This window comes from Mauremys mutica, chromosome 19, assembly GCF_020497125.1.
Source record: "Mauremys mutica isolate MM-2020 ecotype Southern chromosome 19, ASM2049712v1, whole genome shotgun sequence".
In the NCBI taxonomy this organism is placed as follows: domain Eukaryota; kingdom Metazoa; phylum Chordata; order Testudines; family Geoemydidae; genus Mauremys; species Mauremys mutica.
In genome coordinates this window covers 707,640-846,170 of record NC_059090.1, presented here as the reverse complement: position 1 = coordinate 846,170, position 138,531 = coordinate 707,640, and the positions used below count along the sequence as shown (strand labels likewise).

At 54.2% G+C, this 138,531-nt stretch overlaps 5 protein-coding genes and 1 long non-coding RNA gene across 8 annotated transcripts in view; 3 read left to right on the top strand and 3 right to left on the bottom strand.

Moving 5' to 3' along the window:
- Window positions 1-1,979, top strand: part of LOC123353100 (C-C motif chemokine 5-like) — a 3,405-nt gene extending 1,426 nt beyond the window's left edge. The window contains exon 3 of the mRNA XM_044993894.1: window positions 1,048-1,979. Coding sequence (XP_044849829.1) covers window positions 1,048-1,135 — 88 coding nt within the window. The 3' untranslated portion in view covers window positions 1,136-1,979. The remainder of the gene's footprint in view (window positions 1-1,047) is intronic.
- A 25,421-nt stretch (window positions 1,980-27,400) lies between these two features.
- On the bottom strand, window positions 27,401-71,420 carry LOC123352872 (C-C motif chemokine 3-like). The gene is made up of 4 exons (XM_044993356.1): window positions 71,317-71,420; window positions 31,147-31,498; window positions 30,543-30,657; window positions 27,401-27,564 (listed from the first exon to the last, which is right to left on the bottom strand). The coding sequence occupies exons 2-4, from the start codon at window positions 31,229-31,231 to the stop codon at window positions 27,483-27,485; spliced, it is 282 nt and encodes a 93-aa protein (XP_044849291.1). The 5' UTR covers window positions 31,232-31,498; window positions 71,317-71,420; the 3' UTR covers window positions 27,401-27,482.
- Window positions 71,421-85,739: 14,319 nt separating this feature from the next.
- LOC123352873 (C-C motif chemokine 3-like) lies at window positions 85,740-87,765 on the top strand. Its single transcript, XM_044993357.1, has 3 exons — window positions 85,740-85,879; window positions 86,198-86,312; window positions 87,476-87,765. Exons 1-3 carry the CDS (start codon window positions 85,807-85,809, stop codon window positions 87,561-87,563), a joined length of 276 nt encoding a protein of 91 aa, XP_044849292.1. The 5' UTR covers window positions 85,740-85,806; the 3' UTR covers window positions 87,564-87,765.
- Window positions 87,766-89,755: 1,990 nt separating this feature from the next.
- PHF7 (PHD finger protein 7) lies at window positions 89,756-113,032 on the top strand. 3 transcript variants are annotated; one of them, XR_006574306.1, is made up of 13 exons: window positions 89,756-89,832; window positions 92,425-92,567; window positions 94,339-94,382; window positions 95,247-95,338; window positions 97,781-97,882; window positions 99,346-99,470; window positions 101,229-101,394; window positions 102,204-102,310; window positions 105,640-105,753; window positions 106,169-106,290; window positions 107,909-108,098; window positions 109,543-109,610; window positions 112,762-112,832. XR_006574306.1 is itself a non-coding variant. In XM_044993359.1 (12 exons), exons 2-11 carry the CDS (start codon window positions 92,494-92,496, stop codon window positions 109,569-109,571), a joined length of 975 nt encoding a protein of 324 aa, XP_044849294.1. In that variant the 5' UTR covers window positions 89,756-89,832; window positions 92,425-92,493; the 3' UTR covers window positions 109,572-109,610; window positions 112,762-112,897. The 3 variants fall into 3 exon arrangements, 2 of the variants coding, with proteins under 2 accessions (XP_044849294.1, XP_044849293.1); XM_044993359.1 differs by lacking the exon at window positions 107,909-108,098 and having other exon boundaries at window positions 112,762-112,897; XM_044993358.1 differs by lacking the exons at window positions 106,169-106,290; window positions 107,909-108,098 and having other exon boundaries at window positions 112,762-113,032.
- Window positions 113,033-116,190: 3,158 nt separating this feature from the next.
- LOC123352916 lies at window positions 116,191-118,443 on the bottom strand. The gene is made up of 2 exons (XR_006574317.1): window positions 117,740-118,443; window positions 116,191-116,306 (listed from the first exon to the last, which is right to left on the bottom strand). It is a non-coding gene; the product is annotated as an uncharacterized LOC123352916 (long non-coding RNA).
- Window positions 118,444-133,485: 15,042 nt separating this feature from the next.
- On the bottom strand, window positions 133,486-135,447 carry LOC123353236 (protein FAM170B-like). Its single transcript, XM_044994207.1, has 2 exons — window positions 134,979-135,447; window positions 133,486-134,291 (listed from the first exon to the last, which is right to left on the bottom strand). The coding sequence occupies exons 1-2, from the start codon at window positions 135,046-135,048 to the stop codon at window positions 133,486-133,488; spliced, it is 876 nt and encodes a 291-aa protein (XP_044850142.1). The 5' UTR covers window positions 135,049-135,447.
- Window positions 135,448-138,531: the final 3,084 nt, after the last annotated feature.

The window sequence follows — 138,531 nt, the reverse complement described above, 5'->3', positions numbered from 1 at the left end:
TGTTATGTTTTAAACACCATTTCGCACCCAGTGTAGACAAAGCCAACTGTGTTTAATGCCAGTGGTTTCTGGGCCCACTTACATTGCTTTGGAGTGGATTAAGGTGATGTCTACACTGCGGCCTATGTCGGCAAAATGTACGTCGTGCAGGGGTGTGAATGTTCCACCCCTCTAGTGACATAAGTTACACCGACATAAGTGCTCGTGGGCACAGCGCTGTCGGCGGGAGAGCTTCTCCGGCCGACGTAGCTTCTTCCGCGCATGCAGGGGATTTGATTGTGCCAACAGGAGAGCTCTCTCCCGTTGGCACAGAATGTCTTCACCAGGCACTCTGTAGCTGTCTCGGTACCACTGCAGCGCTGTCTGTGTAGACATGGACTTAAGCTAAACCAGAATTAGTGTCCATGCAGTGGTTATACTGGGAAAACGACAGGGGACAATTAACTTTCTGTGTAAACAAGCCCTTCACAAGGGTTGACCCAGACCGGCTAACACTCTACACACAGCTGCGCGAGGTGCTAAATTTTGCACAGAAACATGGGACTCAGTTACTCAACACACTGCATTTCCCTAGTCTAGACAGAGCCTGTGGGGGAGAGCACGGTGTGTGACTCCCCTCTGCAGCATCCTGCAGCCAAAGGCACCAAACGGCAGCTGTTGCTGTATCTGGGTGGGAGCTCCTGTCCACTGAGAGGTGCAATAGGCAGAAAACTAGGCTGAACTGATACAAGCCACGGTTTCCAGTCTCATTCCCACACTGATTGGGTCAGTGAGCAGCTGGTCATTTGGGTGTTTCTCTGAGGTGCTCCAGGCCCTCACATGGTTTAACAGGCCACAGTGCAGTCAGGTAGCGTGAGGCCTGGATTTGTAGGCTTGGGAGTCTGGGCTGAGGCTATTCTCCCCTTTGAATGGTCCTAAACAGGAGCCTGGCAGTGAACAAAGTGGTCGTCCCATGGCCCCAGACCCACCAGGCCCGCTTTATTACGACAGCAAATTCCATCCCCCCCATGAGTGTGCTAAGCCCCCGGTCTCTCTCGTTCTACACAGATTTGTCACCAGAAAGAACCAACAGATCTGCGCCAATCCAAGCACCAAATGGGTCCAGGACTACGTGAATTTCCTAGAAATGAAATGAGACGGCTGGGAGATGATGGAGACCCTGCGCGCTTCCCTTTGCAGTGCTAATGTCAGTAGCTATTGTGCTGTCCATGGAACGCCACCCCCGAGCAAAGGCCGTTGCTGTGCTTTAAGGGCTCGCTGGCACTTTAAAGACATTTGAAGCTATTTTATTTGTATTGTAAAAGAATCACTTCTGTTCTAGATTATCCACCTTTATGGTACAAACCAGGCCCTGAACACTTGTGGGCATTAAAAATCCTATGGCCCTTAAGGGTAGCAGCCTACGAGGCAGTGTGGCCTAGTAGCTAGATCACTGGACTGGGACTCAGGAGACCTGGGCTCTATCACTTCGCTCCTTGATACCTCAGTTTTCCCACCTGTAAAATAGGGATAATGATTCCGATCTCTTTGATAAAGAGCTTTGAGATCTACTGATGGGAAGTGCTATACAGAAGTTAGCTGTCATTCTTCATCTCCTGGCTAAATTCCAGTTCAGTTAATTCAATTTCACATCCCTAACTTCCTCCTGTGGTTTCAACTGGTTATGGGTCTTCCCCATCCCTTCCCACCCTAAGTTCTGTGCAGCTATGGAACAGTTGATGTGCATTACCCAGAAGTGGCTGCATTCCAGTAACGGGTGAAGGAACTCCTGGCTTGTACCTGTGTGAAGCTATCTGCCAAGTTGGAGAAGCACTTTGGGATCCTTCGGGATGACAGACAGTGAGCAGCGAGTAAGCTAATGCTGTAATATTATTGGTCTATTATTTATCAGGGGGCTGCTGTGGACCAGCAGACCTTGCCTTTATTTTTGACGCACTGTCACTTGCTGATTTGAAGCAATAAAGATGTTTTTCTCTCTGTGAGGCGCCTGGCTGTCTCTCCCTGAGCTCAGAGGTGTTCCGGGCGCCGCCCCGAGTGGACTGCGCGGCATCGTGTCAGCTACTTGTGCCCAGTCCCATAGATGCATAGATTTGTAAAGCCAGAAAGGACCAGCCTGACCTCCTGACTGCACAGGGACGCCTCATGGAGCAGCCAGGTGGACGCAGGCAGGCAGGGAGGGGAGAGCCAGGCTGACTCGAACAGGCTGCCTTGCACGTGGGGGGAGGAGGGGGGTCTGTGCACGTATGGGGGGAAGCCCCACAGAATGCCCTGCTCAAGGGGCTCAGCTGCCCCAGTCCCTCTCCCTCCCATACAGGGGAAGCAGCTGCTGATTAGCGCTCAGGCTGGCATAGAGGCCCCCTAGTGGCTGCATGCCAGCCCTGCAAGGTGACGGCATGTGACTCCCAGCCCCTAGACCCCCCCCCCCCCCCCAGGAACTCTAATTGCGTAAGAGGGAGGGAGCGTATTTCACCCACTGTCAGGACAGGGCTATTAGCTGAACCCCCTGCTTCAGGATTTAAGCTAATCTCGAACTACCAGGGCAGGATGAGACCTGCTGCAGGGGCAGATTATCCAGCATCCGCTGCAGCTGGGTTCTTAAACGCTCCCACGAAGCATCTGGCTCCAGCCACTGTCAGAGACAAGAGATGGGCTAGACGGACTTTGGCTGTGGTCCAGTCTGCGCATTCCCAGCTTCCTACGTGTTTCCCCGGTACTCAGTGTCACTGTCCCTTTCTTCCTCCCAGCCATTTAAATCCCTTCCCTCCTCGCCCTGTCTCCACCAACCCCCTAACTCTCTCCTCCTTCACTGCAGAAAGCCCAGACTGTCCTTGCCCCGCATCGCCCATGTCTCCTCACTCCTCCCACGTGCCCCATCCCTCCGTCCTCTGCCCTTGAGGTCTCTCAGGAATTTCATACCCACAATCCCCCTCCCCTCTAGGCTCAGACTCTGACCCTACCTGCAGTGACCCTCTCATGGCTCCCCATCCCCCTTCTTCTCTGTCTCCCTTTGGTGTTGTGTGGGGCACACGAGCTTATCACAGTGTGTTCCACTCAGCTGCCCTGCCCAGCAAAGGTGCTTGGCGCTTTGCCGAAGGACAGGCTCTAAGAAGCCAGCACACTAGAGCCATCGACTCTCTGCACACGGGAGGGGAGGGAACCAGGGGAGCACATGGCAAAAGGGACAGAGACTCTATTAAAGGAGCAGTGTGTCTCTGTGAGGGGCCATCCAGCGCTACCTGCATAAGCCAGGTGGGAGTCTGCGGGAGCAGGTGTAAGCGACTGGGGGCTCGCGAGGTCGGGGCACTGGGTTCGTGAACTGGAGCGGCTGGACTGCAGAGTTCCAGGTCCCTCCCAAGGAAGGGCTTGGACAACAACTGTGTTCCTGGGAGTGCGCCCTGGACACCCAGAGCTAGACACAGTGACTAGACTCAGCCCAGGCCCAGGGGGTTTGGGCGCACATGGGATCTAGCAGTTGGGTCCACTTACAACAGACGGGACCATGCAGAGGTGGCCTGGGCCAGACTGTACCCAGCTTGAGACAGCTGGGGTCCGATCTGCGGAAGTGCTGAGCACTCACAGCAGGAAACAGGTCAGTGGGAGCTCTGGGCTGAGCATAGCCAGTGCTATAGGATGCCAAGTTCTGTGCTGGTGGTGGCCTGTGATGTCCAGGTCAGATGTCCAGATCCCTTCTGACCATCAGCTCTGACTCTAAGTCAGGTCCCAGGTCTCTCAAGCCTTAAGCTTGCCGTGCTATTGTTTCCACTGTGTAGGTGCAGATACCAGCACAGGAGGACTTGGAAGAGACGGTCAGTAGGGGTCACGCTCAGGTGATGAGCACCTTAGACAAGTCCCCGAGGAGATTAACAACTGTCTTCAGAGCAGAGTGTGAATCGCCTGCGGTAAATACGGCCTCGGCCCACAAACTGACCAACGAGGGTAAAACAGAATATTGAATTGCTCTCAGGAAGTGAGCACCATCTCCCCTGGCAGGGCCTAAATTCTCAGAGATTATTTCCTGGAACAACCCCTCACCCCCACCCTCCACATACACACACAACATGCTTTAAAAACTCCAGAGGGGTTGAAAATATTGACTGACAGCCATGGGTGGCAGGTGGAGCCCCCCTTCGGGGCGGGGGGGCGCTAGACCCTGGCTCCACCTGCACGCCCCTGCCCAGCGACCAGAGCCACAAGCCCCCCCCTTACCCCCTGCCCGGAGTCCTGAGAGCCCCCGCCCTCGGCCAGAGGAGCCAGGCCTGCCGAACGCCCGAGCCCCCCACCTGCCAGGAGGTGCCCAGAGGCCCCTCACCCCCTGGCCCGGAGTTGCCCCGGGCCCTCCCCAGACCCCAAACCCCCGAGTGACAGTGTCTCTTTCCAAAGAGGAACCTGAGCTTTTGCTATGCCCCAGGCAGGTTCTGGGGCAGCTGAGGAAGTGGGTTTTGCTACTCTGCTTCCTGGGTTCCTCGGTAATCTCTCTGCAGTCCAGGGACTTTCCTGATGAGCCCAGGAAGCTGAATTGCACATACCGCCTCCTCAGCTGCCCCAGAACCTGCCTGGGGCATAATAAAGCAAAAACTCCCCTCTGCCCCCCAAATCCCACAACTGGGGGTCCAGCCTGAGCCTCCCCTGGCCTATTATACCCACCACCCATACCAACAGCGCCAGCTGAATTTCAGTCCTGTACCCTGAGCACTGAAGGAGGTGGGGTGTGTGTATATGTGTGTGTGTGTGAGATACAGACAAGGGGGCCGAATGAAGGTTGCACATGCAGCTTCCCTACAGGCATTTCCTAACTTCTGCAAACGTAACGTTCTTCTGCTAAGCTTTTTTGTATGTAATTATAGATGAGACCCTCCTGCTCTCGTGCCATCCCACCTCCCAATGGCTCCTCTTTCCCTCACAGAAAGCTCAGGCCAGGGGCAGGCAACCTATGGCCCGGGTGCCGAAGGCGGCACGCGAGCTGATTTTCAGTGGCACTCACACTGCCCGGGTCCTGGCCACCGGTCCGGGTGGGGGGGGGGGTGTCTGCATTTTAATATAATTTTAAATGATGCTTCTTAAACATTTTAAAACCTTATTTACTTTACATACAACACTAGTTTAGTTATATATTATAGACTTACAGAAAGAGACCTTCTAAAAACATTAAAATGTATTACTGGTATGCGAGACCTTAAATGAGAGTGACTAAATGAAGACTCGGCACAGCACTGCTGAAAGGTTGCCGACCCCTGGTGTAGACTATTGTAAATACAGAACTGCACCAGCGTCAGTAACTTGCACGAGGTGTCTGACCAGCAGGAGGTCTCCAAGGCGTCTGTGGCTAGACCAGAGAGGGATGCCGCCCTGGCACACTCCCCCACAATAATTCCTAGAGCAGATCTTCTAGAAAAACGGCCAAGCCGGATTTAAAAATTGGCAGTGATGGGGAATCCACCACGGCCCTTGGTAAATTGTTCCAGTGGTTAATTACTCTGACTGCTAAAAATGGGCACCTTATTGCCAAACTGCATTTCCATGAGCTGCTCTGTGCACCTCACAGGTGAGGTTAAGAGGAAACCGCTCATGGTCCATTAGCACCGACATGGAGAGACGACATTTGCATTTGGGAAGCTCCTGAGTCCAGCAGACAGAGGCAGAACGAGGGGCGATGCCTGGGAGCTGATGTTAGACAATTCAAACTGCAGAGACGCTGCAGGAGATGAGCCGTGGGAGCAGTGGGGGGGGGGCGCTATTCATCACCACTTGGGGGCTTTACACTGAGACAGGGGACTCTCTACACCCGGGGGGGGGTCTCAACTTTTTTCTCTTTGAGGGCCCCCTTGAAATGCTATAAAAACTCCAGGGTCCAGCACGGGGGAGAGGGGGACTCGGGGCTCCGAGCCAGCGGGGGGTGGGGCCTTGGGCAAAGGGATAGTTTGACTTTTATTTTGTGGGGGCCGGTGGGGCTCGGGCCAGCTCCACAAAACTCAGTCCAGGGAGGGAGCGTCACTGCACCCCCTGACTCGCCTCAGCAGGCCACCCGGGGGGACGAAACCAAAAATATAACTCAAAGGGGGGACTCAGTTCAAAAAGTGTGAAACCCACTCAGGAGGGGGTGGTATCTAGGGGCTGTGTGGGGGCAGGGGGTAGCTCAGGGTGCAGGGAGGGGGTAGCTGGGGGCTGTGTGTGGGCAGGGGGTAGCTCAGGGAGCAGGGGGGGGGAAGCTAGGGCCTGTGTGGGGGCAGGGGGAGCTCAGGGTGCAGGGAGGGGGTAGCTGGGGGCTGTGTGTGGACGGGGGTAGCTCAGGGTGCAGGGAGGGGGTAGCTAGGGGCTGTGTGGGGGCAGGGGGAGCTCAGGGTGCAGGGAGGGGGTAGCTGGGGGCTGTGTGTGGGCAGGGGGTAGCTCAGGGTGCAGGGAGGGGGTAGCTGGGGGCTGTGTGGGGGCAGGGGGTAGCTCAGGGTGCAGGGAGGGGGTAGCTGGGGGCTGTGTGTGGACGGGGGTAGCTCAGGGTGCAGGGAGGGGGTAGCTAGGGGCTGTGTGGGGGCAGGGGGAGCTCAGGGTGCAGGGAGGGGGTAGCTGGGGGCTGTGTGTGGGCAGGGGGTAGCTCAGGGTGCAGGGCGGGGGTAGCTGGGGGCTGTGTGTGGGCAGGGGGTAGCTCAGGGTGCAGGGAGGGGGTAGCTGGGGGCTGTGTGTGGACGGGGGTAGCTCAGGGTGCAGGGAGGGGGAGCTGGGGGCTGTGTGTGGATGGTGGTAGCTCAGGGTGCAGGGAGGGGGTAGCTAGGGGCTGTGTGGGGGCAGGGGGAGCTCAGGGTGCAGGGACGGGGTAGCTGGGGGCTGTGTGTGGACGGGGGTAGCTCAGGGTGCAGGGAGGGCGTAGCTGGGGGCTGTGTGGGGGCAGGGGGTAGCTCAGGGAGCGGGGGGGGGGTAGCTGGGGGGAGTGTGGGGGCAGGGGGAGCTCAGGGTGCAGGGAGGGGGTAGCTGGGGGCTGTGTGTGGACGGGGGTAGCTCAGGGTGCAGGGAGGGGGTAGCTGGGGGCTGTGTGGGGGCAGGGGGAGCTCAGGGTGCAGGGAGGGGGTAGCTGGGGGCTGTGTGTGGACGGGGGTAGCTCAGGGTGCAGGGAGGGGGTAGCTAGGGGCTGTGTGGGGGCAGGGGTAGCTCAGGGTGCAGGGAGGGGGTAGCTGGGGGCTGTGTTGCGACCGGGGTAGCTCAGGGTGCAGGGAGGGGGTAGCTGGGGGCTGTGTGGGGGCAGGGGGTAGCTCAGGGTTCAGGGAGGGGGTAGCTGGGGGCTGTGTGTGGACGGGGGTAGCTCAGGGTGCAGGGAGGGCGTAGCTGGGGGCTGTGTGGGGGCAGGGGGTAGCTCAGGGTGCAGGGAGGGGGTAGCTAGGGGCTGTTTGGGGGCAGGGGGTAGCTCAGGGTGCAGGGAGGGGGTAGCTGGGGGCTGTGTGGGGGCAGGGGGAGCTCAGGGTGCAGGGAGGGGGTAGCTGGGGGCTGTGTGGGGGCAGGGGGAGCTCAGGGTGCAGGGGGGGTAGCTGGGGGCTGTGTGGGGGCAGGGGGTAGCTCAGGGTGCAGGGAGGGGATCGCTAGGGGCTGTTTGGGGGCAGGGGGTAGCTCAGGGTTCAGGGAGGGGGTAGCTAGGGGCTGTGTGGGGGCAGGGGGTAGCTCAGGGTTCAGGGAGGGGGTAGCTAGGGGCTGTGTGGGGGCAGGGGTAGCTCAGGGTTCAGGGAGGGGGTAGCTAGGGGCTGTGTGGGGGCAGAGGGAGCTCAGGGTGCAGGGAGGGGGTAGCTAGGGGCTGTGTGGGGGCAGGGGGAACTCAGGGTGCAGGGAGGGGGTAGCTAGGGGCTGTGTGGGGGCAGGGGGGTAGCTCAGGGTCCAGGCAGGGGGTAGCTGGGGGCTGTGTGGGGGCAGGGGTAGCTCAGGGTGCAGGGAGGGGGTAGCTGGGGGCTGTGTGGGGGCAGGGGGAGCTCAGCGAGCAGGGAGGGGGTAGCTCTGGGCTGTGTGGGGGCAGGGGTAGCTCGGGGCAGGGGGGGTAGCTAGGGGCTGTGTGGGGGCAGGGAGGGGGTAGCTCAGGGTGCAGGGAGGGGGTAGCTAGGGGCTGTGTGGGGGCAGGGGTAGCTCAGGGTGCAGGGAGGGGGTAGCTAGGGGCTGTGTGGGGGCAGGGAGGGGGTAGCTCAGGGTGCAGGGAGGGGGTAGCTAGGGGCTGTGTGGGGGCAGGGGTAGCTCAGGGTGCAGGGAGGGGGTAGCTGGGGGCTGTGTGTGGACGGGGGTAGCTCAGGGTGCAGGGAGGGGGTAGCTAGGGGCTGTGTGTGGACGGGGGTAGCTCAGGGTGCAGGGAGGGGGAGCTGGGGGCTGTGTGTGGATGGGGGTGTCACGGAGTGTGGGGGACCCAGGGCCTTCACCCCCGGGCTCCCTACGATTCACCAGGACTCTCAGCCATCCAGTAAAGCAGAAGGTTTATTTAGACGACAGGAACACCGTCCAACACAGGTCTTGCAGGCACAGATAACCAGATCCCCCCCCCCCCGGTTCGGTCCATCTTGGGGGGCCTCACAGCCCCCCCCCGGGGATCAGAGCTCGGTCTCCCTGCTCCTCTCTCTTCTCCAGCCCACTCTCGTCTCCCAGTCCTCTCCGGCCCCTCCTCTCTCCTCCGCCTCCTTCCTTTGTCTCCCCTGGCCAGAGGTGTCACCTCCCCTCCCCCAGGCCAAGCTCAGCTCACAGTTTGAATTCCTGACACTCACCTAAACCTCTGGCTCTCCCCTCCCCCGCACAGACAGTCTGTGCTTCCTACTCCTTCACACCTCTCCCCCCTCCGAGACTGAACTGAGCGGGGTCACTCCAGCCAGTGACCCGGGGAAGTTCGGACCCACCTACAACCTTATGCCGCCCGCGCCCTCTCCCCACCCCAGTACCCCTGGGGTGCACACGGGGCTGGGGCCTTCCCCCCACGTTCCAGTCTGGGGGGCTGTGATTCAGGCTCTCTCGGTTCAGAGCCCCCCTCCTGACCCTGGCCCCCCTCCGGACAGGCTCCTCGGGGCGGGGCCCGGGCCTTACAGCCATCTCCCCCCTGTCCCGGGCCCTCCTCCCCCTCTGGCAGGGGTCACAGGAGCGGCAGTGCTGCCGGACATGGGCAAAGACCCCAGGCCAGTAATAGTTCTGCAGCAGCCGCTGCTGGGTACGCCAGGCTCCCTGGTGCCCTGAGGGGGGAATGTCATGGGCCCGGCACAGCAGCTGGTGGCGATACTCCTGGGGTACCACCAGCTGCCTCCTGATCCCCCCTGACTCCATCTTCCCTGGGGGAGCCCATTCTCGGTACAGGAGCCCCTTCTCCCACAGGAACCTTTTCCGGCCACCTCGTCCCATGGTCTGTCCCCCCCTAAGGTTGGCCAGGTCCCTTATCCTCCGCAAGGAGGGGTCTTCCCGCACCGCGGCCTGGTACTCAGCCGCTGGGGCAGGGGCGGGGATCTGCTCTCTCTCCCCGGCTGGGTCTGGGGCCACAGCCTCTCTGAGCCCTGTCCCTGGGCGTTCCCTCCCTACCGGGTCAGGGTCCGGTGTCTCGGCCAAAGTATTTTCCCCGGGGTCAGGGTGCAGAGCCCTGCGTCGACCCTGACTACGGTTCACGGACAGGGTGTTACTTGGCCAGTCCTCGAGGTCCCCCCCCATTAACACCTCCGTGGGCAAATGTGGGTGCACCCCCACGTCCTTGGGGCCCTCCTTGTCCCCCCACTTTAGGTGTACCCTCGCGACAGGCACCTTGAATGGGGTCCCGATCACACCCCTCAGGTTCAGGTAGGTGTTGGGCACCCTCCGATCTGAGCCCACCACCTGCGGCCGGGCCAGCGTCACCTCTGCGCCCGTATCCCAGTACCCAGTGACCTCCTTCCCGTCTACCTCCAGGGGAACAAGGCACTCGCTCCGGAGGGGTAGTCCCGTGCCCACCCTGTAAACCCCAAACTCAGGGCTGGGAGCATCCAGCCCCTCGGAGGGGTCGACCCGGGGCCCCCCTCCCTCCTTTGCAGGGGGTACGCGGCCCACCCCCCTTTCGTGCGACCGCTGCCCCTCATCCGGCTGGGTCTCTACCAAGTTGACCCAGTGTGGGGTTGGTCTGCTCAGTTTGTCCCGGAGCTTGGGGCACTGGCCCCGTACGTGGCCCGGTTGGCCACATTGATAGCAGCCCATGTCTCGTGGGTCCCCTCGAGGGGGACGGCTGGACCTGACGCCAGATGCTTCCCTTTGGTGGGGGCTCTCCCTCGGCTCCTTCTGGGAGGTCCCATGGTGACTCTCTCTCTGCGTTGAGGCAGACCTGCTCCTTCGAGACTCCTCCCTGCCATCCCCCGCCCGACTGTCCATGTATTGGTCGGCCAGCCGGCCTGCATGCTGCGGGTTCTCCGGCTTCCGGTCCATCAGCCACTGCTTCAGGTCAGACGGGCACTGCGCATACAGGTGCTCCAGTACGACTAGGTCAAGCAGGTCCTCTCTAGTTTGGGCCCCGGCTGTCCACTTGCGGGCATACCCCTGCGCCCGGTTGACCAGTTGCAGGTATGTGACCTCCCGGGTCTTACGTTGACCCCGGAACCTCTTCCGGTACATCTCCGGGGTCAGCCCAAACTCGCGGAGCAGGGCCTCTTTGAACAGGTTGTAGTCCCCCGCCTCCGCCCCTCTCATTCGGCTGTACACCTCCACGGCGGTGGAGTCCAGTAAGGGGGTGAGGCGCCGGATCCTGTCTGCAGGGTCAACCTGGTGCAGCTCGCAGGCATTCTCAAAGGCCGTCAGGAAGGTGTCTATGTCCTCCCCCTCCTTACGCGGGGCCAGGAAGTTCGTATCGAAGCTCTTTGTAGGCTTGGGCCCCCCCTCACTCACCGCAGCCGGGGTCTTACTGTTGTTCTGCTGGGCCAGGGCCAGTTCATGTCTGCGCTGCTCCTCCTTCTCTCTCGCTTCGAATTCACGTTGCTTCTCTTTCTCTCTCGCCTCGTATCCGCGTTGCTTCTCCTTCTCCTCCAGCTCACGCTGGCTTTGTCTTTCCTCATATGCCCTCAGCTCCTTACGCTCCTCCATCTCCATCCGTTTGATCTCTCTCTCCAACTCCAGCCGCCTGCGCTCCACGGAGGCCGAGCGTCGCCGGGACGATCCCCTGCTGGCCGGGGGGGTCACGGTACCCTCCGTAGCTGGGCTCCTCCTCCCCCTAGGCCTAGGGGTGGGGGGTCTCGAGGAGCCCTCATCCGCCGACTGGCCACTCCCAGCGGGTACAGACACTGGTGCCTGCGCTGCATCGGCCCGGCTGCTTCCCTCAGAGACAGGGACCGGTTCATTCCTGCGATCTCTCTCCTCCAGCCGGGCAATCAGCTGGGCCTTGGTGAGCTTCCCATGGCGCAGCCCCCCCTGCTTGCACAGCTCCACCAGCTCACACTTACGCTTCTGGGAATACATCTTCCTGCTGGCCGCTCGTAGGCCGGGGTGCTCGCCGCTCCCCACGGGTTCCAGGGGGACCCCTCGTGTGCCAGTCTTTGAGGTCACCCCCTCTCTGCCAGGGTCGAGCTGCAGACTCCTCCGCCCCTGGGATCGCTCGCTGTGATCCCCCGGGGGACCCTGTTACTGCAAAGTCCTGCTCTCTGGTCACACTCGCCCAGGAGTGAATCGCCCCTTCGTTTTCCTGCTCCCCAGTCACTTACTGCAGGAAGCGCCGTCCACGGGGTGCCGCCGATCCCACCGCTGCCACCAGTTGTCACGGAGTGTGGGGGACCCAGGGCCTTCACCCCCGGGCTCCCTACGATTCACCAGGACTCTCAGCCATCCAGTAAAGCAGAAGGTTTATTTAGACGACAGGAACACCGTCCAACACAGGTCTTGCAGGCACAGATAACCAGATCCCCCCCCCCCCGGTTCGGTCCATCTTGGGGGGCCTCACAGCCCCCCCCCGGGGATCAGAGCTCGGTCTCCCTGCTCCTCTCTCTTCTCCAGCCCACTCTCGTCTCCCAGTCCTCTCCGGCCCCTCCTCTCTCCTCCGCCTCCTTCCTTTGTCTCCCCTGGCCAGAGGTGTCACCTCCCCTCCCCCAGGCCAAGCTCAGCTCACAGTTTGAATTCCTGACACTCACCTAAACCTCTGGCTCTCCCCTCCCCCGCACAGACAGTCTGTGCTTCCTACTCCTTCACAGGGGGTAGCTCAGGGTGCAGGGAGGGGGTAGCTGGGGGCTGTGTGGGGGAGGGGGAGCTCAGGGTGCAGGGAGGGGGTAGCTAGGGGCTGTGTGGGGGCAGGGGGTAGCTCAGGGTGCAGGGAGGGGGTAGCTGGGGGCTCTGTGTGGACGGGGGTAGCTCAGGGTGCAGGCAGGGTGTAGCTAGGGGCTGTGTGGGGGCAGGGGGTAGCTCAGGGTGCAGGGAGGGGGTAGCTGGGGGCTGTGTGTGGACGGGGGTAGCTCAGGGTGCAGGCAGGGTGTAGCTAGGGGCTGTGTGGGGGCAGGGGGAGCTCAGGGTGCAGGCAGGGGGTCGCTGGGGGCTGTGTGGGGGCAGGGGGTAGCTCAGGGTGCAGGGAGGGGGTAGCTGGGGGCTCTGTGTGGACGGGGGTAGCTCAGGGTGCAGGGAGGGGGTAGCTAGGGGCTGTGTGGGGGCAGGGTAACCTCAGGGTGCAGGGAGGGGGTAGCTGGGGGCTGGTTGTGGACGGGGGTAGCTCAGGGTGCAGGGAGGGGGAGCTGGGGGCTGTGTGTGGATGGGGGTAGCTCAGGGTGCAGGGAGGGGGTAGCTAGGGGCTGTGTGGGGGCAGGGGGTAGCTCAGGGTGCAGGGAGGGGGTAGCTGGGGGCTCTGTGTGGACGGGGGTAGCTCAGGGTGCAGGGAGGGTGTAGCTAGGGGCTGTGTGGGGGCAGGGGGAGCTCAGGGTGCAGGCAGGGGGTAGCTGGGGGCTGTGTGGGGGCAGGGGGAGCTCAGGGTGCAGGGAGGGGGTAGCTGGGGGCTGTGTGGGGGCAGGGGGAGCTCAGGGTGCAGGGAGGGGGTAGCTGGGGGCTCTGTGTGGACGGGGGTAGCTCAGGGTGCAGGCAGGGTGTAGCTAGGGGCTGTGTGGGGGCAGGGGGAGCTAAGGGTGCAGGGAGGGGGTAGCTGGGGGCGGTGTGTGGGCAGGGGGTAGCTCAGGGTGCAGGGAGGGGGTAGCTGGGGGCTGTGTGGGGGCAGGGGGAGCTCAGGGTGCAGGGAGGGGGTAGCTAGGGGCTGTGTGGGGGCAGGGGGAGCTCAGGGTGCAGGGAGGGGGTAGCTAGGGGCTGTGTGTGGACGGGGGTAGCTCAGGGTGCAGGCAGGGGGTAGCTAGGGGCTGTGTGGGGGCAGGGGGTAGCTCAGGGTGCAGGGAGGGGGTAGCTGGGGGCTCTGTGTGGACGGGGGTAGCTCAGGGTGCAGGGAGGGGGTAGCTAGGGGCTGTGTGGGGGCAGGGGTAGCTCAGGGTTCAGGGAGGGGGTATCTAGGGGCTGTGTGGGAGCAGGGGGAGCTCAGGGTGCAGGCAGGGGGTAGCTAGGGGCTGTGTAGGGGCAGGGGGTAGCTCAGGGTGCAGGGAGGGGGTAGCTGGGGGCTCTGTGTGGACGGGGGTAGCTCAGGGTGCAGGGAGGGGGTAGCTAGGGGCTGTGTGGGGGCAGGGGGAGCTCAGGGTGCAGGCAGGGGGTAGCTAGGGGCTGTGTGGGGGCAGGGGGTAGCTCAGGGTGCAGGGAGGGGGTAGCTGGGGGCTGTGTGGGGGCAGGGGTAGCTCAGGGTGCAGGGAGGGGGTAGCTGGGGGCTGTGTGGGGGCAGGGGTAGCAAAGGGTGCAGGGAGGGCGTAGCTAGGGGCTGTGTGGGGGCAGGGGGTAGCTCAGGGTGCAGGGAGGGGTAGCTGGGGGCTGTGTGGGGGTAGGGGGAGCTCAGGGTGCAGGCAGGGGGTCGCTGGGGGCTGTGTGGGGGCAGGGGTAGCTCAGGGTGCAGGGAGGGGGTAGCTAGGGGCTGTGTGGGGGCAGGGGGAGCTCAGGGTGCAGGGAGGGGGTAGCTGGGGGCTGTGTGGGGGCAGGGGGAGCTCAGGGAGCAGGGAGGGGGTAGCTAGGGGCTGTGTGGGGGCAGGGGGAGCTCAGGGTGCAGGCAGGGGGTAGCTAGGGGCTGTGTGGGGGCAGGGGGAGCTCAGGGTGCAGGCAGGGGGTAGCTCGGGGGTGTGTGGGGGCAGGGGGTAGCTCAGGGTGCAGGGAGGGGGTAGCTAGGGGCTGTTTGGGGGCAGGGGGTCGCTCAGGGTGCTGGGTGGGGGTAGCTAGGGGCTGTGTGGGGGCAGGGGGAGCTCAGGGTGCAGGCAGGGGGTAGCTAGGGGCTGTGTGGGGGCAGAGGGAGCTCAGGGTGCAGGGAGGGGGTAGCTAGGGGCTGTGTGGGGGCAGGGGGTAGCTCAGGGTGCAGGCAGGGGGTAGCTAGGGGCTGTGTGGGGGCAGGGGGTAGCTCAGGGTGCAGGGAGGGGGTAGCTAGGGGCTGTGTGGGGGCAGGGGGAGCTCAGGGTGCAGGGAGGGGGTAGCTAGGGGCTGTGTGGGGGCAGGGGGTAGCTCAGGGTGCAGGGAGGGGGTAGCTGGGGGCTGTGTGGGGGTAGGGGTAGCTCAGGGTGCAGGGAGGGGGTAGCTGGGGGCTGTGTGGGGGCAGGGGGTAGCTCAGGGTGCAGGGAGGGGGTAGCTGGGGGCTGTGTGGGGGCAGGGGTAGCTCAGGGTGCAGGGAGGGGGTAGCTGGGGGCTGTGTGGGGGCAGGGGGTAGCTCAGGGTGCATGGAGGGGGTAGCTGGGGGCTGTGTGGGGGCAGGGGGAGCTCAGGGTGCAGGCAGGGGGTCGCTTGGGGCTGTGTGGGGGCAGGGGTAGCTCAGGGTGCAGGGAGGGGGTAGCTAGGGGCTGTGTGGGGGCAGGGGGAGCTCAGGGAGCAGGGAGGGGGTAGCTAGGGGCTGTGTGGGGGCAGGGGGAGCTCAGGGTGCAGGCAGGGGGTAGCTGGGGGCTGTGTGGGGGCAGGGGGAGCTCAGGGTGCAGGCAGGGTGTAGCTAGGGGCTGTGTGGGGGCAGGGGGTAGCTCAGGGTGCAGGGAGGGGGTAGCTGGGGGCTGTGTGGGGGCAGGGGGAGCTCAGGGTGCAGGGAGGGGGTAGCTGGGGGCTGTGTGGGGGCAGGGGGTAGCTCAGGGTGCAGGGAGGGTGTAGCTGGGGGCTGTGTGGGGGCAGGGGGTAGCTCAGGGTGCAGGGAGGGGGTAGCTAGGGGCTCTGTGTGGACGGGGGGTAGCTCAGGGTGCAGGGAGGGGGTCGCTAGCGGCTGTGTGGGGGCAGGGGGTAGCTCAGGGTGCAGGGAGGGGGTCGCTAGCGGCTGTGTGTGGGCAGGGGGAGCTCAGGGTGCAGGCAGGGTGTAGCTAGGGGCTGTGTGGGGGCAGGGGGTAGCTCAGGGTGCCGGGAGGGGGTAGCTGGGGGCTGTGTGGGGGCAGGGGGTAGCTCAGGGTGCAGGGAGGGGGTAGCTAGGGGCTGTGTGTGGACGGGGGTAGCTCAGGGTGCAGGGAGGGGGAGCTGGGGGCTGTGTGTTGTTGGGGGTAGCTCAGGTGCAGGGAGGGGGTAGCGAGGGGCTGTGTGGGGGCAGGGGGTAGCTCAGGGTGCAGGCAGGGGGTAGCTGGGGGCTGTGTGGGGGAGGGGGAGCTCAGGGTGCAGGGAGGGGGTAGCTGGGGGCTGTGTGGGGGCAGGGGGAGCTCAGGGTGCAGGGAGGGGGTAGCTGGGGGCTCTGTGTGGACGGGGGTAGCTCAGGGTGCAGGCAGGGTGTAGCTAGGGGCTGTGTGGGGGCAGGGGGTAGCTCAGGGTGCAGGGATGGGGTAGCTGGGGGCTGTGTGTGGACGGGGGTAGCTCAGGGTGCAGGCAGGGTGTAGCTAGGGGCTGTGTGGGGGCAGGGGGAGCTCAGGGTGCAGGGAGGGGGTAGCTGGGGGCTCTGTGTGGACGGGGGTAGCTCAGGGTGCAGGGAGGGGGTAGCTAGGGGCTGTGTGGGGGCAGGGGGAGCTCAGGGTGCAGGCAGGGGGTAGCTAGGGGCTGTGTGGGGGCAGGGGGTAGCTCAGGGTGCAGGGAGGGGGTAGCTGGGGGCTCTGTGTGGACGGGGGTAGCTCAGGGTGCAGGGAGGGGGTAGCTAGGGGCTGTGTGGGGGCAGGGGGAGCTCAGGGTGCAGGCAGGGGGTAGCTAGGGGCTGTGTGGGGGCAGGGGGTAGCTCAGGGTGCAGGGAGGGGGTAGCTGGGGGCTGTGTGGGGGCAGGGGTAGCTCAGGGTGCAGGGAGGGGGTAGCTGGGGGCTGTGTGGGGGCAGGGGGTAGCTCAGGGTGCAGGGAGGGCGTAGCTGGGGGCTGTGTGGGGGCAGGGGGAAGCACAGGGTCCAGGGAGGGGTAGCTGGGGGCTGTGTGGGGGTAGGGGGAGCTCAGGGTGCAGGCAGGGGGTCGCTGGGGGCTGAGAGGGGGCAGGGGAAGCTCAGGGTGCAGGGAGGGTGTAGCTAGGGGCTGTGTGGGGGCAGGGGGAGCTCAGGGTGCAGGGAGGGGGTAGCTGGGGGCTGTGTGGGGGCAGGGGGAGCTCAGGGAGCAGGGAGGGGGTAGCTAGGGGCTGTGTGGGGGCAGGGGGAGCTCAGGGTGCAGGCAGGGGGTAGCTAGGGGCTGTGTGGGGGCAGGGGGAGCTCAGGGTGCAGGCAGGGGGTAGCTAGGGGCTGTGTGGGGGCAGGGGGTAGCTCAGGGTGCAGGGAGGGGGTAGCTAGGGGCTGTTTGGGGGCAGGGGGTCGCTCAGGGTGCAGGGAGGGGGTAGCTAGGGGCTGTGTGGGGGCAGGGGGAGCTCAGGGTGCAGGCAGGGGGTAGCTAGGGGCTGTGTGGGGGCAGAGGGAGCTCAGGGTGCAGGGAGGGGGTAGCTAGGGGCTGTGTGGGGGCAGGGGGTAGCTCAGGGTGCAGGCTGGGGGTAGCTAGGGGCTGTGTGGGGGCAGGGGGTAGCTCAGGGTGCAGGGAGGGGGTAGCTAGGGGCTGTGTGGGGGCAGGGGGAGCTCAGGGTGCAGGGAGGGGGTAGCTAGGGGCTGTGTGGGGGCAGGGGGTAGCTCAGGGTGCAGGGAGGGGGTAGCTGGGGGCTGTGTGGGGGCAGGGGTAGCTCAGGGTGCAGGGAGGGGGTAGCTGGGGGCTGTGTGGGGGCAGGGGGTAGCTCAGGGTGCAGGGAGGGCGTAGCTGGGGGCTGTGTGGGGGCAGGGGGTAGCTCAGGGTGCAGGGAGGGGGTAGCTAGGGGCGGTGTGGGGGCAGGGGGAGCTCAGGGAGCAGGGAGGGGGTAGCTAGGGGCTGTGTGGGGGCAGGGGGAGCTCAGGGTGCAGGCAGGGGGTAGCTGGGGGCTGTGTGGGGGCAGGGGGAGCTCAGGGTGCAGGGAGGGGGTAGCTGGGGGCTCTGTGTGGACGGGGGGGAGCTCAGGGTGCAGGGAGGGGGTAGCTAGGGGCTGTGTGGGGGCAGGGGGTAGCTCAGGGTGCAGGGAGGGGGTCGCTAGCGGCTGTGTGGGGGCAGGGGGTAGCTCAGGGTGCAGGGAGGGGGTCGCTAGCGGCTGTGTGTGGGCAGGGGGAGCTCAGGGTGCAGGCAGGGGGTAGCTAGGGGCTGTGTGGGGGCAGGGGGTAGCGAAGTGGGCAGGGAGGGGGTAGCTGGGGGCTGGGTGGGGGCAGGGGGTAGCTCAGGGTGCAGGGAGGGGGTAGCTAGGGGCTGTGTGGGGGCAGGGGTAGCTCAGGGTGCAGGCAGGGGGTAGCTAGGGGCTGTGTGGGGGCAGGGGGAGCTCAGGGTGCAGGGAGGGGGTAGCTAGGGGCTGTGTGGGGGCAGGCGGTAGCTCAGGGTGCAGGGAGGGGGTAGCTGGGGGCTCTGTGTGGACGGGGGGGAGCTCAGGGTGCAGGGAGGGGGTAGCTAGGGGCTGTGTGGGGGCAGGGGGTAGCTCAGGGTGCAGGGAAGGGGTCGCTAGCGGCTGTGTGGGGGCAGGGGGTAGCTCAGGGTGCAGGGAGGGGGTCGCTAGCGGCTGTGTGTGGGCAGGGGTAGCTCAGGGTGCAGGCAGGGTGTAGCTAGGGGCTGTGTGGGGGCAGGGGGTAGCTCAGGGTGCAGGGAGGGGATAGCTGGGGGCTGTGTGGGGGCAGGGGGTAGCTCAGGGTGCAGGGAGGGGGTAGCTAGGGGCTGTGTGGGGGCAGGGGGAGCTCAGGGTGCAGGGGGGGTAGCTAGGGGCTGTGTGGGGGCAGGGGGTAGCTCAGGGTGCAGGGAGGGGGTAGCTGGGGGCTCTGTGTGGACGGGGGGTAGCTCAGGGTGCAGCGAGGGGATCGCTAGGGGCTGTGTGGGGGCAGGGGGAGCTCAGGGTGCAGGGAGGGGGTAGCTGGGTGCTGTGTGAGGCAGGGGCGGCTCTAGGCACCAGCAAAACAAGCTGGTGCCTAGGGCGGCAAAATGTAGGGGGCGTCCCCTGCTGCCGGGGAGGGCGGCAGGCGGGTCCGGCGGAACTGCCGCAGTCATGCCTGCGGGAGGTCCACCGGAGCCCCGGGACTACTGGACCTCCCGCAGGCATGACTGCGGCAGCTCAAGCGGAGCCGCCGGACCCGCGAACCGTCCGCAGCCGCGGGAGGTCCAGCCGAGCCACGCGGGACCAGCGGACCCTCTGCAGTCATGCCCGCGGGAGGTCCGCTGCTCCCGCGGCTCCGGGGCGCCTCCCGCGCATGACTGCTTGGGGCGGCCAAAAACGTAGAGCCGCCCCTGGTGTGAGGACAGGGGGTAGCTCAGGGTGCAGGGAGGGGGTAGCTAGGGGCTGTGTGGGGGCAGGCGGGTAGCTCAGGGTGCAGGGAGGGGGTAGCTAGGGGCTGTGTGGGGGCAGGGGTAGCTCAGGGTGCAGGGAGGGGGTAGCTAGGGGCTGTGTGGGGGCAGGGGGTAGTTCAGGGTGCAGGGAGGGGGTAGCTGGGGGCTGTGGGGGGGCAGGGGGAGCTCAGGGTGCAGGGAGGGGGTAGCTGGGGGCTGTGTGGGGGCAGGGGTAGCTCAGGGTGCAGGGAGGGGGTAGCTGGGGGCTCTGTGTGGACGGGGGGTAGCTCAGGGTGCAGGGAGGGGGTAGCTAGGGGCTGTGTGTGGGCAGGGGGTAGCTCAGGGTGCAGGGAGGGGGTAGCTGGGGGCTCTGTGTGGACGGGGGTAGCTCAGGATGCAGGGAGGGGGTAGCTAGGGGCTGTGTGTGGGCAGGGGGAGCTCAGGGTGCAGGGAGGGGGTAGCTGGGGGCTGTGTGGGGGCAGGGGGAGCTCAGGGTGCAGGGAGGGGGTAGCTGGGGGCTCTGTGTGGACGGGGGTAGCTCAGGGTGCAGGGAGTGGGTAGCTAAGGGCTGTGTGTGGGCAGGGAGGGGGTAGCTCAGGGTGCAGGGAGGGGGTAGCTAGGGGCTGTGTGGGGGCAGGGAGGGGGTAGCTCAGGGTGCAGGGAGGGGGTAGCTAGGGGCTGTGTGGGGGCAGGGGTAGCTCAGGGTGCAGGGAGGGGGTAGCTGGGGGCTGTGTGTGGACGGGGGTAGCTCAGGGTGCAGGGAGGGGGTAGCTGGGGGCTGTGTGTGGAGGGGGGTAGCTCAGGGTGCAGGGAGGGGGTAGCTGGGGGCTGTGTGTGGACGGGGGTAGCTCAGGGTGCAGGGAGGGGGTAGCTGGGGGCTCTGTGTGGACGGGGGAGCTCAGGGTGCAGGGAGGGGGTAGCTGGGGGCTTTGTGGGGGCAGGGGGTAGCTCAGGGAGCGGGGGGGGTAGCTAGGGGCTGTGTGGGGGCAGGGGGTAGCTCAGGGTGCAGGGAGGGGGTAGCTAGGGGCTGTGTGGGGGCAGGGGGAGCTCAGGGTGCAGGCAGGGGGTAGCTAGGGGCTGTGTGGGGGCAGGGGGAGCTCAGGGTGCAGGGAGGGGGTAGCTGGGGGCTGTGTGGGGGCAGGGGGAGCTCAGGGTGCAGGGGGGGGGTAGCTCGGGGCTGTGGGGGGGCAGGGGGAGCTCAGGGTGCAGGGAGGGGGTAGCTGGGGGCTGTGTGGGGGCAGGGGGAGCTCAGGGTTCCGGGAGGGGATCGCAAGGGGAACTGTGGGGGCAGGGGGAGCTCAGTGAGCGGTGAGGGTGTAGCTAGGGGGGGTGTGGGGGCCGGGGGTAGCGCAGGGTGCAGGGAGGGGGTAGCTAGGGGCTGTTTGGGGGCAGGGGTTCGCTCAGGGTGCAGGGAGGGGGTAGCTAGGGGCTGTGTGGGGGCAGGGGGAGCTCAGGGTGCAGGGAGGGGGTAGCTGGGGGCTGTGTGGGGGCAGAGGGAGCTCAGGGTGCAGGGAGGGGGTAGCTGGGGGCTCTGTGTGGGGGCAGGGGTAGCTCAGGGTGCAGGGAGGGGGTAGCTGGGGGCTGTGTGGGGGCAGGGGGAGCTCAGGGTGCAGGGAGGGGGTAGCTGGGGGCTGTGTGGGGGCAGGGGGAGCTCAGGGTGCAGGGAGGGGGTAGCTAGGGGCTGTGTGGGGGCAGGGGTAGCTCAGGGTGCAGGGAGGGGGTAGCTAGGGGCTGTGTGGGGGCAGGGGGAGCTCAGGGTGCAGGCAGGGGGTAGCTAGGGGCTGTGTGGGGGCAGGGGGAGCTCAGGGTGCAGGGAGGGGGTAGCTAGGGGCTGTGTGGGGGCAGGGGGTCGCTAAGGTTGCAGGGAGGGGGTAGCTAGGTGCTGTTTGGGGGCAGGGGGATCTCAGGGTGCAGGCAGGGTGTAGCTAGGGGCTGTGTGGGGGCAGGGGGTAGCTCAGGGTGCAGGGAGGGGGTAGGTGGGGGCTCTGTGTGGACGGGGGGGAGCTCAGGGTGCAGGGAGGGGGTAGCTGGGGGCTGTGTGGGGGCAGGGGGAGCTCAGGGTGCAGGGAGGGGGTAGCTGGGGGCTCTGTGTGGGGGCAGGGGTAGCTCAGGGTGCAGGGAGGGGGTAGCTGGGGGCTGTGTGGGGGCAGGGGGAGCTCAGGGTGCAGGGAGGGGGTAGCTGGGGGCTGTGTGGGGGCAGGGGGTAGCTCAGGGTGCAGGGAGGGGTAGCTAGGGGCTGTGTGGGGGCAGGGGGAGCTCAGGGTGCAGGGGGGGTAGCTAGGGGCTGTGTGGGGGCAGGGGGAGCTCAGGGTGCAGGCAGGGTGTAGCTAGGGGCTGTGTGGGGGCAGGGGGTAGCTCAGGGTGCAGGGAGGGGGTAGCTGGGGGCTCTGTGTGGACGGGGGGTAGCTCAGGGTGCAGGGAGGGGATCGCTAGGGGCTGTGTGGGGGCAGGGGGAGCTCAGGGTGCAGGGAGGGGGTCGCTAGCGGCTGTGTGTGGGCAGGGGGTAGCTCAGGGTGCAGGGAGGGGGTAGCTGGGGGCTGTGTGGGGGCAGGGGGAGCTCAGGGTGCAGGGAGGGGGTAGCTGGGGGCTGTGTGAGGCAGGGGCGGCTCTAGGCACCAGCAAAACAAGCTGGTGCCTAGGGCGGCAAAATGTAGGGGGCGTCCCCTGCCGCCGGGGAGGGCGGCAGGCGGGTCCGGCGGACCTGCCGCAGTCATGCCTGCGGGAGGTCCACCGGAGCCCCGGGACTACTGGACCTCCCGCAGGCATGACTGCGGCAGGTCAAGCGGAGCCGCCAGACCCACGAACCGTCCGCAGCTGTGGGAGGTCCAGCCGAGCCACGCGGGACCAGCGGACCCTCTGCAGTCATGCCCGCGGGAGGTCCGCTGCTCCCGCGGCTCCGGGGCGCCTCCCGCGCATGACTGCTTGGGGCGGCCAAAAACGTAGAGCCGCCCCTGGTGTGAGGGCAGGGGTAGCTCAGGGTGCAGGGAGGGGGTAGCTAGGGGCTGTGTGTGGACGGGGGTAGCTCAGGGTGCAGGGAGGGGGTAGCTGGGGGCTGTGTGGGGGCAGGGGGTAGCTCAGGGTGCAGGGAGGGGGTAGCTGGGGGCTGTGTGGGGGCAGGGGGAGCTCAGGGTGCAGGGAGGGGGTAGCTGGGGGCTGTGTGGGGGCAGGGGGAGCTCAGGGTGCAGGGAGGGGTAGCTGGGGGCTCTGTGTGGGGGCAGGGGTAGCTCAGGGTGCAGGGAGGGGGTAGCTAGGGGCTGTGTGGGGGCAGGGGGAGCTCAGGGTGCAGGCAGGGGGTAGCTAGGGGCTGTGTGGGGGCAGGGGGAGCTCAGGGTGCAGGGAGGGGGTCGCTAGGGGCTGTGTGGGGGCAGGGGGAGCTCAGGGTGCAGGGAGGGGGTCGCTAGGGGCTGTGTGGGGGCAGGGGGAGCTCAGGGTGCAGGGAGGGGGTCGCTAGGGGCTGTGTGGGGGCAGGGGGAGCTCAGGGTGCAGGGAGGGGGTCGCTAGGGGCTGTGTGGGGGCAGGGGGAGCTCAGGGTGCAGGGAGGGGGTAGCTGGGGGCTCTGTGTGGGGGCGGGGGTCGCTCAGGGTGCAGGGAGGGGGTAGCTAGGGGCTGTGTGGGGGCAGGGGGAGCTCAGGGTGCAGGCAGGGGGTAGCTAGGGGCTGTGTGGGGGCAGGGGGAGCTCAGGGTGCAGGGAGGGGGTCGCTAGGGGCTGTGTGGGGGCAGGGGGAGCTCAGGGTGCAGGGAGGGGGTCGCTAGGGGCTGTGTGGGGGCAGGGGGTAGCTCAGGGTGCAGGGAGGGGGTAGCTGGGGGCTCTGTGTGGACGGGGGGTAACTCAGGGTGCAGGGAGGGGGTAGCTAGGGGCTGTGTGGGGGCAGGGGGAGCTCAGGGTGCAGGGAGGGGGTCGCTAGGGGCTGTGTGGGGGCAGGGGGAGCTCAGGGTGCAGGGAGGGGGTCGCTAGGGGCTGTGTGGGGGCAGGGGGAGCTCAGGGTGCAGGGAGGGGGTAGCTAGGGGCTGTGGGGGGGCAGGGGGTAGCTCAGGGTGCAGGGAGGGGGTGGCTAGGGGCTGTGTGGGGGCAGGGGGAGCTCAGGGTGCAGGGAGGGGGTAGCTAGGGGCTGTGTGCAGGAGGGCTCCCCCTGCAGTGGCTGCTGCCCAAGGGCTCAGCCACCCTGGAGCCAGGTCTCCCCACCCCGGCAGCTCTTACCGGCTGCGTGAGCAGTTAAAGGGGGCTGGGAGATGGGGAGCAGCTGCAACCCTGGGTACCAGCAGCCGACGCGGGAATGCCACTGCTGCTGCTCCCTGGCACCACCAGCCAGAGCAGTAGCTGCCCCGCGCTGCCTGCCTCTGGCTTCCCACCTACAACCTGGCCAGAGGGTGGGACCTCAGGGGAACTCGGGGAGATGGGGGGCTGGAGCTGCCCCTGGGGCTACCCCATTCTGGGTAAAGCACTGCACCCTCGTGTCCCCCACTACCTCTGCCCATGGGCTCAGGGCTTTTGCCCACGGGCAGGGATTTCCCTACCCCTCCCTGAATTTCCCCAACACCCCGCAGTTTCAACTGGTTACATTGTTGCCAATTTAGTCATTAATTGGAAATCTGAATTGAAATCAAAACAATTAATACACACTTTAAAAGCATGATGATGATGGGCGATCACTCGCTACCAAGAATGATCATCTTCCATGGGAGTTATGGGTCCTCAGGTGGCTAATGAGGCCAATCCTTGAACCACAAGTTCTATTACAATGAGGGGAGATGTTTTCAAGCTCAGCAGGAGGTTGTTGACCATGAATGGAAGCCAGTCTCTCCTTCCTCCTGCGCCTCTTGTCCTCTTCGGCTCGTCGGCGAGCAAGTTCAGAATGCAGGGAACCATCACATAGGACTTCACTCCATTTTAAGCGATCCTGGGCAAGTGTCTCCCAAGTGTCAATGTCAATATTCAGAGGGGTAGCCGTGTTAGTCTGGTTCTGTAAAAGCAGCAAAGAGTCCTGTGGCACCTTATAGACTAACAGACGTTTTGCAGCATGAGCTTTCGTGGGTGAATACCCACTTCGTCGGATGCAAGAGTGGAAATTTCCAGGGGCAGGTTTATATATGCAAGCAAGAAGCAAGCTAGAGATAACGAGGTTAGATCAATCAGGGAGGATGAGGCCCTGTTCTAGCAGTTGAGGTGTGAAAACCAATGGCTTGCCAACTACAGAACCAGTTTCTCCTCCCTTGGTTTTCACATCTCAACTGCTAGAACAGGGCCTCATCCTCCCTGATTGAACTAACCTCGTTATCTCTAGCTTGCTTCTTGCTTGCATATATAAACCTGCCCCTGGAAATTTCCACTCTTGCATCCGACGAAGTGGGTATTCACCCACGAAAGCTCATGCTGCAAAACGTCTGTCAGTCTATAAGGTGCCACAGGATTCTTTGCTGCTTTTACAATGTCAATATTACACTTTTTAAGGTTGTTCTTCAGCTTCCATTGTCCACCTACATTACGGTGCCCTTCTTTCAGCTGAGAGAACAGGACCTGTTTTGGGAGGCGATGGTCTGGCATCCAGGGAACATGACCAGTCCAGTGGAATTGCTGATGGATGATCATTGCCTTGCTACTGGTGGTCTTTGCCTCTTCCAGAACACTAATATTGGTGCGCCTGTCTCCCCATTTGATCGCTACAAAGCAGCATTGATGGTGCCTCTCAAGGACTTTCAAGTGGCATCTATAGGTTGTCCAAGTTTTGGACCCACACAACAGTGTTGGGAGAATAACGGCTTGATAAACAAGAAGCTTGGTGTCTGTTCAAAAGTTGTGATCTTCAAAACCCCTGTGCCGTAAATGAGAAAAAGCTACACTGGCACAGCTCAGGCGATGTTGAATTTCTGCATCAATATCTGCCTTGGATGAGAGATGACTTCCAAGGTAGAGGAAATGATTGACATTCTCCAGTGCCACTCCATTGATTTTGATAGATGGGGCATGAATACCTCGTTTGGAGAGTGCTGATAGAGCACTTTAGTCTTCTAAGACTCATAGATTTTAAGGTCAGAAGGGACCATTATGATCATCTAGTCTGACCTCCTGCACAATGCTAGCCACAGAATCTCACCCACCCACTCCTGTAATAAACTCCTAACCTAGGTCTGAGTTATTTAAGTCCTCAAATCATGGTTTAAATACTTCAAGGTGCAGAGAATCCTCCAGCAAGTGACCTGTGCCCCACACTGCAGAGGAAGGTGAAAAACCCCAGACCTCTGCCAATCTGCCCTGGAGGAAAATTCCTTCCCGATTCCAAATATGGCGATCAGCTAAACCCTGAGCATGTGGGCAAGACTCACCAGCCAGACACTCAGGAAAGAATTCTCTGTAGTAACTCAGATCCCATCCCATCTAACATCCCATCACAGGCCACTGGGCATATTTACCGCTGATAATCAAAGACCAATTAATTGCCAAAATTAGGCTATCCCATCATACTATCCCTTCCATAAACTTATCAAGCTTAGTCTTGAAGCCAGATATGTCTTTTGACTCCACTGCTCCCCTTGGAAGGCTGTTCCAGAACTTCACTCCTCTGATGGTTAGAAACCTTGGTCTAATTTCAAGTCTAAACTTCCTAATGTCCAGTTTATATCCAATTGTTCTTGTGTCCACATTGGTACTGAGCTTAAATAATTCCTCTCCCTCCCTGGTATTTATCCCTCTGATATATTTATAGAGAGCGATCAGATCTCCCCTCAGCCTTCTTTTGGTTAGGCTAAACAAGCCAAGCTCTTTAAGTCTCCGTTCATAAGACAAGTTTTCCATTCCTCAGATCACTCTAGTAGCCCTTCTCTGTACCTGTACAATGTACTCCTCTTCAGGCAGGAGTCAGGCTGCTTCGGTCCCAGGATTTCCCCTCACCACAAAGGCTTAAGATGCAGATTACACAATGATACTAAACTCCAAACTGTCGTTTCCTAGCCCAGCATCTCCTAGCCCAGCGTCCAGACACACTCCCAGCAGGCAGCAGCCCTGGGCTAGCAGCAGAGCAGAGCTGAGCATGTGGGGACTGGTCTCCCCGAGGGAGCTGGAGGGCGAAATTTCCCAGCAAACGCTACCAATTGGGAATGATCAGTGGGGAAGGAAAAGCCCAGCTGAGGGATCTGCTGTCAGGTCCCTAGAGGCCAGTTCTCGGGGGGAACCCTGCCTGCAGGCCTGGGACTCCCCAGCTCCCCACACAGCCAGTCCTGTCCTTGCCCTGGCTGGCTCCAGACTGACTCAAAAATGGCTTCTCCCCTTTCCTGAATCCCTGGGAAGGGCATCTCACTGCCTATTGGTTGCAGGGCAGACTCTGAGCCTACCTTGGCGCCCCCTCCCTATCAGGGACAGTGCCTCTCCCTGAGCCGCCAGCAGGCAGAGCCCCAGGAATCTAGGTCATCTCCTTGGGGGTTACCTGTGTTCTGAAAGGAGTCGCCTTCTGCCGGATCATGAGCATGTCACGAAGGACTGGAAGTGCCGGACACACGAGAAGCCAACAAAGATGAACGCACCGCATTCGAGAAGTTCATTAACAGAGCTGTGCAAAATTACAACAAGAAACCAAGAAGGATGTAGATGTACCATGTAGTGCTGCATAGTAGGCCTGAGTAGCCAACTTTAATTTGTATGATGATTTTTAAACACGCGTTAAATGTAATAAAATGGTCATGAAACTTTTTCATTTTTTACTATCATGCGATACAGTCCACCTTCGACTTCCTGGTCTCACCCCTCATCAGCCATCACCCCCGCACCCCCGTATATTCACCCCCTCCAAACTTTCAATTCCCGGGGAAAGCACGGCATGCAGGGAGTGGCACAGCTCGGGCCTTCAGCCCTGCACTGCTCCCAGCTTCAGCCTGGGGGGTGCCTTGAGGGGTGGGGCGCTGGGGATCCCCCGCTACTCCCAGACTGAGCGGGAGGGGGTTCCCTGCTGTTCCTGGCTTCATCCCCGAGCTGCTCCTGGCTTCAGATGGGGGGTGGGGGGCACTGGAGCTCCCAGCTTCATCTGGGGTGCCTTGCAGCCCCCCTGAAAGGTCTCCTGGACCCCCAGAGGGCCGCAGACCCCCGGGTGAGAACCGCTGCTCTAAACGAGATGTTATAGTGCAGCCACACACTGTTGGTGCGTTGCAGGGAAGGGTAACTCCCTCCACTGCAGAGTTTGCTGCATGACGATCCCCAGCCTGGGCGACGCAGGAGGTCAGACGAGATGATCAGAATGATCTTTTCTGGCCTTTAAATCTCTGGGATGGATTCTCTGATGCACCACGTTCACTCCAGGGACACAAGGCAGCTGTACACTGACCCTGGAGAACCCCCACCCCGGGGCTGGCCTCCTGTGCTCTCTCTGTTGCCCAGGTTCTCCCAACCCCTGGGCTGGAAGACCAGTCGCAGCATGAGGAGAGGCGGAGGGCAGGGGGAGCGTGAGACAGGTTGGCTCAGTTGCTCAGGGGGAAGCCTGAGCTTTGAGTGAGGGAAGGACGAGCCCCCGGGAGCTAGGATGGCGCAAGAGGGGGCCTCATTAATTAAATCTTCACATGTGTGATGGGAATGGGGCCAGGCCACCTGCCTCCTCGTGCCCCAAAAAACAGCCCGTAAATAACACAACTCGGCTCAGGTTTCTGTACAAGCAACGTTGCTTTAATAGTTGTAACTGACATTTCAAACATTGCTGATCGTTCGGTGCTCTATGGCAGTCAACGGCGATTGGCCTGGGTGCACCGGTGGGAACGGAGATTGGCTTTCACCACTGTCTGTCCCCGGAGACCCTCTATTTCAGGTCGTTCACATACTCTTGAACCCAGGCATCTTTGGGGTTGGTGCAAATTTTACGATCTTTCTTCGTGATAAATCTGCAGAGTGTGAAACAGATGGGTTAGAATGAGAGGAACTTTGGGTGTGGAGGGAACCAAATGCCCCTTCTCCCAAATCTGCCCCCTGCTTAACTCCAGCCGCTGCCAGATCCCAGTAGATTTACTCCATTTTGGTCTCTCTCCTTGAAGGATTCTCTGTCAGAGCTCCCCCCCATCTTCTGTAGTGCCTCCTTTGGCTACAGGTGCCACATATAGGTGCCCACCTGTCCTGAGAGCTCCTGTGCCCTAGCCTCACTTCCTGACCCCACCTCACAGCCCATGACAGGAACGCTGCTGGAATCTCAATACTTTCTACAACAGTTTTTCTGCTCAGAGTCGAGGGACTGCATTTGTTTCCCTCCATAACCTCACCTGCCCCACCCTGGAGCTCCCTCTGGGCAAGGAAAGCTGGGTGAGGAACTGAGTGAAACTGGGGATTTCCAGCCCATTTGAAATTCCAACATTTGTTCCAAAATCGGAACAAAAAGTTGAAATTTCAAAGTTTTTCAAGGAATGAAAATTCTGAAAAAACTTCATTTGCAAATATCGAAATGGTTTGTTTCAACATTGAATGAAACAAAAGAATTCAACATTCCTGAAATTGAGATGTTTCATTTCGGTTCCTTGAACTGATCCTAAACAATTCGGTTTTCGTTTTCTCATTGTGGCATGTTGCCTCATGGGATTTGTAGTTCAGGAATCTGATGCCCTCATTCACTCCCCTACAGACCAGAGTCCTTGGCTGGACCACATTTCTCATGACGGAGCAAAAGTCAGGTTGCACTAGGCAGAACTTGGTGAGAGGGAAATCAGCATTGCATTATGGGAGATGTAGTCCTCCAGGGATTCCAGCCCATGAGATAGAATGGAAGCTTGAACTACAAGTCCCATGAGGCAACCCTCTGACAGGCAAAATTTGGAGATGACACAAAATTACTAAAGATAGTTAAGACCCAGGCAGACTGTGAAGAGCTACAAAAGGATCTCTCAAAACTGGGCAACCAAATGGCAGATGAAATTGAAAGTTGATAAATGCAAAGTAATGCATAGCGGAAAGCATAATCCCAACTATAGGTATAAAATGATGGGATCTAAATTAACTGTTACCACTCAAGAAAAAGATCTTGGAGTCATTGTGGATAGTTCTCTGAAGACATCCACTCAATGTGCAGCGGCAGTCAAAAAAGCAAACAGAATGCTGGGAATAATTAAGAAAGGGCTAGAAAATAGGACAGAAAATACCATGTGGTCTCTATATAAATCCATGGTACACCCACATCTTGAATATTGTGTGCAGATGTGTTCACCCCATCTCAAAAAAGATCTAATGGAATTGGAAAAGGTTCAGAAAACAGCAACAAACATGATTGGGGTATGGAACGGCTTCTGTATGAGGAGAGATTAATAAGTCTGAGACTTTTCAGCTTGGAAAAGAGACGACTAAGGGAGGATATGATTGAGGTTTATAAAATCATGACTGGTGTAGAGAAAGTAGCTAAGGACGTGTTGTTTACTATTTCTCATAACACAAGAACTAGAGGTCACCAAATAAAATTAACAGGCAGCAAGTTTAAAACAAATAAAAGGAAGTATTTCTTCATGCAACACACAGTCAACCTGTGGAACTCCTTGCCAGAGGATGTTGTGAAGGTGAAGACCATAACAGGGTTCAAAAAAGAACTAGATAAGTTCCTGGAGGACAGGTCCATCAATGGCTATTAGCCAGGATGGGCAGGGATGGTGTCCCTAGCCTCTGTTTGCCAGAAGCTGGGAATGGGCGACAGGGGATGGATCACTTGGTGATTCCCTGTCCTGTTCATTCCCTCTGGGGCATTTGACACTGGCCACTGCTGGAAGACAGGATACTGGGCTAGATGGACCTTTGGTCTGACCCAGTAGGGCCACTCTTTTGTTCAAATACAGTTTAATGTTTTGCTGAACTGATTCAAAACAAAATGTGTCAGCTCAGTTAAAAAACCGTAATAGTTCAATTAGGGTCAAACCCACCCACAATGAAATATTTTATTTCGATTTTCCAGACAGAGAGCCAAATTTGGAGAAAAGTTGAAGTTTTCCCACAGAAAAATTCAATTTTTGTGGAAACTGTATTTTCTGCTGGAAAATCATTCCGCTGGAACATTCCTGACCAGCTGTAGCCAGGTGTGATTTTCTTGACCAAGGCTGGAAGAGGGTTTCTACCCAGGAAAGAGAGGCAGTCCTGTACCCTTTCCTCCCATCAGCGCTGGCTCAACGTCTCCCCCTATAGGTCTGTCAGCATGGGGTGCCCAGGCAGCCAAGACCACAAACACTGACACATCTGTGCTCATGGCATCGTAGGGGTCAGAATGGCAGAAACCTATTTGATCACAGAGAAAATCCTTGGCCCTGCAAGAGAAGGACACAGACCGCTAAGAGAGAGGATGCCTCAGGCACTAAACGGATAAAACACTGCGTGTTCTTAACCCAGAAGCTGATGCACCCAACACCAGCTCCCGGTATATGGGAGTTTCCGGGTAATATGACGTGAATACACTGTTTTCAATAAAAGCATGTCTGATGTTCCTCCTTCTGTCCCTGCACCGGGGCAGTTCCATGCTCTGCAGCGAGACTCGATGAAGTTCCTAGTGAAGTAATAGAACTTATAGATTCCAGGCTAGAGGAGTCCACTGGGATCATCTAGTTCGCTCTCCGGTATAGCACAGGCCAGAGAACGTCCCTAAAACCATTTCTAGAGCAGATCTTTTAGAAAAACATCCATCTTCAATTTAAAAATTGTCTGGGATGGAGAATCCACCACGGCCTTTGGCAAGTTGTTCCAGTGGTTAATTACTCTCGCGGTTAAAAATTTACCCCTTATTTCCACTCTGAATTTGTCTGGCTTCAATTTCCAGCCACGGGATCATGTTAGAAATCTCCAAGGCCGGCAATTGGAGACACAAAAATCTCCCTCTCTCTCAGGCTCATGAGTCTGTACTTACACTACAGCTGGCTGGGCGCACATGCTGCTGGTGACAAAATAGTCAGTCACTAAGCCGCGGGGGATCTGCCGGGATGTGTAGGTGACGCAGCAGTCGGACATGATACCCCAGCTCACTGAAAGAGAAGGAAGGAACCAATGTACAGTTCTGTGCACTGACCACAATGTAGGTAAAGAGAAGCACCGTCTGCCTCTGCACCCCTTGGGCACTGGGACAGGGCAGGGAGAGGAGACTCCGTCAGTGGGATGTTGCGATGTTGGCATGGGGGGAAGGAGGAGAAGGGGGAAGGGAACAGGCAGGGAGAGCTATTCCTCCTCCATTGATTCCTTCCGTCCTTTTCTCATCCCTGGTGCTCAGTGCAACACACCCAGGTTTGAAAGTTCTACTCAGATATTTGGCACCTGGCTGGGCTGCTGGTTGCACCCCTAAGGCTCTTCCCTCTTCAGGAGAGAGACCCCCCATCCTGCCCAGACCAACGAGAAGCTGCCGGCTACGGATCTGACATGGGAAGAGATCCCAAAGGCTGGGAGGAGCTGGCGGGAAAAGCCACCTCACAGCTACAACATTTCTCCTTCCACCCCCAAACGGAAACACAGAGACTCACTTGCAAAACTCTTTTCTTTGATGGAGGACTGGGAGCAGCAGGCCATGCTGAGGACAAAGACAAGGGCAGCCACAGAGACCTTCATGTTGCTGTCAGCTGGGAATGAGCTGCTGGAGCAGAGCCAGAGCAGGACTCCTTGAAACCCTTCTCCGTCTGACTCTGAACCCCGTCCCCTCTCTCGGTACAGGGCGATGCAGGGAAGGGATAGCTTTTCGGGGAAGTAAGATCAGATTTCATTCCAGAGCAGCGATGACGGTGGCCCAAATTCTTCTGAACTGAGACATCCAAACGCCTTCCCAGAAATCGATGGAGGAAGTCCAAAGCCTGTTGCCTGTGATGGCCGATGTGGATCCTAGAAACAACCAGAGGAAGGGAGGGAAGAGCCTATTCTGTTCTTTGTGGCTGGCTAGTTTTGTTTGAACTAACCTGCCTTTGAATGGAGAGCGGCCAATGGAGTAGGTGAGACAGGACTGATAATGGACACAGGAGCCTTTCACCTCCAAATCCCTGGTTCAAATCCAGGTCAGGAGCAAAAGTCATTGCCCTGAGCTCTCTGGGGATGTCCCTGTCTCCTGACATGTCCGAGAAACAGCCAGCCTGGGCTAGGTGGTGTTCAGTGACCCTTCAAGCACAACACACCCCTAAACCTACCTGCACAGGGATGACCATAGGAAGTGGGGCCATCACATCACCTGACCTCTGCCTAACAAGAAATCCCATTGTCTCTGTGCCCTCCTCAAGGCCTTAATTGTAAGGGTGACCTCAGACACTCCTGTCCTGGCACATCTGTCTGTCACACACTTAGGAAGTCATTCTGCCATAACACTGAGGTCTCTGTCAGGGCGTTGCACAGGAATGTAAGTTTGATGGAGTTGGGCACACGTGCTTTGGTGCCTGTTGGTCTTGGAAGTGAAAGCCTTCTGGAGTGTGTTCGACAGTTGTAGGCCATGGGAGAGCTTCTCAGGTTTGGAGCTGGTGGGGCGTGGCCTGTCACAATCATAACTGTCACTACAGGAAGGTTTTGGGTGTCCATTTCCTCGTTTTTCATGCAGGGTTGGTGCCCTTTGGTGGGTAGGGCCCCAGCGTCAGGGAGGGGAGATGGCCAATGACTGAAATGTGAAACCTCTATTTTTTGTGTGTCATGCTTTAATTGACAGATTCTAAAAGTTCTTAATCACAAAGGTGTGTTACAGGCTGTTTTCCTATTGTGTGAATTAAATAGACCAGTCTTTTAAAGAAGCAAACGTGCCTAAGCTCTGTCACGTGCAAACACAGCAGCCACAGACAGCAGGGCATGAACAATGGCCATTCAGACCTCCAGCTTAGCCCTCTTCCACTGGAGCTACATGGGCAACTGCTCACCCCTTCAGTTCAGTCAGCTGAGGAAGACTGGAGATGCACTTTCCCTGGGAGTTACTGGCTGCAGGACAGCAGTAGCATCCTAGAGCCCAGGAATCCTGGGTTCTATCCCTGCCTCTGAGAGAAGGGCATGGTTTACTGCCTAGAGAAAGGATAACCAATGCATTTTCAACCCGAATGGCAGCTTGGCAGAGTAGCCAAGGCCGTGTCTAGTGTTACAAAGTTCAGTCAAGGCCAACTTCTGTCTGCACGCTTGGTTCCTTGGATCAGCACAGCACGTACTCACCACGAGTGGTTGCATCCATGTAAAATGTGGTGCACCACAGGTAGGTATCCCAGGGTGCCTTGCATTCCTTTCTGGCTCAATGCCTTGTGGGACATTTTTGCAGAGCTTTGTGGGATACCAGCAATTTGCTCTGGGATTTCCAGGAAGTAGGGGTCAAGTTCCCACCATTCCACTCGCTCTATCCCATAATGCTTGCTCCAGCCCATAACTTTTTGTGCCATTTTTTAAAAATCCCACAGTGCCACCTGCTGCTTTTCTGTCTCCACCAGCTCTCTGGCAGAAGCATGGACCCTGCAGAGATCAGTGAAGTTCTAATGGCCATTGCATGAGTACTACTCCACTCGCCGTGTGAGGAGGAAGATGCAGAGATGCTGAAGCACAATAACTGGATGCTGATGGACGCAGGTGGCTGTTGGTATTCATGGAGCAGCTGCGTGGGCTGCATTGCCACTTCTGGGCTTGGGATCGCAGTGTAATGCAGAGTTGGGGTGCCCAGCAGCGGCTGCAGAACGTTCAGATGTGAAGGGCATATTCCTGGATCTGTGTGTTGAGCTCGCCCCAGCCAACCAGCGCAGGGACACCAGAACAAGAGCTGCACTGAGAGCAGAGAAGCGAGTGGTGATTGCACTCTGGAAGCTTGCAACGCTGGATTGCTATCGGTCAGTGGGCAATCATTTCGGCATTGGAAAATCCACAGTGGGGGCCGTTTCATCCAAGTGCTAAGTGTGACAGAATGTACCCCTCTGTCCACACCCTCCACACTATTGTAATAATCTTTGTACTAAGCACGCCTTGTGAGGTATCATTTCAGAACTCATCATTGGCTGATCAATAGCATCCTGGCGCAGCGCATGGAGCAGCATTCCACGTGCAGTTAGCATCATGAGCTGAGATCACGACCAGCAGTGTGTTTTCCACGAGCCTGGGGAGAGTTCAAACCAGTATTTCAGAGACAAATGGAAACTGATGCCTCAGCCAGGTGTAAACAAGGCTGATGGACCTGCTAAGTGTCCATTGTTTGGTAGGAAAAGGGGCAGGGGCGAAAAAATCTCCATCATGGCAAATAACCAGCATGGGGTTCCCATCCACACAGCCTGCCTAGCGCTGTGCTCCCAGCTGGAAATGCTTCTCAAAGGGGGGGGACAGGACTCTAAAAAGAGGGGCTGACACCCCAATGGACCCGTCATCCTCTCTGACTCTGTCCATGGATTCACTGCAGGAGAGGGGACAAAGGGAGCAGCCATTCAACAGAAGAAGGGGTCCTGGCCAGTAGGGAGCATGTGGTGAGAAAAACTTTGCTTTGAATTTAACAGTGTTTGTTAAGTCAGGCACTAGCTAGACTTATCTTTCTTGTAACCATTTCTGACTTTTATGCCTCATTACTTGGACTCACTTAAAATGTATCCCTTTGTAGTTAATAGACTCGTTTTATTGGTTTAGCTAATCCAGTGCTTTTGAACTGAAGTGTTTGGGAAACTCATTTGGGAGAACAGGATTTGTACATATCATTTCTATTAATAACATGACGGACTTTATATCAGCTTGTATTGTCCAGGAGAGGGCTGGGCAGCACACAACATACATTTCTGGGGAGGCCTGGGGTGTGTTGGGGTCACCCTGCAGTATAACCCAGGCTGGGGAGAGCCAGAGTGCAACCCAGGGGTGGCTGGCAGGCCGCAGTTACACACAGACACACTCAGGGTGTGGCTTGCATGCTGGAAGGTTGTTTGTTAGCGACCAGGTGGGAAATCCTGCTGCACAGGGCTGTGACCCTTGGCAATGTGCGGGACATAGCGGAAGGGGGTTCCCAAAGTGCGGCTCAAATGCCTATTCCCATTCAGCTAGACGAAGTACTCCGCCTGGCACCCTCTACCTAGACCAACAAACGAAAGAACCGAAAAGTGGACGCAGACTCTACCTCTGCCTGAGCGCAGGACGCTAATCTCATGTGACTGGGTAACGGGGCTGCTACACTCCTGGTTCTGAATTTATTCGCTAACATTTTATTTTCTAGCATTGTACAAGTGAAGTAAGCACCCAGCAGTCAGTGCCTGTGCTATCTCAAATGGCAGGTGGGCTGGCTGCCATTTTAAATGTGGAAGAAGAGTGTGGGAGCGGGAGGGGGAGAGGGAGATGAGGTTTCAGGTAATGAAAAGGAAAGAGAGGTGGACTAATGCACACACAAGCTCCCTCCCCCATCATTGGGGGCTCATTCGTGTTCACTTGGTGGTCCTAGAATCCTAGAACCAGAGGGTCAGAAGGGACTGTGAGGGTCATCTAGTCTAACCCCCTGCCAGGATCTGTTGTGTCTAAACTATCCCGGACAGAGAGGTCCAGCCTCCTTTTGAAACCTCCAGTGAAGGAGCTTCCACAGCCTCCCTAGGCCTCTGTTCCATTGTCCTCCTGCTCTTACAGCTCGGCAGTTTTTCCTGAGATTTAATTTAAATCTGCTCTGCTGTAGTTTGAACCTGTCGCCTCTTGTCCTGCCTCTGTGGCAAGAGAGAACAACTTTTCTCCATCTTTTAATGGCAGCTTTTCAAGTATTTGAAGACCACTGTCATGGCGCCCCCCGAATCTCCTCCTTTCCAAACTAAACATACCTGGTTCCTTCAGCCTTTGCTCCTAAGGCTTGTGTTCCCTCCCTTTGATCATCTTTGTCGCTCACCTCTGGATCCCCTCCAGTTGCTCCACATTCTTTCTGCATATTGGTGACCAAAGCTGGGTACGGGACTCCAGCTGAGGCCTAACCAGAGCTGAGTATCACTTCCCCTGACTTGCATGCTCTGCTGCTCTTAATACAACCTAAAATTGCTTTTGCTTTTTTTGCAACAGCATCGCATTGCTGACGCATGTCGAGGTTGTGATCCACCCTAACTCCCAGATCCTTCTCAGCAGTGCTGCTGCCAAGCCAGTTATCCCCCATTCTATATTTGTGCATTTGGTTTTTCTTCCCTAAGTGTAGCACCTTCCATTTGTCATTGTTGAATTTCATTTTGTCGTCTCCAGCCCAATTCTCCAATTTATCACTATCCCTCTGAATTTTAGCTCCATCCTCCAAAGTGTTGGCAGCCCCCCTCCAGCTTCGTGTCATGTGCAAACGTGATCAGTGTGCTCTCTAATCCTACATCCAGGTCATTCATAAAGATGTTAAACATCAGACCCAGAACAGATCCCAGTGGAACCCCACGTGAGACCTCCCTCCAATCCGACGTCATTCCATTCAGAGTGACTGTTTGCGATTGTTTAACCACTTCATGGTAGTTCTGCCGAGCCCACGTTTCTCCATCTTACTTATCAGAATGTCATGTGGGACTGTCAGCAATGTGATGCTGTCGCAAAAAAAAAAGTACATGCAATTTCAGGTTGCATTAATAGAGGCACAGCATGCAAGTCCCGGGAGGTGACAGTACCGCTCTACTCAGCCCTGGTTAGGCCTCAGCTGGAGGCCTGTGGCCAGTCTTGGTCACCAATGTGCAGAAAGGATGTAGAGAAACTGGAAGGGATCCAGGGGTGAGTCACGGTTCCACACTCCCTGGCCCTGCTGCGTTCACAGGCCAGCTGTGCTGCAGCAAGGGAGCAGAGCTGTGTGAGGGGACTGCTGGCCCCTTACTAAGACTCAATGTGTGTGTGTGTGTGGGGGGGAGGGGGTTGCTAGCTCCCAGGACCAAAACGAAGGGGAAGAGTTGATGGGAAATCAGGACCCTGAGACTGACAGTCCCCAGGGGCAATGGGGAGAGGCCAGTGCTCCAGGTCAGCCTGACTGACAGGGCGGACAGGCTAATCAGGGAGTCAGGAGGCCAGGGGGGTCCCGTGTGAGCTGGAGTGGCCTGGGTCAGACAGGGTGGGGCTGAGCTAAGGAGAGAGCAGGGGCCTGAGCTGAGCTGGGGAGCAGGGCTGTGCCAGCCAGAGGGGCCAGACAAGCATCCCAGGGAGGGCAGATCCTGTCCTGGGAGCAGAGCTGCAGCCCCAGCCCCAGAGACACAGCCCAGGGGGAGCAGATCCTGTCCTGGGAGCAGAGCTGCAGCCCCAGCCCCAGAGACACAGCCCAGGGGGAGCAGATCCTGTCCTGGGAGCAGAGCTGCAACCACAGAGCCGGGGGGGGGGGGGGAGAGAAGCAGCAGCAGTGCTGAGGCCGAGTGGAGCCGGAGCTAGAACAGTGGAGCTGGGGCTGGAGGTGGAGCAGTCTGGAGCCTGGTGTGGTGATCAACTGGGGCCAGCCAAGGGGCGACCCTGGGCAAAGGGCCCAGCACAGAAAGACACCCCCAGCCAAGGGTCCTTGCAGGCCAGGCTGGGAGGGGGCTCTTAACCCGATGGGGGCTGACACTGGGAAGAAGGGTCCCACCACCCAAAGCCCGGAGGTGTGTGGCCACCACCAGAGCAAGTGTCCAACCCGCAGCAGCCCTGCAGCACAGCCAGGGCCTGAGAAGGAGGCCTGGGACCTACAAGGAACAGCCTGTGAACGGCCCTGACATTCCAGAGACACTGTTTGTGATGTTCCCTGCCACAGAGCGGGGTGACGTGTTTTCCTTTAACCTTTCCCATTTTTCCTTCTTCTTTTTTCAATTAATTGTTGATTAAATAACTTGTATTTGCTTTAAGTTGTATGTAATGATCAGTGGGTCAGGGAGGTGCGCAGTGTCGAGAGAGCACCCCAGAGTGGGACACCCTAGCCCCTGTCCCAGGTGACCACAGCAGGGTTGGGGGTCGAGCCCCCCAGGAATGCTGGGCCCAGCCTTGTTGGGGTTACGAGGACTCTGCCAGACAGGAGAGTGGCAGGGGAGTCCTCGAGGGCAGGGAGGCCTCTGGGTAAAGGAAGTGGGAGCGAGGACTCAGATCCTTTCGTTAGCCCACTTCACTGGGGTAGCGCAGAAGCCAGGAATGTTCCCCACAATAGCGGGACCATCCCCCGCTTACAGCTGGGTGGGTGCTTCAGCAGGGCTGCAGGCTGTGCGTAGTCAGGCGTGTGTTCCCCCTGGGGCCGCCCCTCTCTGATCCTTCCTTTCTTTCCCAGGGCACATGCCACGCTCCCCGCTCTCTGCTCCATTTCCTCGATCCGCTCCCTTTGCCCTTCTTGCCTCCTTCCGCCGCAGTCACCCCTAAAGGGAACGTGGCCCCATGATAATCCCTTTGGTTTGGATTAGCTGCCTGAGCAGATCCCCCGCGAGCCTGCCCGTCCCTGCTCCTCGCTGGTCAGTATCAGCGCCGTGTGTCTGATGCTTTTGTGGCACCCGCAATTAGGGCAGGTGGCCAGAGACTATGCAGAGACCTTTTCCCAGAGAGCAGCTGCTGCACAGAGTCTCCTAGGAAACGGGAAGTGAGCGGGGCTCTGCAGGCATTTCCTAGAACTCCCCATACCCAGCTCACGGGGTGGCTGCTGCGCAGGTTTGAGTCACTGAGATTCAGAGCTGCTGCTCCGGGTTAAAATCTAAGCCCTGTCTCTGGGAATCCGCTTTCCAGTAAAGCCTGACGGGCTGGAGGTCAGGGCTGGGACAGGAGGATGCTCCGTTAGGATACTGGGGGGCAGGAAGCATCAGGAGTCTTCCCAGCTTCTGCTTGGCCCCTGGAAAGATGGCACCTCTGACAGCTTCTTGGGGAGCTGGGTGGGAGAAGCGGCTCCGAGCCCTGGGCTGCAGAGAGACCTTATTTCATTCCATTTCTGTCCAGGACATATGGCCAAGAGGTCGAGGGAGGGTTGGTTTGTTTCTTTGCGGATGGTCGTTGTCACAGCCCCTGGACTCAATGGCTTTCCCGGCGGAAAGCAGTTGCGTTGTTTTTAATGTCCAGGAACAGCAGGCGAGAGGATAACGGATCAGGGCTGGAGCATGGCAGGCCACAAGTCTGAAATCCAAATCCTTCCTGTTGTGACTCCAATCCTGCTGCCTGCGATTCCTTTCCGGAAATTACATTCTTCTGAAAAAGTAGATGTGGGTTCTGAGTCTGGCTCTACTCCTGGCCTGCTGCGGGACCGTCCCCTCTGTGGGCTCTTAGTTCTCCTCCCAGTCTTAGTCCAGCTGCACTGCAAGGGCCAGGCTTTCAAAGGGATTCAGGCTCCTTAGATGCAGATAGGCACCTTGTGCCTAAATACCTTTGAAAACCTGGCCCGAAATTCGTTGGGGGCAAGGAGTGTTTGTCCAGCTTCCAGCTTCCAGCTCCACGGGGCCCGCTGGGTGCCTTGAGGTGCTACCATAGGGTGACCAGATGTCCCCATTTTATAGGGACAGTCCCAAGATTTGGGGCTTTTTCTTATATAGGCTCCTATTACCCCACACCTCCCATTCCGATTTTTCACACTTGCTGTCTGGTCACCCTATGCTACCATGTCCTACATGGTTAATAATCAAAAGTGACCGTAGAGAAATGGCCTTTCTTAGCCACTTCACCAGCCCCTTGCATGCACCAAAGCCCACAGCTGCAGACTGTAGGGCTCAGAGAAGCTTGTACTGCCCCTTACTCCCCCTGCATGCGAGGGAGGTGACTTCCGGCACCTTTCAGCAGCAGAATGGCTGACCACTGAGCTGCCCGTGCACAGATTCCTGGGGAGACAGTGAGGCTGCAGGTGCCACAAAGCGACTGATTTGGCCTGTCAAACCCATATTGCTGCTGCTGCGGTAGAAGGAAAGAGCCCAGAGTGACTCCTAGTTCTGAGGAGGAGTTTGCAGGGCCGGTAGTTAGCAGAAACAACTTTTTGTTTCTTCACTGAGTGCAATTGCTCCAGAGTCTCTAAGGGCCAGGTTTTTAAAGGTTCTTAGAAATCTAATTCCCATTAAAATTAGTGGCTAAATACCTTTAAAAATCTGGCCCTATGACCGAACAGCTGCAAACACATGAATTTTATAACTGAATCACCCCCAAAGAAGCTCTGTGGTTTGAAATACAGGAATAGAAGTTCTGAGAACTCAGATGAGTTTGGGGAACAGACAAATGGGTGGAGATTTCCGAACTTAGCACTTCAAAATCAGTCCCAATTCCCCTTGTAGGAGCTGTGTTTGAGGGAGCCGCACCACCTGCTAGCTGCTCAGTGCAGTACTTAGAGACGCTGTCAGAGTTTAGTGTTGGCAGCATTGCCAATCTTAAAACGCTCAAAAATCATGAGTCAGGCTCCGAAATAATCATGAGATTGGCTTAAAAACATGGCAGTTTTTAAGCCAAACAGATCTGGCTTCTTTCTATTTGCCAGCTGGTGTCATAGTGATTAGGGGTCACATTTTCATCACTGAGGGTTAGAAACGCCCTTTTTAAAAAATGAAAGCTGGGGCTTTAAGAAGAAACACCAAGAGACTTGTGAAAAAAAGAATCCTGAGAGCCTGGTCGGTGGCGGGGACGTCTGGAGCTTCATGCACGAGGCTCTGCCATACGAGCTAAAAGACGTGTCTCAGCCCAGGCTGTAGCGGACGCAGCAGTCGCTAGCTGGCCTCGCTGCCACTAGATGGGGCTAGAGTGCCACGCCAAGCAGGCACGGGTTACTCGGGGAACGCTGAAATACAGCTGTCACGGTTCAGGGCAACTGTGCCTGTATTGCCCCCCTGAGGTCCCTCACGGACACCCACACTAGGCTCCTACCTCTCCAGCCATCGCCTCTCTTGGATGGAGACCCACGTCTCTCCTGCCTGACCGGGGTTTTTCCAGGGTGCACAGCTCCCTGCCTACACTGTGATATTCCCAGCCAGCCATGCCGCCTAACCAGGCCAGCATCTGTGCTTTGCCTTCTCTTCCAAGGCGATGAACAGCTGTAATTGTCCGGTTCTAAGGTACCACACGTCTCTTTCTAAGCAAGCACATTTATTCTTAATGCAACATCATTACAGAGAAAACATTAAAGCAATTAAAGAACCTACATGTATGCTAATAAGCTTATCAGAGCTCACCCCCAGCTCCAGCAAGGGCTTTGGGAGGAGTCAGGCCTTCCAACCCCACCAAAGAGTTTTTCTGTGGTTACGTTTGCTCCAAACAAGTACAACCATGAATAAGTTTGTTCTCTTCTTTGTAAAGCTGAGGGCTTTGATCTTCAGAATCCTGGACTAGGTGATGAGCAGACAATGTTTCGCACCTCAGGGCATAGCTGCAAAAGGTTGCATCTTTGCATAACCAGAGGTGGAATTTTGCACTCCCCTACCCCCAAATATTTCCTAGGAAACCCACTTCACTTTGTCCCAAAAGGTCATTCTCTTCTGGCACATTGTTTAAAATACCCCTATGAAGCTCATGACACTTCCGAGAGTTCACAATGGTCATGTCTCCCCCTTTGAGACGTTACATACAATCCCACAATGATACATACATTTTGTATTTTTAATACACTGGATTCCAAAGCTACACTTCATTCAATAACGTTTCTCAAGAGTATTGCCCTGTCACAATGGGGAAAAAAAAACAGTTACTGTCAATGTTCCGTTGTGGTTTTAAAAATATGCTTTGTCTGAGTGTGCATCTTCCTTTTGCGGTCACCGTCTGCAAATATTCAATGAATGAACAGCCTGGCGGGATTCTTGAAGGAAGCAGCAAAATTAAAGCACATTATGCAGCGGAGTGGAAGGATAGGGCTTGGAAGGAAGAACTTATTCATAAATGACAGGCAATGTCAATTTCACTCACATGCATTGAAATTGACAGACAGGCAAAGGAAGAAAAATCATAGAATCATAGAATCTCAGGGTTGGAAGGGACCTCAGGAGGTATCTAGTCCCACCCCCTGCTCAAAGCAGGACCAATCCCCAACTAAATCATCCCAGCCAGGGCTTTGTCAAGGGCTTTGTCCACCACCTCCCTAGGGAACCCATTCCAGTGCTTCACCACCCTCCTAGTGAAATAGTGTTTCCTAATATCCAACCTAGACCTCCCCCACTGCAGCTTGAGACCACTGCTCCTTGTTCTGTCATGTGATTTAAGGAGACGTACTTCACATATTTCGACATGTGACATTGACCGTTTGTATTTTAAGGTTGTTAAAGCTTTAACTTCTTGACTAGAAATGTCTACGGCCATTAAATAATTTTCTGATCTCCCCCCCCCATCATTTTCTACAACATTTACATTGATTTAAAAAACGCTGAAAACAAAACACCGATATTATCAATCACAATTACAAAAAAAATAAAAAGCAGAGGACTGTGTCTGAGCCTCGCTCAGCTCCCCGCCTGCTGGGTGACCTTGGGCAATCACAGCCCCTCTCTGGGCCTCAGTTTCCCCATCTTACAATGGAGATAATTATCAGAGGGGTAGCCGTGTTAGTCTGGATCTGTAAAAGCAACAAAGAATCCTGTGGCACCTTATAGACTAACAGACGTTTTGCAGCATGAGCTTTCGTGGGTGAATACCCACTTCTTCAGATGCAAGTGCATCCGATGAAGTGGGTATTCACCCACGAAAGCTCATGCTGCAAAACGTCTGTTAGTCTACAATGGAGATAATGGCACTGACCTGCTTTGTAAAGTGCTCTGAGTTCTACGCATGGAAAGGGTGGTCAAAATAGCGAGGTGGGAATATTATTATTACGGAACATTTGCAGAAAGCCAGTTTCGAATGTGTACTGGCAGGGATTTGTATGTACCCAAGGTCCTTTTATGGCTTGGTTACTGTCATATACGTGGGTCCCAGCATTTCCTCTCACCACCCCAGTGTGATAAGGCATTTGTCAGGCATGGAAGTGAGCCATAGACTTTAGCCAGTGGAGGTCCTTTAGCTGAAGGGCTGGAGACCTGTGTTTTGGGAGTAGAAGGTGCCCGGTTGTGTCTGTGCTGACCCATACTGGGAATTGTTTATGATAAATTCATCCCTCCATACGCCAGGAGCCTGCCTGCTCTCCCCAGGCGTTGGAAAGCAGAGAGTGCCCTTTGAGCTATCCCGTCACACAAGATCCAGTTCCTTGTACAGCCCATTAAACAGGCAAGCGATTGCAATATATTCACAATGGCTTATTCCATATGCTGCACCTGTGAGCGTCCCATCTCTGCCAATGGCTTTCTCTCTGCTAATACCTTGTCCTGTCACCTGATTATTCACCCCTGGCAGCATCTCTCACATGTCAGAACTACGCTATCACCAGCTAATGTCTCGTGCACTGTAGGGCAATGAGGGTTGAGTGAATAGTGCAACAGATAATTGAGCCTACCATGGAGAAAAACACTTGGGCACATGTTATCTCTAATTACACTCTTATGTCTCTCCCTATTCAGCAAAGCACTTAGACCATGTGCTAATGTCCTACTGAAATCTTTATGGCTCCCACTCAAAGTGTAAGTACCTCGGCTTAACTACTTGCTGAATTGGGGCCATCCATTAGTCAATGAATTTCACCTCATTTTCTGCTCCTGAAATGCCGGTGAACAGATGGGGATTTCCTCCGTTGTGTCATTATTTGCCACACACCAATAATTCTTGGTCTGTAGCTCACTGAGAAGATGTGAAGAAATTTGAGCTCATTGGAGGATGCATTGGTCCCCCGGCTCCTGCTCCTTGATTGAAAGGGAGGAGTTTGCAGGTGTGAATCGTCCGGATGGTTTAGAGTGTTGAGCATCAGCATTTCAGTCTGAGGTGCTAGGGTTCAGGGGCCAGTGCTTTTGGATTGGGGTTGTCCAGTGGTTATTGTGCTAGCCAGGGACCTGGGTCCATAAACAGAATTACACATTGCAGTGTAATCTTAGGTGCCTAGAAAAACCGCTGGCACAACAGTGGCAGACACAAACCTGAGGAGGTGTCCAGGCATCCTCCCAGTGAATGGGGAGACCTTAGAACAGTGGTTTTCAAACTTTTTTTCTGGCAACCCAGTTGAAGAAAATTGTTGATGCCCGCGACCCAACGGAGCTGGGGATGAGGGGTTTGGGGTGTGGGACGGGCTAAGGGCTGGGGCAGGAGGTTGGGGTGCGGGGGTGAGGGCTGCAAGGTGGGGCTGGGAATAAAAGGTTCATGGTGTGGGAGGGGGCTCAGATCTGGGGCAGGGGGTTGGGGTGCAGGAAGGGGTCAGGGCTCTGGGCTGGGGGTACAGGCTCTGGGCTAGGGCCAGGGATGAGGGGTTTGGGGTATAGGAAGGGGCTCCAGGTTTCGGGGGGTTCAGGGCTGGGGCAGGGCATTGGGGCATGGAGTTGGGGTGTGGGCTTACCTCGGGCATCTCCCGATCAGCGGCACAGTGGGGGTGCTGGCACCGCAGACCGTGCTGCGCCCTGGAAGCGGGCAGCAGCAATTCCGGCTCCTAGGTGGAGGCGGGTGGCTCTTGTCCGCAGGCACCGACCACCTCAGCTCCCATTCGGGGTGGGGGCAGCACGTGGAGCCCCAGGACCCCCCGTCTACGAGACAGACCTGCTGCTGGTCGCTTCTGAGGCGCAGCGCGGTGTCAGAACAGGTAGGGACTAGCCTGCCTCAGTCAGGCAGCACCGCTGACAGGACTTTTAACAGCTCGGTCGGTGATGCTGACCAGAGCCACCACGGCCCAGTGCCTGACATTCTGCAACCCAGTATTGGGACGCAACCCACGGTTTCAAAACCACTGCCTTAGAATAGGCTCCACAAACGCCACAGCGCTGTGGGAAGCTGCCCAAGCCAGCCCCTGGGGGGTGCTGACAAGACGGGGGTGCACAGAGGTCAGCACCTAAGGCCAGGCTGCAGGGAGGTGCCCATCTCTGCTTGTGCTCCACAGCTGGGAACCCCTCTGTGGAGGCAGGTGGCTCAGGTACCTAGGAACACGCGTTAGGTACCCACCTCGCTCCACACAGAATCTGGCCCAGTGCTCAGGGTACTCACCAGCCAGGGGGAGCCCCCAGTTCACCTCTAGAATTAGTCTCACTTTTGGCCCAATTATTTAATTAAAGTGGAACAACTTCAATAGGAGACACTGAGCGAGACCACATGAGAACACCCCATCGCTCAGTGGCTAGGGAGGCCAACTGAGCCGTGGGATGCCTCTGTCCCTCAATCCTGGTTCCTCATCAGGCAGAGAGGGGACTCGAACCTGCCTCTCACAGCCTAGGTGAGTGCTGTAACCATTGGGCTAATGGTGATAAGGGAGGCCTTTTGGAGATGTGTATAGTTAGTGCTCAGAGCATGCCTCCGGGCTCGGGACTGCTTGTCCTCCCCGAGTCTAGGCTTGCACTGGCGCTCAGGCATGAGATAGGTGTGCAGATGCCTGAAGTGACGCAGCAGCATGCGTGCCTCAGTCTCCGTTCCCCATCTGTACAGGGATAACACAGGGGGCTGTGATGTGTCAGGATACCCCAGTAACGGGGACATACGCGTTCCTAAGAGATTGAAATCCCTGCAGTGACAAATGTGGTTTTCAGCACTAGTTGCTTTAAATGTACTTCTGCCTTGGGGAATCCTGCCAGGACATGCATTTGCTGAATATTTTCCGACTGTGACCACAAAAGAGGGATGCAGACAAATCAAATGTGTTTCTGACCACAACTGAGTAGTCACAGGAAGTGTTTTGTCATATTTCAGTCATGAGTTTTTTTCATGGGTCTCACAATGTTTGGGGGTTTCTAGCCCTCCTGCTTGCAGAGAAAAAGTGAGCATGGTGACCACTGCATCAGACACTAAATAGAGAGGACTCAAATTTATTGTTAAAATATGTCACAATTTTTAAGCAATCATGATTTTTTTCAGGGCCTAGCTCACGGTTTTTGGAGCCCTGAGGACGCCTGGAATAGTGCTAAGGCTACAGCGATGACAAAGCCACGACATGCTGCAGAGAGCAGCCAGCAGGTGGCACTCTATCATACCCAACGCGGGCAAGGGGAATTGAGACTGTGCTGAAGTATTATCTGACTAATAGATTTTTGCTCAGGATGGAGAACCCTGGCACTGGGCTTTGGGAAGCTTTGCTGACATGTCTGTTCCCCAAACCCATCAGAGCTCCCAGACCTTCCAGCTCTGCATGTCCAATGGAAGAGTTTCTTTCAGGTGGATTGTTGTAAAAGTCACGTTTTGCAGCTTCGATCTGAAAAACGGCCCTAGGAAAGTAGCATTGGGGGTTCCAGGTTTGATCTTAGGGCCCAACTGCAGATTTTTTTTATTTCAATGGGAGTTAGGTACCCAAACAGGGAAGAATTGGTAGGGGAAGGAGAAGTGGGTGGGAACCTGGACAGCAGTGACCTGAGATGGTTGAGTTCAGGATCCTGACACAAGGAAGAAAGGAGAGCAGCAGAATACGGACCCTGGACTTCAGAAAAGCAGACTTGGACTCCCTCAGAGAACTGATGGGCAGGATCCCCTGGGAGGCTAATACAAGGGAGAAAGGAGTCCAGGAGAGCTGGCTGTATTTTAAAGAAGCCTTATTGAGGGCGCAGGAACAAACATTCTGATGTGCAGAAAGAACAGCAAATATGGCAGGTGACCAGCTCGGCTTAACAGTGAAATCTTCGGTGAGCTTAAACTCAAAAAGGAAGCTTACAAGAAGTGGAAATGTGGACAGATGACTAGGGAGGAGTATAAAAATATTGCTTGAGCATGCAGGGGTGTAATCAGGAAAGCCAAGGCACAATTGGAGTTGCAGCTGGCAAGGGATGTGAAGGGTAACAAGAAGGGTTTTTACAGGTATGTTAGCAACAAGAAGATCAGGGAAAGTGTGGGACCCTTACTGAATGAGGGAGGCCAGGTAGTGACAGATGATGTGGAAAAAGCTGAAGTACTCAATGCTTTTTTTGCTTTAGTCAAGGTCAGCTCCCAGAATGCTGCACTGGGCAACACAGTATGGGGAGGAGATGAGCAGTCCTCAGTGCTGTAAGAACAGGTTAAGGACTATTTAGAAAAGCTGGATGTTCACAAGTCCATGGATCCAGATCTAATGCATTTTAGGGTGCTGAGGGAGCTGGGTAATATGATTGCAGAGCCACTGGCCATTATCTTTGAAAATTCGTGACAATTGGGGGAGGTCCCAGATGATTAGAAAAAGGCAAATATAGTGTCCATCTTTAAAAAAGGGAAGAAAGAGAACCTGGGGAACTACAGACCGGTCAGCCTCTCTTCAGTCCTTGGCAAAATCATGGAGCAGGTCCCCAAGGAATCCCTTTGAAGCACTTGGAGGAGAGGAAGGTGATCAGAAACAGTCAACATGGATTCACCAAGGGCACGTCATGCCTCACCAACCTGATTGCCTTCTATGATGAGATAATTGGCTCTGTGGATATGAGGAAAGTGGTGGACGTAATATTCCTTGACTTTAGCAAAGCTTTTGATTTGGTCTCCCACACTATTCTTGCCAGCAAGTTAAAGAAGTATGGGTTGGATGAATGGACTATAAGGTGGATAGAAAGCTGGCTAGATCGTCAGGCTCAATGGGTAGTGATCAATGGCTCCATGTCTCAATGGCAGCCGGTATCAAGCAGGGTGCCCCAAAGGTCAGTCCTGGAGCCGGTTTTGTTCAATATCATAGAAGAATCATAGAATCATTAATATCTTCATTAATGATCTGGATGATGGGATGGATTGCACCCTCAGCCAGTTCGCAGATGACACTAAGCTGGGGGGAGAGGTAAATATGCTGGAGAGTAGGGATAGGGTCCAGAGTGACCTAGACAAATTGGAGCATTGGTCCAAAAGAAATCTGATGAGGTTCAACAAGGACAAGTGCAGAGTCCTGAACTTAAGACGGAAGAATCCCATGCACTGACCACTAAAGGCTGAGGACCAACTGGCTAATTAACAGTTCTGCAGAAAAGGACCTGGGGATTACAGTGGAAGAGAAGCTGGATATGAGTCAACAGTGTTCCCTTATTGCCAAGAAGGCTAATGGCATATTGGGCTGTATTAGTAGGAGCCTTGCCAGCAGATAGAGGGAAGTGATTATTCCTCTTTATTCAGCACTGGTGAGGTCACATCTGCAGTATTGCTTCCAGTTTTGGTCCCCCCACTATAGAAGGGATGTGGACAAATTGGAGCGAGTCCAGCGGAGGGCAACGAAAATGATTAGGGGGCTGGAGCACATGACTTATGAGGAGAAGCTGAGGGAAATGGGCTTATTTAGTCTGCAGAAAACAAGAGTGAGGGGAGATTTGATAGCAGCTTTCAACTACACCTCTACCCCGATATAACACGACCCGATATAACACAAATTTGGATATAACATGGTAAAGCAAGTGCTCCGGGGGGGGGGGGGGGGCTGCGCACTCTGGGGGATCAAAGCAAGTGTGATATAATGTGGTTTCACCTATAACGTGGCAAGATTTTTTGGCTCTCGAGGACAGCGTTATATCAGGGTAGAGGTGTAACTGAAGGGGGGTTCCAAAGAGGATGGAGCCTGACTGTTCTCAGTGGTGGCAGATGACAGAACAAGGAGCAATGGTCTCAAGTTACAGTGCGTGAGGTCTAGGTTGGATATTAGGAAACACTATTTCACTAGGAGGGTGGTGAAGCACTGGAATGGGTTCCCTAGGGAGGTGGTGGAATCTCCATCCTTAGAGGTTTTTAAGGCCCGGCTTGACAAAGCCCTGGCTGGGATGATTTAGTTGGGGTTGGTCCTGCTTTGAGCAGGGGGTTGGACTAGATACCTCCTGAGGTCTCTTCCAACCCTGAGATTCTATGATTCTATGATTCTAAATACCTTTACAATTCTTAGAGATGCCGGAGCAATTGCGCTCTGCACAAGTGAAAAGACGTCTCGTTGAACGGTTGGCCCTGCAAACTCACCCTCAGATCTGGGAATCACACTGGCATCTTTCCTTCTACCAGCAGCCATATCACTGGTCACATCAGCTCCTCAGTGACATCAGCATAGCCCCACTGCCTCCCCAGGAATCTGCACTGGAACTTGGCCAGACATTCTGCTGCTGGTGCCCAAGAAGGACCAGAATCCAGCTGCTTCTTGCAGAGGCTGAGTAAAGAGCAGTAAAAGCTTATTTGACCCCCTATGGTCTGCAGCTGTGACCGATCACATGGGGAGCAGGTGAGGTGGCGAAGATGCCATTTCTCCACAGTCCCTTTTTCTTATTAATTATTTATACTACAACAGCACCTCCAGGCCGCCGTTGGGACCAGAGCTCCATTGTGTGGGGTGCTGGGCCCCAGAGAATGTAGGGCCGGATTTTCAAAGGTATTAGGCTCCTAAAGTTGCATATAGGCCCCTAATGGGATCTTGAAGAGTGCCTAGGTGCCTCGAGTCGATGAATACCTGAGAATTGCCTCGGTGAATGAGACTGGATAGTCACTGGGCCATGGAGTGCGAGTAAGACTCTCCCTAGCTTAGGAGTTAGGGCATTGCCCTAACATGTGGGAGATTCCAATCCCTTCCCCAATAACCGTGTAGCTCAGGGGTTCTCAAACCTTATTGCACCGAGACCACCTTCTGATAACAAAAATTACTACCCGGCTCCAGGTGCGGGGGGACCAAAGCTGAAGCCGAAGGGAGGGGGGCCTGGAAACTGAGCCTTGCCAGCCAGGGCTGAAGCCCTCAGCTCTGGAGTGGTGGGGCTCGGGCTTCAGCCACGGGCCCAGCAAGTCTTACGCCAGCCCTGGTGACCCCATTAAAATGGGGTTGCAACCCACTTTGGGGTCCCGACTCCCAGTCTGAGAACCGCTGGTGTAGCTTATACACAGGTTTTTTGGAATTGCCAGTGATGCAAAAAATCCATTATTTGCCCAGCTCTAGTGACAAACACGTGGAGAAAGAGTGGAGCAGAGGGTAACATGCATAACATGTGTTATGAGTCAGTGGTGTAACTGTTGCAAAAAAAGCAACATCATTCTGGGATGAATTAGCAGGAGTGTGGTAAGCAAGACACGAGAAGTGATTCTTCGTTCTACTCGGCACTGATACGGCCTCAGCTGGAGTGTTGTGTCCAGTGCCGGGCACCACATTTCAGGAAAGATGTGGACAATTTGGAGAAAGTCCAGAGAAGAGCAACAAAAATGTTGAAAGGTCTAGAAAACATGACCTGCGAGGGAAGATTGTACCATTGTGCGCGCATGAGAAATGCTAACTTTTGAATACTTTTACCCTGACTCTGATTGTGTTGTGTGTTTTAGTTACAGAGTCATCAAATATGACTCCAAAACAACCTCATTTCCCTTGTTGTGTGGGGTGCATATGAATCTTGTGCGTTATACCTTATATGGATATATTTGTCTGTGACCATCTGTATCTAAAAACTCTCTTATGCAAGTAACTGGAAGACAAAAGCACCTCCCCTCACATCTGACTCAACTTTTCTATACTGTTCACCTTACCTAGAATTCAAGTTGCAACCTTAGACACTACTTGCTTAAACCGTTCTTATCTTTCACAATTTCCAAACTTTAGCCTATTAACTCCACCATCACAGTCACAGCATGTGTCGCTATTTGCTTTCCACGTTGTTATAGTAACACACTTTGGCTAGGCACGTGTAGCTTAAGGCTGCTTAATTTTAACTGTGCTGGTCATATGACTGTGAACTGGCCTTAAGACTCATGCTTCACCTCAGCAAAGCATACTGTCTTCTTACATCACGAGTCAAAAGGAGTAATGGGTTTTTGCTCCTTCTTGTTTTAAATTGACTAATTTCAATTATATTGTCCTATCTAGTTGCAGTCTCAATTGTTTAAAAGTTTGCCCATCGAGTTGAATTTTAGTTGTTTTAATCTGTATCTGTAAACTTCATTCAGTTTATACTAAATTATATGATACAATTTCTTTCATTTTAGCTGTTGAATTGTGTTAGCATTTAGCTACTAGTTCAGTGGTTCTCAAATGTTTTTACTGGCGACGCCTTTCACATAGCACATCTCTGAGCGCTACCCCCCCTTATAAATTAAAAACACTTTATATATTTAACACTACTATAAATGCTGGATGCAAAGCGTGGTTTGGGGTGGAGGTTGACAGCTCGTGACCCCCAAGTAATAGCCTTGCCACCCCCGGAGGGGGTCCCGACCCCCAGTTTGAGAACCCCTGTACTAGTTAATCTTAACTATGGTAAACAACCTGTTGACGCTGTTAGGTTACTACATAACTAAGGGTATGGCTACATTTAAAACGCTACAACAGAACATTTGCCACATTTGCCTTCAATGGGCCATCTGGTGTGCAGGACCAGCACTTTACCTTAATTAATGCTTCTCCTGTTTGGTGAGTTACGCTGTTACAGAGGTTTACAATGCAAACACTGAATGTAACTTGAGACCGTCGGCTGCAGATATTAGAAGTAAGATTAATACACGCAGCATCCCACAAGCATTCCATAAAATCTAAACACTAAACACATTCTTATCAACACTAATATCTGTTTTCACTACATTAACCCACAGGTGAGCCTTGGGCCTGGGCTGCCAGTGTCACAGGGTGTTCTCAGGGATGTCTTGCAGAAATTGCTCCAGAATCATGGAGTCCGTGGTTTCACCCACACTCTGCATATCAGGCTTTAACCAGCGGGTAGCCCAATCTTTGGACGAACGTCCTGGGCCATACAACTCCTGCCACCTGGCAGCCTGGAACTTCTGCCTGTGCTTTTCTGTAGACAGGCCCATTCGGTCTAACATGGCCACCTTCACACCGTCATCCTCCCTGGCCTGTCTCCTCATGACCCCAGTGTGTTAGGTGTAGTGAATGTGTCAGGCCCGACAAGAGTTGCTGACACAGCAGTGACTCACCGATGGGCCTCTGTGTTACACCCATTACTAACACCAATGCAGTGTCACGCAGCCAGGCATTGACAGCGGGTCTCTAACTTTCCCACAGGGCCAGAGGCCTCCTCTCTTGAGAGCTCTGAACACGCTAGCCCAGCTCCTCCCACTCCTCATCTTTCTTATACCCCTCAGCTGTTCACCCACCCTCCAGGCCTGATAAGCTAATTAGCTGTGTATCCTTCCCCCCCGCCCCCAGCCTTCTCCAGGGAAGCTGAGAGCTGCACTGCCTTGCCTGCTAGCTCCCTGCACTCTGTCTCAGTTGGGTTAAAACCAGTTGAAAATGCAGGGGCTGGGGTATAATTGCCAGCCTTCATCTAAGCTAGTTGTAAGAAGCCAGTATGCTCCTTTATAGAAGCAGGTAGATGAAACAAAAGGAGGCCCCAACCAAAACGCAGGCACTTGTCACCCGCCAAAACAAAGAGACATGCAAGGCAACTCAGCAATTTGAACTGTGTGGGCAGATGGCTTTGCTAGGTATTGTTTTAGTAGGGGTACATGTGAAAGAGAGAGAAATAGACAACAAAGAGATACCGAGAAGGAGCAGAAAGACAAGAATATAGCCTGGTCAGACACTGGGAGCATGGCCTTAAGAAAAAGAATTTGTGGGCAGAGTGCTGGCTGGAAAGAGGCTTGGAACTGTATGCAAAGGAACTGTCTCCTGCTGTTTTTTATTCTAGCTGGGTTCAGGGACACAGGACTTTGTCCATTCTTTGTAAATAAACAGGACTGCATCAAAGAAATACTTGACTCCATGACCAATTTCTCCTCCTAACTGATACAACTGCTAGACCCCAAACTTTGGTTACTTGCTGGGGTCTAAAAGAGATACCAATACTCTACAGCACTAATGCTATCCCAGCTCCTGGAGGCTTTTCCTTCCCCAGAAATTCCCCTCACCAAAGTGACTCAGTAAATGTGCCTTGTATTACTCAGCAGACCCACTCCCAGCGTGAGTCAGAGCTTCTGACAGTAGTGAAGACAGCCAAGCTTTCCCTGGTTTTGCTCCTGCTACCAGTGGTGCCAACCCAGCTCAGAGTGTATCAGCTGGATTCCCTTCTGGCTCATAACTCAGCAACTGACGTGTTAGCTAAGCTCCAATTGCCAAGTGCTTCTTGGAGTGACACCTTTCTACCCAGTGGTGAGCTGCAGCCGGTTCGCACCAGTTCGCGAGAACCGGTTGTTAAATTTAGAAGCCCGTTTAGAACCGGTTGTTCCTGGAGGGACAACTAGTTCCAAAAGGGCTTTTAAATTTAACAAAAGCTCTAGCAGCTCCCTACCCTTCCCCCGGCCCCAGCTCACCTCACTCCACCTCTGCCTCCTCTTCTGAAGCTCCTCCGGCTTCTCCTCCCCCTTCCCAGCTTCCTGCGAATCAGCTGTTCATGCGGGAAGCCTGGGAGGGCTGAGAAGGAAGCAGCGGCTTCCACCAGGTGAGCTTGAGCTGGGGGCGGGGGCACCAGCGGGAGGAGGGCTCCAGGCGCTGCGCTGCGCCACCCGGCCCCCGGGTCCGGCCGCGAACTCGGCCGGGCGGCGCGGCTCCTGCCCGGCCCCCGGGTCCGGCCCCGACGTCGGCCGGGTGGCTCCGGTCCCAGCCCCAGCCCAGCTGGGCCCCCACCTCCAGGCAGCACGGTAAGGGAGCAGGGAGGGCATGTTGGATAGAGGGCAGGGGAGTTGGGGGGGTGGATTAGTGTCGGAGCGGTCAGAGGGCAGGGAACAGGGGGATTGAACGGGGGCAAGGGTCCCGGGGGGGCAGTCAGAAAGGAGCAGAGGTTGGATGGGGCGGTGGGGGGCAGTTAGGGGTAGGGATTCCAGGGACAGTCAGGGGACAGAGAGAAGGGGTGGTAGGATGGGGCAGGGGTCCCGGGGTGCCATCAGGAATGAGAGAAGGGGTTGGATGGGGTGGCAAGGGGCAGTCAGGGGACAGGGAAGGGGGGTGGATAGGGCACAGGTCCTGGGGGAGGGGCTGTCAAGGAACATGGGGGGGTTGGATGGGGCAGGAGTCCCCGGGGGGGGCATGACCCCTCATGGGGTGAGGAGGAGGGAACCGGTTGTTAATATTTTGGCAGCTCATCACTGTTTCTACCCCGTGCAGGGATTGCCCAACACCCTTCTCCCCCTGTATTTCCCCAACATCCCCCCGTGGTCAACTAGTTACATGCAGTGTTGCCAGTTTAGTCCTGGGTTGGAAATTTGAATTGAAATGGAAACATTAATACACACTTTAAAAGCATAGACAGTGGATGAGAAAATACTTGTACCTGAAAAAGTACAATAGGTTTGAAAAGTCTGAACAAAGACTTAGTCCTCTCTTTTCTAAGCTGAATAGTCCCAGTCTTTTTAATCTTTTCTCATATGGAAGCTGTTCCATACCCCTAGTCATTTTAGTTGGCCTATTCTGAACCTTTTCCAACTCCAATATATCTTTTCTGAGATGGGGCGAACAGAACTGCATGCAGTAGTCAAGATGTGAGTGTACCATGGATTTATATAGTAAAAGGTGGAAGAGTTTGGTTTGCCAGACTGATCAGCAAAGCCAATACAGTAACTCCTTGCTTAACGTTGTAGTTATGGTCCTGAAAAATGCGACTTTAAGTGAAATGATATTAAGTGAATCCAATTTCCTCATAAGAATTAATGTAAATAGGGGGGATTAGGTTCCAGGGAAATTTTTTTCACCAGACAAAAGACAATGTTATATATACACACAATATAAGTTCTAAACAAGCAATTTAATACTGTACCCAGCAATGATGATTGTGAAGCTTGGTTGAAGTGGTGGAGTCAGAGGGTGAAAGAGAGTGGGACATGCCTTACTGCTACATGATGAACTAGCAATCGGCTGAGCCCTCAAGGGTTAACACGTTGCTAATGTAGCCTCACACTCTACAAGGCAGCACAAATGGAGGGAGGGGAGATAGCATGGCAGAGAGAGACAGAGACACACACCGTGTGTGTGTGTGTGTGTGTGTGTGTGTGAGAGAGAGAGAGAGAGAGAGAGAGAGATGCACATTGCCTCTTTAAGCACGCAGACCCCACTCTAAGTACGCTGCCTTTTAAAGTAGATCAGCAAGTTGAGACAGCAGCTGTTGCCAATGAGCTCCCTCTGTCCTGAGCCCTGTCGTGTCCCACACTGCTCTATGGAGACGGGGTAAGTGGGGGGGGCAGGAACAGGGGGAGGGGGACACCCTGACATTAGCACAGCTGGCAGGAGGCTCCTGGGAGCAGCTCCGAGGCAGAGGGCAGGAGCAGCACACGGCAGTGTGGGGAGGGACAGCTGAACTGCCGGCAATTGATAGCCTGCTGGGCGGCAGCTGCACAGGGAACTTAGGGGAGTGGGGAGCTGATAGGGGGGGTTGCAGGTCTACCCTGGTTCCTAGCCCCCACCAGCTAGCTCCAACGGGCTGCTCTTTCTGCAAGCAGTGGACAAAGCAGGCGGCTGCCAAACAATGTTATAAGGGAGCATTGCACAACTTTCAATGAGCATGTTCTCTAATTGATCATTAACATAACAATGAAACGACGTTAATCGGTATGACTGTAAGTGAGGAGTTACTGTACTGACAAACTATGTAAAAAGGCTGCCAAACACCAATCCTCTGGACTGCACAGACATGCAGAAAGCCTTATAAGCCAGTCATTGTCAAAGCCAATATTAGAAGTACTTAACGAGGCTTTTACAAATGCTGGAGACACAACACAGTTTATTCAAACAAACCTGGCTATCGCATAATACTTTCCCTTTAAGCAAGAGCTACCACACACTACAACCTGGAGGCCAATGTTAAGTGCATTGTCATTTGTTAATCCTGAAGTTATATGTCTTCATTATACTCTCTTTTCAGAAAGAGTCCAAAAGGACTGAATGGGAAAACCTGCTGGCTGGGAAAACCAGCCGGCTTTCTCAGGAGTGATACTTGGCTGTTGTCATAAAATTACTGAAATGATTATTACGGGTGCGGGCAAGTATCTCCCAAGCTGGGACGGATCTAAATAGTGAGGATGGTGGTCTACTTTTACTAATAAGTTCAGAGAAGACAATCACCATTCTCTCTCTTATAAGTCTGCTGTTGAAACCACTTGAGTCATTACACAATGTCATCCAGGCATCTGCTACAACAGTGGTAGATCTTTGTCCAGCAATCGAAGATACACTTGGATCAATCAGAGAGAGATCCATTGAAAAAGTACTGGAAGAAGCAAAGACTTCAGTTCAGAAGTTGACTAATTAGGGCACTTATATTGACTCCTTAAATGAAGAGGACAAGAAGTGTTTGTTAAGCCAGCTGAAAAAGTAAAGTACACAGACTTGATTCCTACATCTCTACAACAGCGACGTCTGGATTCTAACAACCTCTAAGTAGCTTTAACAGATGCCTGTCTTATAAAACACCTACTGTGACAGGTTGAATCACAGAAACCCCCCTGGGAGCTGCCAACCGATGTGCCAAGACTACTTCTGCTCCTGCTTTCCCTGCCAGCCTGAGTCTCCAGAACCCTGCCTGGTTGTGCCAGACACAAACACAGACCCAGGTCTGAACCCATCCCACAAACTGCAGGCTTAACTGAAAGCAGTTTAAGAAGTGTTCTTGTCTCTAACACTCAGGTGCCCAACTTCCAATGGGGTCCAGACCCCAAATAAATCTGGTTTACCCTGTATAAAGCTTATGCAGAGTAAACTCATAAACTGTTTGCCCTCTATAACACTGATAGAGAGAGATGCACAGCTGTTTACCCCCCCTCCCGGTATTAATACATTCTCTGGGTTAAATAATAAGTAAAAAGTGATTTTATTAAATACAAAAAGTAGGATTTAAGTGGTTCCAAGTAATAACAGACAGAAGAAAGTGAATTACCAAGCAAAATAAAATAGAACATGCAAGTCTATGCCTAATACAGTAAGAAAACTGAATACAGATAAAACCTCACCCTCAGAGGTGTTCCAGTAAACTTCCTTTTACAGACTAGTCTCCTTCTAGTCTGGGTCCAGCAATCACTCACACCCCCTGTAGTTACTGCCCTTTGTTCCAGTTTCTTTCAGGTATCCTTGGGGATGGAGAGGCTCTCTCTTTAGCCAGCTGAAGACAAAATGGAGGGGTCTCCCAGGGGTTTAAATAGACTTTCTCTTGTGGGTGGACACCCTTCCCTCTCCCTTGGTAGAATCCAGCTACAAAATGGAGTTTTGGAGTCATACAAGCAAGTCACCTGTCCATGCATGACTGAGTTCCTTACCAGCCAAGCCACATTCCTGGGAAAGCTCAGATATGGATTGGTGTCACAAAGTTAATTGTTGGCTTAAGGGCTTCTTGACTGAGCACTTACTGAGAATAGTCTTTTCTCAGGAACCCGACCAACTGCTTCACTGAGGCTATTTAAAATTAAACAAATATACAGCCAATATTCATAACTTCGAGTACAAAAATGACACATGCATACAAATAGGACGCATATATTCCGTAGATCATAACCTTTGCAGAGATATGTTATATGGCATATGTAGCATAAAACATATACCAGTTATGTCATATATACATTCATAAGCATATTTCCATAAAGCATTATGGGGTGCAATGTCACACTTACTGTTGAGTGGAGCGAGGCACTACCAGCATTGGGGTTGCCACGTGATAAGGACAGAAGAGAGAATTTGAACACAGAATGGAATATCATATGATGAACAAAGGAAGGTTTGACTTCAACTTCTTCTTTATCATCACTAGTGGTTTGACCCAATTTTGGTGCTATATCTCCTGGGATGAAAGAAGTAGGAATTCATCTCTTTCTAGGCCCAGTCACAACAGCTACAGTTGAGCATTCTTTTTCTTCATTGAATAGAATTTTGTGTTCTGAAAGAAGTCGCCTTCTGCCTGATCATGAGAATGTCATGAAGGACTGGAAGTATTAGACACATGAGAAGCCACCAAAAATGAACACACTGCATTCGAGAAGTTAATTAACGGAGTTGTGAAAAATTACAACAAGAAAGATAAGAAAGTCTGATGAAGTGGGTATTCACCCACGAAAGCTCATGCTCCAATACATCTGTTAGTCTATAAGGTGTCACAGGACTCTTTGTTGCTTTTAACAAGAAAGATGTAGATATAGTGCTTGAGAGGCCAGCAGAGGGCAACAAAAATGATTAGGGGGCTGGGGCACATGACTTATGAGGAGAGGCTCAGGGATCTGGGCTTATTTAGTGTGCAGAAGAGAAGAGTGAGGGGGGATTTGATAGCAGCCTTCAACTACCTGAAGGGGGGATGGAGCTTGGCTGTTCTCAGTGGTGGCAGATGACAGAACAAGGAGCAATGGTCTCAAGTTGCAGTGGGGGAGGTCTAGGTTGGATATTAGGAAACACTATTTCACTAGGAGGGTGGTGAAGCACTGGACTGGGTTACCTAGGGAGGTGATAGAATCTCCATCCTTAGAGGTTTTTAAGGCCAGGCTTGACAAAGCCCTGGCTGGGATAATTTAGTTGGTGTTGGTCCTGCTTTGAACAGGGGGTTGGACTAGATACCTCCTGAGGTCCTTTCCAATCCTATGATTTGATGACTTTGAAGATGCTAATCTCCCACCTTTTTGCAAAGCTTCCTGGGATGCTATAAACAACTTTTGACTCATGGCTGCTTTGACACCGCAGGGTCATGTGATTAAGTCACCTGGTACTGGATTCCATGATAGAATACCAGTATTTTTCCACTGATGGGAGAGGGAGTCACATTGGCAAACAAAAGGTTCCTGCTATATATAAAGCCTATTTAAGACAGGGAGTGACTTCATTCTTCACTGAATCCCTGCCCAGGATAACTGCTGGAAATATCTGAGAAACAAAGACACAATGGGAGGAGAAGAGCTGGGCCCAGGCTGGAAAAGGTGTCTGGCCTGTGAAGGAAATGACTAAAATAATGTTTAGGGTGAGAAATTACTACTTGTAACTAGTTTCTTTAATGTATTAAATTTTCATTGCAGTTTTTGTTTTATTTGCTGGGTAATCTGCTTTGATCTGTTTGCTATCCTTTATAATCACTTAAAATCTATCTTGTATAGTTAATAAACTTGTTTTTGTCTTCTCTAAAACCAGTTTGTGGAATTCATAGGGGGGGGGGGGCAAATGCTGTGCAGATCTCTCCCGTATTGAGGGAGGGGGCGGATTTCATGAGCTTACACTGTACAGGTCTCTGTGCAGCGCAAGATGATACAGTTTTGGGTTTGCACCCCAGAGGGGGAGTGCATTTCAGTGCTGGGGAATTCCACAGCTGAGTCTTCCCAGGCAGCTGATCTCAGTGTCTGTGTCTCTCTGCAGCTGGGTGTGTCCCTACCCGGGTGTGTGATGGAGGAGGCTTGAGGGCCTGGCTCAGCAGGACAGGGTAAGGGAGCACAAGGTTGGTGGAATAGGTGAGCTCAGTGGCACCCTGGAAGGGGGGCAACCCATCACAGGGGGAGCCCCAGAAATTTTCACTGAGAGGCTGATAGGAGCTGAGACCCTTGAGGCCCAGTCAGGGCAAACCCAAAGCCTCCGACCCAGCCTTTGAGCCCACCAGTGGTTCTGAGGTCTCTTTCCACCCCGGGCCTTGGGGCTCACGAGGAGCCCCTCTGTCACTGTGGTGTCTCCAGCCTTCTGGGAACCCCACCACGCCGAGAACCTGGCACCTTCCCTTCCCCTACATGGGTACAACGTCAAAGGCAGGCGCTGAATTGTCCATCGCTGAGCTCAGAGCCCTGCAGCCCCAGACCAGGCAGAGCAGAGGCCTGGACGCTAAGTCCCAAGGTAACAAAAGTCCAACTCAGCTCGTTCCATAAAATTGTTCATAAATGTCAGCAAAAGTTAAGACAGAAAGACAGGATTGGTCCAAACCAAAAGGCCTCTTGTTGTCACTGGGAACCTGTGTTCAGATCATGTGTGGTAAACCAAAGGAGAATGGAATTGGAGATCAATCAGCCAAAATGGGTGGGTCAGAAATTAGACCTGATTGGTCAACGAAGTAATGTGGGGTTGGGCTATTGCACCCAGCACTCCCCTTTTGGGGTCCTTAACAAGAGATTTTGATGGGGAGGATCAAAATGGCTGATGGATGAAGTGAGCTTCACCATCATGGCTGCCGCCACCACCACCAGCTCCTAGGGCCCCAGGATCCACCATGACACTGCTGGACCTTCCTCATCCTGAGAGATGTCCCTACCAGACCGGGCCAGACAGAGGGCCCCAGCTGACTTTGCCACCTCCACCTGTCCTGGCTAAAGCCCAACCACCACCTGGGACGTGCGACTTTGGTTCTCTCTGTCACCCTTCCACCCCTGCTGTGTGTTATTTTCTTCCCCATTTTATTTCTTCTCTTTCCTGTCTGCCTCCTTCTGCCTTCTGTCTGGCTTAGCCGGCCAACACTGTCTCTTTCACAACACTGCTGTGAGCCTGTGACCAGTACGCCAACTAAAGGCAATGTCCTAAACAGCCCAGTGCTGGTATGAGTTTCCCAGGTCTCAGGGTGGCTGATCAGGCTGTGTGCTTGGCCTGTGCTTCTCCAGCAGTGAAACTGTACATGAAAGTTAGCAACAGAGACAGAAGCGGCATATTCACTCTTTGCTATAATTTTCTCTCCCCTTTTGCGTGTGTTTGTCTTGTTTCGTCTTAAAGAACACAAGATCGGACTTTAACAGCAGCAGCAACTCCAGCCCATCTCAGCTAACTTCCCCAAAGGACAGTTATGTTATCTTCACTACCCTTTGACAGGCTGTCCAACTGGGGTTTTTTTACAGCAGTTCTCTGTGGACAGAGGGAAAGGGAACGAGGGATGTGGTTACAATGAAAACCTGACTTAATATTTCCCGTTTCAAAGGCTTTAACTGCTTTTCCTTCTGTTTCTGTATCTTTAAGCAAAGGTTATAATTAGGACTGTCAATTAATCACAGTTAACTAACGCAATTAACTCAAAAAAATTAATTGCGATGAATCGCGCTGTTAAACAATAGAATGCCAATTGAAATTTATGAAAGATTTTTGGATGTTTTCTACATTTTCAAATATATTGATTTCAATTACAACACAGAAGACAAAGTGTATGGTGCTCACTTTATATTTATTCTTTATTATAAATATTTGCACTGTAAAAAACAAAAGAAATAGTATTTTTTTCAATTCACCTCATACAAGTACTGTAGTGCAATCTCTTTGTCATGGAAGTTGAACTTACAAATGTAGAATCTGTGTACAAAAAAATAACTGCATTGAAAAATAAAACAGTATAAAACTTTAGAGCCTACAAGTCCACTCAGGCCTACTTCTTGCCCAGCCAATCGCCCAGACAAACAAGTTTGGTTACAATTTGCAGGAGATAACACTGCCCACTTTTTTCTTTACAATCTCACCTGTAAGTGAGAACAGGCGTTCACATGGCACTGTTGTAGCTGGCGCCACAAGATATTTACATGCCAGGTGCGCTAAAGATTCATAGGTCCCTTCATCTTCAACCACCATTCCAGAGGACATGCGTCCATGCTGATGATGGGTTCTGCTTGATAACAATCCAGCACTGTGGACCGACACATGTTCATTTTCATCGTCTGAGTCAGATGCCACCAGCAGAAGGTTGATTTTCTTTTTTGGTGGTTTGGGTTCTGTAGTTTCCATATCTGAGTGTTGCTCTTTTAAGACTTCGGAAAGCATGCTCCACACCTCGTCCCTCTCAGATTTTGGACGGCACTTCAGATTCTTAAACCTTGGGTCGAGTGCTGTAGCTATTTTTAGAAATCTCACATTGGTACCTTCTTTGTGTTTTTTCAAATCTGCTGTGAAAGTGTTCTTAAAATGAACATGTGCTGGGTGATCATCCGAGACTGCTATGACATGAAAAATGTGGCAGAATGCGGGTAAAACAGAACAGGAGACATACAGTTCTCCCCCAAAGAGTTCTGTCACAAATGTAATTAACGCATTATTTTTTTAATGAGCATCATCAGAATGGAAGCATGTCCTATGGAATGGTGGCTGAAGCATGAAGGGGCATACGAATGTTTAGCAGATCTGGAATGTAAATACCTTGCAATGCTGGCTAGAAAAGTGCCATGGGAACGTCTGTTCTCACTCTCACATCCAATCCATACTTCTTTAACTTGCTGGCAAGAATACTGTGGGAGACCGTATCAAAAGCTTTGCTAAAGTCAAGATATATCATGTCCACCGCTTTCCCCATATCCACAGAGCCAATTATCTCAATCAGGTTGGTCAGGCATGACTTTCCCTTGGTGGATCCATGTTGACTGTTCCTGATCACCTCCCTCTTCTCCAAGTGCTTCAAAATGGATTCCTTGAGGACCTGCTCCATGATTTTGCCAGGGACTGAGGTAAGTCTGTAGTTCCCCGGGTTCTTTCTTCCCTTTTTAAAATATAGGCACTAGATTTGTGTTTTTCCAGTCCTCCTGGACCTCCCCCGATTCCCACAAATTTTCAGAGGTAATGGCCAATGGCTCTGCAATCACATCAGCCAGCTCCCTCAGCACCCTCATATGCATTAGATATGGACCCCTGGACTTGTGCAAGTCCAGTTTTTCTAAATAGTCCTTAACGTGGTCTTTCACTACTGAGGGCTGCTCACCTCCTCCCCATACTGTGCTGCCCAGTGCAGCAGTCTGGGAACTGAACCTGCCTGTGAAGACTGAGACAAAAAAAGCATTGAGTACTTCAGCTTCTTCCACTATGCTGCCTCCCCCATTCAGTAAAGGTCCCACACTTTCCCTGATCTTCTTGTTGCTAACATACCTGTAGAAACCCTTCTTGTTACCCTTCACGTCCCTTGCTAGCTGCAACTCCAGTTGTGCCTTGGCCTTCCTGGTTACACCCTTGCATGCTCTAGCAATATTTTTATACTCCTCCCTAGTCATCTGTCCAAACTTCCACTTCTTGTAAGCTTCCTCTTTGAGTTTAAACTCACCGAGGATTTCTCTGTTAAGCCAAGCTGGTCGCCTGCCATATTTGTTGTTCTTTCTGCACATCGGGATGGTTTGTTCCTGCGCCCTCAATAAGGCTTCACTGCAGTAAAGCACCCGCGACTGGCCACATCAGCTGACTGGGGCTCGCAGGGCTCAGGCTGCTAGGCTGTGGAATTGCAATGGAGAGGTCTGGGCTCAGGTTGGCGGCCGGGCTCCGGGACTCGCCCCCTTGCGGGATCCAGAGCCCAGGCTCTCACCTGAGCCTCCACGTCAACATGACAATGTTACAACCCTGTTGTCTGAGGCAGCTGCCATGGGCCAGTTGCGGGTGTTTTAGTGCCGTGCAGACATACCCACAGTTACATGCTGGGTCCTTTATGAGTATTGCTACGGCCCAGCCCACATACCCACAACTCCCTGCTTGAGTCCCTTGACTGTCACCGCCCAAAAGCTTTGTTCTCGCAGAGCTAATTTGCCCAGGGCTCTCCTATGCTCTTCCAGAACGTCGAATGCACCTGTATTCTGACAACCGGGGAACGTGGAGGTAAGGTTCACGCCAGCCCTAACCCACACCCTGCCCTCTGCTTTCTGTGAGTGACATGCCAGCCTGGCTCCCTGACAGACATGCTAGCACGCTCTCCTAGGTGATACAGAGCCTGGCTGGGACACAGCCCATGGGGACAGCAGGAGAAACTCTCAGGCCACGTCCTCGTTAAGGACTCAGGACACTCAGAAGGTCTGTGATTTACCTCTGATTTATGTTACTGCCTTCCCTGGCTCTGTCGGAGAAGGGGGCTGGGAGGAAGCAGTGGTAAAGCACTTTGGGCGCAGACCTTTGCTGTCTGCTGCAGGGCCTGGGGTTGGAACCCAGTGGAGAGGGTGGGCCCGGACTCCCCTACCAACCTCTAAGCTGAGTAGGGACCTAGAGACATGGACTCACGGGAAGCCACCAGATATTATCACCCCAGGACCCTGGTATAAGGAGCCCCCTGGGACATCACCCATGTCCCCCTGCCCTGTAGGACACTGTCATATCTGCTACCAGACTGCTATGCTCCTGCACTACCCACATAACCCAGTGCAGAGCCAGCGGGGCCCGGAGTCCTCGCCTCGTATCGCAGTACGAGCTATGGCAACCCGCTGCAAGTAACCCTGCAGCAGCCCACCTAGCCTCCATGTGAGGATGTTAAATGCTCCAAGACATCGTTAATGCAGAGCTCAGGTTGCCCTTTCTGAAGGTGGAGAATGACCACATGTAACCCTCTGAAAATCAGGGCATGAAGAGGTGAGGGACATGCAGGGCTGGTGCAAGGATATTTTGCGCCCTAGGCGAAACTTCCACCTTCCGTCCCCCCACCACCTGCCCTCCCTCCCAGAGCATCACTTATTATAAACTTTCAAAAGTGAATCCTGCAGCATGTGGCATTGTTCATTAGAATGAATACACATTCGGCATGAAAATGTATTAATTTCATTGTTTAGTCTACATATTTAATAAAAATAAATGAATAACCGGACAGTGTTGACATTGTTATTGTTTTCACTTTGCACAACATAGCCTGGATCTTAAAATAAATCACACACATTATACACAATACGCTGTCCCTTCCTTCCTTCATTCTTTCATATCAAAATCGACTACATTTTATTCTACCTTTAGAATATCCAATTATTGTTATTAATAAAATTTATAAAATCAGAGCCTTGCACGGTGTCAAGTGTCAGGGGGTAGCTGTGTTAGTCTGGATCCACAAAAACAACAAGGAGTCCGCCAGCAACTACACACCACACCACAGAAACACTAACCCAGGAACCAATCCCTGTAGCAAACCTTGTTGCCTATTCTGTCCCCAGATCTACCCTGGCGACACCATCAGAGGATCCAACCACCTCAGCCACACCATCAAGGGCTCATTCAGCTGCACGTCTACCAATGTGCTAAATGCCATCATGTGCCCGCAGTGCCCCTCTGGCAGGTACATTGGCCAAACCAGACAGTCCCTATGTAAAAGAATAAATGGACACAAATCGGACATCAGGAACAGTAACATTCAAAAGCCAGTAGGTGAACATTTCAATCTCCCTGGTCATTCTATAACAGATTTAAAAGTCACGATTCTTGAACAAAAAAACTTCAGAAACAGACTTCAAAGAGAAACAGCAGAACTAAAATTCATTTGCAAATTTAACACCATTAATTTGGGCTTGAACAGGGACTGGGAGTGGCTGACTCATTACAGAAGCAGCTTTGCCTCTCCTGGAATTGACACCTCCACATCAGTTATTGGGAGTGGATCACATCCACCCTGATCGAATTGGCCCTGTCAGCACTGGTTCTTCACTTGTGAGGTAACTCCCTTCTCTTCATGTGTCATTATATAATGCCTGCATCTGTAACTTTCACTCCATGCATCTGAAGAAGTGGGTTTTTTACCCAGGAAAGCTTATACCTAAATAAATCTGTTAGTCTTTAAGGTGCCACCGGACTCCTTGTTGTTTTTATAAAATTAGAATGGCAGATACTCCGTCATACTGGGGGATTGGGTTTGGTGGGGAAGGGAAGCAGACTGGGTTCAGTCACTGGGAGGATCGGGTTTGGCTGGGGAGGGGAAGAGAAGCAGACCAGATTTGGTCAATGACAGTTCGAGTTTAGCTGGGAGAAGAAGGAAGCAGACTGGGTTCGGTCAGTGGGGGATTGGGTTTGGCCGCGAAGGGGAAGGGGAGCAGACCAGTTTAGGTCAGTGACAGTGGTGGTTGGAGTTTGGCCAGGAATTGGGTTTGATAGGGAAGGGAAGCAGACTGGGTTAAGTCAGTGGGGTATCGGGTTAGGGGGAAGGGAAGCAGACCGGGTTCGGTCAGTGAGGGTTTGGGTTTGGCCGGGGAGTGCAAAGGGAGCAGAACAGGTTCAGTCACTGGGAGGATCGGGTTTGGCTGAGGAGGGGAAGGGAAGCAGACAGGGTCTGGGTGTGGAGGGGGGAGAAGGCGCAATCTGGGTTTGGCCGGGGGGTGGCGGGCGGGGTAGGATTCAAGGTGAAATGGGCGCTCTCCTCTCCAGTCCCTGGCATGCAGCAGCAGCAGGCCAAGTGCAATTGCAACAGGGCAATGGGAGCGTGTCGCCTGCTTTGCCTTTGCGAGTCCATCCTGCGCCCGGGCTGGGGAGTTGAATGCTGGGCTCTCGCTCTGGCAGGGGCTGTGGGGCAGGCAGGACTGTGAGGCAGAGAGTGCAGGGCCCTCACGCCAAAGCAGGGTCGGGAGAGTAGAAAGCTGGGGCGCAGGGAGCTGGGTTAAAGCGGATTAGCCGCCCCTCCACGCGAGAGAGCCCGCAGAGCTGCCAGCCACGGCATCCCTCACTTCTCTCCCCAGGGAGCAGCAGAGCCACTGCCTGCAAATCCTGCAGCCCGCTCTCCGAGCATGCCATGTAAGCCGGCCCGGCTGCACCGCACTGACAGCACAGCTCAGCCCTAGCGGGGGTCTTACACTTCCCACCGCAAGCTGCTCCACTCTCCTTCTGGCTGCTGTGCAATCTACAAGGCAAAGGAGCTATTACTGGGGTAGCTCAGTGGTTTGAGCGTTAGTTTGCTAAACCCAGGGTTGTGAGTTCAATCCTTGAGGGGACCATTTAGGGATCTGGGGCAAAAATCTGTCTGGGGATTGGCCCTGCTTTGAGTAGGGGGTGGGACTAGATACCTCCTGAGGTCCCTTCCCAGTCTATGCTACTATGTAAAGGTACCTACAACACAGCAATCGAATCAAAGGCCTTCACTGGCCTCCTAAAGGCAGGAGAACAATTCATTGGGAGTCTGGTTCTTATCATATACGTCTTCCCTCCCTGCGATCTGCAGCCAGCGTCTTGATTGGCGGCAGCGCCCCCAAATCTTGACTGCCTAGTGGTTGCACCGGCCCTGGGTACATGCCCCCCCACTACACACCCTGCCCTCTGTGAGTGATGAACAGCACACACACACACTCCTCCTTCCCTTGCAGACACTTCTGGAAATGTTGGGGGCTGAGTAGACGAGCAGCTTCAAGGGTGTGGGGGGGAAGGACCACACAGTAATATCTGTATGGTTACAAATCCTGAGCCATAAGACGTCCCAGTCTACGAGTTGGGTTATGCTACTGGCCTCCACATCAGGAACTGGCTACTGAGTAGAACAGCTTTATGCCGGAATGTGTTGGTGGCTGCCATCAAATCCAAACCAAACACAGAACTCATTAAAGCCAAAGCTTTGCAGGGTGCTCTCTTTCAGGCTGAGTAGAAGGAGCAATTAAGCTCCTTTGTCTTGTAAAGATAGTTGGAAACAATGGGGTGCGATTGCCCAAGGCAACAGGGCTGTATGGCAGGTCAGAGCTAAACGATGTGGGCAGGGGCTAGGAGTCTGGGAGTGTTGGAAGCAGAAAGCCGGAAGAAAGCCTGGAGAAGGGGTTGTGAGCAGAACGCTGAGAAGATGCAGAGAGACTGGGCTTCTTGGGCACAGAGCTGGCTGTAGGGCTAGACTTGAGGAGTTCCGAGCACAGAAACTGCCTGTTGCTCTTTGTTTCTACTGTGCCCGTGGAAACAGGGCTCTGGGTACATTCTTTGTAAATGGACAAGATCCCACCAAGGCAAGACCTGACTCGTCTCATCTATTTCTCCTCCCCTAACAGAAAGAACACTTCAAGGCCCCAAATATTGGCTAACACGCTTGTGCCAAAGAGACAACAATATTGAGAGAGATCAAAGGGGGAATTTAGTCTAATAACCCAGCAATCCTGGGGGGACATCAACGGCCTGTGTACAAACGGATAATGTCACAAAAGGGGAAGGCTGAGAGACACAATTATGCAACAGCTTAATGATCGCTTCTTGGAACTTTAGCTCACAAGAGAAGGGCTATTACTGAAAGTGACCCATGCAACACAGGAAAAACTGCAGTTGAACCAGTATGTAATGCTGAACCAAAAATATAATTCAGCTCAGCATCCTGGCTGGAGGAAGGATACCAAACCACAGAACTGTGTCAGTAAATTCAGAAGGGGAGATTCCAAGAAAAGGAGGAAGTTAATTCAAAAGACCCTAAAGTGAAGTTATGACATTAGAATCAGCATGGAAGTTTCTTAGGCAGCTGGCATGGACCCACAGGGCATGCTGTGCCTCCAGTCTTTACACAGTCTCCTTGGGAGGGTACCCCTTTCGTGCTAGGCGCTGGGCTCCGCTCTTTATAAAGAGGGGCTCTGCAGCACCACTATCCTGAGACTGGGTCCCTGGCGTTAGCACCTCTGCTTCTCAGCATGGCTCCTTCAGTTGGGTCCAAAAAAGAATGAACCTCTGCTGGAGACTTACCTCTCCTGGGAGCAATGTAGCCAGCAGACATTTGCAGGGACCCCAGGGCAGACTTTCTAAACCAAGTCAGCATTTGTTAGCCAACTGGGATGCAATGGGTAAGGTCCTTAGCTTACATTGGAAAAGCAAAACTTATCCACACGTCCATGCTGGTAGCAGGACCTGCTTCTCTCACCCAAAGTGTCCAGGATTCCATCCCCACCTGCCGTGGGCAGCCAAATTCCTCTTACCTGTTCTGACACCTCAGTCTTCTGTTCCCACTGTGTTCGCCCTCCCTTGGCTGCCAGGTGTTAAAGTTACTGTCTGATCATTAATCCTTCATTGTATTCTAAGGTAGCTCCATCCATCTATTGCCAGTTCTTGCTAGTTCACTCATACCAACCCAGTCATTTCTGCACCTACCTCTCATTCCTGCACTTAGAGATTAAATTAACCCTTCCAGTCCTAGTAGGTCACAATGCAAAGGTGAGGGGGTAAACTGAGTCACGCATATTCTTCATAAAAATAATATAGACATCCTCGAAGTTCTCCACAGCAACCATGACAGCCTTGCACAAGGCAAGCCTTGACACAGAAGAAATAGGAAGGCAAGGGGAAAAAACCCTCAGTATGATTCAAGAAATTATTCGAGCCAACCAGGTATGTCTTCAGAAATGGAGATCCTACCCTAGTGGACTCAATAGAAAGGAAAATGAAAAGTGTGACAGGTCAGATGTGAGATGGAAATATGGAAGGCTGAGGGAAATTGAAGAGCAAAGAGCTAAGGACAAAAAAACAAATCAGAAATTATTTATATATATCAGAAGCAGAAAATTTCACAAGAAAATTGGTGGGTACCCTGAGCTAGGAGGCAGTATTGTCCGCACATTGTGACAGAGACGAGTTATTTGTTACCATCTGTCTTCACCATGGAGGACATTGGAAGACACCTTCCTGAGACTTGCTCTTTTCTGGTAGTAAAGAAGACAAGCTATCAGAGAGTGAGGTTGTGGAGGAAACCGATAAACTACAGAGCAACGGGTCCCCAAAACTGAAGGGGCCACCCAAGTGAAGGACTTTCAGAACTAAGTGGCTGAGCAGGTATCAAAAACATGCAGTCATTAAACTCTGCTGTTATATTCAAAGTTCCCCCAGCCAATGGCTCATCAGTTCCACAGCCAACATACACAAGGGAGTATTGTGGCCAGCATCACATCTGCCTGCTTTCAACTGCCCTAGCCTGGGGGACCATTTTACAGCTGGGTGAACTGGCCATGGCCTTTGTCAGTGTGAGATTGAACCCCACAATCTTCAGGAAGGTAGGTAAGCACCTTAACCACACTGTCACCACACCTCTTCATAGTCGAGGGCAGCAAATGTTATATTACAGCAGAGTGCCGGATTTGGTATAGTTAAGGTTAAAACCAGCTTTCTGTTTAAATCTAGCTTGTAAAAAGGGGTTTGGGTGATCTCAGGAATTGCAGAACAGTGAGTCTTGGTACATTACCAGGAAAACTGGGTGAAACATTAGAAAGTAACACTCTAAAGGACCCCTGTGAACATGCTACTGTAAGGACTAACTAGCTGGGCTTCTGAAAAGGAAAATCACACCTCTCTAATCCGCTAGGGCTCTTTGAGCGTGCCAACAAAACAGCGAATACAGGGGAATGAGCAGATACAATTTAATGGATTTTTGAAAGACTTTGATGAGTGGCCTCCGAAGAGAACAAACATGATAGTTGTGAGTCACGTCACTTCATGTGCGACTGAAAGGCACTCAGATACTCTGGTGACGAATGTGGGATAAGCACCTACATAGACCAGGGTAGAACAGCGGCTCACAAGGGAACACTGTAGGCATGGGAAGGGGAGAGGTAAAGTTCATTTGTAAATCAGAAACTGGCTAAGAGACAGAAAACAAAGATTAGGAATAAATCATAATTTTTAACATAGATTCATAGACTCTAGGACTGGAAGGGACCTCGAGAGGTCATCGAGTCCAGTCCCCTGCCCTCATGGCAGGACCAAATATTGTCTAGACCATCCCCGATAGACATTTATCTAACCTACTCTTAAATATCTCCAGAGATAGAGATTCCACAACCTCCCTAGGCAATTTATTCCAGTGTTTAACCACCCTGACAGTTAGGAACTTTTTCCTAATGTCCAACCTAAACCTCCCTTGCTGCAGTTTAAGCCCATTGCTTCTTGTTCTATCCTTAGAGGCTGAGGTGAACAAGTTTTCTCCCTCCTCCTGATGACACCCTTTTAGATACCTGAAAACTGCTATCATGTCCCCTCTCAGTCTTCTCTTTTCCAAACTAAACAAACCCATTTCTTTCAGCCTTCCTTCATAGATCATGTTCTCTAGACCTTTAATCATTCTTGTTGCTCTTCTCTGGACTCTCTCTAATTTCTCCACATCTTTCTTGAAATGCGGTGCCCAGAACTGGACACAATATTACAGTTGAGGCCTAACCAGCGCAGAGTAGAGTGGAAGAATTACTTCTCGTGTCTTGCTCACAACACTCCTGTTAATGCATCCCAGAATCATGTTTGCGTTTTTTGCAACAGCGTCACACTATTGACTCATATTTAGCTGGCACAAGGTTAACAGCAGGTGCCACTAGAATCCATGCTAGGACCCGAGTGGTTTGGTACATTTATCAGTGGAAAAGAGAGTGAATGGTGAAGGGCAAAGATCTGCCAATGACACAAAATTATTTAGGTTAATCAAGACTGGAGAAGACTGAGGAAGTTCAGAGAGATCTAATTGAACTAAATGAACGGGCAGCACGATGAAATCCAGTGCTGGCAAGTACACACTGTGACTGGCAGGAAATATTTGAACTACTCAGCTGTATAGCTGGGTTGTAAATGAACTATCACTACTCAGGAAAAAAGCTGGGGTCATATTTTCAAAAGTGTGTAAGGCTCATATCCCATGGGTGTTAGGCACCTAAATACCTTGGTAGAGCTGAGCCTAAGTGACTTGGGTGCCTAAGTCCCATTGACGTTCAATGACATTTAGGTTCCTATGTGTCTATGTGTTACTTTAGAGAATGGGGTATCCGATGCTAAAGCACTCAGGCATTTTTGAAAATTTTCCCTGATCACCCTAGAAAACAGATCTGTGATGGAGAGTAAAAACCCTGCCCTGGAAAGGAAGGGGTTAAATAGTGACTTTGGGCTCAGGCAGCCCCACTGTGCTGCACCTGCAAAGCATGTCGGGGCTGGCGAGGGAGGTGGAGAGGGGACCAGAGCTCCTCAGAAGGCAGCCAGTGCCGATGAGCAGACCTGCGCCCTTAGTTCCTTGGGGGGAGCACTATGGAAGGTCCAGCTGCCTGCGACCTGTGGCTCTGGGGACTGTACCAGACCTGCTGTGGAGAAAGGGCTCCGGACACTCAGAAGGTCTGTGATTTACCTCTGATTTATGTTACTGCCTTCCCTGGCTCTGCTGGAGAAGGGGGGTGGGAGGAAGCGGTGGTAAAGCACTTTGGGCGCAGACCTTTGCTGTCTGCTGCAGGGCCTGGGGTTGGAACCCAGTGGAGAGGGTGGGCCCGGACTCCCCTACCAACCTCTAAGCTGAGTAGAGACCTAGAGACATGGACTCACGGGAAGCCAGGAGACCCCCTTGGCTGATCCTAAGTCTATTGACTGCTGGCTCTTTGCTTCTCCCGAGAGGGGTAAGGCCCTATCTGACCCTCTGGGACTAACCTACCTCATGCAAGGATTGAACCCACCAGCAGGCAAATGACTCGCCGCATCGCTGCACCCAGATGCAAGGGGGCACCACAGCAGCGAGTGGCCTGCCCCAGGGACAGGGGCGGCTCTAGGCACCAGCAAAGCAAGCACCTGCTTGGGGCAGCCCATTTGCAGGGGCGGCAGGGATCCAGCATGGGAGCTGAGAACCAACAGGGGGCCCTGGGAGCTGTAGTTCCTTGGTGAGCTCCCTGCCTATAGAGCCAGCCCTGGAGCAGGGAAAGAACTACATTTCCCAGCATTCCCTTGGCCACTACCAACTGGAAAGGAAGGAGGGGACCTCATGCGGCAGCGTGCTGCGAGTGCTGTGGATGGCAGGGAGACCAGATTTGAACATTCACTAAACAGGACACTCCAGGGTGAGGGACGCCCCACCCTGCACCATCCACTCCCTCCGACTGCCCCCCCCCAGAAACCCCAGCCCATCCAACTCCCCCCCCGCTCCCTGATCACCCCCTCCCAGGACCCCTGCCCCTATCTGCCTCCCAGGACCCCACCCCCTACCTGTCCCCTGACACACCCCTGGGACTCCCATGCCTATCCAACCACTGCCTGTCCCCTGACTGCTCCCCCGCATCCCTGACCCATCTAACTCCCCCTCCCTGCCGCTGACTGCCCCCCTGAACCTCTGCCCCATCCAACCCTCCCTGTCCCTTGACTGCCCTCCCAGAACCTCCTACCCCCTCTCCAAGCCCCCAGCCCCCTTACCGTGCCACTCAGACCAGCGTGTCTGGCTCCGTGCAGCTCCAGACACGCTGCTGCATACATCCTGCCGTGCTCCCCCACGGAGCCCACAGCCCCACCCCAGCACCTGCCCTCCAGATTTGAACACCTCAAAATTCAGGACTGCTCCCGCTCAGTTTGGGCAGCTCTTACTTCATTTCTCCCAAATCAAATATACTGATATATAACTTGCTGTAGAAAAAGTAGGATAAAATTGAGCAAGAAATGCTTCCCAGTGGTTATCAGGACTGGAATTGCTATTTTCAACAGCCATTGACTTTTGTTTGTTTGTTTAAAAGGAAGACAGTGAGATTGCATTGGCAAATTCCCCATAGAAAGAAAGAGTGGAACAAAAGAATAATAAAGGCACCTCAACTTTTCCTCATTTATGGAGGTTAGTCTTATAATATGCATCCAGATATCCTCCAATCACACCAGCTGAAAATTGTTCCACTTTACTGCAGCTCTGTAACCATATGGGAACCAATCCTGTCTGTGTTTTGTGCACATCCAAAATTCCTGCTGAATGACCCGCCCTGGGAGCGAGTTACCAGTGACCCAGGGCTGCGGAGGAAGGAGGGGGCGGGGGGGAGGGAAGAGCCCAGGGCTGGGGCGGCAGGAGGTGTGTGTGTGGGGGGCACTGGTGGGGGGGGACGGGGGAAGCCCAGCGCTGGGACGGTAGGTGGGTGCGGGGGGGGGGAGCCCAGCGCTGGGACGGTAGGTGGGTGCGGGGGGGGGGGGGAGCCCAGCGCTGGGGCGGCAGGGGGTGTGAGTGGGAAAGCCCAGGGCTGGGGCAGCAGGGGTGTGTGGGGGGGATCCCAGCGCTGGGACGGTAGGTGGGTGCGGGGGGGGGGGGGAGCCCAGCGCTGGGGTGGCAGGGGGTGTGAGTGGGAAAGCCCAGGGCTGGGGCAGCAGGGGTGTGTGTGGGGGGATCCCAGGGCTGGGACGGGGGGCAGCCAAAATTTTTTTTGCTTGGGGCGGCAAAAAACCTAGAGCTGGCCCTGCCCAGGGGCTTAGAGTCCTGAGTCACTGAGGCCTGTTACCCCTGGGCAGCACCATGGGCAGCTCCGTGAAAACCTTCGCTCGGTGTGCAGCAGTGGATGGAAGAGGAAACAGATCACGAGGTGGCATAAAGAATGGGAGAGAAAATAATACTGACAGTATCATGATGCCATTCCGTCAATCAGCCCGATGGTCTCTGACCATCGTGTCTAGCTCTGGTCCCCCCGTCCCAGGAAAGGCTGGCGCGGCGAGAGAGAGACGAGGTCAGGGACAGGCAGTGAAAGTGGTTAGTGATTTCCATGAGAGGAAAGACTGAAAAGACAGGTGCTGCTTAGTTTACAGAGCAGACGAGCGGGGAAATGGTAGTGGTAATTCAAACAATGAAGAGCGTAGTGAAGGTAAATGAGGCCCTCCTTTTTTTCCTGCCATGTAATAATAGAGCAAAGGAGCAGTCAATGAAATTTAAAGCCAACACATTTAAAACAGATAGAAAGCCATAAGTTTTGCACATGAGGCATAAGTAGCTTGCAGAACTCCTTGCCACCAGATATCAACTGAAGGCAAAAAACTCAGCATAGACATTTACATGGATAATGAGACTTACATAAAGTAGGCGAATGCTTATTTTATTTTGTAAACAGGATAAACCCTCCTGCTTCCGGGCAGAAACCAGCCACTAACCTGTTTTGCACGGGTCCCATACGAGGAAAGATTAAAAAGGCTAGGACTTTTCAGCTTGGAAAAGAGGGGATTAAGGGGGGATATGATAGAGGTCTATAAAATCATGAGTGGTGTGGAGAAAGTAAATAAGGAAAAATTATTTACTTGTACCCATAATATAAGAACTAGGGGCCATAAAATTAAATTAATGGGCAGCAGGTTTAACAACAAATAAAAGGAAGTTCTTCTTCACACAGCATACAGTCAACCTGAGGAGGTTGTTAAGGCTAGGACTATAACAGCGTTTAAAAGAGAACTGGATAAATTTATGGAGGTTAAGTCTATTAATGGCTGTTAGCCAGGATGGGTAAGGAATGGTGTCCCTAGCCTCTGTTCGTCAGAGGATGGAGATGGACGGCAGGAGAGAGATCACTTGATCATTGCCTGTTAGGTTCACTCCCTCTGGGGCACCTGGCATTGGCCAATGTCAGTAGACAGGCTACTGGGCTGGATGGACCTTTGGTCTGACCCGGTACGGCCGTTCTTATGTTCTAACTGCCAGGGTGGGGAAAGAATCCCCCGGGGCAGGTTCTTACACAATTGCCAATGAGGGTGGGCTTACATCTGTCTCTGGAGGCTCTGGTGCTGCCCCCGTGGGCGACTGGATACCGAGCTAGCCGGACTCCTGATTGGATCCCGTCTGGCCGTGCCTGTGTAGTTGGCATTGGCATGGTGGGTGCGGCTGCAGGGAGAAAGGCTCAGTGGGAACTGGCAGGGATAAGAGTACTACGTGTGGGGCTTGGTGGGAAGTGGCAGATGGCATTGTCAGAAAGTAGCAGGGATAAAGTATGGGGGTGACAGGCACTGGCAATGGACCTGGCACAGGGTAAGTAGGAGGCACCCACAGTCAGCAGCGGCAGGGCAGGCACGGCATGGACAACGGAGACACTCTTCAATTCATTCATAAATTGATGACGAGTCTCTTGGCCAAAGCACTTTCAGTTCCCAGGGAATACTAGGCTTTTCCCTAATGAGCTTTTCTTGTTTCTCCTCACTGAAACCTGCTATATATAATCGCAGTGGCTCATATCTTCTCTGACTCAGCACAGCCCAGGGTTCCCCCTTCAGTTACTTATGCGGTTAAAGAAAAGTATCTTTTCAGCATGAAAAGCAGAAGGGATGTGGGATCAGATGGCAAAGATCACTGCACAAAATGCTACAGTCCCGAAGACACATTTCTCTAGGGCCGGATCCTGCCCTGGCTGCATGAGAAGCCCTCCCCATCCCAACACTCTCCATGCTACTAACAGTACCATCGGTGGTGCACAGGGATCACTCAGTGCTTAAAGTGCGGGCAAAATCTCTCCTTTATTCTGTAAAAGTGGCAAAGAGTTTTGTGGCACCTTATAGACTAACAAACATATTGGAGCATGAGCTTTCGTGGGTGAATACCCACTTCATTGGATGCATGCAGTGGAAATTTCCAGAAGCAGGTATAGATATGCAAGCAAGAATCAGGCTAGAGATAACGAGGTTAGTTCAATCAGGGAGGATGAGGCCCTCTTCTAGCAGCTGAGGTGTGAACACCAAGGGAGGAGAAACTGCTTTTGTAGCTGGCTAGCCATTCACAGTCTGTGTTTAATCCTGAGCTGATGGTGTCAAATTTGCAGATGAACTGAAGCTCAGCAGTTTCTCCTTTATTCTGTGTTCAACATGAGCTAACAACAGCAGCTTTACCGTGCCCTGCTCAGACTCTCTGTCTGGGAAGCTCAGCCCTTAAAGGCGCAGTCTTCACTACCAGACCACCAGTGTTAGCCATAGGCAGACACTGCCTCCCTTAGCAGTGATTGACCCCAGCACAGAGATACAAGGTGTGGGTGAAGGATCCCCCTCTTCTGCACCCGCATGAAACCAATGCACAATCTTCCCCTTTAGGCTGCAATTTTTTCCACCTCCGGAATATCACCTCCCCCACATACTGGTCAGTGGGGATAGAAAACTGAAATCATGATGACACTGGTTCCCCTTTCATCACCGCAGTATTTGTCAGCTGGGTATTGTCAGGGCAATGTATGAAATCTTTTGCTCTGCCACAATGTCATCAAATGACACCAACTAGCTCTGGGCTTGTGTACCCAGTAGGCCCAGAAAATAATTTCCTGCAGAAATAGTGCCAACATTGCATCCCGTGAAAGATCTTTGAATGTGATCTCTCAGTATTCTGGCATAACTTCTGCCATCGATCAGGCAGGCTGTGCATCTCTGCCCTGTTTTATTTTTAATTCATCTGGTCACGACATATGCCATCAAATACTGATAGGTATCTCAGACTAAATCTGTAGCTGGCAGATTTAGAGAGGGCTCCAGTTGAGTAAATCTTTCACAGCGTGGTATATCTAGCTGGTAACTGCTATGACCTTGTTTTCTGTGAGCTGTACCTTTAAATTCTAAAGAGCTGCCAATTTGTGAGACAGACGAGACACACACACTGTGCTCTCTCTCCTGGAGCATTTATTTTTTGTGCGGGTTTAATTGTTTCTTTCACTCAGACTGAGGGCACAGGGCTCTTCTTGATATAGGGTCAAGTTAATAAGCCTATCCTGAAACGTGTGTATCTCTTGTCCAGTGGGAATCCCCTCATGGAGCTGGGATCCCTCCTTCATTGTGCACACGCATTTAGATGTCTAAATTAAAAGGCAGCAAGAGGTCTGGTGGAGGGTTCTCCTGTTCCAGACAGCCACCATGATTGAGTGACAAAGTTCCTCCTCTACCTTGGTGGGTCCTGCACTTACTGGTGGATTTGCTCGCCTCAGTGATCTTCCCCTCTGGTGGAACCCACAGTCCAGGTCAACTCCTCCTGTGTCTGATCAGGAGTTGGGAGGTTTTGGGGGGAGTCCGGGCCCGCCCTCTACTCCGGGTTCCAGCCCAGGGCCCTGTGGACTGCAGCTGTCTATAGTGCCTCCTGGTACAGCTGCATGACAGCTACAACTCCCTGGGCTGCTTCCCCATGGCCGCCTCCAAACACCTTCTTTATCCTCACCACAGGACCTTCCTCCTGGTGTCTGATGACGCTTGTACTCCTTAGTCCTCCAGCAGCAGCTCACCCTCTCCCTCTCAGCTCCTTGCGCCTCTTGCTCCCAGCTCCTCACATGCACCCCACAAACTGAAGTGAGCTCCTTTTTAAACCCAGTTGCCCTGATTAGTCTGCCTTAATTGATTTGCAGCTTCTTGATTGGCTGCAGGTGTTCTAATCAGCCTGTCTGCCTGAATTGTTTCCAGAAAGCTCCTGATTGTTCTGGTTCCTTCCCTGTTACCTTACCCAGAGAAAGGGGAGCTACTTAACCTGGGGCTAATATATCTGCCTTCGATCACTCTCCTGTAGCATCTGGCCTGACCCTGTCACAATTGTCAACGAGAAATCACTCGGCTTGTCACCGAAGTGCAAAAGCTTTAATGACATTCTGCGGGATGCGCCTGCGGTGACTTTGCTTGGCTGGTCTCTGCTCTCTGGGGAAAGGCAGTCATGAGGCCCTGGCTTCCTTTTTATGAATGATCAGTGTCAGTTGCCAGCTGCTCACATTGTGCAAGGCCCGGTGCGGTGGCTAACTCAGCGGTTTCACTTCTCTGCTTTCACTCTGCGGAGAGTCTGCACCGATCCAGATCCTTGAGTGTCTTCTGGTTTCGTGTCAATACATTTTAAGGCTGGCAGGGACAATTATGATCATCTAGGGTGGGGTTCTCAAACTAGGGGTCACGACCTCTCAGGGGGTCATGAGGTTAGTATGTGGGGGTCTGCCCAGCTCTGAAGGCAGCGCTGCCGCCAGCAGTAGCAGCGCAGAAGTAAGGGCTGCAATGAAGTGCAAAGTCTGCTGGGAAAAGTGCGATTGGCAAAGTTTCTTTGCATCCCCTGTATTAAACAGTAACTATTTAAAATAAACCCTTTTCTGTTTATAACAAGAATTCAATTAAAACTTTAGTCTTAATTTAAAAGTGGCGAGAAAAGGTAGATTCATTTTAAACAATGGCATTTAAAATAGTGTTAAATATAAAAATATGTTTTTAATTTATAAGGGGGGGGGGTCACCCGCAGAGGCTTGCTTTAGGAAAGGGGTCGCCAGTACAAACGTTTGACAACTGCTGAGTCTGACCTCCTGCATAGCCCAGGCCCAAGAATTTCACCTAGTGATTCCTGCACTGAATCCAGTAACTGTTTGTTGCACTGGTTTAGAAAGGCATCCATTCCTGGTTTAAAGACGCCAAGTGAGGGAGAATCTGCCACGTTCCCTAGGAAGCTGTTCCAATGATTAATTCCCTTCCTTGTTAACACGTTGAGTTTTATTCCCTGTTTGACTTTTTCTAATTTCAGTTTCCAGCCACTGAACCTTGTTCTGCCTTTGTCTGCTAGATTAACAAGCCCTCGACTGTCAGAAATCATCTCCTTGTGGAGGCACTTACAGACCATGAACAAGTCACCTTCTCTTTGGAAGGCCAACTACTATGAGCTACTTTAAACTTCCAACTCCTTTAAACATCTTTGTGTGCAAATGTGGCATTCAGAGACCACAGGATATCATGCTGATCGATAACGTCTCCTTGTTGGCTTGTACTCCCCTGTCTGTCTGTATCCATCTGGTGTCTATATACTTAGATGGTGAGTTCCTCGGGGCAGGGAATGTCTTTTTGGTCTGTGTTTGTCCTGCACCTAGCACAGTGGGTTCCTGGCCCACACGTGGGTGATACAGCACAGTGATACAGCACGACAGATAATAAATAATTATCCATGGCCGCTGATTTGAAAATATTTAACTTTCATAGAAGCTGTCCAACATCCTCCTTAGTTACTATTCAGATGGAAAATATTTCATCATCATTATATGAGACACAGCTTCATTCCAAATGCAGAACAGAAATCGTTAGTGAAAACTTCTGCCTCGGCTCCATCACTAGAGACAATTTTACCATCTCCATCTGGCCAGGGACTTTTACAGTTGGTAGGATTCCTTTTGTTCCTGATGGATTTTAAAAACTTCCTCCCCATTGTCCTTAGCTCGCTTGGCCACTGGTATCTCACTGATACCTACAAGCCCTTACTGCCGGCCTGCGCTTCCTAACTTCTAATGTATATTCATTGCCACTAACCTCCCTGTTTTTCCATGTGTGTACTGATTTCCTATCTTCGATCGCTGCCCCACATCACCGCTGCACCAGCCACCCGGGACTCAAGCCCCATATTCACTTGAAAGACTTCATAGCTGCCTGGCATGAATTCTGAGTTTGTAATTAAACATCTGGTGAGGCTGGGACTGTCTCTTTGTGCTGCACCTAGCACAGTGGGGTTCTGGTCCTTGACTAGCCTCTGCTGGGCCATTGTGGTAAGACTAATTAATAAATAACGAGGGTGGTTTTCCTTTCCTAGCTCTGTCTCCTGCCTCTCTCATGGCCCCTTGCATGGTTACTCGCCTGGAAACGCGGGGTCCTCTTGCAGACCTGGGGGAGACCAGAGGTCCGATTCAGACCTGGTGTTACCCCACGGATGGCCCCCAGCTGCAAGGGGCGCACGGGGAACTGCTGCTGTCAGCAAGGTGACTAATGGTGACCTCCAACCCACACCTATCCTATGGAGCAGTGACTCCGTGTCAGCCAGAGACCTGTCTGTGGGGCAGTGATTGGGGGCGCTCCCAGTGGAGGCTAGGGAGAACTTCTGCTCAGCCTGCAATAGAGGGGCTGGGGGATCACGCCTGTGGATGCAGTGGGGTCGGTGCCTGGGTCGCTCTGTCTGAGCACTAGACTCAGAGCCAGATGAGGCCGGATATCCTGATAGGAAACGGTCGCAGTTTGAGGAAGCCTGAGTCACATCCGCGGGGGCTAAGGAGGGGCTTTGCAGACTGCAGCACCACGGGCGGCATCAGCCATCACCATGGCTTTCACTGCGCCCCTCCCCAACTCTAGCTCCCGAGACTCTGCTCTCCTGCAGCCATGCCAGAGGGGCAGAGGCCTTTGTGAGGGATGATGCTGTCTGGGGGTGCTGCCTAGTGGTTAGGGGGTTAGGGCCCTGGTGGCCATGTCTCTACTCTTTTCCCTGGACCACCTTCACCACCAGCTGCCTCCAGCGAGTACATATGGCAGGGTCTCCTTCCCCCCAATGAATGCAGCTAACCCCCCGCCCCCGCAACGTGAAACGGGGACACGCCTCTCCCAAGAGATGCTCCCTGCCCTACAAGTGCGAGCATTCGTTCCATGTGCACTTCTGTGCTCTAGGAATAACAAGAGCACAGCATGTCCCCTGTCCCCATGGAAGCACTGGCTACCAGCCCTGAGTGGGATGATAGGACAGGGTGGGGTCTGGGAACCACAGTGTCATCTTTTCTGCTCCAGTGGCCTCCCTAGGCAGGGATGGGTCTTGAACGGGAGAGACGCAGCACTTGGGCTGTATGTGTCGGAGAGTCGCCCAACCTTTGATGATCCTGGCACGGGGCTTGGCTCTGGGGCCCTGGCTGACTCATACGCTTTGGGAACCCCCTAGCCAGGGCTGTGTCATGCTCAGGGAGACCCCAAAGCGTGTCAGATGTGAAGGGAGAAGAACAAGGCTGGCTCCCCTGCCCATCACTTACTCAGTTGCACAGAATCCCTCCCCACTCCCCACCTGCCTGCCGACCTGTCCCCAGAGAGAAAGGGTCCTTCGCTCCCCTTGTGAGACCTCCTGGTGCTCAGACCCGGTCAGGCGGCTCAGATTCCTTGCACGGTTTCCCAGCCATGAGCATCCCAGCTTTTGGTGGGACTCAACCAGCTCTGCTCTTGCTGAGTGGCTGCCATGTCCGCTCCCACGTCCTGCTGTAATTGACACGCACGGGGAGAGCAGTGGAGGCCTTGGCAGTGGGGGCAAGGACAGGTGGAGGCAGCAATGGCATGTTCTCCCGTCCAAACCTCCACAGGTCTTGGCACCTGGTGAGCTGCCTCCTGTCCTCAGAGCTGATTAGCCATGAGCTCAGGAGAGGTTATTTGAAAAGCATGTGAGGTTTCCTCAGCCTAAAGCTCAGCTCCTGCCTGCGATTCCCGTGCCTGTTTGAATGCACGCAGAGGAAGTTCTGAGGTCAGGAGAAATCTCTCAGTGACTCTGTGAGGGTTTTAACCTTCCAAGAATTCACAGAGACCAGCCCCAAAAACTGCCTAGAGCCAAGCTTTTGGAAAAACATCCAGTCTTGATTTACAAGTTGTCCCAGTAGTTAATGACTCTCACTGGTAAAAATGGACACCGAATTCCAGTCTGAATTTGTCTCGCTTCAACTTCCAGCCTCTGGATCAAATTTAGCCACATTTAAAGCTCAGCTGAGAAACTCAGCTCCTTCCCTTCCTCTATTCTTTGTCCTGTGTAATTTTATTAGTACAGAGCATTTACTATTGACGAATTCCCCCCACCCAAACTGAACCCCAAATCAGAACTCCGTCTCCATCAAATACAAATTACTTCATTAACGATACCAAGCCTATAAGAAGAGACTGGCTGAAATAGAAATGACCAACCACCCACTCAAAGCGATGCGGGGCCCTTTCTTGCCTGGCAGACCTGGTGCTGTATCAGACTCAGACCAGGGATTTTTCAAAGATCAGTGTCGGAGAAAAACTTAGTTCTCACTTTTTGGTTGGGTGCAGCAGAGTCAGATACTTTATTTTCTCTTTACAATTGCAATAGAGAGAGGGAGTGCGCTAGGACACAAGGTCGCCCCAGTGCCAGGCAGGTCTCTCCACAGGTAAACAATTACAGCAGCATTTATACTTTTTGTTACCTACAATAATAAGCAACAGCTGTATCTTGTTTATACATAGGCCATCTTGATATTTTATTTTTCTTACTTCTATTTAGACGCCAGTCTACGTTCCTCATTATCGACACAAGGTTGCAACAACTTCTCACACAGTTCTTTTCCACTCACCTCACACAATCCTCGCTTCTACAAATCTCGCGTTATTAGGGTTACAGTTAGCCTGACTCTTGCTAACAGAGACTGTCTTGCATTAAGATCCCCTCCAAATCCCTGTCAGTTCTTTCTCTACTTCCACACTTCCCCGCTTTTGTACTTTTAGTACAACAAATATTTTTCAACCTCTATTTGCATTAAGCCATGAATTTCAGATTTTAGGTCAGATGCTTTAACCTTGGGGGTTTTGATTGGATGCAATGACAATGTATTATTAGCATGGGAATGAAAGGTATTATTATTACATTTTTTACAACAACAATAACATAATTTTAAACTAAATAACACAAAAATTAACATTTTTATAAGAATAATATGATGGGGTTGTTGTACAGGTTTCGTTATAAAGCACAATACATTATATTTAGTACATAAAGTAGACCTTTTATAAGTTGTATGAAAGGCATTTTTTTAACTTGATATATATATTTTGAAGCATATGAATTTGCCCTTGTACTTTAGAGATTTTTTCAATTTTTGGTAATAGTGAAAGCAAATTTTGAAACCAATTAGGTTTTAAACAAGTTTAATTAAAGGATACCTGAAACTTACGGGCTACTTGTAAAATTTTATCTGCAGGCCAGTAAATAATATGATTGCCTGCAGCAGTGGTAAGATTAATATGTATATTTTGCAATGTGGTGGCTTTAACATACACACAGCTATTATTAGCTTGAAAAAGTAGGTGTCCTGTTAGGGTAGTTTTTTGTTTTTTACTTTTTTAACAAACATCATGAACAGTGACAACTTTTTTTGGCTTTAGTTTACGTATACACTGAAGCTGAGGGGGTTTTAACAGCCAAAATGTCCATTCACTTTTTATTCCTATTTAAATGTTGGGTGTTATTTTAAGGGCACTGACTATAAATGAGTTAGGCATATTAGGTGGTTTAATTTCCCAGATGTCACGGTGAATAATTTAGTTTTACAGGCTTTTTTTTTATGGACCCGGCAGGATTTGGTATGTGGGAGCCCACACCCCACTAACCGGTCCCAATGCTTGGAAGGAGTACTGTGAATGTCTATACTTTTACCCAGGTTTTTATGGCCACAGATTAGATGGTACTTTTGATGTGTTTGTAAGGGCAGTGGGCCAAGCCTGGTGCTCAAGATTACTCCGAATGGCCATTAGCTGGTTATTTAGGAAATCTTGAATTTTTGACCATGCTAGATTTTACTGCAATGCTAAAATGAGTTTTTCCTGCTTTTCACTCTTGTTAACCTTTCCTAGTCAATACAGCTGCGAGAGAGAAACCGGCACACAGTTACCCCCCTGCCCTCTCTACTGAAGGCAATCATGTGCCACAGAGTGTAGAGTTGATGACAAGATCTTTATTCCCGGGGGTGCTGATGGCTAACATGGAAAGAACCTATCCATATGAATTATTATTGGTATCACTAAACAGTCTAGCAGCTCCAGTCCTGGACCAGGGCCCCAGAGTGCAAGGCCCTGTACAAACACAGAGCAAAAGACAGTCCCTGCCCTAAGTACAAGACAAGAGACAGTGGCTGGATACAGATGGGGGAGAACAAGGCAACAAGGAGACAGTATTGGTCAGCGTGGTGGGCAATGATCTCTGCACGCTGGCAGCCCAGCACTTCTCTTGGAGCTCAGGCTGAGTTTGCAGGACTCAGGTCTCTTTGTGCTCCAAGAGACACTAAGCTGGGAAGCCAGGAAGGCAGATTTTTCCCATTTCAGAGCCAAGCTACACATTAAAACACAGCGGCTAATTCAAAGGGGTTAAATCCATCGGCGTGCCCCAATACAAAAAGGCGTGAAAGCTGGAGAGCCCTACATGCAATCAAAGCCCAAGCACTCCGAATCCTTAGCTCCATGCTGTCAGCCAGAAGAGCCGACCGGGTCACAACCACTCGAATTCCACAGCTCCAGGGCCGAAAGCCTGGCGATGGAAGCTAGCGGGGGTCACGTGTCTGGTCGAAGCCCGCCAATCGGCCTCTCGTTCCAACGTCCATGCCGCAAGGGGACAGAAAACCAGGGATGTTGCCAGTCTTCTAGCGCTTGTGCCTTTAATCAGCCGGCACCCACGGCATCCAGCCATTATCCTGTCAGCACTGATGGCCTCCGGACAACTCATAGGCGGGTCAAGTCTATTCATGTCCCTTGTGTTTCAGTCAGATGTTTAATTAAATTCAAAATAAAGGTGCTGGACTGAGAGCCCTAAATCCTCTGCCTAGAATAGGCACAGTATGAGGAGCTGCCGGACAAGTCCCAGAACTGCCTCACCAATGAGCCTTTGACCCTGATCGGCAGAAAGTGCCTCTTGGGCTGGGAGGAGAACCAGCCTACGTGGCCGATTCAGTCCTCAGCTTCTCTGCAGAACCTGCCATCAAGAAAGTGTGAATTGTGACAGTATTTCCTGTGATTAGGGTGACCAGACAGCAAGTTGAAAAATCAGGACAGGGAGTGGGGGGTAATAGGAGCCTATATAAGAAAAAGACCCAAAAATCAGGACTGTCCCTATAAAATCAGGACATCTGGTCACCCTACCCGTGACACAGGCTCTTGTCCACCAGGAATGGGGCTGGGCCCCTCCCCTAACTCATTTCACATGGGGTCACTAGGCAGCCATCGGAATATCACTGCTCCATATTGAAGCGTGATTGGTAGAGCTGCCTGGGAAATAGCTTTTGTTCCCTCCCCCCTTGCAAACAAACTTAAAGTTTTGGTTTTTGGACGAAAACTTGAAATTTTTCACTGAAAACAGAATATTTTCAATTCTACTGGTGGACTGCCGTTCAACATGGGCATCGACAACTCGGACACAGGGCCAGCGCCAGGTTTTTTGCCACCTAGAGCTGGCCCTGCTCGGACAATGGAGGGACAGTTATGCTTTCTAAAATTTGCAATGACACCAAGCCGGGAAGGATTGCAAGCGCTTGGAGGATAGGATTAGAATTCAAAATGATCTTGAGAGGTTGGAAAAGTCTGATATCAATAAGATGAAATGTAGTAAAGAAAAGTGCCAACTACTACATCTAGGGAGGAAAAATCAAATGCACAATTACAAAGTGGGGAATAACTCTTACGTGGCAATACCGCTGAAAAGGATCTGGGACTAATAGCGGATCACAAGCTGAATAAGAGTCACCAATGTGAAACAGTTGCAAAACAGGCTAATATCGTTCGGAGATGTATTAATAGGAATGTGGCATGTAAGACACAGGAGGTAATTGTCCCACTCTGCTCGGGACTCGTGAGACCTCAGCTGGAGTCCTGTGTCCGGTGTTGGGCACTACACTTTAAGAAAGATGTGGACAAATTGGAAAGCAACACAAATAATAAGAGGCTTAGAAAATGTGATGTATGAGGAAAGATGTTAAAAACTGGTACGTTTAGCCTTGAGAAAAGAAGACTGAGGGGGGATGGGATAACAGTCGTGAAATATGTTAAGGGGTGTTACAAGAGGACAGTGATCAGTTGTTCTCCAGGTCCGCTGGAGGTAGGACAAGAAGCAGTGGGCGTAATCGGCAGCAAGGGAGAATTTTTTTCTAGCTATAAGGGTAGTTAAGCTCTGGAACAGGTTTGCAAGGGAGGTTGTGGAATCCCCATCAGTGGAGAAGAAAAAGACGCCCCCTGTCCCAATGAGCTTCACACAGACAGTAGGTTCCTGTCCCCAGAAGCTTAAGGTAATGACCTTGAATCACCAATGACCTGGGCTGGATTTGAATTAGGGACTCAAGACTTCAGATTTCATTATGAGTCTTGTGTCACACCTAGTCCCCCACAAAGGCAGGTGTGTTAGTTCAAAGACAAACCTGCCACCGTTACCACAATGGACTCATGTCCTCGCTTCCTTTGTCCTTTTTTCCAGGACTTTTGATGACCTAAACACCGAAATGGAATTGGAGAGTCACTCTAGATTTCAACTTCCTCTTTGATTTCTCAACTCAGCAAAATTTGGGTGTGTGTGTCATCATTTACTTGGGCTGATGTAAGCGGTTCCCTAAAACACCACTATATAAAGCTGGCACAAAGGCCTGTGCTTCAGCATCAGACAAAGGAGGAGAACTTGAAAGAATTCCAGCTCTTGTTCAGCTGCTGCCGCTCCTCCTCACCCAGCAGAAGCATGAAGGTCTGTGTGGCTGCCTTCGCTGTTCTCCTCATCGCTGCCCTCTGCTCCCAGGCCCATTCTCAGCTTGGTAAGTCCTGTTTCTCTTCTGCCTTTCTGCAGCGCTCTGTGCTCTCACTTTCACTGGGGTTCAGACTACGTCAAGGCTGGTTTCAGGTGTAGGAAGGCTTGTAGTGAGGGAGCCCATGAAACAGCCATAAACTTCAGTTGGTCTAGCTGAAGTATGTCAGGGGTCTTCCTTCTCTGAGATGCCCGTGAGCAGTGACAGCGAGGGGTGGAGCTAAGGATCAGCTAACCCTATTGGGCCTGCAGGAGAAGCCTTCAGATATTCAGACACCATCAGCGATGGGTTAGAGAATCATCATGCAAGTCTCCTCTTTCCTTCCAGATGGCGTCAACACCCCAACTTCCTGCTGCTTCAGCTATGTTTCCAAGCCAATCCCACGGAGCCTTGTGGTGAAGTACCAGCACACCAGTAGCAAGTGCTCCTTGCCGGCTGTAATGTGAGTATGATTTTTGGGCAGATGTTCTATGTCCATGCAGAGAAACAACCCTATAGGATGAACGGATGTGGGAGGGAATCTGCAGGGCTCTTGTAATACAAATGTCAGGCATTTTTAACCCCTGTGTAAAAGACAATTATTCAAAAGTTCTCCACATTCCCCTGTGGCCTCTAGAGGCCTTCAAAATACCTACAATAGGTAGCTACAGAGAACAAGGACAGATTGATGTTTTGCAGACCCACAGAGAAGGTTCATGCTTGAGCCCTTGCTCTGGGTTCTTGCATCAGGGACTGACACAGCTTTCAGTTCCTGGTGTAACTCAGCAGCAGGGGGCTGGGAAAGCATTCTCATGCAGCTCTCTTTGAGTGGGCAGCAAGAAAGCCGGGGTATCTTGAGCATTCCAGTAGGGGCAGACGGGGCCAGTGCCACAGCTGGGGTAAATGGGCAAAGCTACACCTGCTGCCTATCTAACCTGCAAGCACATCACTAGCGAGAGTAACAAAGGGTTGGCAGGGGACAGACTGAGGAAGAAGAAGGGTTGCAGCAGTGATCCCCCAGGGTCACTCAGGTTAGGGATACGCACTATTTTAGATGATCACTGATACTCCTTGCATGGGTATGGAGGAAGAAGTGATATGCATGGAACCAGGGTAGTGGCTCAGTGGGATCAGAATTTAGGAGGATGTCCCTTATGTCAAGGGCTGGACATTGCACCAGGGAAAGGTCACCTGCTGGGGTGAGGCCCAGGTGGTAACGTCAAAGCTGGAGATGCTGATCCAGTGACAGTGGGATTTTATCCCCATGATCTCCAAGGTCGGAGGCAGCTTAAATCCCTCTGTCTGGGGGATGGTGCTACAGCTGAGTGACAGGCACTCGCTGTAACATTATTGACCTGCTGCATTCTGGTTGGCTGAGACAATAGGCCTGACATGTGTGGCAGCCAGTCACAGATCAGCTTCTCCGCAGTAGGGTTCAGCGAAGGTTTCACCTTTAGAAAAGCAGAGTCCTCATTGGCTGATTATTCTTTAAAAATGCTCAGTGTTGTTGGCCAACACAGAATCCATCTGGTCTCCACGACCTACTCTGCTGTAGCTTGTGTCCCAGGGGATCCACTTTCCTTCTTCTCCCTGTGAAGATTCTGAACTGAGTTTTTATCTCTGCAGCTTTACCACTAAAAAAGGCCGGGAAGTCTGCTCCGATCCCAATGCACGATGGGTCCAGGAGTACATCAAGCATGTGAAACAAAACTGACGAGCCCCTGACGGCAACAGCTGCTGGCAACCGTCCCGAAAGCCCTTGGAGGTCGCGGGAGGCAATTGCTCCTCCCACAAAGAATTTATTTTAATATATTATTTGTAATGTTTATTTTTGAACTAGAACAACAATTTATTATATTTAAATTATTTGTGTTTAAGTTAAATCAATGTCCATTTTTTCTGATTGAACAAAATAAAAAAAGGCAATTGAAATATTTGGCTGTGCCTGTTAATGAGGATTTAGGATTCACAATCATAAAATTTGACGTGATAACCAATATCCCTGGGCCTACACACCTTTGAATGTCCCGGGCTGTCTCTCTGAAGCTTTTGCAGGAGTGATCCCTGATCTGGGGGGATGAGGGTCTCAGTAGCGTACCTCTGGTGATATCAATTCCCAATTAAAATAATCCACCCCAACCCTTTACAGCTGGAAGTTAAAGGGATAAGGTTGAAAAAACAAGTTATATTTATAAAACAAGAGTGAAATTTGCCTGCAGTGGAGCAGTGTGGGGCCAGGGCTCGGAGTCACGAGTGAACAGCTCTTGTCAAAGATGGGGGAGGGAGTATGGCCTGGTGGTTAGAACATTGGCTCTGAACCTTTCCAATACTAGGCCCCCTCCCTGACTTAGCAACATGGAAAGGAGAGAGTGGTTGTGACCCCCTGATTCCTGTTCATGACACCCCCTCCCAAGACTCAGGACCCCCAGTTGAGAACCAACAGGTGGGAGGAGCCACAGGCCTGCAACCCAGGTTGGGTGGCTCCTAGGCAGCTGCTGTGTCCATACTGCCACCTCTGGCAAATGGGAGAACTGCAACCTATGAGTCCTACTGGCTCACGCCCCACAGCAGGGCCGGCTTTAGGCCGAGTCCCCTGATGCCCTGGCATCGGGCCCTGCGCGTTAGGCACCTTTTTAATCTTTTTTTTTACTCACCCGGTGGCGGGGGCTCCGCTCTGGGGGTCTTCGATGGAATTTCGGTGGTGGGGAGTCTGCTCCAGGTCTTCCGCGGCACCAAAGGACCCCCCGCTGCCGAAGTGCCGCCGAAGCCCCGGACCCCCGCCGGGTATTCCAATCGGCCCCCCCAGTTCATAAAGCCGGCCCTGCCCCACGGGATGTCCCACCCACAGAGGCCCTGAGTGGCAGTGCCCACGGTGTTCCCTGATTGGCCCAGGCATGCTATTTAAGGCATAGGGAAAACACCCGGAGGCTGCTGTGCACCTAGGGGGATCTCTGGCTTGGTGCTGCACCAGACCCTTCTGGGTGCTCCTGATACCTTGTCTTGTTCCTGGCCCCAGCCCTGCTCCTGGGTCCTGGGCCCAGCCCTCCTTCTGACCCCTGGCCCCAGCCCTCCTTCTGACCCCGGCCTTGCTCCTCCTTCCTGATTCTTGGCCCCTGCTCTGCTCCTGACATCTTGCCCTGCCTTGGCTGACCTCCTTGGCTCGGACCTGGTGCGGTTCATCGGCTCGGACCTGTTCCAGGGGTGTGGACTGCTGCTTCTGGCCTTAACCCTCTGGACTGAGTTTGGTCGCCCGGACTCCTGGGTTCTAGCCCTGGCTCTGAAGGATGGCAGATGGGTGGGTTTTATTGCCAGTCTATCCCTGACTACCTGGGTGACCCTGGCTAGTTTATAACGGTGCATTGCTCTCTACAGGGCTGAATCACAGCTGCCCAACTGTGTGTCTGGGACTGCTAAGAGCTATGGGATATTTTCCTTTGGCACCAGTGGTAGGGGCTGGTGCTTTTGCAGCAGGAGGCTCTGAGTTTTTGCTCCTCTGTGGCTGTGAAGTTCTGTGTGGCCCCAGCATGCAGCATCATGAAACCCACCATGTCTTAGACACAGTGGCCGGATCAGTCACACAGTAATTCCACTGAAGTTACTGGCATTATCTTAGGGATGACTTTACCCTGGTATAAATATAATGTCTGTCTATATAGGAGCTACACAGCTGTCCCCATGCTGCACTGCTTGTAACATCTTGGGGACAGGAACCAGACTGCCCTGCTCCGAAAGCACAGGCCCTCACCGCTGGAGTGAACGGCAAATCTTCACTGCCTGTCATCAGGGCAGTGCTGGGACATGCAGCTGAGTAGCTCTGGTCCCATCCAGCAGGGGGCACTTTGAACCTGGATTCCTGCCTAGGTCACTGGTGACATGTCAATGGGCTGTGTCTTTACCTGGTTGCTATGGAGATTGCAGTCCACAGGAGTTGCACATGGCAACAGACTTAACCCTTGCAAGACCAGGCTCCCAGAGGGAAGCAGGTGAGTGTTCAGGGATGTGTAATTCTACACCCCTGTGCCAGACATTGAACTTGAGACCTCTGAGTCCAAGGGTGGGACCTGAGCTCAAAGACCCACTGCTGGTGGTCAAGGCTGGCGTAGGCTCAGCAAGCTCTGTATGGGGCCCGACCACCGTGAGATGTCTGGGGTGCTGGAACTAGGGGGGCTGGGGGGGCTGGCTTGAAGTGGATTCCATCATACACAGGGTGTACAGTTTTGCTCAGTGGCTTTCAGCACCCCCGCTATAAAGCCTGCTCCAATGCCCCTGTGAGACGGGGACAGAGCTCCCCGCTCATTGGGTTACACATGCAAAGGGCTGGAGTCCTGCTGAGTGTCCACCATGGATTTGGATCCAGATCCACTGGACACGGACATAAGTATTTCCCCGGAGGAGACCTAGTGTGAGACTCAGCAAGAGACACCTCCCTTATAGACACCAACGTGTCTCCCTTCCCTGTAAGGATCCAGCTAGCGCCTGCCTGGCGCCTCCAGGAGTCAGAGAACAAAGCGTTCAGAACCCAGCGGGGGCATGCACAGAAGGGTGCTGGGCGGAGCGCTCCATGGGGACACCACTGCTAGGACCCTGCGGTAGCTCCACTGCTGGGGAAGGCAGATTTGCTGAGCCCTGGGATGCACGCAGTGGGTGGTGCATCCCCATTGTGTGGTGTGGGCCCTGGGAGCTTGGGCTCTTGCTGGGTATAACCCCAAACAGTCTCGGCAGGTGCTGGCCCTCCAGACCTGGACATCATAGTCTCATGGAGTCCCCTGTAGTCATTGGTGGGTCATACTCTGTTTTCACTGATTCGAGATTCTTGGGGCCAGGGCCGGCTCTAAGTTTTTTGCCGCCCCAAGCAAAAAAATTTTGTCTGCCCCCCGTCCCAGCCCTGGGATCCCCCCCACACACCCCTGCTGCCACAGCCCTGGGCTCTCCCACTCACACCCCCTGCCGCCCCAGCGCTGGGCTTCCCCCTTTCCCCCCCACCAGTGCTTTCCCCCCACACCGCTGCTGCCCCAGCCCTGGGCTCCCCCTTTCCCCCCCAACAGTGCCCCACACACACACCTCCTGCCACCCCAGCCCTGGGCTCTTCCCCCACACCTGCACCCTCCTTCCGCCGCAGCCCTGGGTCACTGGTAACTCGCTCCCAGGGTGGGTCATTCAGCAGGAATTTTGGACGTGCACAGAACACAGACAGGATTGGTTCCCATATGGTTACAGAACTGCGGGAAAGTGGAACAATTTTCAGCTGGTGTGATTGGAGGATATCTGGATGCATATTATAAGACTGTCCTCCATAAATGAGGAAAAGTTGAGCTGCCTTTATTATTCTTTTGTTCCACTCTTTCTTTCTATGGGGAATTTGCCAATGCAATCTCACTGTCTTCCTTTTAAACAAACAAACAAACAAACAAACAAACAAACAAACAAACAAACAAAAGGCAATGGCTGTTGAAAATAGCAATTCCAGTCCTGATAACCACTGGGAAGCATTTCTTGCTCAATTTTATCCTACTTTTTCTACAGCAAGTTACAGTGGATCAGTGTATTTGATTTGGGAGAAATGAAGTAACAGCTGCCCAAACTGAGCTTGAGCAGTCCTGAATTTTGAGGTGTTCAAATCTGGAAGGCAGGTGCTGGGGTGGGGGTGGGGCTGTGGGCTCCATGGGGGAGCACAGCAGGATGTATGCAGCAGCGTGTCGGGACGGTAAGGGGGTTGGGGGGGTTGGAGAAGGGGTAGGGAGTTCCGGGGGGGCAGTCAAGGGACAGGGAGAGGGGGGGTTAGATGGGTCGGGGTGCGGGGGAGCAGTCAGGGGACAGGCAGCGGTTGGATAGACCACAGGGGTGTGTCAGGGGACAGGTAGGGGGTGGGGTCCTGGGGGGCAGTTAGGGGCAGGGGTCCTGGGAGGGGGTGATCAGGGAGTGGGGGGCGGGAGTTGGATGGGCTGGGGTTTCTGGGGGGGGCAGTTGGAGGGAGTGGATGGTGGCAGGGTGGGGCGTCCCTCCCCCTGGAGTGTCCTGTTTTGTGAATGTTCAAATCTGGTCTCCCTGCCATCCACAGCACTCACAGCACGCTGCCGCATGAGGTCCCCCTCCTTCCTTTCCAGTTGGTGGTGGCCAAGGGAATGCTGGGAAATGTAGTTCTTTCCCTGCTCCAGGGCTGGCTCTATAGGCAGGGAGCTAACCAAGGAACTACAGCTCCCAGGGCCCCCTGTTGGTTCTCAGCTCCCATGCCGCCCCTGCAAATGGGCTGCCCCAAGCAGGTGCTTGCTTTGCTGGTGCCTAGAGCCGCCCCTGCTTGGCGCCTGCAGCGTTTGGCCTCCTGTCAGCTGTGCCTTAGAAGTATTATTCTGGCAGCTGCATGGTCTCTGAGCTCCTTTGCTTTGTTTCATTAGCTGTTAGAAGCCAATTGGTTTCTATTGCATAAGATTTGTTCCTTATCTGCCCAGGGACCGAAGGGTTGGGTCTTTCTGTTAATAAAGGGAAAAGGCAGATTTGTTTTGCCGGCCCTGGATTGGGCTGTGATGTTTTTAAAATTTATTTAGAGCAATCGTAACTAAATGTTGCTTTTTCCCTAGGTAAGACGGGGGTCTGGGCCCCTGCCTCTGCCCTTCCCCCCAGTGAATGCAAAGCCCTGGAATAATGAAATGACATGCCACAGCCAGACAGCACTGGGCAGCTACCAGGAGTGGTGGGAGAGCAGACCACAGACCAGTCTGAAGTGAGTATGTGATACCCTATACCTTCATAAGGTCACAGCCCCTTTCAGAGCCACCTAGCTGAGGTATTTATCTGGCCCCCTCTCACCACGCTGTCTGAGCACCTCACACACCTTCATTTAGCCTCACAACCTCGCACGGCAGGGCAGTGCTAAAATCCCCGTTATGCAGACAGGGAACCAAAGCTCAGAAAGACCAAGTGACTTGGCCAAGGTCACATAAGAAATCTGTGGCAAAGCAGGGACTTGAACCTGTCTCCTGAGACCCAAGTGAGGGGCCTAACCTTCTTGCTAAGGGGAAGGGTGTGGGGAGAATATGTAGGGAGCAGGGAAGGGGGACTGCACCCAACAGTCTTTTCTCACTAGTCTAGTGTAACATCAGCACAGCTGGGCAGGTTGCCAGCCACAGGGATCAAACCTAAGACCTTGCGAGGAGTATTCAATGAGCCTCTACCACCTGAGCTAAAGGACATAGCTTTCTCAGCTATGGCTGTAGCAGGCTTATCAACCTCCGGCTGACCTAGCCAGTGCTAGATGGGGACAGAGCACACACCAGGTGGATGTGGCTTCGCTACTAAAAGGAAAAAATTCGGCGCTATTGACCAACCAGAATGTTACTATTATTTGTATTATCGTAGAGCCCAGGAGCTGCACACCTGGCTAGGGGCCCCCTTCTGCTAAGGCGCTGCATGATTTTCCCTGCCCCGAGGTGCTCACAGTCCAAGTAAACCACCCAATAACTCCTCCTGCAGGAGGGCCTGCCAGTGACGCGTGGCTTCTTGCACACAGGGGACGGGAGGGACCAGAAATGACCATCGTGAGCCCTCCAGCCCCAGAGGAGAAACCTTTCCCCAGACATCACCAAAATCACACCAGATAAGGCCTCCCCTGCCTTTGTGTGGGGTTGAGACTAATGACGTCTGGGGTAAATGTGGAGGTAGGCGGCCAATCCCAGTCAAGGGAGCCTCTTCCTCCAACAACCAGCTTGAGGGTGATTTCCAAATGGGGCCTAGCTGGAGATGCAGGAACCCTCACGGGAGAGGTGGGAGTTTTCAGTCGTCCAGACCGGGCTCATTCCTCACATGCAGCAGCACCTCGAGAGCTCAGGGTCCCATTGCGCTAGGCGCTGTACAAACAAACCACGAGAGACAGGCCCTGCCCCGTAGAGTGTACAATCTAAACAAGCAAAGGGTGGAAGGAGTCTGAGCTCCCTTTTGCAGGTGGGAGAAATGAAGGGATTAATGGATTTGCCCAAGGACATAGATGCCATCTGTAGCAGAGGCTGGAATTGACCCTACCTCCCAGCCGACCTCTTTAAGCTAGGACTAGCCGGCTCCTCAAAGCTGCCCCTATGAACCCAACTAGAATCCAATAGTGTAGTCACGGCACAATGGCTTCCTAGGAGCTGATTGAAAGCAACCTTCAACTACCTGAAGGGGGGTTCCAAAGAGGATGGAGCTCGGCTGGTCTCAGTGGTGGCAGATGACAGAACAAGGACCAATGGTCTCAAGTTGCAGTGAGGAAGATCTAGGTTGGAGATTAGGAAAGCCTGTTTCACTAGGAGGGTGGTGAAGCACTGGAATGGGTTCCCTAGGGAGGTGGTGGAATCTCCTTCCTTAGAGGTTTTTAAGGTCAGGCTTGACAAAGCCCTGGCTGGGATGATTTAGTTGGGGTTGGTCCTGCTTTGAGCAGGGGGTGGGACCAGATGACCTCCTGAGGTCCCTTCCAACCCTGAGATTCTATGATTCTATGAAACCCTCTTTGTTTTTTTCAGTGCTCCTGAAATGAACCGCCAGGCCCTGAAGCTGAAGGAGGAGGGTGAGAATAAACTACCTTGCGGTGGGCTGTAGCAGGGGCAATGCGAGCGCATCCCTCGGCAGTGGCACTCGCTGTTCCAATGCCGTTAGCTATGAGCGGTGCTGGGGAGCCAGAGGAAGGGGTCCATGCACGGGGCCGGCCTGCCCCTCTGGGAGGGACCTGCTGTTGTAACGGAGCCCATGCGGGGGGAAGGGAAGGGCGCAGTCCATGGGGTGACAGTGAGCAAAGGGAAGGGGCAGGGGGAGCGGAGGGTAAAGCAAGGGGAAGGCACATTAGAGTGCAGAGTAGCGGCTGCAGAGGCCAGAGACACTGATTTACGGAGCGCCAAAACGAGCCAGATTATTCCCCCTGTGACAGGCGGGGACCTATATCTGGTATGTGGGGGTGTAGGGGGAGCTCCAGAGCCAGTGGGGGTGGCCAGGAGGCTATGGGATGGCTGTGAGGAGGGGACCCAGATCTGGTGTGGATGGGTATTGGGGGGATCTAGGGGGCTCTGGGTTGGCTGTGAGCAGTAGCACTGATAAGTAACAATCCCACACACGGGGACGTGTCTCTCACCCTGTACACAGCACGCCCTGGGTAGTGGTGAGCTTACCTGGCCACATTCCTATCAACACATCCCGCTGCTCTTTCCACGCTGCTGTTTGACTCCATCAGACAGCCCCACTGAGACCCTGCGTCCCAGCCAGCCGGGGAGTGGGCAGGCCTCCTCTCGGCAACCCATCAGTGTGATTCCTGCGCTGGCCGGCGGGAGTCGCTGCTGGACCCTGGTAGCTGCTCCCCACCCCGGGATGGCTGTGCCGGGACTGCTGTGCCCAGGAGCAGCCTGTCTGAGTCAGTGCATTTCCTTTCCCTCCCCTGCAGAGTGCGGGCTCTGCCGCCGGGCTGACTCCAACCCCGACACCTATGGGCAGAAATGCCAGCGGGGTAAGCTGTGTGTGCACGAGAACTGCCTGGTGAGTAGCTCTCCCTTTCCCCGGGGGCTGATGGTTCTCCCGAGGGGCTGGGCTGATCCGCCTGCATCTCAATGACCCACTCGACGAGACTCCCACCACTCACCTCACAGCGTCCTTGGGTGGAGTCCTGGCCCCACTGACGTCCATGGCAAACCTCCCCCAGAGCCAAGATTTCACCTGCTATTATTATACTGCACCTCCTTGGGCCACCGCTCAACACTCGGTGCCTCGGGTGCATTCAGCCCTGTCCTGGATCCCGCAGCACAGAGAGATGGTTGCTCCTCTCCACGGGACCCTTGTGATCATCTCTAGGCTGCCCTCACGTGTGCCAGAAAATGTCCCGGAGTTTATCCCTTTTTGAACTAGAGCAGATCTTGTAGAAACATGTCCAGTCTTGGTTTTCAAATCCCCAGGGATGGAGAGTCCATCCCAGAGCCTGGGAAGTTGCTCCAATGGCTAATCACCCTCACTTAAAATTTTGCATCTTTTTTTCCAGTCTGAATTTGTTTAGCTTCAACTTCCAGCCATTGGATGGACTCAGGCCTTTCTCTGCTAGACTGAAGAGCCCAGTATCTTAAGTCCCCTGTCGGTATCATTCAGCCAAGCTCTGTTCATCTTACCTCACTAATGCAGCCAGCCAGTCCATTGGCTGCTTTTCTCTGCATCACCCCCAGGCAGAGAGTTTTTCTCTCTCTGCCTGAAGCTGGGCTGCCCTGACCTGGGGTTGTGTTCCAGCTGTGATCTCGCTGAGGCTGTACGGAGAGGAACGACCATCTCTTCATGCTGTGACCCCAGACCTTTGTATAATGCTGGCTGGCTTCTCCTGCCCTGAGCTCTTGCTCCTCACGGACGTTCCTAGACCTTCGCTGTCCTCATGAGCAGCGTTGCTCAGACGTGTCGATCACATGAGTTTCTAGGTGCAGCAGGTGCTGTCCTTGGAAACATGCATTACAGACCCGTCAGTGACTGCCAACCCAAAGAGTAACTGCCCCAGTTTAAAGGACCCTATTTAGCACCAGGCCGCCTGGCCTCCTAGAATTTCTGCCCAGCTTGTTCTGCTGCCCATTGCTATTATAACCCTTTGTCGCCAGTTGCCTGTTTTCATGCCCAAGCCGATTCAAGTGGATTTTTGAATGGCGAGGCACCGAGTCAAAGGATTTGTCGAATGCAAACCAGGACGGCAATCCCTTCTCATCACTGCCTCGCTAATTACATTGAACGTCACTATTTAACCCCTTCCTTTCCAGGGCAGGGTTTTTACTCTCCATCACAGATCTGTTTTCTAGGGTGACCAGGGAAAATTTTCAAAAATGCCTGAGTGCTTTAGCATCATAGACTTTAAGGTCAGAAGGGACCATTAGGATCATCTAGTCTGACCTCCTACACAACGCAGGCCACAGAACCTCACCCGTCCACTTCTGTAACAAACCCCTAACCTACACTGAAAGGCACCCAAAGCCGCTTATTACTCGTGGTTGCACTTACCAACTTCCTCACATTTGCCCTCTTGCATAACTGGGGATTTAAATTAGGTTTACCACACAGAAACTGTCAGGGTTGCTCCGGCTTTCCGAAGGTCAGGGTCATGGGCGTCTTGTACATGGTAGATGGCAGGGCTGCTACTAGCAGGTCAGGCTTCTGCATCAGCTATAGACTGAGGCCAGAGCTTCCTTCTCAGAGAGGGACACCAGCTGTGTTCGCCGGAGCACCCTTTAATGCGCAGGCAGGTTAGCCCTGGATAAGGTATGTTCCACACAGCGCCACCTAGCTGCTGACCAGTCTCACACAGGTTCGCATTCCAGTACAACCAGCACCGTCTTCGCTTTCCTCCGAACTTCGGACTGTGCCAGCTCCAGACTTCTCAATCCTGGGACTCTGAAGTGAGCCTTGATGGGCAGAGACTCTAGAATGAGGGACAATGAGGGGCAACACCCCTCGAAATGAAGGACGTCGCATTTTCAGTTGAATGCACTGTTTTATTCAAAATATATAATGAGATCCCGAGAGCCTGGATCTTCTTATAATGAACTTAAACAGCATCAGATTGTTAAGTGTCCTGGTTCACCTGGGAGAAGGCCCCTCAGCACGGCTCCCTTTCCTCCCTGTTCTCCCATCCAGCTGAGCTTGTTGGTGCTGAGCTGCAGTTGTGCTTTTGACGGGTGCAGAAGTAAGCCTTAGGCCCCTTGCAAATCCCAGGCTTACTAGCCATTAAGCAGCTCTGCTCATTTAGAGTCGTTAATTAGAGCGCGCGGGGGGGGGGGAGGGATTTATTCTGACCAAAAAAAATTCATCAGAAAATGCTGCTATGTTGAAATGGAAACTTTTTGTGGCGGCTTCTTGTGGTTTGGGGTGAAAATTTGGCTACGGAGGGTTCACAGGTGCGGGATGGAATTTCTGGGGAAGAGCGAGAGGTTACAGTGTGCCACCGCTCCTGTGTTCCAGTACCACGCCAGCGGGCTGGTCCAGAGGGGGAAGGACGAGGAGGGATTTTACGGGTTCCTGTATCCGGACATCAGGCAGGAACTGAAGCGGGCAGTTCAGAAGGTGAGGCTGAGCCGTGCTGTATTATTATTATCTGGTGTGTTTATTACAGTAGCGCCTAGCGGGGCCCTGCTGTCTGGGTGCTGTACGGACCCAGGGGAGTGGCCGGTCCCAGGAGTGCACCGACTAACCAGACGGGACACGCCCAGGGTGGGGGGCGGCGTATCACACACACGCAGAGAGAACAATGTGATATTGTCGAGGGGGCTGGAGTGAGTTGGGAGGGGATTCGCTACACAGGGAAGGGAGAGGGGTGGGGGTCTGAGCAGGGGAAGAGGAGAGGCTCTGAGTAGGGTTGCCAGGTGTCCGGTTTACGACCAGAACACCCGGTTGAAAAGGGACGCTGGCGGCGGTGCTGACTGGGCCGTTTAACGTCCGGATGCAGGGGTTGGCAGGCTCCCGACCTGGCTCCACGTGGCTCCTGGAAGCAGTTGGCATGTCCCTGCAGCCCCTAGGCATAGGGGAGGCTGGGGGGCTCTGTGTGCTTCCCCTGCCCCGAGTGCTGGCTCCGCTGCTCCCATTGGCTGGGAACCACGGCCAATGGGAGCTGCGGGGGCAGCGCCTACGGATGGGGGCAGTGCACAGAGCTGCCTGGCCACACCTCCACCTAGGAACCAAGGGACATGTCGCCGCTTCTGGGAGCCACCTGACGTGAGCGCCGCCTGGAGCCCTCACCCCCTCCCACGCCGCAAGCCCCTGCCTCAGCCCAGTGAAATGAGCGAGTGCCAGAGGCAGGGGAGATGGAGTGAGCAGGGGCAGGGCCTCGGAGAAGGGGCGGGGCAGGGGGCGGGGCAAGCGTGTTCGGTTTTGTGTGATTAGAAAGTTGGAACCCTAGTTGCGAGGGGCAGGTGTGCAGAGAGACTGAGGTAGGCCGTGGGCCCCTGGCTCCCAGCCCTCCTGCCAGCACAGACGTTAGCCGAGCGAACGTTGTCTGACAACACGTTTGTTGGCTGAAAAATGCTGAGTTGACAAAAGCACCATGTTTGGTGGGAACGTCTCCATGTCACCCACATATTGGACGGGCAATTATCAAAACGTTTCACTTAGACTCTCCTGGTTTGACTTTTTTTAACGGCTAAGCTGGGCTGGGGAGGTCCCTTCCAGTCCTGTATTTCTGTGACCCTACAATACAATCTAAGAGTGGCAAGGAAATCTTTTTGGAAGACTGAGTTTTGTGAATGATTCTGAGATTTCGACTCCCCCTCCCAATCTGGGACAAAAAGCCGTTTAGAAATCTCAGCATTCCCGGTGGGAGGGGGAGCCTGTTTCCCCCCAGCTCTGTGTGACATTCCCACCCCGAGACTCTTTGTGATCTCCACGGATCCCCTAGCATGGCAGGGACCGCGATCCCCTGGGGGTGGCTGTAGGACTTGAAGCCGGTCAGAGGATTCCCTTAGCCTCCGAAGGGCTGTGGCGGGGACCTTGGGAGCTGCGGCCTGTTCTGCTCACCGTCCCATTGTTTCCAGACCTGCTGTGTGTGTGGCCGCAAAGGGGCATCCATTGCCTGCCAGGGCAGGAAGTGCACCAAGAACTTCCACTTCCCCTGCGGCTCCGAGAGAGGCTGCATCTATCAGTTCTTTGGGGAGTTTAGGTAAGTGTGGCTGCAAAGTCTCTGATCGGAAGCCTACTTAGCACCTCTTGGCTCTGCCAGCATTTGCAGGGAACACAACACACTGGTCAAAGACACCCCTGGGGGAGCGGGTGCTTGTGAAAATGCAGGTGACAGCACGACTGTGGGGCACTGCGGCCCTTCCAGGCCTTCCCTGGCACTGGAGGGCAGAGCCCCGTAGCTGGCATTACAGGGGCAAACCAAGGGATGGCTCCAGTACTGAGAGTTTCCGATATCAGGAGCAGCCTTCAAAGGCCTGGCATGGATTCCGAGTGTAGGGGTTGGAAAATCTTTGGGGTTTCCCCCTCTTTTCCAAAAGAATACAATTGCAGCCAAACTCCCTGGGTGTGTGGATTCTTGCCCCTGCACCAGAGGCACAAGGAGATTAAGAGCTCTAAAATGCTGCAACCGCTCCCAGTTGCCAGGTGTCCGGTTTTCGAGCAGAACACCCGGTCGTAAAGGGACCCTGGCAGCTCTGGTCAGCACCACTGACTGGGCCGCTAAAAGTCCAGTTGGTGGTGCAGGCAGGCTCCCTACCGGCTCTGCGCGACCCTGGGGAAGCTGCTGGCATCTCCCGCTGGCTCCTAGGCAGAGGGATGATCACTGGTTCTGTGTGTGCTGCTCCCACCCCCAGGGCCAGATCAGCTGCTCCCATTGGCCGGAACCGTGGCCAATGGGAGCTGAGGGGGCAGTGCCTGCAGGCACGGGCAGTGCAGAGAGCCACGGGGTTGCGCCTCTGCTTAGGAGCTGGAGGGAGATGCCAGCAGTTTCCCGGGAGCCACCTGAGATAAGCGCTGCCTGGAAGCTGCACCCTGCACCCCCTCCTGCACCTCAACCCCCTTCCCCAGCCCGGATCCCGCTCCTGCACCTTGAACCCCTTATCTCCGGCCCCACCCAAGAGCCCCTACCTGTACCTGCAGCTGGAGTCCTCACCGTCACTCCGCGCCGCACCCCAACCTCCTGCCCACCCTGGTGAAAAGGAGTGAGTGAGCGAGGGTGGGGGAGAGTGAGGGACGGAGGGAGGGGCAGGGGTGAAAGTAACTTAAATGACTTAACAGTTCTCAGAGCAGCCGGGGTCCTGGGCAAGGCGGGGGGGGCTCTTGTCCCCCAGAAGGGGCGGGGCCTCAGGCGAAAGGGGCAGGGCCTCAGGTGGAAGGGAGGGGGTGGGGCTAAGTCCCCCAGCCGGCCCTTCAGCACTGCCCGGCCCGCGCTGCCCAGGGCTTCAGTGGTGATTTAAAGGGCCCAGCGCGCCGGCCACAGGTGTGGCAGTGGCAGCAGTGGCTGGGAGCCCCAGGCCCTTTAAATCGCTGCCGGAGCCCCAGGGCTCCCGCATGCTGCTGCCGCTACCGTGCCTGCAGCTGGAGCCCTGGGCTCCTTGAATCACTGCTGGGAGCCCAGGGCCCTTTTAAATCGCCAGGTCCTGGGGCAGCTTCCCCTTTTCCCCCCATCAGCAGCCCTGCCGACACAGTCAACACTTTCTTGCCAGTACACCGTACCAGACGGTACCGGCTTACTTTAACCTCCAGGGAGGGGGATGGAGTGAGTGGGGGGGCGTGGCCTCAGAAAAGGGGCGGGGCAGGGGGAGGGGCAGGGGTGTTCGGTTCTCTGCAAATAGAAAATTGGCCACCCTACTCCCAGAGCAGTGGAGCTGCCACTGCAGCCCGTGGCCTCTGCAGCCCCAGGCATGATCTAGTGGCTGTAGCGCCTAACGGCTCTGTCCTCGTGCTGTCCCTATCCCAGATCTTTCTGCTGGAAGCACCGGCCAGTGCAGCGAGTGAGACGGCGGCAGCAGCAGGCGGAAACCATTTGCGTCGTCTGCTTGGAGTCCATGCCAGGCAAACCCTCCTACAGCGCCATGGTGTGCCCGGCTTGCAAGCACGCCTGGTTCCACCGAGACTGCATCCAGGTGCGAATCCCTTTCCCGCGCTGCTTCCTGGGGGTGCGCCGGAAACCCCACGGCCATGAAAACCTTTGAGCCAAACCATGTGCAGGCAGTAGCTGTTAGATGTTCCCTGACTGATATTAATGTTTGGGGACAGTCCCTGGGGGCGCAACCTGAGGTATCTGCCTGGCTGCTGCAGGGACAGACACGGCAGGGGAGGGCTCAGCGAGTATTTATGGAGCAGTTCTAGGATCACAAGCCCCATTCAGGGTCCCTGGGCCCCCACAGAGTCCAGCAGTGGGGGAGGCTAGAACCCCTATCATGAGAAACACTTTGGCAAAGGGCCAGAGCAAGGGTGGGGTGAAAGCCACCTAGGACCCAGAGTGACCCCTTGCTTCTGGCAGCAGTTTACTATCACCCCCATATCCACCCTGAGCAGCAGCTCCTCTCCCCTGCGCTGGGTGTGTGAATCAGGCCCCACTGCTCTGCGGGCTATGGGCTGTCGGGCCAGTACAGGGGGGGGCAGAGCCAGGTTCCCTACTTGGAAGGTAACTTCCAGGACCATTTTCTACCCTTCTGGCAGCCCATTTGCTACCCTAGAGCACAACTCGTGGGGCTGGGAACTTGCACCACTACCTCCTGCTCCGGGGGATTTTCGCATTCCCGGTCTCGTTTCGTCCGCGAGCAGCACTTGCCGACACGAGCTAGTTGTGTGTTGCTTTTGCTCTTTGCTCGTCAATGGCTCATTCACAGCCCTGCCTCCTCAAGCTGGGATTACCCCTTTCCCCGGCCGGAATGTGATCTCTGCTCCCCCGTTTGTGTCTATCCCGCAGGGACACGCTCTCCGCGCTGCCTTGTACCATTTCCGATGCCCCAGGTGCCGGGACATGGGGACATTCCAAAGAGAGATGTTTCGAATGGGCATCAAAATCCCTGACAGGTTGGTTCCCTTTGTACCTTCACAAAGAGTGAATTACAGAATCATAGAATCTCAGGGTTGGAAGGGACCTCAGGAGGTATCTAGTCCCACCCCCTGCTCAAAGCAGGGCCAACCCAACTAAATCATCCCAGCCAGGGCTTTGTCAAGCCGGGCCTTAAAAACCTCTAAGGAAAGAGATTCCACCACTTCCCTAGGGAACCCATTCCAGTGTTTCACCACCCTCCTAGTGAAATAGTGTTTCCTAATATCCAACCTAATCCTCCCCCACTGCAACTTGAGACCATTGCTCCTTGTTCTGTCATCTGCCACCACTGAGAACAGCCGAGCTCCATCCTCTTTGGAACCCCCCTTCAGGTAGTTGAAGGCTGCTATCAAATCCCCCCTCACTGTTCTCTTCTGCAGACTAAATAAGTCTGGTTCCCTCAGTCTCGCCTCTTAAGTCATGTGCTCCAGCCCCCTAATCATTTTCGTTGCCCTCCACTGAACTCTCTCCAATTTGTCCACATCCCTTCTGTAGTGGGGGGTCCAATACTCCAGGTTTGGCCACACCAGTGCCAAATAGAGGGGAAGAATCACTTTCGTCGATCTGCTGGCAGTGCCCCTACTTATACAGCCCAAAATGCCGTTAGCCTTCTTGGCAAAAAGGACACACTGTCAACTCATATTCAGCTTCTCATCCACTGTAACCCCTAGGTCCTTTTCTGCAGAACCGTCGCTTAGCCAGTTGGTCCCTAGTCTGTAGCGGTGCATGGGATTCTTCCGTCCTAAGTGCAGGACTCTGCACTTGTCCTTGTTGAACCTCATCAGATTTCTTTTGGCCCAATCCTCCAATTTGTCTAGGTTACACTGGACCTTGTCCCTACCCTCCAGTGTATCTACCTCTCCCCCCAGCTTAGTGCTCTTTGTTCACTAGCTCAGCCACAAGATATGGGCTTGAAGCAGGACTCACCATGTGATCTGCTCTGCCCTGAGATGTAGGAGCTCAGGCTGGATGATCACAGCCGTCCTCAATTGCTTAGAAAATGTGCTGTGAAATGCGAAAAAAAGCCAGGGGCTTGTGGTGAGGGCTCCAGGCCCCACTCCAGCTCCCAGCTCTGGGCTCCTCTTAGTAACCCAGAACAGGCCTTTAAAAGGCTGCACCAGCCTGAGCTCTGTAAATTGCACCACACTGGGAGAGAACCCGAGCTCCTAGACTGCAGAGTCAGGGAAACAACAGCCTCCTGCCTGGTCTGAAAGCGGCGAGGGGAAAGGGTGCAGCTGTTCCAGGGCTTGGAAAGGGGCTAAGGCTGCCATGGGCCGGCGGGTGAGGCCCTGTCTGGCATTTCCAAAACTTGGCTTCCACTCCTGGCTTCACTACTAGCCGAGCCCAGACAAGTCACCGCAGAATGGGGCGAACGGCACTGCCATCTGTTGGAAAGCACGCTGAGTCTGTGGCTGGGGAGCTGACGGGCAACGTTATATTTCCACGTCTATTTTGGTAGCACATCCGATGACCTTGGAAACTCCAGGATGGTTCTCAGAGTCATTTTGTCTGGCTGAATCTGCAGCATGAGGTTTGCCGTGGCAAGAGGGGGATTCACACCGACCCGAGGGAATGTGCCCCAGAAGAGCCTGGGGTCACTGCGCCTCAGTATATTGTTACTATGCTGATGATTCATTAGGTGTGAATAGGGGTCCCTGTGACACTTCCAATGGTGGCATAAGAGCACAAGTCCCAACACCAGGGCAGGCTGTAACCAACCAGGGCACAAACCCCTAAGTGGTTGCGAGTGCCAACTCCTCAGGAACAGAGTCCCAGACGGTCCCCCAGGTACTCCAGTCTGCTTTGCCTCCCGGTGGTGATAGAGGGCCCCTCACACCAAGGATCACAGCAATGTTCAGTTACTCTGAGTCCCAAAGAACCAGCCACTTACCCCAGGTCAGTTGCACCTTAGATCTCACAGCAAAGCCAACACTTGCAAGCAATCGCATAATAAACTATACGGAGATGTAGTAAATAGGAAAAGGAAATGAGGGAGCCGCTTGAAAGATTAAAACAAGTGACTATAGACACACTGATGAGTTACAGTGTTAGGTTTTAAAAGGTAACACAGGCTTCTAGAATGAGCAAGCTCTATTTGTCCTTGACGGCAAGCCCAGGCCAAGCAGCTGGGATCTCTTGCTAATGCTTAGAAGCCCCTTGCCCCGCCCCCTCCCCCGCCCCAGAGTCCCAGCAACACAGAGATCCTACTTCCTTTGGTTTGGGGTTTTATCCCCGTCCTGCCATGTGCTCTGAGGTGCCAGCTCAGCTGATAGGAGTCCACCTCTATGGCTCATCTTCACGGGGAGGAGAGCAGAACAAACAAGAGTCTTCAATCCTAGAATCATAGAAGATCAGGGCTGGAAGAGACCTCAGGAGGTCACCTCGTCCCACCCCCTGCTCAAAGCAGGACCAACCCCAACTAAATCATCCCAGCCAGGGCTTTGTCAAGCCAGACCTTAAAAACCTCTGAGGAGATCCTTAGAGTCCTTTTGTTGAGGGTTTCTCAACCCAGCTGTGGGGTGTTGTAAGATCCACCCACAGCCCATCTGGGATGGATGGGTCTCTTCTTTTGGGAGACTTGTCACAATTTCTGTAGAAGAGCAGTTCTCCACACTACTTAGTGTCCCTCTCCTGTCTAGCAATTCAGACACTCGCAGAGGCTCACATGACACCCGCTCAAATGTTACGTTGCAGTGTGGAACGCAGATCTCACAAGTCAGATCAATGCAGGCAGCAACGCACAAGCATCCGAAAGACTCCGAACACTAACAACTTTCTTATCATTCTAACTAGATAAGTTCCTGGAGGACAGGTCCATCAATGGCTATTAGCCAGGCTGGGCAGGGATGGTGTCCCCGGCCTCTGTTTGCCAGAAGCTGGGAATGGGCGACAGGGGATGGATCACTTGGTGATTCCCTGTTCTGTTCATTCCCTCTGGGGCACCTGGCATTGGCCACTATCAGAAGACAGGATACTGGGCTAGATGGACCTTTGGTCTGACCCAGTCTGGCCGTTCTTATACCTATTTTATCAACTTTAACCCACAAGTGAGCCAGACAGATTCCAGCTCTGTAACTGTCAGTGCCCAGCTGGGATACGGGGACATGGCATGAACTGGCACCTGGCCTGCCAGCATCACAGCCCCAGTCCTGGACCGGGAGTCTATTACGCTAGGTGCTGTACAAAGACAGATGAAAGACATGGTCCTTGCCCCAGGGAGCTTGCAGCCTGGTAACCAGCATTTGAAGTGCCAGCACCCTGTGGATGCCTGCTAGAGGAACCTTAATTCCCCCCATTGCTCCCTCAGGGACGCCGCCTGGGAGGAAGACGGCGCGTTCAGCGACCAGTATCACAGACACAGCCGCTGTGATGCCGGCTGCTGCCTGTACGTGGGCGGCAGAGAGCAATCCGCAGACGACGGGTAGGCAGTTAACCTCCCAGGGCTTTGCCCCGGGCGCAAGGTCCATGCTGCGCCGGGGAGGGGGTGGGGTTGGATTCAGTCTAGGTCCTGCCCCTTGCTGGCCATTGGCAGCTCAGCCGTAGCCCAGCAGGCGTTGCACGGCAATGGCCGGCTATTGGCGGATGGGATGTGCCGGCCCGCTGGCGTGAAGGGAGGCGGGTGCCTTTGTTCTGGTCTTTGCCATCTCATTGCAGGGAGGAGCCGGGGCTGCAGCCCAGATCCTCAGATGTATTTAGGCTCCTAACAGGCACTGAAACCCAAGGGAGTTAGGAGCCTGGGGAACCTCAGAGGATCTGGGCCACCATCCCACCTTCGCTCCGGCCGTTCCCGGCCCTCCAGCTGGGAGGCGCCGACACCGATCTCTTTGCTTTCCCAGCCCATGGCAGCTGCTGCTGTGTAGCTCGTGTGGCTCCCAGGGGACCCACCGCCGCTGCTCCTCGCTGGGGGCCACCAGGGGCCCGTGGGAGTGTGAGGACTGCGCGGAGCCCGCAGGGGCGGGTAAGGCGCCTCTGGAACACAAGGAAGTGCTGGGCCCTGGGTTTGTCTGGCGGGAGCTCAGGGCTGACGACTGTGGCCATTTCCCTCGCTGGGCATCGGGGAGGAGAAGGCGCCGTGCTGGGAGGGCCTGGCCCAAGGCCCATTGCAGTCGAGGGGAGTCCGTCACTGGCCTTGGGATCGGGGCCGGCAAGATTCCTGGCTGGACGCTGGCTCCTAAGGGCTAAATCCTGGGCCGGCCCTGAGCCGCCTCCCCCGTGGGGGGCTCTGTAACCCCTGGGAGCGTGGGACTGGCCCCAGGCCCACCAACAGGGGGTGGTAAAGGGGGAATTGCCCAAGGGCCCGGGGCACCCTGGGATGGGGGCCGGTGAACCCTGTGTTTGGGGAGGCCGCCCTCGGCCCAGACCCCCCTTCTGCCTGAGGCCCCGCCTTAACCGCCAGAGCCCCCCACCCGGCGTGGCAGCCAGCCCCCCGTACACACCCCCAGGCCGCCCGAGTGCCGCCAGCCCCGGAACGCCGGGAGGGAGGGTGAGTGAGAGACGCGCCCCACCCCCCTCCCCGGAGCACAGGCCGGCCCCCATTAGCCCCCAGCCTGGGGGGAAGAGCCCCCAGCAGCGCAGCCCAGGAAGCAGGAAGGGGCCTGAGTGTGGGCAGGGCCACGCAAGGCTGTTTGGGGAGGTTCATCCTCCCCCTGCCATTGAGACCCACCGCCCATGGCCATGGGCCCTTTGAAATGGCGTGGGGGGGCCACAGGGCTCCCAGGCGCGCACTGGGCGGTGCCGGCTGCGGCGAAGGCAGCTGGGCGGGTACGTGGACGCCCTGGCCGAGCCGGAAGAACACGCCCAGCAGTGCAGCCGGCAGCACCGCCAAAAACTTCAGCCGTCCCTTTCTAGGGGGCCCATTGGCTGTTCTGTCGATTGCTGTCGGCCAGCCTGGAGGTGGCGTGTGCACAGACCTGGGCACACACGTGCCCGGCCGCCCGCCTGAGGGGTCCCGTTCGAAACGTGGCCATGGGGAGTAGGCAGCGTTGGGCTGGATCACCCCGCTCCCCTCTGGGAGACAGCCCAGCACCACACCCAGGAGGAGCAACTCCTGACCTGCTCTGTCGGGGCAGGGTTAGCACCTCCATGGGACAGTCCCAGCAGGTCATGGGCTCCTGTGGGACACTGGGGTCACCTGCCTTGGGCTCTGCGCCCCCACTGCCACAGAAGCCTGTCTTCAGCGCCCCTTTACAGGGGTTTGAGGGAAGATAGCACTGCATGGGGGAGGGGCAAACCCCATGCACAGAGGTGCCTGCCCCTGTGGAGAAGTGGGGGGTATGAGTGACCCCATGTTGGCCAGAAAGTGCCACCCAGGTCCCCATCCACGGCTCTGCTCCCCTGGAGAGACTGACTGGCAGAGCAGCAGACTCTGAGAGCCCCATCGCTGCCTCTCCGCAGCATTGCCGCGACCGGCCAGCCATCGGGCGTTTGCCACGCTGCGGCTCAGCTCAGCTCCTCCAGCACAGGGCCACTAGCTGCCCACTGGCCTCTCCTGGCCTAGTGCCGGGCACTGCTGCCTTTCCTGGGCTCTGCTGGGGGCTGCACGGCGGTGACGGTCACCCATCTGCCTCTGATTCCAGCATCCCGCCAGCTTTCTGCCCCGGGGAGACCAGCAACCAGCCAGGCTGCGTGTGGAACCAGGGGCAGCTCCGGTGCATCTGCCAGAGGCAGGAGGCCAGGACCCACCACACTCACCCCGAGAGCCAGACTCTCCCGTCCCCGCAAGTGAAGACCCTTCGCTGCCCCGGTCCCTGGCTCTGCTACCTACAGGTCTGTGAGCCCGTCATTCTCTGGTGGTTTATTGCAATGCAACCTCCCTCCCCCACCAGCGCTCACCTCTCCCACCTCTGCCGTCCGGGCTCTCCCTGGCACCCACCGGCTCACCTGCTTTGGCAGAAGGTGACTCTACAGCTGCCAAGGCGTGGATGTCCCTCGAGAGACAGGGCAGCTCCTGAGAGCGCGCCCTGCATTCCCTGCTGGCTGGAGCTCACTGTCTCAGGCGGGATCTCAGTTCTCTGCCCATGGCTCCAGCTCATCTTCCGCTCTCTCCTCCCTGGGGCTACCCAGCACTCTCAGCTTGGCCCCCGCTGCTGCTGTGGTGTCCTGCCGTTTATCCCCTGCGCTGTGTCACTGGGGGAGGTGAAAGAGATGGGCCCCGATGCTGGACAATACACATCCCTATAGAACACTGTGAACTCGCTCGGGATGGTTAATGTTGCCACTGGTGTCTGAGAGGGAGAGCAAGTCACAATGTGGCACTTCCCCGCGGTTCAGAGGTTCCCTCGATGCCACGCCCTGCTGTGGCACCATTAGTGCAGGGACCAGAGCCCTGGGCACGACTGGCTCAGGCACCCAGCCAAGACTTTCAAAAGTGCCCAGCGATTTTGGGTCCCTTGATTTTTGGGCCCCAACTCGACACAGTTTAAAGAGGCCCGATTTTCAGAGGGTGAGAATAAGCACTGAAAATAAGGCCTCTTGCATGTGTCTGAAGATGGGCCCTCAAAATCACTCGTCACTGTAGGAAATCTTGACCATCTCCTCAGCTGCGGGCACAGCCTGCCTCACCTAACCCCCAGCAGTGTTCTTTGCTCACGGTTCCATCATCCCTGAGGCCTCCACGCATTATTTCTGCCATTCTCTTACTCGAAATCAAAGCTAGATTTTCCAGGAGGGACTTTAAGGATCTCTCATTACTGTATTTGAAGAGTGGCAGCTCATTTGCTTCTATCTTGGGCCTCGTCTACACAGGAAAATTAATCTGGATCCAGTAAAGGTGTGAATTAAAACTGGATTAGTTAAACTGGATTAATCCCCTATGTTCACACTGTCATATGGAATAAAATTGGCCTTAATTCAAGTTTAGTTCAATTCACATCCTGATCCAGTAAATCTCCCCCTGCAGACAAGCTCTAGGACTTCACTTCCCCTCTGGCTTTTCAAAGCCAGGTGCCATTGGGTTGATAAAGTCAGTAGCTAATCTCTAAACATGCCGGGATGCCCCGGCCAGACATGCTGATTCGTATGTAATCCAGCTTCCCCGCGGTTCCGCTCACTGGCCTTTTGCCAGCGGTTGGTTAAGGCGACCCAGTCCCAGTGGCGGTTTTCAAGGGTTCGGGACGTCCCTTTCAAATCTTTGGGGCTGAAGAGCGGCCCGGCGGCATTAGCTTCCCGTGGGTTGCTACTGGACTAACGGATGGGCTGTTGTGTGTTACAGAAATGTCCCCACGAGCTCTCCCAGCGTGAGCGACGCCAGCAGGAGTGAGAACGGCGTCGCCCGCTCAGGTGATCCCCTCGGTGTGCCGCAGACCCCCCCGGGAGCACCAGTGGAGCTGTCTGCTAGAAAGGGGACTGATTTATGGCTGCTAATTAGGGACTGGATTGGGGTCCGCCCCCGGGGGGGAGGGAGAGGAGGAGGCTGCCAGGAACGATGGCTTAGGGCAGCAGATTGTTCGGCTAGAGGCACATGGACCAAGTAGACAGCCCCCAGCCAGCGTGGGGAAGGGACCGGGTCCTGGCTGTACCCGCTGGTCTGCAGAGGGGCAGGGTGGGCAGCTGGGTGGTGCAGGAAGCGTGCTGCATGCCAGGCTGCTTGGGAGGGGGTTGCTTCCAGCGTCACAATCATCACAGCCCTGACGCAGCGCAGGGCCCAGATGGCAGGACCCAGCCTGTGGCAATGGAGAAATGAATCTCAGCCTAAGCCTAAGGTGCTTGGGCAACAGGTTCAAGGCACCAATACAGTGGCGCCAGCGCCCTCTAGTGACTGCATGTGTAAATACAGCACGTCTGCGGGCACCGCTGCCTCCCAGGTGCAATGACCTCTGACACCAGTGGTACAAATTCTTTCCGGGCCTGCTGCCTTTGTGGTCCTTATGCAGCAGCTGTTAGCTGTGAGGACACGAGCTGTCGGGGGCTTTTCCGCTCCCCCGGTCACCAATACATCGTGTCAGGATCCTGTTTACTGAACTTCCTTCACTCTGTCTGAGCCAGGGAAAGTTTGCAAACACTTCCCCCCAGCACCAGCACTGGGCCAGCCCCATGGGGTCATAGTGGCCGTGGGACCTTGAGGGCAGATGGGCTGCTGGCTTTTATTAGACACCGTGTTAGCTGTCCCTGCTCAACGTAGGAATCATGGAGAGGGCGCTTAAAACAGCGCCCGCAACTGCTGTCTGAGAGAGTTAGAGCCCGAGCAGTGCCCGTGTAATGAGATCCCTCTGGACGGGCACCATTGGTAGGGACTTGAGACCTCTGGATCTAAAAGCAGGATCGGCCGCTGTTCATGTCAAAGAACCCAGCTGTGTTAACCCAAGCGCTGGAGGGGATGTAAACCGTGGCCACTAGAGGGGGACAGAGACACCGTGTGGATGTGGGTTACGGTAGCAATAGTGCAGACAAGGCTGCGGCGGGTTGGGCGCCGGCAGGGTTTGCGGCACACAGCCCTGCAGCCACGCAATGACTGGGGTGGTTCAGCTCAAAATGGCAATGGTTTTTTTAACCCTTTAACGAAGATCCCCAGGGCAGTCGTGCACTGACGTAGGGTAAGAACATCGCTAGGACGCAGGATCGTAGCAGGGGCAAAGCTTGGGTGAGAATCCAACTGGAGACGTCACCAGAGGGTCTATTCATTACAAACCCAGTGTCACAGCACGGGCAGCTCATGATTTTGATGTTTTTGCTTAAAGCCCCAGCTCCCAGACTCCTGTGATCCCAGGGGACTCCCGGCTTTCGTTTTTCTTTGAAGCGTGACCCCTCGAGGTTCAAACACCAGAAGGTCGGCGCTCAGGCCTGGGACACAGGAGACTGGCTTCAGGCCCCGCGCTGCCGCAGGCTCCCTGTGTGACCTCACTTCCACTGAGTCTGACACCTTTGAGCTTCTGGGCCTTAGTCTCTCTCAGCCTCATCTCCCCAGCTGCCCGGTGGGGATAAGAGCCCTGCCTCACGAGGTGCTGACTGGGGGATGCCCAAACACTACGGGGATGGGAGACTGGGGTAACTTTAAGAAAAAAAGCTCAGGGTTGTGAAGCCAGGCTGACTAGTGGTCCTGGAATGCCTGGGCTGAGCAATGCTGTGGCCACAGCCCCATCTACTGCTAAGGTTAATAAACCCTGTCTGGGCACCTCTGCAAACTGTTACCCCTACAGCTAATCTCTGTCCCGCTGCCTGCCGGGACCCAGGAGCGTGCGTACCAACCCCAGGGCACAAACCCCACACTGGCTGTGAGTTCTACACTTAGATTTCACCAACCAATCATCCAGTGCAAACTCCTCAGGCACTAAAAGAGTCTAACCACGGAGGCACAGCCAGTCCCCGTGGGTACTCCGATCTGTCTCACCACCCAGGGGAGCTACCCCTCTGGTACATGGTCCCTTACACCAAGGGTCACGGCAAGATTCAGGTTAGTCCCAGTCCCAAAGAACCAGTCACTTACCCCAGGTCAATGGCACCTTAAATCTCACACCAAAGACAATGTTTGTAGACAATCCTACAATAAACTCTATAGGGATTTATTAACAGGAAAACAAAACTAGAGCGGTATTGACACGGTTAAAGCAGGTGAACATACACACACAAATGAGTTACACTCTTAAGTTTCAGGAGGTAACAGAAGTCTATAATAAACAAGCTCTATGTGTCTTTTAAGACTAAGCAACTGGGGATCTCTTGCTTATGCCTAACAAACCTTGCCCCCCCTCCCCCTCCCAGACTCCAAGCAGCACAAAGATAATCAGTGCCTCCTTGTTAGGGGTTTTATCCCCCTCTCCTCACGTGCGCTGAGCTGCAAACTCAAGGGATGTGAGGAATCCAGTTGCAGGATGCATCTTCATTGGGGGGGGAAAGCAGAGCAACAAAGTCTTTTGTCCTTTTTAACGTTCCACAATCGTCCATCTGGTGTCGATGGGCCTGTCCTGCTAAGCAGGACGTTGCAGATCCGTACGTCACACTAGTTAATCTCTCTCTCCAGTCGGGTGATTTATACAATTACAGAGGCTTACAGTATAACTGCCCAAATACTACTTTGCCAGATAGGATACAGAGATTTACATTAGATTAAAGCTGCAGCAACTCACATGCATTTAATGCAGTCTAAACGCTAAACACATTCTTATAATTCGATTACCTATTTAACAACACTAATAAACAGGGGAGCAAGACAGTTTCCAGCTCCGTATTTGGCCGTGTTCAGCGGAGACAGGGACCTTGGCATGAGTGGGCACCTGCTCTGCCAGCGTCACAGTCTCACGCGGCACCTGCCGAGAGCAGCAGGCTCCCAGGAGAAGCCACAGGTGGGATGAGAAAACGTGTGCAGGGCCGTAGCAGACATGATCTGCCCCCCTCAGCCTTGTCTGCAAATGGAATCCCCTGGGGAAGCAGATAACGCTGGGTGAGAACGCTCCCTAGGGGGTTCGCTGCAATCTCTCTCTCTTTTCTTTCACAGCACCAGTGCTGGGAAGAGCTGTGGACCCCCGGGGTTTCCCTGCCACTGCTCCTCTCCGTAACATCCCAGCCCTGCCGGAGCAAGGGGCTGCCCCCAGAACACACAGAATGGATACAAATCGCTATTTTGCCGGAAGACCAGCTCCCCAGGGATTTCATGGCTGTTGGGCATTGTAGGTCTGTGCAGTCCATTGCAGCAGAGAAACCCCCACGGAAAATTAGATCCGAGTACAGTTTTGTTCTGAGACGTGTCTGTCAATGCTGCACAGCTCAGTGTCCTGCGTGGATCCGCGGCACAGCTGCGAGGCGTCTAAAACCCTGTTGTACTGCCTGTTACAGAGCCAAGGTGCCCATAGGAGGGGAGCTGGGGTCTTGTGTATCCTTCACCAAATTCACACTTGAGTGATGACAGAGGGGTGTCCAAGGGGGGTTACTAGGCCATCACCTGATGACAGTGATGTTAGATTGCAGGCCTGCAGCAATGGGTATGTTACCTCCAGGAACGGTAAAGAGGAAACCTCCCATTAAGAAACCCAGGACATTCAGAGGAAAGGTTAATCTGTAGAGCTGCTCAGGAAATGGCAACAACGTAGACAAACTTTTTTTTTTTGCTTTCTCTGATGTTTTCAGGGGCTTTTGTTGAAAAACAGGAATTCCCAAACCCCCAAAATGTTGAGCTCTCAGTTGCTGAAAACCCAAAATTTTGGTTTTTGGCAACCCCCCTCCCGCACCCCCCCCCAAAAAAAATCTTGCACTGGAAAATGTTGGACCAGCGTTCGTAACCTGAAAGGGTGGAAGTTGATAGTTTCTGTAACCAAACTCTGTTCCTGTCGCAGGTCAGGGCTGAGCTGCACCTCTCTCAGGGCTTGTCCACAGGGCGAGTTAGTGCACAGCAAGCCAGGGGGTGAAGCTGTAGCATGTGAACTTGCTGCGCACGAATGTACCAGGGAGACAAAACGTCCGTCTCTCCGGGGCTCCCTTTCCAGCGATGAGCCGGCGCCGGCACTTCTGTCCGAGGGAATCTCGCCTTCCACCCCACTTGGAACCTGGCTCCCCAGCCCACAGCACTATTGTTCCCCTCAGCAGCTCCAGCAGGGTTTGGCCCCGTCTATAGACTCCCCCGGGAGGCTGCCAGCAGCTGATAAACACAGCGACACCCAACAGCTGCTTCACAGCCAAGGATTAGTTCTGCACAGGAACATGGCAAACAGGAAGCAAAGGGCAGAGGCGGCAGGTCATATGGGCTCGAGGTGCCCGAGCACCAGGAATATTCAGGGCCGGGGGCCCTGCTCCAGCAATATTTGGAGCTGGGTCTGTTCCCCGGCCCTGCCTGGATCGGGCCCCGGCCCCCGCGGGTCTCCCCCCGCCCCGCCAATTCCCTGCCTGAAAGAAAGTGGCGCCTACCTCTCCCGGGCCTGCTTGTGCTGCCGGTGTAGCACATTCCCATGCGGAGCGGCTCCCGGCAGAACCGCTGTCTGCTGCCCCAGGATCCTAGCGTCCTCCGTCCCCAAATGGCAAGGCAGGCTGCCCTTACCCTGCCCTTCTGCCCTAGCCCTGAGCCTCTCCAACGCCCCAACCCCTCAGCCCCAGCCAGAGCCCTCATCCCCCTGCACCCTAATCCTCTGCTCCAGCCCTGAGCCCCCTCCTGCATCCTGAACCCCTCATCCTCAGCCCCAACCCTCAGCCCCCCGCACCCTAATCCTCTGCTCCAGCCCTGAGCCCCCTCCTGCATCCTGAACCCCTCATCCTCAGCCCCAACCCTCAGCCCCCCGCACCCTAATCCTCTGCTCCAGCCAGGAGCCCTCTCCTGCATCATGAACCCCTCATCCTCAGCCCCAACCCTCATCCCCCTGCACCCTAATCCTCTGCTCCAGCCCTGAGCCCCCTCCTGCATCCTGAACCCCTCATCCTCAGCCCCAACCCTCAGCCCCCCGCACCCTAATCCTCTGCTCCAGCCCTGAGCCCCCTCCTGCATCCTGAACCCCTCATCCTCAGCCCAACCCTCAGCCCCCCGCACCCTAATCCTCTGCTTCAGCCCTGAGCCCCCCCTGCATCATGAACCCCTCATCCCCCCACACCCTAATCCTCTGCCCCTGAGCCCCCTCCTGCATCATGAATCCCTCATCCTCAGCCCCACAGCCCTCACCCCTGCACTCCCTCCTATCCCGCCCCCTGCCAGAGCATGCACCCCCTCCCCTTCCCACACACCCCTTCCCACCCGCAAACTCCCTTCCAGAGCCTGCACCCCTCACCCACTCCTACACCCCCACCCCCAGCCGAGAGCCTGCACCCAAACTCCGTCCCAAAGACTGCACCCCTCCCCCCCTCCTGCACCCCAGACCTCCCCCCCAACCTCCCTCCCACAGCCTTAGGCAGGTGGGGGTGGGGTTTGGGGGGGGTCAGAGTTGGGGGGCGGGTTCTGGGCACCACCAAAATTTCTATGAACTTGCCACCCATGGCAAAGGGGTTCAAGTAGCAAAAGGTCTCCCCTCCCCCGCTCCCAGCACACACACTGTCTGATCTACGTTTAGAATTTCTCTCCAGAATTAGCTAGGCCCGACTTCGCCCTGGTCCCCCTGCTCTTCTGGGGCAGCTGACAGGCTCTTTCTCTGCAGACCCTGCTTCTCTGGGAGCTGCAGGGAGCGTCTCTTTAAACCAGCCAGGCCCTTTGGTCTGCATCCACCCACTGCCCCACTTCTTGCCCCAAGCCACCAGCATGTGGTGTCCAGTTTGGATGGAGACCACACGTCCCAGGTCCTGGCCCCTGTACTGTGTGTTATGCACTGGGGCTGAGGCTGTCTATAGCCCTGACGCCAGTTCCCGCAGAACAAAGCCACCGAGGACTGAGTTAACCCTTTGCAGCCTGGGGCAGGCGGCACGATTGCAATCAGAGAGACAATTCCTGAAAAAAATCCCCATGTCTCCTCTGTTCTTCACAGTCCCACAGACCCTTCTGTGCCTGCAGCATGTCACAAAGGGGCACCAGACACCGTGTCTCTGACAGCTGGCGTGGTGCTTTGATACCACGCTAAGGTTAGCTTTTCCCCGTGCTCTGATTTCAGCACATGGCCATGTGTGGTTTGTACACAGGAAGACACGAGCTCTCTCTGTTTGAGTCCCCAGCACAGCTGGCCCCAGGCCTGGCTGGCGTTTAGGCACCAGTGCAGTATAAATGCGACGTGATAATAATAGCCTGGCATATGGAATTATGGGGCCTGATCCTGGAAGGGTCCCGAGTGCCGTTAAGTGACGTCAGCACGTCCCAGGATCGGGCCCCTAGTGAAGACTGGAGAATAGTTGCCTTCAGCGTGACTGCTTTGCTTCAGAGCGCCAGGGAGAATTCAGAGGGGGCTCAGCGTTTGCCTTCTGCCTTCCGTGGTCCTCCTGCTTGAATGAGATTCTTGTGGCACAAGATGTAAAGCTCCTTTTCAGCTGCTGCCGTCTGCCCTTAACAAAGGACCCAGCGATGCTACAGGAACGGGGATGTGGTCAGCTACTGCTGGGTCTGCCCCGCAGTTTGGACGCAAACCGTACCCACGACCTCCCCTGTGAACAGAGAGAGCTGTGAGCCAGGTTCCCTTGAGAAACGCAACGTCTCACACAGCCGCTGATCGCGGCCGGCAGCCATGCGGACAGGGCAGTTACTGGGAGCAAAGGCGCTTGTCCCGAAAATGCCTCCTCTTTGGAGTGAAATCGGGTCTCTTCAACGCAGGAGGCTGACAGAACTGCCCGGGCCCAGGCACGGTGCTGTGGGGCTGCTGCTGTGGGCGCCTGCCTCCCCCAGCTTAGACAGACACCTCGATCCGGACCTGCAACATCCTGCGCTATTGCAATCTGTGGCCTCCCCATGCAGCCCGGTCAATACACCAGGATCTTGGCCTGCCGTGCTCCCAGCTACCCCAGCACAGCTCCCACCCGCTCTGCCAATGCACTGCTGCCCTAGGCTGGAGTATCCCCTGCCAGTCCGGTTCTGCTCCCTGCCCCAGCTCTGCCAAAGCACCTGCCTGCAGGGCCCAGTCCCTGCTCGCCCAGCGCTGTGGATGGGCAGAAACAGATATTGCCATTAGCCAACAGCGCCCCCTAGTGCCAGCTGCCCCTTAGTAACTGTCCGGCCAAACCACCTTCATTCGGGGAGCGATGATTGTTTGGGTATTCGCTCATTTGCAAACAACCCAGGGCTGCCCAGAGGACTCAGGGGGCCTGGGGCAAAGTAATTTCAGGGGCCCCTTCCATAAAAAAAAGTTGCAATACTATAGAATACTGTATTCCATGGGGGCCCCTGTGGGGCCCGGGGCAAATTGCCCCACTTGCCTCTCACCCCCCACGGCAGCCCTGAAACAACCCCTGCTCCCTCCCCCAGTGGGGTGACCACATGTCCCGATTTTATAGGGACAGTCCCGATTGTGGGGTCTTTTTCTTATATAGGCTCCTATTACCCCCCAGCCCCATCCTGGTTTTTCACATTTGCTGTCTGGTCATCCTATCCCCCAGCAAGTTGCACACATGATAAAGATAGGTGAGAACCAGGGCCGGCTCCAGGGATTTTGCCGCCCCAAGCAGCCCCCACCAACAAAAGCCACAATTGTGATCTGCGGCATTTCAGCGGGAGGTCCTTCGCTCCGATCAGGAGTGAGGGACCCTCTGCTGAATTGCCACCAAATAGCTGGACCTGCCGCCCCGCTCCGGAGTGGCTGCCCCAAGCACCTGCTTGCTAAGCTGGTGCCTGGAGCCGGCCCTGGTGAGAACACCATATCCCGCAATGCACGCTGCTCCTTTAGCTTGATATATGAATGCTCCACAGCATTTTTAGTATGATCTTAGCCCTGCGAGTCCTCACTACAGCCTCTGCTACTAAAACTCTGTTCCCAAGCGGGAGGGTTGGTGGAGATGAAAAACTGGGTCTGAGAATCATCAGGCTTGTGGAATAAGGGCAAGCGATGGTTTTGGTCACCTGCTACGTCGGTCACACTGATATTTACCTCCTGGCCGGATGCGGGCAAGCGGCACCCTGAGTAGGTCACTTCGGAAGCATTGGGTTGACGTTCTTTCTGGAACACAGTGGTCTTCATGGCAGTAGTTGGGGCTCACGGCTGGGAGGAAGAGAAAGGGAATGAATACTAACACCTCACTGTGATATGGCACTTTTCAGCCACAGATCGCTAAGCGCTTTATCGTGGAGATCAGAATCCCCTTTGTACAAACAGGGAAACTAGGCACACAGCAGTGAAGTGACTTGCCCAAAGTCACACAGCTGGCTAGTGCCAGGACTGGAGCCCAGGTCTCCTGCAGCTTCGTCCACAGCTGTATCCACTAGGTCACACTGCCTCCAACAGGGCATAGTGCCCTCGATAACAATGGATAGCTGCATGGAATTGAACATATCAAAAGGGGGTTATACAGTGACTTTAGGGCTGGGCTCCTTAGTAGCCAAACTAAACGGGGGATGATCTGATGGTCACACGCGCTGCTTCCCACCCCAGGTCAGTTGCTGTTTTGCATGGAAGGGGTCTGCCTGAGTCTGGCACAAAGAAATGTCAGATTTCCAGAGCGACTCTGTGACCTCGGGTGAGTCATTCTGCCTCTTTGTGCCTCCGTTTCCCAGTCAGCAACACAAGGATCTGGATGCTACAGTAGTAATTCACTCGCTCGTATTCATCACCATGCAATTCTGACAGGTTTCCACGCCCCTTTTAGGGCTCATGTCCTGCCTTCCCACCCCGTTTCCGTTGGTGCCAAACAGTGGCGCCATCGGCCATTTTGAAAAAAATGTGTGTGTGTGTGTGTATGTGTTTGACTAGGGGAAGTGTTGTGTATGTTTGTGCTTGGGTACATGGAGAGAAAAAGGTTGAAGGAAGAGTGTGAGAGAGTGTAAAGAGGAAAAAAGAAAGTGAGTGAGGTTTAGTGGAAAAAAAGGAAATTTGAAAGAGGAGAGGTAAGTTATTGAAGAAAAGAGGCTGGTTATGAAAGAATAGAAGGATTTTTGTTTTTAAAGGGTTAGTTAGTTTGAAAGAAGAGAGATTTTTACTGAGTTTGAGTAAGGAGAGATGATGGTAAAGGCTGAGTTTGGAGAATAGAAAACTAGGAGATAAATGTAAAAGGTGTATTAAATGTCAGGGTGGGTTAAGAAAAAAATAAATAATATTGAAAACTAGGTTTAAAAAGGGAAAGGCAGAGCCTGTTTGGTAAGCACAGGGTAAAAAAGTGAATAAAAAAAAGCATTTAAACTATTCAATACCAGTGTAGGTTAATAAAAAAAGAGAGAGGTTAAAAGAAAGAACAGGAGAAGAAAAGAGAGCCCTCTGTGCAAAGAGCAAAGATAGAGCACATGGTGAAATCAGAATGAGAGAGAGAGAAGCAGGCAGAGCCCGTTTGGTGAGCACAGGGTAAGAAAGTAACTAGAAAAGCATTCAGTATCAGGGTAGGTTAAGAAAAAAAGAGAGAGGTTACAAGAAAGAAGAGGGCAAGAAAGAGAGCTCCCTCTGCAAAGGGCAAAGCTAGAGAGCACGTGGTGGAATCAGAAAGAGAGCGAGAATTCCCACCTTTTAAGTCTTTCTGTAGAATGAGGCAACTCTTCTGGTTCAGACCCTCTCAGACTCGTTATCACCACCTTTGGATCGGCCCAGTCAGAGGTGGTTTTACAGCAGCGTCATAGAATTCATTTTCCTGAACCAATCCTAGAGTCCCAAGATTTTAAACAAGAGCCAACTCCCTCCTTTCCCCCTCCCCTTTAACTGTTTTATTCTTATCTAAAGAAACGGACCCCCCCCAGCATTTTCCCACCATGTAGCCCTTTTACAGAGGAGTTTTTATAGAAGTTAAAACCATAAGCTTTTAGTAACACACCGTTTTAAACAGTTTTTCCCTAGGTTTTAGACTAACAGGTGTTATTTTTTAGTAAGCACAATGTGAAGCTGCACAAAGCTCCTGTTAGCAAGGCAGCCTCTGTGAGTCAGTGGATCAGAGATAAGAAGGCTGCTTCTTTCCCAACATTTTTAACAAACACAGGTTAAAGTTACATTAAGTTTTGCAAAGGGAGAATGACTTGAAAAGACAAACCTAGAACACATCCCTTTTGTAGGTGTTGTAATAAAAAAAGAGCAGGCAGAAGCACCCTAGGCTTAAACCCCCAGGATTTTAGTAACAGACAGTTTATATTTCCCTTATTTTGTAAACCACTGGATTAGAGAGAAGAAGATTGCTTCTTCCCCCACTTTTTAACAAAGAGAGGTAAAAGTCTTGGAAAGAAATAAGACAAGCCTAAATGAAGACACAGTCCTTTGGAATAGGTGTTTTAATAAAAAAAAGAGCAGGCAGGAACAGTCTAGGGTTATAAAAGTAATGAATAGTGACAACCCCCCCCCCCTAGGTTTTAGACTAGCTCTAGCTATTTTAGAGTAAACACTGTGAAGGTGCAGCAAAGCCCTGCTCTGCTCTTATGTAAACAACCAGGACCCTGTAACAAACCCCCCCCTCTTTTTAACGTATTAAATAAACACATGAAATAACAAAGCTACCTGAAGACACGTTCCTTTATTTGTAGGGGTGTTTCAATAAAAAAAAGAGCATGCAGACGCACCCCAGAGCTAAACCCACAACACCCTTACTGAGAATAAGTTCCCCCCCAAGGTTTTTAGTGAGAACCACTTGAAACAGCCGTTTGAAGGTCGAGGATTAGAAAAGAAGACGATCCCTTTGAAAACAGGCTACCTGAAGACACTTGTTTTTTATTTAGCCCCCTTGGCATGAGTGTTTCATTGAAATGTAACAGAGCAGGCAGCAGCACCCCAGGTTTGTAGGAACAGACGGTTTATATTCCCCTTCTTTTGTTAACCATTGGATTAGAGAGGAGAAGTTTGTTTCTTTTCCCACTTTTTAACAGAGAGAGGTGAAAGGCTTGGAAAGGAATAAACACTTGAAAAGACCAGTCTACCTGAAGACCCATAACCTTCATTTAGCCCCTTAGGCATAAATGTTTCAATAACATGCAAGTCTGCAGAAACAACCCAGGCTTAAAAACACAGAAAGCCTGTTTATAAACATTTTTCCCTAGGTTTAGGCTAGCACTGGTCATTTTTTTTAGTAAGTACAGCAGGCTTTTGCGGCAAAGCAGCTATCAGCAAAAACAGCCTCTGTAAACCAGTGGGTCAAAGATAAAAAGGCTGCTTCTTTGCCTGCTTTTTAACACATACAAGTGAAAGTTATCAAGTTTTGTAGAGGAATAAACACTTTAAAAGACAAGGCTATATGAATACAGAGCTCTTTATTTAACATTTTACATGAATGTTTAATTTAAAAAAGAGAGCACGCAGAAAACACGCCAGAGTGAAACCACAGAACCTTAGTAACAGCTAGTTTATATCCCCCTTATTTTGTAATCCAGTGGATTAGAGAGAAGTTTTTTTTCCTCCCCATATATTTGAAGCATTTTGGTTTTTTTAAAGTTTATTATGAAAAAGCAGTATTGCCTGAGCTGTAACAAAACAAGGCCCCACTTAGGGATATTTTGTCAAAGTTTAGTGAACTAAAAAGGCTTTAGATACTAGCCTGCTCTTTTAAAAACAGTGTTTTTAAAGTACCAAAACAACAACTGGGTAAGAATATGAAAACTGGCAACTGAGGGGTGTTTACACATGTGTTTTAATTAAAAAAACCCCAAGATTGCTTTTTAAAGTTTGGATTTATACAAAAAACACAAGAAAGAATAGCTTCTGTAAAAAAAGTTAGCTGTTTTTTACAGGACCGGCTCTCGGTTTTTTGCCGCCCCAAGCAAAAAAAATTTTGGCTGCCCTCCGTCCCAGCCCTGGGCTCCCCCACGCACCCCCGTGCTGCCACAGCCCTGGACTCTCCCATCCACACCTCCTGCCGCCCCAGCTCTGGTCTTCCCCCTTTCCCCCCTACCTGTGTCCTCCCCCCACCCCACTGCCGTACCAGCCCTGGGCTCCCCCTTTCCCCCCCACCAGTGCCCCACACACACACCTCCTGCCACCCCAGCCCTGGGCTCTTCCCTCCCCTGCACCCTCCTTCCGCCGCAGCCCTGGGTCACTGGTAACTCGCTCCCAGGGCGGGTCATTCAGCAGGAATTTTGGATGTGCACAAAACACTGACAGGATTGGTTCCCATATGGTTACAGAGCTGCAGTAAAGTGGAACAATTTTCAGCTGGTGTGATTGGAGGATATCTGGATGCATATTATAAGACTCTCCTCCATAAATGAGGAAAAGTTGAGCTGCCTTTATTATTCTTTTGTTCCACTCTTTCTTTCTATGGGGAATTTGCCAATACAATTTCACTGTCTTCCTTTTAAACAAACAAACAAAAGGCAATGGCTGTTGAAAATAGCAATTCCAGTCCTGATAACCACTGGGAAGCATTTCTTGCTCAATTTTATCCTATTTTTTCTACAGCAAGTTACAGTGGATCAGTATATTTGATTTGGGAGAAATGAAGTAAGAGCTGCCCAAACTGAGCGGGAGCAGTCCTGAATTTTGAGGTGTTCAAATCTGGAGGGCAGGTGCTGGGGTGGGGGTGGGGCTGTGGGCTCCGTGGGGGAGCACGGCAGGATGTATGCAGCAGCGTGTCTGGAGCTGCACGGAGCCAGATACGCTGGTCTGACTGGCACGGTAAGGGGGCTGGGGGCTTGGAGAGGGGGTAGGAGGTTCTGGGAGGGCAGTCAAGGGACAGGGAGGGTTGGATGGGGCAGAGGTTCACGGGGGCAGTCAGCGGCAGGGAGGAGGGGGTTAGATGGGTCAGGGATGCGGGGGAGCAGTCAGGGGACAGGCAGTGGTTGGATAGGCATGGGAGTCCCAGGGATGCGTCAGGGGACAGGTAAGGGGTGGGGTTCTGGGGGGCAGTTAGGGGCAGGGGTCCCAGGAGGGGGTGATCAGGGAGTGGGGGGGGAGTTGGATGGGCTGGGGTTTCTCGGGGGGGGCAGTCGGAGGGAGTGGATGGTGCAGGGCGGGGCGTCCCTCCCCCTGGACTGTCCTGTTTTGTGAATGTTCAAATCTGGTCTCCCTGCCATCCACAGCACTCGCAGCACGCTGCCGCATGAGGTCCCCTCCTTCCTTTCCAGTTGGTAGTGGCGAAGGGAATGCTGGGAAATGTAGTTCTTTCCCTGCTCCAGGGCTGGCTCTATAGGCAGGGAGCTAACCAAGGAACTACAGCTCCCAGGGCCCCCTGTTAGTTCTCAGCTCCCCTGCCGCCCCTGCAAATGGGCTGCCCCAAGCAGGTGCTTGCTTTGCTGGTTCCTCGAGCTGCCCCATGGTTTTTTACCAGAAATATGGAGCCTTCCTCACCCCGGCTCAACCTACACACACACACACACACACACACTTTTCTCCCTTTCCTTCCCTCTTTTTTTAAAATGTTTTTTTTAAATCTAAACCAAGGACAAACATTTTTTAAAAAAAGCCAGAGCCACAGAGATCAGGCCATGGGGGTAAGAAAGCTGTCCTGAGTTTTTGGGGGCATGTTGCTAACTCTTTTAGTGAAACGGTTTGTAGGCAGCCTGGCTGTGTACGTTGTTATGCTTTAGCATGGGCAAGCGTTTATTATTTGAAAACACTTTTCCATTTTATGAAGTATTCTCTCCCCCCATCTTACGACCTATCAGAAAAATTAACAAAAACAAGCTAAAAGATACATTGTAGCAAGGACTGCAAAGGAATAGTTACAGTATTGTTGATTATTACCTTGTCTAAGCGCCTAGAGAATGTATTTTGTTTTGTTTTTATAAAACACTTTTATGCAAACTGTAACCCTGAAATTAGAGGGACTATGATTAAGTCCCAATGCAGAGGGCCTTGGGGTGGAAAATGAAAAGGTACAGCCGAAGCGGAAGATGGTACAATTTAAGAGGGGTTCTGGGGCTGCTTTGCAATGGTGCATAGGGAGCCTATAACCCTCATGCACAAACACCAGTTAGAGGGTGTTTTGGGGATAAAATAGGCCGTGGTGTAAAATAAAATGTCAGTTGAAAATAACTGTGTAAAGCGTGTTTTTATGGAGTTCCAGGGATGTGGGGTTTGTCAAAATGGCGGTAGGTTGCCCCCGTAGTATACGCGCAGTTAGCTTACAGTTTGTCAACAACAACAACAAAAGGTGTAAGAAAGGCCTCTTCCTCTAACAAAGGCCCAACCACCTCACCCAGCCCTGGTGTTTGTGCATGAGGGTTAGAGGCTCCCTATGCACCCATTGCAAAGCAGCCCCAGAACCCCTCTTAAATCATACCATCTTCCGCTTCGGCTGTACCTTTTCATCTTCCACCCCAAGGCCCTCTGCACTGGGACTTAATCATAACCCCTCTGATTTCAACAGTGTCTCAGGCCTCTCATCCACTGTTTCATATTATTTAATGCTGTACATCACCTAGGGTTACAGTTTGCATAAAACTCTTTTATAAAAACAAAACAAAATACATTCTCCAGGCGCTTAGACAAGGTAATAATCAGCAATATTGTAACTATTCCTTTGCAGTCCTTGCTACAATGTATCTTTTAGCTTGTTTTTGTTAATTTTTCTGATAGGTCGTAAGATGGGGGGAGAGAATACCTCATAAAATGGAAAAGTGTTTTCAAATAATAAACGCTTGCCCAGGCTAAAGCATAACAACGTACACAGCCAGGCTGCCTACAAACCGTTTCACTAAAAGAGTTAGCAACATGCCCCCTAAAACTCAGGACAGCTTTCTTACCCCATGGCCTGATCTCTGTGGCTCTGGCTTTTTTAAAAAAAGATTGTCCTTGGTTTAGATTTTAAAAAACATTTTAAAAAAAGAAGAAAAAAAAGAGGGAAGGAGGGGGAGAAAAGTGTGTGTGTGTGTGTGTAGGTAGTGCCGGGGTGAGGAAGGCTCCATATTTCTGGTAGAAAAAAACATGGGGCAGCTCTAGGCACCAGCAACGCAAGCACCTGCTTGGGGCAGCCCATTTGCAGGGGCGGCAGGGATCCAGCATGGGAGCTGAGAACCAACAGGGGGCCCTGGGAGCTGTAGTTCCTTGGTGAGCTCCCTGCCTATAGAGCCAGCCCTGGAGCAGGGAAAGAACTACACTTCCCAGCATTCCCTTGGCCACTACCAACTGGAAAGGAAGGAGGGGGACCTCATGCGGCCGCGTGCTGTGAGTGCTGTGGATGGCAGGGAGACCAGATTTGAACATTCACTAAACAGGACACTCCAGGGGGAGGGACGCCCCACCCTGCCACCATCCACTCCCTCCGACTGCCCCCCCAGAAACCCCAGCCCATCCAACTCCCCCCCCCGCTCCCTGATCACCCCCTCCCGGGACCCCTGCCCCTAACTGCCCCCCAGAACCCCACCCCTTACCTGTCCCCTGATGCACCCCTGGGACTCCCATGCCTATCCAACCACTGCCTGTCCCCTGACTGCTCCCCCGCACCCCGACCCATCTAACTCCCCCTCTCTCTGTCCCTTGACTGCCCCCCCGGAACTCCCTACCCCTTCTCCAACCCCCCCAACCCCCTTACCGTGCCACTCAGACCAGCGTGTCTGGCTCCGTGCAGCTCCAGACACGCTGCTGCATACATCCTGCTGTGCTCCCCCACGGAGCCCACAGCCGCGCCCCCACCCCAGCACCTGCCCTCCAGATTTGAACACCTCAAAATTCAGGACTGCTCCCGCTCAGTTTGGGCAGCTGTTACTTCATTTCTCCCAAATCAAATATACTGATCCACTGTAACTTGCTGTAGAAACAGTAGGATAAAATTGAGCAAGAAATGCTTCCCAGTGGTTATCAGGACTGGAATTGCTATTTTCAACAGCCATTGCCTTTTGTTTGTTTGTTTGTTTGTTTAAAAGGAAGACAGTGATATTGCATTGGCAAATTACCCATAGAAAGAAAGAGTGGAACAAAAGAATAATAAAGGCAGCTCAACTTTTCCTCATTTATGGAGGACAGTCTTATAATATGCATCCAGATATCCTCCAATCACACCAGCTGAAAATTGTTCCACTTTACTGCAGCTCTGTAACCATATGGGAACCAATCCTGTCTGTGTTTTGTGCACATCCAAAATTCCTGCTGAATGACCCGCCCTGGGAGCGAGTTACCAGTGACCCAGGGCTGCGGCGGAAGGAGGTGTGTCTGTGGGGCACTGGTGGGGGGGAAATGTGGAGCCCAGGTCTGGGGTGGCAGCAGGGTGGGGGCAGGACACTAGTGTGGGGGGAAAGGGGAAGCCAAGCACTGGGGCAGCAGGGGGTGTGGGTGGGAGAGCCCAGGGCTATGTCAACAGGGGGGAGCCCAGGACTGAGAAGGGGGGTAGCCAAAATTTTTTTAGCTTGGGGCGGCAAAAAACCTAGAGCCGGTCCTGTAAAAAACAGCTAACTTTTTTTACAGAAGCTATTCTTTCTTGTGTTTTTTGTATAAATCCAAACTTTAAAAAGCAATATTGGGTTTTTTTTAATTAAAATACATGTGTAAACACCCCTCAGTTGCCAGTTTCCATAGTCTTACCCAGTTGTTGTTTTGGTATTTTAAAAAAACTATTTAAAAAGAACAGGCTAGTATCTTAAGCCTTATTAGTTCACTAAACTTCCACAAAATATCCCTAAGAGGAGCCTTGTTTTGGTACAGCTCAGGCAATACTGCTTTTTCAAAATAAACTTTAAAAAACCCATAATGCTTCAAATATATGGGGAGGAAAAGAAACTTCTCTCTAATCCACTGGATAACAAAATAACGGGGATATAAACTAGCTCTTACTAAGGTTCTGTGGCTTTCACTCTGGCGTGTTTTCTGCGTGCTCTCTTTTTAAAATTAAAACACGCATGTAAAAATGTTAAATAAAGAGCTCTGTATTCATATAGCCTTGTCTTTTAAAGTGTTTATTCCTCTACAAAACTTGATAACTTTCACTTGTATGTGTTAAAAAGCAGGCAAAGAAGCAGCCTTCTTATCTCTGACCTACTGGTTTACAGAGGCTGTTGTTGCTGATAGCTGCTTTGCTGCAAAAGCCTGCTGTCCTTACTAAAAAAAAATGACCAGTGCTAGCCTAAACCTAGGGAAAAACGTTTATAAACAGGCTTTCTGTGTTTTTAAGCCTGGGTTGTTTCTGCAGACTTGCATGTTATTGAAACATTTATGCCTAAGGGACTAAATGAAGGTTATGGGTCTTCAAATAGGCTGGTCTTTTCAAGTGTTTATTCCTTTACAAGCCTTTCCTCCCTCTTTTGTTAAAAAACGGGTAAAGATGCAATCTTCTTATCTCTGATCCACTGGATTACAAAATAAGGGGAATATAAACTGTCACTAAAAACCTGGGGTTTTAAACCTAGGGTGCTTCTGCATATTTTTTATTACAACACCTACAAAAGGGATGTGTCTTAGGTTTGTCTTTTCAAAGTAACTTTAACTTGTGTTTGTTAAAAAGTTTGGGAAAGAAGCAGCCTCCTTGTCTCTGATCCACTGACTCACAGAGGCTACTTTGCAAACAGGAGCTTTGCTTCTTCGTCTTTCTAATCCACTGGTTTACAAAATAAGGGGTCTATAAACTGTCTGTTACTACAAACCTGGGGTTTAAACCTAAGGTGTTTCTGCCTGTTCTTTTTCATTGAAACACTTATGCCAAGGGGGTTAAATAAAAAAATGTGTCTTCATTTAGGCATGTCTTTTTAAGTGCTTATTCCCTTGAAAGCCTTTCACCTCTCTTTGGTAACAAGTGGGGGAAGAAGCAATCTTCTTCTTTCTAATTCAATGGTTTACAAAATAAGGGGTTTATAAACTGTCTGTGACTAAAAACCTGGGGTTTTAAGCCTAGGGTGCTTCTGCCTGCTCTTTTTTTATTACAACACCTACAAGAGGGATGTGTTCTAGGTTTGTCTTTTCAAGTCATTCTCCCTTTGCAAAACTTAATGTAACTTTAACCTGTGTTTGTTAAAAATGTTGGGAAAGAAGCAGCCTTCTTATCTCTGATCCACTGACTCACAGAGGCTGCCTTGCTAACAGGAGCTTTGCTGCAGCTTCACATTGTGCTTACTAAAAAATAACACCCCGTTAGTCTAAAACCTAGGGAAAAAACTGTTTAAAACGGTGTGTTACTAAAAGCTTATGGTTTTAACTTCTATAAAAACTCCTCTGTAAAAGGGCTACATGGTGGGAAAATGCTGGGGGGGGTCTGTTTCTTTAGATAGGAATAAAACAGTTAAAGGGGAGGGGGAAAGGAGGGAGTTGGCTCTTGTTTAAAATCTTGGGACTCTAGGATTGGTTCAGGAAAATGAATTCTATGACGCTGCTGTAAAACCACCTCTGATTGGGCCGATCCAAAGGCGGTGATAACGAGTCTGAGAGGGTCTGAACCAGAAGAGTTGCCTCATTCTACAGAAAGACTTAAAAGGTGAGAATTCTCACTCTCTTTCTGATTCCACCACGTGCTCTCTAGCTTTGCCCTTTGCAGAGGGAGCTCTCTTTCTTGCCCTCTTCTTTCTTGTAACCTCTCTCTTCTTTTCTTAACCTACCCTGATACTGAATGCTTTTCTAGTTACTTTCTTACCCTGTGCTCACCAAACGGGCTCTGCCTGCTTCTCTCTCTCTCATTCTGATTTCACCATGTGCTCTATCTTTGCTCTTTGCACAGAGGGCTCTCTTTTCTTCTCCTGTTCTTTCTTTTAACCTCTCTCTTTTTTTCTTAACCTACACTGGTATTGAATAGTTTAAATGCTTTTTTTATTCACTTTTTTACCCTGTGCTTACCAAACGGGCTCTGCCTTTCCCTTTTTAAACCTAGTTTTCAATATTATTTAATTTTTTCTTAACCCACCCTGACATTTAATACACCTTTTACATTTATCTCAAAATTTTCTCTTCTCCAAACTCAGCCTTTACCATCATCTCTCCTTACTCAAACTCAGTAAAAATCTCTGTTCTTTCAAACTACCTAACCCTTTAAAAACAAAAATCCTTCTATTCTTTCATAACCAGCCTCTTTTCTTCAATAACTTACCTCTCCTCTTTCAAATTTCCTTTTTTTCCTCTAAACCTCACTCACTTTCTTTTTCCCTCTTCACACTCTCTCACACTCTTCCTTCAACCTTTTTCTCTCCATGTACCCAAGCACAAAGATACACAACACTTCCCCTAGTCAAACACACATACACACTTTTTCCAAATGGCCAATGGCGCCACACTCTGGCGCCAACGGAAACGGGGTGGGAAGGCGGGACATGAGCCCTAAAAGGGGCGTGGAAACCTGTCAGAATTGCATGGTGATGAATACTAGCGAGTTAATTACTACCTGCTACTTCTCCTGCCAAGGGGCATGAAGCTGCATTAATGAATGTTGGTGAAAGCCTTTTATCCCCTCAGCTGTGGCGTGTGGTGCACGGTGGGGAATGTTTTCCCTGCTCTACAGCTGGGAGCTGAGCATGTCAAAGCTGCCTAGCAGATTTTTATGTCCCTCTCGCTCAATTGAGCACCTGACCGAGCTGGGCCAGGCGCTGAGGAGGACACGGGCCCTTTGCCTGGACTAAGACACGGGCTGGGGTTAAGGTCAGGTGGATCTAATGTGGCTCAGCTAAACCTGCTCCTAGTGAAGATGCAGGTCAGAGCTTTAGCTCCATTGTGGCTGGTGGAGTTGTGGTGTGGCCAGAAGCCAAGGCCGGACCTGGGACAGGTGAATCTAGCCTATGGGTGGGGTGCAGAGGAAACGGGTGGGGAAAGAGGAGCAGAGTTGTGGGGAGGGAGGAAGGGCGTTTGGGGGTGAGAGCAGGACAGGAGCTGGACTCTGTGGCACAGTGACGGGAGAGGTGGATTTGGGGACTGGGGAGGAGGTGGGCTGGATGGGCTGGGGGAGGGGCAGGTAGTGAGAGCCAGATGGGGTCCTAGAGGAGCGAGGGGTTTGGCTGTGGGGGGAGGCTGAGGACATTGATTGTGTGGTGGGGAGACGGGAGGGAGGGGTTATGGCAGGGGAGGGACTGAGGGGAATTTTGTGGGGTTGGGGGGATGGGCTGGGTCCATCCAGTCACCAACCACACTCGCCTTCCACCCATCCAGCCCCCTGTCCCCCACCCACACCCCCCTTCCACCCATCCAGCCCCCTGAACCCCACCCATCCCCCCTTCCTCCCATCCAGCGCCCTGAACCACACCCATCCCCCCTTCCACCCATCCAGCCCCCTGAACCCCACCCATCCCCCCTTCCACCCATCCAGCCCCCTGAACCCCACCCATCCCCCCTTCCACCCATCCAGCCCCCTGAACCCCACCCATCCCCCCTTCCTCCCATCGAGCCCCCTGAACCCCACCCATCCCCCCTTCCACCCATCCAGCCCCCTGAACCCCACCCATCCCCCCTTCCACCCATGCAGCCCCCTGAACCCCACCCCTCCCCCCTTCCACCCATCCAGCCCCCTGAACCCCACCCATCCCCCCTTCCTCCCATCCAGCGCCCTGAACCACACCCATCCCCCCTTCCACCCATCCAGCCCCCTGAACCCCACCCATCCCCCCTTCCACCCATCCAGCCCCCTGAACCCCACCCATCCCCCCTTCCACCCATCCAGCCCCCTGAACCCCACCCATCCCCCCTTCCTCCCATCGAGCCCCCTGACCCCCGCCCACACCCCCTTCCTCCCATCCAGCCCCCTGAACCCCGCCCATCCCCCCTTCCACCCATCCAGCCCCCTGAACCCCACCCATCCCCCCTTCCTCCCATCGAGCCCCCAGACCCCCCCCCAACCCCCCTCCCGCCCATCCAGCCCCCTGAACCCCACCCCTCCCCCCTTCCACCCATCCAGCCCCCTGAACCCCACCCATCCCCCCTTCCTCCCATCCAGCCCCCTGAACCCCACCCATCCCCCCTTCCTCTCATCCAGCCCCCTGAACCCCACCCATCCCCCCTTCCTCCCATCGAGCCCCCTGAACCCCACCCATCCCCCCTTCCACCCATCCAGCCCCCTGAACCCCACCCATCCCCCCTTCCACCCATCCAGCCCCCTGAACCCCACCCACACCCCCCTTCCACCCATCCAGCCAACTGAACCCCACCCATCCCCCCTTCCTCCCATCCAGCGCCCTGAACCACACCCATCCCCCCTTCCACCCATCCAGCCCCCTGAACCCCACCCATCCCCCCTTCCTCCCATCGAGCCCCCTGACCCCCGCCCACACCCCCTTCCTCCCATCGAGCCCCCTGACCCCCGCCCACACCCCCTTCCTCCCATCCAGCCCCCTGAACCCCCTCCCATCCCCCCATCCTCCCATCCAGCCCCCTGAACCCCACCCACACCCCCCTTCCACCCATCCAGCCCCCTGAACCCCACCCATCCCCCCTTCCTCCCATCCACCCCCTGAACCCCACCCATCCCCCCATCCTCCCATCCAGCCCCCTGAACCCCACCCATCCCCCTTCCTCCCATCCAGCCCCCTGAACCCCACCCATCCCCCCTTCCTCCCATCCAGCCCCCTGAACCCCACCCACACCCCTTCCTCCCATCCAGCCCCCTGAACCCCACCCATCCCCCCTTCCTCCCATCCACCCCCTGAACCCCACCAATCCCCCCATCCTTCCATTCAGCCCCCTGAACCCCACCCATCCCCCTTCCTCCCATCCAGCCCCCTGAACCCCACCCATCCCCCCTTCCTCCCATCCACCCCCTGAACCCCACCCATCCCCCCTTCCTCCCATCTAGCTCCCTGTCCCCCACCCACACACCCCTTCCACCCATCCAGCCCCCTGAACCCCACCCATCCCCCCTTCCACCCATCCAGCCCCTGAACCCCACCCATCCCCCCTTCCACCCATCCCTCCCCTGAACCCCACCCATCCCCCCTTCCTCCCATCTAGCCCCCTGTCCCCCACCCACACCCCCCTTCCTCCCATCCGGCCCCCTGAACCCCACCCATCCCCCCTTCCTCCCATCCGGCCCCCTGTACCCCACCCACACCCCCCTTCCACCCATCCAGCCCCCTGAACCCCACCCATCCCCCCTTCCACCCATCCAGCCCCCTGAACCCAACCCACACCCCCTTCCTCCCATCCAGCCCCCTGAACCCCACCACACCCCCCTTCCTCCCATCCAGCCCCCTGAACCCCACCCATCCCCCCTTCCTCCCATCCAGCCCCCTGAACCCCACCCATCCCCCCTTCCTCCCATCCAGCCCCTGAACCCCACCCATCCCCCTTCCTCCCATCCAGCCCCCTGACCCCCACCCACACCCCCCTTCCTCCCATCCAGCCCCTGAACCCCACCCATCCCCCCATCCTCCCATCCGGCCCCCTGAACCCCACCCACACCCCCCTTCCTCCCATCCGGCCCCCTGAACCCCACCCATCCCCCCTTCCACCCATCCACCCCCTGAACCCCACCCACACCCCCCTTCCACCCATCCAGCCCCCTGAACCCCACCCATCCCCCAGAACCCCCCCCATCTGGCCCCCTGACCCCCACCCACACCCCCCTTGCTCCCATCCAGCCCCCTGACCCCCACCCACACCCCCCTTCCACCCATCCAGCCCCCTGAACCCCACCCATCCCCCCTTCCACCCATCCCGCCCCCTGAATCCCACCCACACCCCCCTTCCTCCCATCCGGCCCCCTGAACCCCACCCATCCCCCCTTCCTCCCATCCGGCCCCCTGAACCCCACCCACACACCCCTTCCTCCCATCCGGCCCCCTGAACCCCACCCACACACCCCTTCCTCCCATCCGGCCCCCTGAACCCCACCCATCCCCCCTTCCTCCCATCCGGCCCCCTGAACCCCACCCACACCCCCCCTTCCAGCCCTCTGCCCACACCCCCCTTTCTCTCACCCAGCCCTGGCCCACATTCGCCTTCCTGACCTCCAGCCCCTTGCCCAGGCCATTTAGCTCCCTGTCCTAGCTCACAAGCCCCTGAGATGCCCCGTGACCCCAGGGCATCCCCCCCCCAGACGGGAACCCCCAAAGTAAGTCACTTAGCTGATGTCTGTGCCGGCGGGCGCCTCCCAGCTCGCTGCTCTGTGGGGCAGAGGCCAGGGCTCAGCCTTCAGGGGCTGTGTGTTGTAGCCGCCCTGTGCCTCCATCTCTGGGGATGCTGCAGAGAGACGTCTTCCCATCACCGTCCTCCCGTCGATGGGCTGGAGTCCGTCTGCGTCTCTAAGGACGCGGATCTGCTACCGACCCTCCATCCCTCTGGGCGGCCGGCGGCCCAGGCTTTAGGCTGGGGCCTGGCAGGGAGAGGGCTGGCTGATGCCGTCAGTTCTTTCCCCGTCCCTGGTGGCTGGTCCGGGTCGGCCAGAGCCCTATGGAGGGGTGGGGCCCGGCGTTGCTGTCTGGGGCTCTGCTGGCATCCGCAGGGCCTTGCTGCGGGAGCTGCAGGTTGCTCTTCCGGCCGGGCTGGGGGAGGGGAGGGAGCCCGGCAGCTCCGGTTCGGCCTGTTGGCCCCGGGGCGGGGGAGCCCGGTGCGGGTCTGGAGGGCTAGGCTGGGATGCAGTTGGCCTGGCGCTGCTGGAGCTGCCAGTTCTCAGCCCTGATGCTCATAGCGCTGGTCTCTCCCAAGCAGGGACCCGGGCGTATCACGGCGAGTCCCAGAGCTCGTTGTCCTGGCCTCAGGTGGAGATTGGGTCTGGCTGGCAAGCCGGGAGCGGGCAGGGCTTCCTAGCCGGGGGCAGCGACTGGCGTGTGTGCCCCAGACCCGCTGCTGGCGGCACTCGCCACCCTGTGGCTTCAGGGGTCCTCTGGCAGAGTCGTTTCCGGTCTCAGCCAGCAGCTGGGCTCCCCCCCGGCACGGCCTAGCCAGGCCTATTTGGCAGCCTTGCGTGGGCGCCGTATCTGTCCCCCACACTTGCTGCACTCCCGGACGCGTGGCTGGCGTCCCCGGCCCCCGCGTTGCCGTCTCCGCTGGGACCTGTCTCTCGCCCTCAGCTGCCCCAGCACCCGGTAGTACACGCGGCAGCTGAAGCCTTGGCACAGCCCCTGCTTCACATGCTGGGTCAGGGCCTCCAGGCTGGGAAAGACTCGGCAGCAGGCCAGGCACCGCAGGCCCTGCTCGATGGTGAGGAGCCACTCAGGGGGCGCTCCCGTCGGCTGCTGCGGCACCTCCTCTGCCGGTCCCTCAACGCCGCACTCTGCCTCCGAGTCCACGTCCCCCAGCTCGGACTTGGTGTGGGAGCTGCTCAGGTCCGAGCCGGCAAAGCTTTCTCCTCCACTATACTTGGCCTTAAAGATCCGAGGCCGCTTCCTAATGGCTTCGAAGCCGGCCCCGGTCTCCCAGGCCACCGAGACGCCGTTCACGGCCTGGACCTTCATATAATAAAGGGCCTTTTCTTCTGCCTCCTCCTCGGCCTCTCTGCCACGTGCCGAGCGCTTTCTCTTCTCGCCTGAGCCGGGGGGCTCACATGGCGGCTGCGTACACGGGAGGTTGGAGGCCACGGGTTCCACGCCGCGGATGGAGGAGTGGCTGGTGACAGATGTGACCACAGAGGGATGCTGGCTTGGGTCCCTGGGGCCAGCAGGGGCAGAGCCCCCCTCCTCTGCTGTTTTCTCAGGACCAGGGCTCCCGGCAGAGACGCCCTGATGAGGGGGCGACTCCCTTGATCTCTGCGACTCTGAAAGCAGAATGAAACCCCAGGTCCTGCGGCCATCGCCCCCTGCGGTGAGTGCCCCACCCGCTCCCAGCCCTGTGTCCCAGGCCCAAAGGGCCCCCCGCGGGCAGGGGGAGGGGGTGGGGAAGGGGACTCACTGAGTGCGACTATCAGGGGAGCGCCCGGTCAGGGGTCCGACACGCTGCCCCCAGGGAAGGGCCAGAGCCCCCTCGCTGAGAACACTGGAAACTAGGCTGGACAGAGCCCTAGACAACGTCCTGTCGGTGCCCATGCTGCCCTGGCCCTGGGGGGATGGACACTCTGCCCCACTGGGCTGCCTCAGCCCTGACATCTGTCACCCCGGCAGCCTGCGACCGGGCTGTGCCCATCTCCAAGGCCCCTGGCTTAGGCTCCTTACCCCAAGGGCACAGGACTCTTTGCACTGGCGTTTCTACATGGAAGAGCCATTTCGTGCCCCCAGATATGATCTCCTGTGTGTGTGTGTGTGTGTGTCCCTCTTCCTCTTTTCCATTGAACCATTTCGAGGGCTCTGTCTCTCCTCACTTGGGGAGTCTGTTTCCCCCACTCTGCCCTGGTGGGGGGGGTCTCTGTTTCCCTCCCCTTACCTCCCTGGGGAGGCAGAGAGAGTTCGAGTTCCTCCTTGACCGGGGACCCCGAGTGTCCTGTGGGCCCAGGGAATGTCCTGCTCACCTGACCCGTCCTGGGCAGCTCCAAGATTCGTCTCTGGGGCCTCAGCAGGAAGCCCTTGATTGTGCACCATGGTCCTGGCTCTGGGGACTCGGGCCAAGGCTGGTGCTTGTCACAGTCCTCGAAAGCTGCTGGGGTCTCTGTCCCAGCACTAGCCAGAAAGTCCGGGTCTCTGCGGGGGAAGGGATGGCGGTTCTGGTCCAATTCTCCAGCTAAATCTCCAACTCTCACAGTGCAGGCAGCAGAGACAGGAGCACGACTGACCTGAGCCAACGGTTTGATCCAAGGGGCACCAGAATGTTGTGGTCTAAATAGCCCTGGAATGTTCTGCTCCAAACGGCATCCGGCTGTTTGGGTCCGAATGGCTCAGAAGTTCTGAGCTGGGTGAGGTCATTGCCAGCTGGGATGACAACGCCGAGTTCCGGGCGACCTGCTCTTGGGTCCGGCAGAGCCTCCTCGAGTCCCATCCAGGGAGGGCCGAGTTCATGACGTCCCAGCCAAACCACTCAGCTGGGTCTATGCTGCACAAGCCAGGGAGGGCCCATCCGGGCTCCGATCAGGGAGGGTGGAGCCATATCAGCCTCTGGCTTTGTGCTGGCACAGACCGAAGAGCAGGACCATTCATATTAGTGTTGATTTGGGTTACGGTGGGGCCGAGAGGCCCTGTCAGGACCAGGGCCATTGCCGGGCGCTGCCCACGCCAGAGTGAGAGACGGTCCCTCTCCCGCTGAGCTGCCAGTCTAAATGGACAAACAGAAACAGACAGACAGCGAGTCCGAACCCAGCACACTGTCGGCAGCACGGCCCCAGCACAGAGCTCCCTTGAGATGCCTCCCCCAGCCCCTGTTCTAATTCCCCAAACCACCACTCCCCTCTGCCCACGGGCCCCAGGCAGGCCTGCTCGCTGTGCTGCCGTTCACCCCACCCTGACCCCACAACTAGCGCTGCAGGCTCCAGGTGGGGAGGGGGAGATGGGGGGCACGTGTCCCCTGCTCAGGAGTGTCCAATGGTGGCTCCTGGCTGCTTTTCTTCCTCGCCCTGGAGGCCTCTCAGACCCCCACCAAGATCTAGCTGCGCCCAAGGAGACCCCAAATCAACCAAGGCCTCTCAAGGCTTAACTCATGCCAAGGTTCGCTGCTGTCTGTTCAAAGGGACACACCCCAGCCAGTGCCGTGTCACTGTGCCACCCGCACCTAACCCCACCCAGTCGGAGGGAGTGGATGGTGCAGGGTGGGGCTTCCCTCCCCCTGGAGTGTCCTGTTTTGTGAATGTTCAACTCTGGTCTCCCTGCCATCCACAGCACTCACAGCACGCTGCCGCATGAGGTCCCCTCCTTCCTTTCCAGTTGGTAGTGGCCAAGGGAATGCTGGGAAATGTAGTTCTTTCCCTGCTCCAGGGCTGGCTCTATAGGCAGGGAGCTCACCAAGGAACTACAGCTCCCAGAGCCCCCTGTTGGTTCTCAGCTCCCATGCTGGATCCCTGCCACCCCTGCAAATGGGCTGCCCCAAGCAGGTGCTTGCTTTGCTGGTGCTAGAGCCGCCCCTGCTTCCAGTCCTTGGCTCTGGGGTTCTCAGGCCTCCATCGTAGGTGGGCTCGTAAGGGGACACTGCCCAGAGCCTCTGTAGGAAGCAGAACTGGGTTTCCCCTCTTTTAAACCTTCCCTACAGACTTGACACCTTATACAGCTGTAATGGGGGGGGGGCTGATAGGGGCACAGGCTTCCATTAACCCCTTCCTGCTCAGAGTACACCCCCTCTACGCCCCCTCACATCAACTTTTATACATTAAAAAGGTCTCCGTGTTTATAGGGCAATCTCATGATGTTGGGGCCGGCTCCTGAGTTTGGACCACTGGGGCTGGCCGTCCTGATCTCGCCGCCCGCTCTGACCACCGCCACAAGCGAAGGAGTTCTGAGTCACGGCAGCAGCCGGAAGGGAGAGAAGTGCATCTGCTGCCAGGATGTCAGTGGGTCAGAGAAGAGGGAGGGAAATGAATCATGGCCCCAGACAGTCAGGGTGGGGAACTCCCCTGAGAGAAGAGAGTTAAGATCTGGGACTGTTTCATCTGCAAAGGAGAAGTGTCAGGTAATGGCTGGGTACAATTTCTGAAGGGTAGGTGCAGTGGTGGCCAATTTCCCCTTTCCCACAGTTCGAGGACAAGAGGGGCCCCAAGGACATTAAAAGGCAACTTATTTAAACGAGGCAAGAGGAAGCACCTTGGTACACAACACAGAACAAACCATGGAACTCACTGCCACTAGCAATTATTGAGGCAAAGGGCCCCCTCCTCCCCATCCCCTGGGCTGTGAGCTCTGTGCTGCATCTCTTCGCCCAGCCCCCTGCGTGTCGAGCTGAGAACAGCATCGCAGACACACCAGCCCAAGGAGCACTCCTGGGGCTGTCGGCCCCTGTGCGGTTCTGGATTAGTGGATGCCGGACGAGCAGGATCAATCTCTTCTGCATCTGGGCTAGTATCAGCTGGGTCGGTAGCAGGGGGATATGGGCCTATCTGGGTACAGCAGGAGCTGGAGATGGCAGTTCTGTAGGGGGAGCCCTGCGCTGTGGGTGAATTCCCTGCTCTGCCAGTGACTTCCTGCATGACCTTGGGCCAGTCCCTTAGTCTCTCTGGCCTCAGGTCCCCGCTGTGAAATGGCATTAATGACACGTCCTTTTCCCTCACTCCTTGCCTGATCGCTTAGAGTGAAGCTCTTCAGAGCAGGGGCTGCCTCTCCTCGTGTACGTGCAGCACCAGGCACACGGGGCCCTGATCTCAACTGGGGCCTGCAGCTGTCCCTGGGCTCTGAGGAGGGATGATAGTGGGCTGGTGAGACCAGGAGCCTGCGGTGCTGTCGGAGAAGGCGGTGATGGCAAGTGGAGTGTTGTGTACAGCAGGAGCTGGGATGCCAGACCAGCTGCAGAGCAGATCTGTGCTGATCCAGCAAACCTGCCCTCCTAGGAATTAGGGAACCCGACACTGCGAGGCTGGATGCTCTGGAAGAGCCCGTTCTAACCCCAGTCAAGTCAATGGCAAGATGCCCACTGATGTCCCTGGGAACTGGCCTGGGGCTTTATAATCTGAGCTCTCTGGGACAGGGGCTGTGTCTGGCAGAGGGCTGTGCACATTTACAGCACTGCGTACACACGTGTAACAATACTCCTCGTCCTTAACTGGCCGTACTGCAGGGTCGCTGAGCAGGAGCAGGGACCGGCCGTATGTGCTGGGATACTGAGCTCCGGAGGGAGCAGCAGCCCCCGTTCCTATATCCTTATAGACTAGCCGTGCAACCTCCTAGCTCCATCTGTGGGCCCCATCGCCATAGCAATTCTCTGTCATTAATGAATTTCCCCCTTCCTGAAGCATGGCTGTGCCATTATCTCCACTTTACAGATGGGAAACTGAGGCACGGAGCAGCTGAGGGTATCTCTACTGTGCAGGTAGACACCTGCGGCCGGCCCCTGACAGCTGACTTGGGCTCGGGCTAAGGGGCTGTTTAACTGCACTGTAGACATGGGGGTCTAGGAGCCCAAAATTACACCCAAGCCCCACGAGCCCAAGT

Excerpts from the sequence above, each read along its gene's own strand:
- PHF7 (XM_044993358.1), top strand. The coding sequence starts at position 92,494 with ATGACATGCCACAGCCAGACAGCACTGGGCAGCTACCAGGAGTGGTGG. Across the intron at positions 101,395-102,203 it reads TCCACCGAGACTGCATCCAG|GGACACGCTCTCCGCGCTGC; the intron begins GTGCGAATCCCT and ends TCTATCCCGCAG. Across the intron at positions 109,611-112,761 it reads GAACGGCGTCGCCCGCTCAG|CACCAGTGCTGGGAAGAGCT; the intron begins GTGATCCCCTCG and ends TTTCTTTCACAG.
- LOC123353236 (XM_044994207.1), bottom strand. The coding sequence starts at position 135,048 with ATGGTGCACAATCAAGGGCTTCCTGCTGAGGCCCCAGAGACGAATCTT. Across the intron at positions 134,292-134,978 it reads AGCTGCCCAGGACGGGTCAG|AGTCGCAGAGATCAAGGGAG; the intron begins GTGAGCAGGACA and ends TTCTGCTTTCAG.
- LOC123352873 (XM_044993357.1), top strand. The coding sequence starts at position 85,807 with ATGAAGGTCTGTGTGGCTGCCTTCGCTGTTCTCCTCATCGCTGCCCTC. Across the intron at positions 85,880-86,197 it reads CCAGGCCCATTCTCAGCTTG|ATGGCGTCAACACCCCAACT; the intron begins GTAAGTCCTGTT and ends CTTTCCTTCCAG. Across the intron at positions 86,313-87,475 it reads TGCTCCTTGCCGGCTGTAAT|CTTTACCACTAAAAAAGGCC; the intron begins GTGAGTATGATT and ends TTATCTCTGCAG.
- LOC123352872 (XM_044993356.1), bottom strand. The coding sequence starts at position 31,231 with ATGAAGGTCTCTGTGGCTGCCCTTGTCTTTGTCCTCAGCATGGCCTGC. Across the intron at positions 30,658-31,146 it reads CAAAGAAAAGAGTTTTGCAA|TGAGCTGGGGTATCATGTCC; the intron begins GTGAGTCTCTGT and ends CTTCTCTTTCAG. Across the intron at positions 27,565-30,542 it reads TGCGCCCAGCCAGCTGTAGT|ATTTATCACGAAGAAAGATC; the intron begins GTAAGTACAGAC and ends CACACTCTGCAG.